This window comes from Schistocerca nitens, chromosome 3 (genome assembly GCF_023898315.1).
Source record: "Schistocerca nitens isolate TAMUIC-IGC-003100 chromosome 3, iqSchNite1.1, whole genome shotgun sequence".
NCBI classification, from domain to species: Eukaryota; Metazoa; Arthropoda; class Insecta; order Orthoptera; family Acrididae; genus Schistocerca; species Schistocerca nitens.
Genome location: NC_064616.1, coordinates 253875240 through 254019418, shown reverse-complemented (window position 1 = coordinate 254019418; position 144179 = coordinate 253875240). Strand labels below are relative to the sequence as shown.

The 144179-nt window shown below is 41.6% G+C and overlaps 1 protein-coding gene across 1 annotated transcript; it reads left to right on the top strand.

The window, feature by feature from the left end:
- The first annotated feature begins 34479 nt into the window (after positions 1–34479).
- LOC126248218 (probable low affinity copper uptake protein 2) lies at positions 34480–121564 on the top strand. Its single transcript, XM_049949041.1, has 5 exons — positions 34480–34691; positions 42660–42735; positions 59866–60007; positions 73498–73709; positions 121254–121564. Exons 2-5 carry the CDS (start codon positions 42660–42662, stop codon positions 121388–121390), a joined length of 567 nt encoding a protein of 188 aa, XP_049804998.1. The 5' UTR covers positions 34480–34691; the 3' UTR covers positions 121391–121564.
- Positions 121565–144179: the final 22615 nt, after the last annotated feature.

Sequence of the window (144179 nt, the reverse complement as noted above, 5' to 3'; positions counted from 1 at the left end):
CAGAATTACTAAAGTTATTAAAAATAAAGCAACATGCCCATTATGTCAGACATTAGTGAGTCCAACATTATACTTAAGGCTGTATGGAATGTAGTGGAACGAGACATAAGACAAGCAGCCACAGAACAGTATAATATCACTACTGAACTGAATGGAGGGACTGTAAATGATGAGTTACAGGCAGCCAATATATGTAATAATCATTTCTTAAACTTAGTAAGAAGCATGGGAACGAACAGTTCAAGAGAAAAATCGCAGCAGTATGTTGCAAAAGCAATTCTCACAAAATTCAGTCATATGAACGTATCACCAACTTCCCTTCTGAAATAAAGGAAGTTTTATATTCTCTTAAAAGCAAAAACCCATCAGGTTTTGACGATGTTTCCAATTGAGTACTTAAGATTTGATCCCATGTAATACACCCTGTCTTATCGAAAATACATATGCGTCGTTAACTCAAGGCATTTTTTCAGAGAGACTGAAATACACCATTGTCAAACACCGCCATAAGAAATGTGATAGGAGAGATGTTAATAAGTGCTGACCTGTTTCACTGCTGACATTATTTTCTAAAATTTTTGAGAAGATGTGTATTCTAAAGTAATATCTCGCCTGAGCAACAATAATATCCTCAGCAAATCACAGTTTGGAGTTCAGAAGAGATGTTCTACTAAGAATGCCATTTACACGTTCACTCACCAAATTTTACAACCACTGAATAATAAAATAGCACCAGTTGTTATTTTCTGCGACCTATTGAAGGTATTTGACAACAATCACAACATTCTCCTAGATAAATTGAAGTTTTATGAGATTAATGGTACAGCCTGGCAACAGATAATGTTATATCTTACTAAAATAGTGCAGATAACTGTACTCTGCAATTCAACCAATGTAGTCCAGGGACATTATTTTGATAGTGGAGAAATCACGTATGGGGCGACCAAAGGCTCAATCTTGGATCCACTATTGTTCGTCATATATGTAAACGATTTTCCATCTAAAATGCAACAAGCAGAATTAGTTCTCTTTGCAGATGACAGTAATCAATGTAACTATACATACAGAAAACCAAGAAATGGTAAACAATGTTCTTAAAAGTATTATTGACTCATTACCCTAGAAAGGTCTCACTTTCAATTTTAAAAACACACAATGTATTCCATTCTTTGCCTATAGTGGTAGTACACCAACAACAGGTGTATCACATGGTGAGGAAATAATAAGTAGGGTGAAAACTCCAATATGCATAGGTCTCCATAGTGATGAGAATTTAATCTGAAAAAAGTACCTTTTTTAGCTCCTAAAGCAACTTAGTTCAGCCACATAAATCAATAAGTTGACATATTTTGAATATTTTCGTGCAATAATGTCTTATGGAATAATGTTCTGGGATAAATCACCTTTAGAAAAGAAAGCCTTCATTGCTCCAAAATGTACTGTAAGAGAAATATGTGATGCACACCCACAATCATTTTGTAGACACCTGTTTAAGGAGTTGGACACTGTGGTTGCTGCTTCACAGTATATTTACCACCTAATGAAACTTGTTGCAAATAATCCACTGTAGTTCAAAAGGAACATTGATGTACATAATTACAATACCAGAAAAAAATAACATTTATTACCCCTCATTATGGTTGTTGTTACCACCAAATGGGTGCACAAGGTTGCATCTAAAATATTTGATACCTTACCCAGCAACATAAACCGCCTGACAGATAGCGAATTAAAAAAAATGGTTCAGATGGCTCTGAGCACTATGGGACTCAACTGCTGAGGTCATTAGTCCCCTAGAACTTAGAACTAGTTAAACCTAACTAACCTAAGGACATCACACACATCCATGCCTGAGGCAGGATTCGAACCTGCGACCGTAGCGCTCTCGCGGTTCCAGACTGCAGCGCCAGAACCAGGCGGCCACTTCGGCCGGCCGATAGCGAATTAAAATTTGAAAACAAGCTGAAAACGTTTCTCTTTGACAACTTCTTCCATTCTGCATAATAATTTCTGTTACTGTAATGTGTAAAAGGTGCTGGATAGGAATTACTAATTCACACCCAGTAGCTGTCCAAATCGGTTATTATTGGTTTCACCATCTTAAACTTACAGCAATTTTATAACCTCACTTTCACTGTTTGTGGCTGGGCTAAGAGAATTGAAACGTTTTTGAAGTATTTTCAATTAAATGCAGTAACCTTAAAATGGCGAAACCATTAATGATTTATCAGTATAAGACAGGTGAGTGTTCCAGTTGTGCTCCTGATTAGTGCTCTGAGTGCAGCAGCAAGAGGGGCTGAGAGGTGACGGGAAACGGAAAATGAAGGCTTCAGCTGGACATCACTATACCAAAGCAGTCGGCTTGTCAGATGACAAGCAACTTGCTCGCCACATTACTTGCATTAAATTAGATTTATACTCTGCATTGGGAATACTATGGCGTCCACCCATTTGTCAAAAAAAGGAAAATTAGACACTCCACATTGTTCAATACCAAATCGGCATTGCCATAATTTTCATACTGTTTATTGGTCATGCAAAGTGCTTAACATGGTATTGCTCTATTATTGGCTTGGAGAAATCTTATTGGAGCGTCATTACAGCTCCAACCACAAAGATGATATAGTGAACTTGTTTTCTGATGAACGACAGCCAAGACTGCCGAACTCAAGGCGGCCATTGCGGACAACAATGAGTTACGCATAAGTGGTGACAAAACCTGTTATGATATATGTCACTGATTATTTGGATTCATTTTAGCCCGATTTAAAATTACTTGATAGTTGACATCTGTCGCTTGCCACTACAGTGTTACCACGTCTGCCTCTGGCTACTGCTGAGTTACAAACGACGTACGAATACAGCTGACACTTCACAAATGCTGTTAATGTGTAACACAGAGCAGTGTTGGGAGTAGCTGCCACGGGGTGTGACGGAAATGGAAGATGCTTTGTCGACAGCCGATGTTAAGTGACCAGTGACTGACTGACCTGTGGCAAACAATGGCTTTTGTTGCGCTGGATTTAAACTCATGTAGTAACCTAACCAAAACCCCCTGATGTGCAGTGTATCTGAAAAAACAGCGATCAACAGTCTGAGGCGAAACTAAAATCACGATCGCTACGTTCATGACGTTAAAGGCTAACTTCAATGACGAAGCTCAAGACAGAAAAATTTCGTAATATATTTGTTTGCATAGCCATCTTCAGCAGCAAAATTTCACTCTTAGCGGTAAATGCAATCTGTAATTTCTCTCTGTCACTCGTTACCAGAAATAATCCTCAAATGCTGCATTATTAACCGATGAGCAATCCTGGTAGGCAGTTGGCTGCAGATTGTAGGCGACATAAGTAAATTCCAAACGAAAAAAGAATGAGAGGAAGAAAGGTAAGAGCAGAAAAAAGTCAGAACGACGATCAAAATGACATGGCAAAGTATCAGAAATAAAAAAAATTCCATTTCAACCAGTTAATTAAATAAGAATGATATAATGTCCACAACGACCTATCGATATCCTGCATCCTATCTTATACTAGCCTAAGCCTATCTTTCTTCCTTATCATTCTCAATCAAAATCGTAGCGTGCAAAGGGCAACGACTTGACGGGTGGAAGAAGATGGCGAGTCACTTCAAAAGAAGATCTGGCGAACCCCAACTGTCATCAAGACGGATGAACCTTCTCACAACTGAGTGTCGTCTGTATTCCAGTGAAGTGGCCACAAAAGGCGTCTGATTCCAGTGGGGCTGCCTGATTACATCCTCTGGGGCTAACCACCTTAGTAGTAACCACACTTCTGCAAATGCGGTAGGCAAAGTTGAAACGTCGGCTTGTGAAGCAGTCATGAAACGTGATAATGACAAATATGCCCAGGGGGCTAATCCCTCGTTGACCGAGGTCAAACAGGCTATCGGATTCTGGGGAGCCTGCATCATGTGCGAAACAAATCTGCGAACCTAGCAGAAGCTCAAAATCCAATCTAAATCATGGACATAATAGTAGACCGAAACAGACTTTTAAAATGGGAACCATAAAGACACAGACAATGATGAACGTGGGCAAGCTAAAGCAAGTTCTTGACAGTATGAGAGAACTTGGGATTGGCTTACTGGCACTACAGGAAACAAGATTCAGGGACGAAAGCACGATGGAATCAGAGGTATATGTAATTCTGAAAGTGAAACCCGCTGCTGGGGGGCCAAAGCAACCTTCTATGTTTGGCACAGCCTTTGTAGTGGATCGTAGATACCTGGATAGTATCACTGTGTGGAAGGTCATAAACGAGAGGCTGTCAAATCTGACAATGAAAATAGGAAACAAAACCTATACAATAGCAAATGCACCAACAAATGAGAAGAACAAAAAAGACGAAGCAGGAACTGAACATTTTTAGTCCACTTTGAATAAAGTAGTGACAGATGTGGACAAAAGAGGTGTCACTATTGTCGTAGGAGATTTTAACGCGCAAATAGGCACAGAAAGGACGTTTAGAGGTCCTGTGAGAGATTATCCAGCCCATAAGAGAACAAACAAGAATGGTGAGAGATTAGTGGACTAGTATAGGAGATACAAGACGAGAATAATGACCACTCATTAGAATGCTAAGGCAAGCAAGAAAACCACGTGGGTCAGCCCTGGAAACAGGATTGGGGAAAAACAGCTACACCATGTAGCAATCAGTGATCAGAATCATATTGAGATTATGAACACGAAAGTGAGGAAAAATAGCAGGATGGAATCAGATCACTACCTTCTCGAAACAAAATGCAGATGGCTACCCAACAGAGCAAGGAAACATAGGACCATAAACACTCACAGAATCGACCTAGATCTTCTGAAACAACACAGAACGGAGTTTACAAAGAGAATGGTAGTTCAGAATGATTGGAAGAGAGTGAGCGATTTGATGGAAGAAGAGACAGTGCGACTGGCTACTAACAACAAGAAAAGGAAGCAGGAGTGGTGGACGGATGAATGTGAGAACGAATTCGAGACCAGGAGGAAAGCATGAATGAAATTGTATTCCTGTAAAAAGCAAGAAGACTGGTCGATCGTCCAGAATGCGACAAAAATTGCTAGAAAAACTATCACAAATGCCAAGACAAGTAGACGGAATGAGAAACTTGAAGAAGCAAACACAGCCTTGCAGAAACACAAATCATGGATCTTTTTCAGGGAAATGAAGAGCAGAATTAAAGGCTTCACGGCAAAAGAACCCTTTGGAATAGGACAAGATGGCAAAATAAAAATAGGCGAGCAAGAAGTGTGGGAGAAAATGGCTAGGTACTTTAGAGATTTGCTGAATGCTGAAGTACTGACAGTAAAGTGGACACACTTACGCTCTAGAGACGAAGGATAGTCTAGACAATGTACCCTCCAGGGCAGAAGTAGCAGAGGCAATTAACAACCTCAAAAACAACTAGGCTTCAGGCACTGATGGTATCTGTGCTGAAGAAATCAAGTGGAGTGGGCCTTGTAATAGAAAGAAGTATGTACAATATAATAATGGATATCTGGAGAAATAAGAAAATGTCCATAGAGTGGAAATAAGCCATTATAATACCACTACACAAGAAAGGGGACAAGAAAGTACTGAATAACTACAGGGGAATCTCTCTCTCTTGAACATATGGTACAAGGTTTTGTCGAGAATCTTGCAGAACAGAGTTGAAGAACAACTGAGATCGACAATAGGAGAGTGTGGCTTTAAAAAAGGGAGGAACTGTACAGAACAGATATTTGGAATAAAAAGGATGATAGAACACAGACACAGGAAAGGAAAAAAGATAATACTGACATCTGTGGACTTCCAAAAGGCTTACGATTCAGTTGACATAAGTACTCTGCTTGATGTGTTAGAAGACAGAGGACTGGATGTTAAAACACGTGCAATAATAAAGGAAATGTTAAGCAATAGCCAGGATCAGGCAACGCAGTACGCTGTCAGACAGCTTCGAAATAAAAACAGGAGTCTGGCAAGGGGATGGGCTGTCACCAATTTGATTTAACCTGGTTTTGGACGAAGTAGTGAGACAGTGGAGACAATTAGATAATAACATGAAGATCAAAGGTGTGCAAATAGTGTACAAAGTCAAATATAATGCAACAGTGGACTGCCTGGCATTCGCAGATGACATGGCACTTTTAAATGAGACAGTAAAACAGGCAAAGACAGCACTAAAAAATTTATCCAAAACAGCAGAAAAAGTCGGACTGAAGATTGCATATAAGAAGACGAAGACATTGAACACTGAGTCTGATTGGAAGATAGATGGCCAAGTGGTTGAGAAAGTCAACAGCTTTCGTTATTTGGGGGAGAAGATAACTGGTGGCATACAGAGCAACAGTAGCGCAGTAGATAGGGCACAGCTTTTGCAGAAGCTTCAGTATGCAGTGCAAACAACATATGGCAAGAAAATCTGTCACGGAATGCCAAATTGCGACATTACACAGCAACTGTAAGAAATGCTGTTCTGTATGCATCTGAAACATCACACTCGGCAAGAAGGAGAAGTGGAAAATTTTGAGACATATGGGGCACCAAAAGACATGGGGATATCTGGATGCACAGAACACGACAGAAACTGTTTGAAAATATTGAAACCATTTCGAGCGAGATACGGAAGAGGAGGTTATGAGTTTTTTGGGCACATCATGAGGATGCATGATTAGAGGTTGACTAAGAAGATATGGAATACAATACGCAATATGGGAAACACCTGGGTGAAGGAAGTCAGAGATGACTGGAAGGCTGTGGGAACAAAAGAAATTAATCTGCAGGCAGTAATACAGGATAGGAAGAAGTATAAAGGGTTGGTGGATGGTCACAGGTGTCCAGACACCAAAATCAAATATTTTAGCAGAAGAAGAAAGAAACAGAGGAAGTAAGAGAATGAAGAGGTATTGGAAAGAAATAAGACGTGCAAAACAAACCACAAGTGATCATGAAGGGTCCTAACGAAGCAGAAGAAGAAGAAGAAGAATGATAATCAAAGTCTTTTGTCAAGATTTAGAACAAAAAATATTTCGCTGTATTTGACGAGATTCGAACCTTCGATCTTCTACATGTCAGGTGTTTATGCTAACCACTCCACTATGCCACTACACTGTGAAGGTTATTGAATTTATGACTCTGGAGTCCCAGTCACGGGGATTAATTAACAGCATTCAAAAATTTGGCTTCACACAATATTGTGTGAAGTTTATCTAATGTAAGCCATTCTGTGATTATAGTATCTGTATGAATAAGGCTGTGACACGTTTTGTGCAGAAGGATCTAGTAGTATTTGATTAATGCTATGTATGAAACATACATATTTCGTCAGCATCATTCTGTGTGTCTGTGTGTGTGTGAATTCCTAAGGAAACCATGCCCAAGCGAGGACACGAACCTCTGGCAAGAGCGGTTGCGCAATCCGTGACACGGCACTCATACCGCGTGGCCACTCCGCATGGCCTTTTGGTATGGTTAGCATTTGTGATGAAATACGCAATAAAAGTGATAGACCCAGGATTTGAGACACAAACACATCAAGAAAGAAAGCCAGACAAGGAACTGGAAGAGAACTAATTGTTGTGACAGTTTGGCAATGACGAACCGTTCAGGTGTGGCGTTGAGAACTTTGAATGGAGGAAAACAGCTAGAATGCGTGGAGTGTCAACTAACAAGTTATTTTAATCAGAATATGACTGTGTTAATCCAAGGGGAGAATCATTTTGTAACAGATGTAGTGGACAACATTGATACTATGAAACAAAAGGAAATCATATGGGAAAATCAACTTAAAGTTCTTGACGTGCAACATTTCTCATAACTCAAGCCAGTCATTTGTGGAACAGACATTTATTAAGGACTTCTGAAGACATTCCACCACTGAAGATGGATTTTGAGCTATTTGTCAGACCATTCCCGCTTTTGGCCGCTAATGTACCCATTACGCCCAAGTTGAGTTGCCAGGTCTACACTGTAATACCCAGCTCAACGACCGCCTTCTCTCTAATTACGAAATCTACATAACTTTTGTAAAATTTCACCCCAAGAGCAATTTCCTTGACTGCACAGAGAAATCGCTAAGGTGATTTCAATTTTTGTGAACAGTTTTTTTCTGTTATGAAATTGGTAAAGTCTCACCCACGTTAAGGTGTAACAAATTTTAATTTATGTGACTGTATGTGGTTTGACTGTACACGAACCATAGTCCTGGATGTATTACATACTCAGAAATCGACATATAAACAACACAGCTGTTCATAAAGCTTTATGTAGTTCTACTAGCCATATTAACACTATATAATGCACTTATTTAGTTGTGTAATAGAAGTTATTGCTTTGGCAGAAAAATAAAAAGTTTAAAATAAACACATGTGATAAACTCTTGCTTTAAAAGGATGCTGCAGTACACACATTCGTAGAAATAGTTGCACTGTGTTGCAAACACCTCTACCTACTTTTCTGGCGTGTGCAGCAACCAGCATAAAGCACTCTCTCTTACACACTTGCTCGGAATAGTGCAGTGATTGGAGAAGCCAGAGCACTCAGCAGACTCATCAGCACTCATGGAGAGCTAGCACGTTCTGGGAGCGCAGATCCTGGGCAGGTCTGGTATAAAACACTATAAATGTACTATAATAACAATATAAGTTAACAGAGGTTACTATTAACAGGGAACAGAAAACCTTTTCACGGTGCAAACAGAATTAAGGCCCATTTACAATAGACAGCAATAGAACAGAACATTAAGCGACATCTGCATCAAATGGTGGAGTGTTCACACTAGAAAGTACTTCATCAATACGTCAGTTCACTTAGCCCAGCCCCAAACAGTGAAAGTGAGCTGATGAAATTCCATCCATGATACAAAAAGTCAGAATATGGTAAACTGCTGAGAACTGAAATATTTCAAAATGTCAAGGTTTGTTTACTAGGGAAAATATATGCATAAAAACACATCAGACAATAATAAATCCATAGATAGAGCCTGTCTCCCCTAAACGTTGTGATTTTTTCCTATGTAGTAAATAACGTGAGGAACAACTGCACTTAGCATCTTCAGTAGTGCTGAAATTTCCACTTAGATTCCACTCAGTTCGATTATTGAAATACCTAAATCACTTTTCACTTTCAGATTCCTGGCCTGTTTTGGAGGAACTGTCAATGTAAAAAATATCCAAGTCATCATGGAACATTTGCAGTGTCACACAAAACGAAACGAAGTAATCAAAATGAAGACTAAGGAGATGCAAAAGCATGTAATTCACTGCTATAACAAGAGTGAGTGCGGTGAACATGGTTAACTTTCGATGTTGGCAGACAATGACACTGTTCCCCAGATCAGCATCAACGTCAAAACTTTCTTCCCGAGAAACCCTGACCTTAACTTCCGGTTCCTTTTCGGTGATGGTCTGTGTGCATGCCACCATTTGAAATTGTGCTATGTTTTGGCGTTTTGTTCTGTACAGTCAACTCTGAATAATCTCAAACAACGCTAATCGTCTTCAACAAGTTATTATGTTAGGGTAACTGATACCAAAATATCGCACAAAAACGTGATAAGTGTCGGTTTACATCCATTCCCAGAACAGCGCGGAAAACGCATTGTACCAGCGCGAAATAAAGCTGGATTTCCACAGAAACTGTAAACTTCCATATGCATCTCCACATCACAGGCTTCGAAGTCCACTAACTAAATCTAGCCGTTCAACCATAATATCCACTGGCATTGTTTGCAAGGTGACATCAACAGAAATAATTCGCAAGGTGACATCAACAGAAATAATTCGTTCAAGAGAAAACGTAGTTCTGCAGTATTAAAGCATACTGAAACGTCAATCAAAAGAAAACAGTTCCACAAATGTTTAGTACTGGAAAGGCTTTGTCGTTGACATCGTTTGGAGGAGTCGCACACTAATAAAAGAGTAGTTGACACTGGACGAAATGTAGTTCGTAAACTATTTTCGAATGAGTAAATCTAATTTTGAAATGCCTTTGAGCTGTTGTTTCCTCTACACAAAAGTCAGATACACATACGCAAAATGATATGCTAGTCCACATTAAGTTTCCAGTAACACCTACATATCTGGCAACTAGGTACACAGTTATTATCACTGTAATATTCTCACTGGATTACTGAAGTACCATTCACACTGTAGATCTAGGTATGAAACGTCAAAACATCCCACAACACCTTCCAGATTGTGACATTCACTCAGCCTGAAACGGAACATAGTGAAAAACGATGTCACTGTTAAGGATTCCCGCAAAGAATATTGATGTAGTTGGTGGAGGAGAGGCATTGGTATCGTCAGCTATCATCGAAAAGTAACGTAACCTTGACTCCCTACACTTTCGATGTCACTGTGAAGGATTCTCGCAAAGAATATTGATGTAGTTGGTGGAGGAGAGGAAGTGGTATCGTCAACTATCATCGAAAAGTAACGTAACGTTGCGTTCTATTCGTGGATTTTGTGCTATTGAGTATTCTTTGTCTTAATTTTATGGTGTGATGTGCTTTCGTGAGATGTTCCAAAATTTCCATGAGGGCTTGAATGTTTTTCCTGTGAGCGTTCTTCCTCAAAAGGGGATGATTGTATGAAAGTGAAAAAGTCAGATCTGTTGAAGGAGAAAAAGAGTTTTTATGTTATCAGCACAGAGAAAGAAAATAAAACACAACAGAAGAAGTAAAAAGGTGACATGTTTCTTTCTAAATATTATTTGATGTGTTTGTATGTATACATTTTGTCGAGCTAGTAAATCTTGATGTTTCAAAATGTTTGGATGCCACTTTTCCTATTTTTTCACTTAGGGGTTTGAGAAATTTACCATATAATAGCATGAAGAACATTTATTATTATTTTCATTGCTCATTTCTTTGGTAGTGGCAATATTGATATATTCACCCCATCAACTTTGTAGTTATGTATACTCCAATTTTTTTTTGTAAGAAGCAAGGTATTTCATATTCTGATTTCATCCATCCAATACTGAACTAAGTGATGTGGTACTCTTCTGGTGTTATGGTGCTGTTTAAAATATACTGAAAGGTGCATGGGAAAGTAAGACACTTCTTCAACAGTTCTGCTTTGTTCTTATTTGTGTAATTAATCATTATTCTGAGGTGTCAGTTAACATCCTGTCCATTAATGGAAAGGTCAGCTAGGGGTGTGTTCATAACAGAAAGAATACCAGTACAACATCACTACACCTAGTAAAGTATCGAATGGGCGAAGTGAGGTTATAATATTTCATATGTGATACAAAAAGTCAGAATGTAGCATCAGATTGGAGTAACTAACAAGAACAGTATTTATTGATGACCAAAGTTCATAACTGATTCATTGACAAATATTGTATGGTGAATTTTGCACTTACTGAGTGATATGGCAAAGCGCTTAGCACACTAGACTCGCATTTCGTAGGATGACAGTTCAAACCTTAATCTCGCCATCCAGATTTAGGTTTTCCATGATTTACTTAAATCACTCCAGGCTACTGTCAGGATGGTTCCTTTGAAAGGGCATGTCTGATTGATTTCATTCCCCATCCTTGCCCTAATCCGAGCATGTTCTCCAGCTCTAAAGACCTTGCTGTTTCAAAAATCGACATTTATTGACTTTAGAAAATATATACATACAAATATCAAACAATGTTTAGGGGGTAATATGTAGAGCCTTTTTATAATATCCTTTGTATTTTAGTTTCTGTGTAAGTATCATGACAGAGAACCAGCAGGGAGTTTCAACAGACCACTTGGCTCGCCCAGGTGTTGTTGGGGATATGCATATTGCAGTTTTCTCTGTGTCTAAATTCGGCTTAAATCATCAAGTGCGCTTATTTCCCAAGCACCAAAATCTTTCCGGGCAAAGGTACTTGGTGTTCCTGTGAGGCAAGGAGCTAAAATTGGCTGAAACGTAATTTTGACTAGTTATGTATTTTCCCATCCAAAGATACTCATTAGGAAAAATCATTTTTAAACATTTGAAGACCTGGCGTAGTGCTAGTGACAGTCAGTGTTGTTCAGAGAATATAAATTCGCAAAAAAATTTATCTGTTCTCTTAATTTCTTGGCTAACCATATCCTCAACATTATGACATAATCGAAAATCAGTAACAAATTATTTGTAACAAGCAAGGAATACACATGTTACCCCTGCCCATTTCACTGGCAGCCATTAATCGTATTCCTAGATTACTGCCTAAGCATTCCCTTTGAAACCGACCTGGTACAGATCCGAAACACTCGAGCATTACTCAAGAATAGCTCGCACCATCCTCCTATATGTGGTCTCCTTTACAGGTGAACCACTCTTTCCCAAAATTCTCTCAATAAACCGAAGTCGACCATTTGCCTTTCCTACCATAGTTTTTGTATGCTTGTTCCATCTGATATCGCTTTGCAACGTTACGCCCATATATTTCAACGACTTACTGTGTCAAGCAGAACACTAGTAATACTGTATACAAACATTCAGGTTTGATCTTCCTGCTCCTCAGCATTAACCTACATTTTTCCACATTTAGGTCTAGCTGCCATTCATCACACCAACTGGATATTTTGTCTAAGTCGTCTTGTATTTTCCTACAGTCACTCAACTTCAACCGCAGATTGCTACCCACCCTGTTCACCAAATCATTTATGTATATAGAGAACAACAGCAGTGCTGTCACATTCCTCTGGGGCACTCCTGACGATACCCTTCCTTATCTCTGATGATCACTGGCCTTCGACGGCAACATACTGGATTCTATTATTTAAGAGGTCTGGAGCCATTCAAATATATTTGAACTTATTACATATGCTTCTACCCTCGTTAACAGCCTGCAATGGGGCACCGTTTCCAATGCTTTCCAGAAATCTAGAAATATGGAATTTGCCTGTTGGCCTTCATACATAGTTCGCAGTGTATCATGTGAGAAAAGCGCTAGGTGAGTTTCACAAGAGTGATGCTTTCTAAAACTATGCTGATTCGTGGATGTAAGCTCCTCAGTCTCAAGAAAATTTATTATATTCAGACTGAGAATATGCTGAAGGATTCTGCAGCAAACAGAAGTTAGGGATATTGGACTGTAATTTTGTGGGTCCATTCTTTTACCCTTCTTACATACTGGAATCACCTGCTCCTTTTCCCAGTCGCTTGGGAGTTTGTACTCGGCAAGAGATTCGTGATAAATGCAAGCTAGGTAAGGGGAGCATCAAATGACACATCATTTTTAGGTCACTTGCTAGTAACGGCAGTGTGGCACTAGCTTCTTCCATTACAAAATCTGTTGCTACAGAAGGTCTTTGTCTGAGAAGCGACTCATTGGCTAATTGCATAGCGACTGTCATTGATGAGAAAGAATTTAATTTCAGGATATAAGAACTCCTTAACTCCTTGTCAGAGTACAAACTATGTATAAGCTATCTGTTGATTATTATTATGTAGAGAAAAAGTTTGATGAGTATGGCAGGCACAACTATAGAACAAGGAAGTTAAAAACTATTTATTTTAGTTTAGTTTGTGAGACAAGTTGCACAGGAGACCTGCAACCACTGTACAATTAACTGTGCATAGTATTAATACTGTGTCAGGTTACTAAACAGCAAGGACTCACTTGTAAACTGAAACTTAATTAATGTGTTACAGGCATTGGCTCATCATCAGGCTGTCTGTCCGACAGAACATTACAGTTGTTATAAAAGCACAAATGACAGATGTCACGTTAAGTATAAACAGACTCATATAGAGAGACCACCTCATTTATGCACTAGATCCATGCTTAACGTAAAGTATTTTGTAATGACAGTGGGACCACATGTCACAAAACCATATAACTACAGGAGAAAGTCTGAATTTATGCAGAATGAATAAAATATGTATTAAATTATGCCAGTCCTATATACATAAGAACATTATATTAAACCAGCCGTAAAACATTCCAAACAAGGGGAGAAAGGAAGGGTTCCTCCATTAGAATATAAAACTGCAGTGCAGGCTTAATGTACAAGGACCATCTTGCTGTACCTAGCGTCCAATAGCTGTCAGAGGGTAATCGTGGCTACCTTTGCATATAGTCTTATGTATAAGCGGTTGCCCACATTGCAACAACATGGATACCTAATCTGGAAAACATCTGAAACATACTGGAATCGCGGTGTAGTTGCTGGGCGCTTATCTGTCGGTTGTGGTGCACTGCTGCTAGTACAGCCATTTCATTGGCTTCTCCTGTAACACATTTAATTCGTTTCCGTTTGCCGGTCTGTACACTGTCATCACACATAGTGCTGACAACCTTGTAAAAGAACGAACGAGAGCGAGCTTTCTCTGGAAAACGCTCGGCATACAGCAGCCTCAACATTTCTCCTACAGTCTCCGTAAATCAGGATCATTTCAATGTTTTCTTCTATGGTTGCAACTTTTATCGTCCACTCGCACCCCTGTTCTCCAAATGATAGGTAGGTGTGCAGGCAATAAACACTGCACAAGTATTGTAATATCTAGAGCTACTATTTGTTATACAGCTTCACAATACATGGGCTCTGGTAATAGTTTACAGCCTGTTACGATACGTCTTAGTTCGCTACACGGCCACGGTGGCGCGTCGAGCAGTCCCCTGTTCGACAAGATGGAGGAATACAACGCTGTGAATGTGGTTTTCAATTAGAAGTTATGAAATACTGACCTCTCCTACCCTCGCATCCATGTGCCAATGGAAATTCAAGAGCCATTCAGTAACACGTCGTAAATTACGGTTGCGTATCAATTTATATTCTTACGATTACAGCACCATCTGTGGCGAAACAAAGAAAGTGCTTCAGTCAAAACATGTGTAATTACATGAATTCCTGGTGTCTGTTTTTTCGGACATGACCAAAAGAACAGACACCAAGCAGAATCTGCAGCTGCGATACATCATATGTAAATTGAAGGTGCAAGGGAGAGAAAGGAAAGGAAAGGGAAGGGATGAGTGATGTCAACTGCATTGGGACATGACATGAAATCAGCGGCAATGAGTGAAAATGAGTGGCAGACCGGGATTCGAACCTGGGATCTTCTACTTGCTACACAGTTGCATTAACCATTGTGTTTATTGGAACTGTGTAGACTGCCTCAGTATGCCACACGGTTGACCCACACTGCCACCAAGTGCCACCTATCCGCAGTCCCTGTCCATTTCCTCCATGCTTGCTACTCTGAGATTCCTGCCAGAGATCGGGCGTCCTTGTGCAACTGCAGTGAAGAAGGTGGATCCATTGCCCATCTAGGCGAATCAATTATATGAATTTGTGGGGTCTGTTCTTTCGGACAAGTCTAGAACTGGAGACAATGACGATTGTTTATGTTGCTAGCCAACTACGACGACCTTATGGTGATGGATATTGGAGGCTAACTAGCCCGCTGAAACTATTACCAACCTCAGTTGCAGGGATGCACCGTAGCTGCGGCGGGGTGGGATGCACTACAGTTGTGGCAGGGCGGCCCGCACCTTGGAGCTGCACAGGCGCGAGGAGCGAGAGGGCTGCTAGCCTCAGCTCTCTGTGTAACATAGTCTGGCAGACGGCAAGCTGCTGTCCCCAGGGGTGGGGCTGGGTCTTTAACTCGCGCGCCTCCCAGTTGCACAGCTGTTTGCGGTCTCAGCAAGTGCAAGCGTTAATAGAGCAGTTTGATGGCATGCAACGAGAAATTTCGAACTTAATCTTGAGTTAGATGTTCTTAAAGAGAGTCACGGTCAGTCGCAATCAGAGTCGTGGGGAAGTAAGTTTGGACTGAGAGTGCCTTCTGTTCCATACGACCCGGCAGTTGTGTCGCACTGATTAATGCCTTCTCGGGAATGGCACGGAGGACGTGACAGTTTTTGTTAAGGCTGTTAGGGATGCTGAGAAAGCACATGGATGGTCGGATGAAGTAATTCTCTATATTGCTAATATGCGTTTGATAGGAGATGCCAAAGCATATGTTGTTTACCACGAGATATTGAGTAAAGCACTTACGCTAAGGGATTGGGCCGTTAGATTCTGCCAGCGATACCAAAAGCAGAACAGTGCACGATGTTTTCGGGAGAAATTAAGTACTTTGTCTATGCAAAGCGTGGAAGCGTTCTCGGATAGCATCTGTGAGCTAAATGCAAAGACAATATATGGTATACCCACTGGAATGTTACGGAGAGTATGGCTGGAGAAGCAGAGGACTCAGAGTCAGCTCTTAGGATAGCAACACTTACAGAGGTGGCGGATATGACCACAAATTAGAGAGTGTCCCACAGCGTGTTCGCTTCTGAAGTCAAGTGTTATAGATGTGGTCAGGAGGGGCATGTAAGGAAGCCGTGAAAGCAACCATAGTACTATGCGTGTGTCGAAGTGGTCCACCAGACATTTGAGTGTACAGGAAGGCTGGAAAGCAAAGACCTATATAAACAACATAGACTGGCTATGGCACCGCCATCTTTGAAGCAACTTGAAAACTGAACCACCATGTCTTGTAACGTCAAGGTGCAGCCTACATGTCGTCTGCTAATACTGAATGTTGTTATTGTTTACTACGCATGGCGTAAAAAAAAGCCAATCTGCACTGACAATCTGATTTCTCTACTGTAAAACCTATAGTGATGAAGGCTAAAAGAAATGAAGCACACTTCTGACATCGATTACTTAAAAAGTTAATTACGAAATGTTGCACTTCATTTTGCTGCAGTTACATATAGAGTAGGTCAAAAACAATTTTAAATAGTTCAGTAGGTCCAAAAACGATCAACTGACAGCGCAGGACTTTTCATTGTCCCTTAAACAATATAAGTTTGTATATATTTGCCGAATATGTTTCCGTCTTTCTTCCATTGGCCTGGTTTTTGCACAAATGGTGTAACCTATAATTAAAATACTATTTTAACAGCATCCTGACTAGAAAAGAGTAATGTGACTCTTCTTCAAATTCAGCTGGCACCATTAGATGGTCAAAATCGAGTAAATAAATTCGGCCTGTCACCCAACATTCTGAACAATTCCACACACAACTACAGAAGGAAGTTCTTCTTCCATATTAAGGTTTGACAGTCGCTGAAAACCCTTCCTGCCACTGTAAATAATTTGAATACACCCTTTGGAGCAGTATAAAAACTATTTTTGATAAATTTTATTGCAATGAAACCTGTTTTCCATCAGTTTCCTCTAATTTACGGAGGTACTGCTGCAGTGAATTAAGTTTCACACTTGCTGCTAAACCATTAAGAAAACAATAGCCAACAGGAATTTTCCAACTCTTATTAATCCCAGTGACCATAAACACAAGTGCTTCTTTTGCTATTTGGCTATCGTCACTTTCCTCACATCCTTGCCCTAAGTCAACATAACCCCAGACCTTATTACCATCCCATACTAAGTCTTTTTTAAGAGCCACCTCATCGAACATAAGTGCAGCTAAAATAGGTCCTGAACTACGTCGAACCTCATCTGCTAAATTTTTTAAGCTTTCTTCTGTTAATCCAGGACTGCCATTTACTGTAGTTGCCCACCTGCGGAGTGTTCGAGGATGGGGTAATTTAACAAACTTCCTCAAATAATTATAAGCTTTGGAGGAGTAAAAATTGAGTGTAAGGGCAAAATGTCTTATTTCTTTAGGATATTCAGGAATTGAACATTTGTTTTGCATTGCAAAAAGTTGCTTCAGAATATCACTATTTTTGTCACATCCTATCACTTTAGAAGCACAGTCTTGAAGTCTCTTATTTGGGCCTACAACCACTGTTTTATATGTCACAATTTGTTTCTTCTTTCTTGAAACACTCTGCCTTGCATGTTTCGCTTGCTTCCTCAGCTTTATTTTTCTTTAAACATACATTGATTAATAGTAAAATTCACACATAACCCATATAGCAAATAAATAACAGGAAAACTATTTTACCTGGTTCATTTGATAAGGAACCTGATTCTTCACTGACAGGCCGTTTCCTTGGTTGTCTCTATACTATAGTTGTTTTCTGCAGATGGTCAGGAAACGTAAGTATTGTCGGTACTGCGTTTACCAGAAGTCGCCTTTTCTCGTTTGTACTATACATGTACCTATCTTCAAAGTGAAACGAGCATGTGTAGCTATATTGAGTTGGCTGCCAATTATCTCGCCTCATATTGGCTACCCAATGACTTAACAGCTCTTTCTTTTTCAGAGGAAAGCTAAAAATAAAGAGACGTGCATACAGTAGCTTATTTACATTTTATATGCAGCTTAAACACGAAAATGATGCACAAGACGCTAAGTACAACACGCATTTAGATACTCACCTGAAATACGATATTCCAGTTGTTTTATCACTTCTATTAGCGCAATTGTACACTGCACATACACTGGGCATTATTCGCGATCGGTAAATAAGACTTTTAAAACAAATTACAACCGGAAAACAGTGATTTTCTAACGCCAGTACTATACACCAAATGTAAATATACTGACACGTAGACGTTTCAAAAAATGGCGGCCGGTGTTGCTTTTTGCTGCCGCTGGGAGCGCTCTTTCCTCACAGATAGCCACTCTATGTAGTTTAATACCTCCTTGGCGGAAAGCACCGGCAAGGGAGGCAGCCGTTAAACGCAAACAGAATTGCTTTAACCGTCGGAAGGCAGTCCCGATAGACCACTAACACGTCACAAGTTAGTGCATAGAAGGGATACAATGGGCTTAATGCGTGGCAGGAAACACATAATTATGGTGACACAGGTGCAAAGGTGTCAGTTATCAGTCTGGTCCTCATAGGAAAGAGGAGACTGGGGCCACCACGGTATAGGTTATGGGCGGTTGGTGATAATAGGGTGGGATCATTGGGTACGACAGTACCAAACTAAATTTAGTGAAAGCATGGAGATGTTGCCATGCGAAGGTAAAGGTTATTCAGTGATTCTCGGGCTACACTTTCTCAAAAAACATCACGCTAACATTGATCTTTTGCAATGCACAGTTAACTCATTGGGACTTTGTTTCAGCTGGAGGAAACACTTGTAACTGAGACAATGGCGGAAGGTTCACTTTTCGTGTGGGTGAGACCAACTAAACTGCGTATGTTTTCAGAAAAGATCGATCAGCTGAATAAAATACAAGCAGGTATGGGAAAGATAGTGTGTGCTTCAGTGGATACCGATTTGCTAAGGGAAACATTAAATGTTTTATCCGCAGGAGTTTAGTGCATGTGAGTGTCATTAAAGGGGGACAGATGACTCCGATTAGCGTAGATAACTTTGGCGGAGGTGGGGTGGCTCTGTCAAACGGTGCAATAATAACCACTCTGGAAGTTTTGGAAGATGAGGACTTCGATAGGTCGAGCCTAGATGAAAGCCCCAAGCAAACCGTCAATACGGAAGTGTTACGAGGGAAAGTAGATCATTTGAAGGACGGTGACCGAATGACTATGGGTATCTTGTTGTTGAAATTCAGTGATTTATTTTGTGCAGACGGAGGGCTACCGGCGACCCCGCTGACACAACAACACATACTGACAGGCGATAGCGCACCAATTTATAGGAAGCTATACCGTATAGAAAAGTAGCTACAACCATTGGTAGAAGATTTTATTGAACAACAACTACGGGATGGTATCATAGAACCGAGTGATAGTCCTCGGAGCACATCTTTTTGCTGTGACTACAGATATGTAAACACAGAAACCATTTTCGATGCGGAAACTTTGGACAATCTAGGTCAGCAGCTGTTCTTCATACCTAAGGACCTCAGCAGAGGATGCCATCAATTGGAGGTGACGCCTGAAGATAGGTCGAAAACAGCGTTTACCGTCCCAGCAGGGCATTTCCACAACAGCGTTCCATTTGGACTATAGAACGCACTGGTAACTTTTCAGCGGTTGTTAGAGGGGCCATGACATAACTGTCTATTCAAAGAATTTAACGTTGCATGTGAGACTTTTGGAGGATATCTTTAATAGACTACGATCAGCAAGTTTGACGTTAAGTGTTGGCAAGTGCCATTTTGCAAAATCACGGGTAAACTAACTGGAGCACGTGGTTAGCGAGCGTGGTTTACAGACCGATCCACATTTTACAGATGCAGTTCAGAATTGTCCTGTACCACAAACAAGTAACCAGGTTGTTCATTGACCTCTGGCTTTGCGAAAATAGCCGGACTCTTGAACAAACTACTGAAGAAGAGGGCGAAATTACATTGGTTGCAGGAATGTGAGGTGGAATTTGAAACATTGAAGAAATATTAGTTTCAGATCTAGTACTGGTTTTTCAGGATTTCGAGAAAGAGTTTATCCTTCCGTGCGATGCTTCAAATGAGGCAGTAGGTTGTGTTTGGGACAGATGGTAGATGGTCAGGAACATCCGGCAGCTTACACTTCAAAGCAATTTAAACTAGACGGACCATAACTACTCAACAATGGAGAAAGAGATACTGGTGGTCATATACGGTATTTTCGGTGTTATCTGTATGGTAGGAAGTTTAAGGTCGTGACAGGCCATGCCTCATTGAAATGGTTGCTTGGTTTGAAATATCCATCTAGTAGATTAACTCGGTGGGCATTTAAGCTAAAGAATTCGAGTATCAGATAATCCGTAAGCCAGGGAGGTCACACGCAAATGCAGATTCTTTAAGCTGCAGGGTAGCGATGTTCAGTACGCTAGCGCTGAAGAGTGACAGCGGACACCGGCATGGGGCAAGGAGTGCCAGGCATTTAAGACACAGCCACATTTCGTTATGCATGAGGGTTTGCTGTGTAAAGTGACGAAGGGTGGACAAAATGTCATGATTCCAGCGCGTTTTCGGAAAAATGTTTTGCAGCAAGCTCACGACCATATGTAGTATATATGGTGGGTGACGTGTGACGGACAGATGTGTACCAGAGCAGTTTTGGTGGAGGAGCAGAAAAAGTGACTTGGAGCAGTATGTTAAGTATTGCGTGCCTTCCGTGCAGAAGGCCGACATTACGCATCACAAAGTTCCGTTGCGAAGGTCACTAGAAGCGTCCAGTCCGTTTTATATTTGATGGTGGACGTCCTCAGGCCATTTAATAAAACACCTTCAGGAAATACATTATGTTATCAAAAGTATCCGGACACCTGGCTGAAAATGACTTAAAAGTTCGTGGCGCCCTCCATTGGTAATGGTAGAATTCACTATGGTGTTGGCCTACTCTTAGCCCTGATGACAGCTTCCAGGCTCGCAGGCATACGTCCAACCAGGTGCTGGAAGATTTCTTGGGGAATGGCAGCCCATTCTCCGCGGAGTGCTGCACTGAAGAGAAGTATCGATGTCGGTCCGTGAGGTCTGGTACGAAGCTGGTAGGATTCAGGTCAGGACTCTGTGCAGGCCAGTCCGTTACAGGGACGTTATTGTCGTGTACCCACTCCGTCACAGGCCGCGCATTATGAACAGGTGCTCGATCGCGTTGAAAGATGCATTCGCCATCCCCGAAATGCTCTTCAACAGTGGGAAGCAAGAAGGTTCTCAAAACATCAATGTAGGCCTGTACTGTGATAGTGCCACGCAATACAACAAAGGGTGCAAGCCCACTCCATGAAAAACACAACCACACCATAACACCACCGTCTCAGAATTTTACTGTTGGCACTATACACGCTTTCAGATGACGTTCACCGGGCATTCGCTATACCCACACCCTGCCATCGGATCGCCACATTGTATATCGAGATTCGTCACTTCACACGACGTTTTTCCACTGTTCAATCGTCCATTGTTTACCCTCCTTACATCAAGTAATGCATCGTTTTGTATTTACCGGCGTGATGTGTGGCTTATGAACAGCCGCTCCACCATGAAATCCAAATAGTTTTCTCACCTCTCGCCTAACTGCCATAGTACTAGCAGTGGATCTTGATGCAGGTTGGAATTTCTGTGTGATGGTCTGGATAGATGTCTGCCTATTATACATTAAAACCCTCTTCAACTGTCGGCGGTCGCTGTCAGTCAACAGACGAGGTCGGCCTGTACGCTTTTGTGCTGTACGTGCCCCTTCAAGTTTCCACTTCACCATCACACCGGAAACAGTGGACCTAGGAATGTTTAGAAGTGTGGAAATCTCGCGTACAGACATATGACACAAGTGACTCCAAGTCACCTGACCACGTCTGAAGTCCGTGAGTTCCGTGGAGCGTTCCATTCTGCTCTCTCACGATGTCTAATTACTACCGAGGTCGCTGATATGGAGTTCCTGGCAGTAGGTGGCAGCACAATGCACCTAATATGAAAAACGTATGTTTTTGGGGCTGTCCGGATACTTTTGATCACATAGTGTAGTTGCGTTCTCACGATTACCGATCATTGTTCTCAATTACGGCAATGGTATCGATGCTGGTCCAGTTGTCTACTACTGTAGCACAGGTGCTATTAAACAATTGGATACTGACGTTTGGGGTGCCTGAGACTATAATTACGGACCAGGGTACGAATTTTGTCTCGAATTTAATTAAGCAACAATGCCGCATGTTGTATACAGGGTGTTACAAAAAGGTACGGCCAAACTTTCAGGAAACATTCCTCACACACAAATAAAGAAAAGATGTTATGTGGACATGTGTCCGGAAACGCTTAATTTTAGTTTCGTCAGTATGTACTGTACTTCCTCGATTCACCGCCATGATTTCATAAGTGATACTCTACCTGTGCTGTTAGAACATGTGCCTTTACAAGTATGACACAACATGTGGTTCATGCACGATGGAGCTCCTGCACAATTCAGTCGAAGTGTTCGTACGCTTCTCAACAACAGATTCGGTGACCGATGGATTGGTAGAGGCGGACCAATTCCATGGCCTCCACGCTCTCCTGACCTCAACCCTCTTTACTTTCATTTATGGGGGCATTTGAAAGCTCTTGTCTACGCAACCCCGGTACCAAATGTAGAGACTCTTCGTGCTCGTATTGTGGACGGCTGTGATACAATACGACATTCTCTTGGGCTGCATCAGCGCATCAGGGATTCCATGCGACGGATGGTGGATGCATGTATCCTCGCTAACGGAGGACATTTTGAACATTTCCTGTAACAAAGTGTTTGAAGCCACGCTGGTACGTTCTGTTGCTGTGTGTTTCCATTCCATGATAAATGTGATTTGAAGAGAAGTAATAAAATAAGCTCTAACATGGAAAGTAAGCGTTTCCGGACACATGTCCACATAACATTTTCTTTCTTTGTGTGTGAGGAATGTTTCCTGAAAGTTTGGGCGTACCTTTTTGTAACACCCTGTATACAACAGTTACGGACAAGTCCGTTTTGTCCGCAGACCAGTGGGAGAATGAAACTCGTGTACAAGAAAATTGCAAAGATGTTGAGATATTAAGTAGGTTCCAGGCACTACGACTGCGACACCTATTTACCTTATATACAGTGAGGTTATAGCTCGAAGGTTCATATAGCAACGGGCTTGTTGCATTTGAGGTTGCATTTGAGGTGGTGTATGGCAGGAAAATGCCATCTCCCTTTGAAGTTTTGATTCCAAAATTATGACCAAATGGTGAGTGGTTGAGGAATTTCGCCACAAGAATTAGGTAAGTTTGGAGGAATGCACAAATGGCAAACACGAAGGTACTAGAATGCCCGGAACAACCGAACAGATGCATGCAGTACCGCTTGTGGCAGTGGGTAATATTCACTAGTCCCTATACGTCAAAGGAGAAAACGAAGAAGTTTTTAACAAAATATCAGGGTCCATACTATGTCGTGGTAATGATCTAACCGGTCAATGGGAAGATACAGTTCCCTACAAAAGTGTAGCACAAAACCGTTTAAAGGAATGGTAGAGGGGATACCACAGTTATTGGCAATCAACCAAGTGTTGAATGTTACAGAAAGTAAAAAGGAGGAACCTGGAATTGATGAGCAACATAAGGTACATGCTGTGCCATATAGATTAAGGTCGCATAAGCAAGTTGTATAATTGTAATTTTGTGAGTTTTTTTGTTTAGTATATGATGGAGTATGCATTATTATTGCCATAGGGACATTTGTTGTTTTTTGCAGAGCTGTTAGTTTTCCATGTTTTTATTTCTGATATTGTTCTTTTGTGGATCGTGCATTCTCGGTAGTAGGGTGGGGGCGATGGAGTAATTTTGTTCTACAGGTGGCGAATACGTAAGGACATTCTGAGGAATGAGGATGGTCCTGCTGTTGCCGTACGTCTGCAAGGGCAAGGCAGGATCAGATAATGGTTGTTCAGCCTCTAGAATCAAGTGTAATGTACTCGAGACAACCGAGTTGTTGCTGGTAGACTCCTTATTATCTAATTCGGCTTGCAATTTTCAGAAGCTGCTGAAAGGGTGGCAGCAAAGTGAGTACAGGAAAGTATCGTAATCATGTGATGGAACATGTGGCGGTCTCACAGGCCATACCTCAGCAGTTAAAGGTTAGGAATTTACAAAACATTATGCAATCTATCTTTGATACAAATAAAGAGTTTCAATGTAGGAAAGGAAGCTGAAAAGAGTATGAAGCTGATATACCGGTATGTGGTTTTGTAAGTACCGTTCTTCCCACTACTGATCTATGAGGCAACAGTTATTGATCATAAACAATAATTTGTTTAGCCAAGAAACCATCAAAGGACAACAAATGTATTAACTTAATTAGAGCCCTCGTTATGAATGCGAATTGTCTTGTGTAAATTTAGGTTTGTATTTTATGTTAACCGGGGACGAAGAAACGACGGAAAGGCTCCGTCCCCGCCGCAGCCGCAGTGGTCCACAACCCCACGACGACTACAGCAGTCCACTTCACCCCTCCGCCGCCCCACACTGAACCCTGGGTTATTGTGTGGTTCGGCCCCCGTGGACCCCCCCAGGGAACGTCACCCCTATGTTTGCGTGGTAGAGTAATGGTGGTGTACGCATACGTGGAGAACTTGTTTGCACAGCAATCGCCGACATAGTGTAACTGAGGCGGAATAAGGGGAACAAGCCCGCATTCGCCGAGGCAGATGGAAAACCGCCTAAATACCATCCACAGACAGGCTGGTTCACCGGACGTCGACACAAATCCGCTGGGCGGATTCGTACCAGGGACCAGGCGCTCCTTCCCGCCGGGAAAGTCGTGCGTTAGACCGCACGGGCAACCGGGTGGGCACAAATTTAGGTTTAGTCACTTAAATCCAAAAAAATCCTGGAGTAGCATATTGGCAATGAGCTCCACAGTCTCCTGCAATGCTGCGTTTCTGGAAATGTTCTAATGGAAATTCATAAGAACGAATGAGACTTTTAGAAGTGGTTATCATTTGAATTACAGAGCTGTTACGGTGTGGCACACTGAATTTTATGGTCCATTCAGTAGATTACTTGCCGGAAATAAAGAAGGAAAAGAAGATTAGCGTTCAATGTTGAGCATGATCTTGTTCACGCAGTTATCTTGGTCAAAAAATAAAAATAACCTGAATCGTTTTACTAATAAAAAATGTGTTCCATAATTTGAATAATACTAGTTAGTAGTCACGATGGAAATGCTCAGCCGCATGTTTTCTTGCATGGTAAAGATTTAACTGCATTTAGTGTTTACAGTAAAGAAGATATATGGACAAATATAATGATAGCATTTGAATGTCCAGATCATGCAATACTAGCTGCAGGCGACTTTAACCTACCAAGTCTAGACTGGGATGCCAATGGATTCATTGTGACAGGTGACACAGTCAGACACACTTGGGAAGTACTTTTGACCACATTTTTCAAAACTGACATGGGCATCTAGTTCAGCAGTACACAAGCAGGGGAAATCTCTTAGATCCTGTAGCTACAACAGGCGAGACCTTATCGATGGCATCAGTATAGAGATGGTGATTAGTGACCATTATGTCATTGTAGTGACTATTGTTATGAAAGTTAATAAAGCAGACAAGAAGTCTAGGACAGTGTTTCTGCTAGAAAGAGCAGATCAGCAGTTGTCACGATCTTCTTAATCCAAACTGGACATCATTCAGTTCCAGTATGATGGATGAAGAGGAAATATGGGTATAGTTTAAGCAGATTGTAAATCTTGCTCTGGAGAAGTATATGCTTAATAAATGGAATAAGGACGCAAAAGACCCGCCGTGGTTTAACAATGAAATTCGGAAAATATGGAGGAAGCGAAGGATTTCACTCTCTCAGCTCAAAAGAGAATGTACCAATGAAAACTGGGAAAAGTTAGTTGAGATTAGTGTGTCTGTGAAAAGATCTAGCCACGAAGCATATAACAGCTACGACAATCACACCTTAGCAAAAGATCTGGCTGAGAACCTGAGAAAATTTTGGTCCTATGTAAAATCGCTAAGCGGGTTTAAGGATTCCATCCAGTCACTCGTTCATCAGTCTTATGTGGCAGCAGAATATAGCAAAACGAAAGTCAAAGTTTTAAATTTCGCGTTTAAGAACTCGTTCACGCAGAACAATCACACGAACATACCATCGTTTTACCATCGCACAGAGTCCATTGTGGAGGACATAGTAATAAGCATCCCTGGCATAGAGAAACAACCGAAATAGTTGAAAACTTGGCATCTTACTTAGCTGGCATTTATCGCGAATCTCTCACCCAGTAGAAAGTCACAAGAAACGACTGGGAAAAAGCGCTGATGACTTCTGTATATAAGAAGGGTAAAAGATTGGACCCACAAAATTACAGACCAATATTCTTAACATCAGTTGATGAAGAATTCTTGAACATATTCTGAGTATGAATATGATAAACTTCCTTCAGAGCGAAGGAAAATGAATCAGTTCGATTTGAGAAAGCATTGCTCGTGCGAAACTCAGCTTGTCCTTTTCTCTCATGATATACTGCAAACCATGGATGGAGGCCCTTCATTGAAGAGCATCTGACAGATTCCATTCTTGTAGATCTCCGCAAAGCATTTGACACGGTGCCCCACTGCAGACTGTTAACAAAGGTATGACCATATGGAATAGGTTCCCTATGTGAGTGGCTCAAAGTCTTTTTAAGTAACAGAACCCAGTACATTGTTCTCAACAGTGAGTGCTCATCACAGACATGGGTATCATCAGGAGAGCCCTGGGAAGTGTGATACGACCACTATTATTTTCTGTCTATGTAAATGATCTGGCAGACAGTGTGGACAGCAATCTTCAGTTGTTTACTGATATTTCTGTGTTTTACAGGAAGGTGTCGAAGTTGAGTGACTATAGGAGGTTACAAGATCACAGAGAGAAAAATTATAGTGTTGTGATAAATGGCAGCAATCTCTAAATATAGAAAAATGTAAGTTAATGCAAATGAGTAGGAAAAACAAAGCTGTTATGTTCGGATTCATCGTTAGTAGTGTCCTGATTGACACAGTCACGTTGTTTAAATATCTGGGTGTAACATTACCAAGTGATATGAAATGCAAAGAACATGTGAGGATTGTGATAGGGAAGGTGAAAGGTCGACTTCGTCTTATTGGGAAAATCTTGGCAAAGTGTAGTTCGTCTGTAAAGAAGACTGCATGCAGGGTGCTAGTGCAACCTATTCTTGAGTACAGCTCGAGAGTTTGGTATCTGCACGAGGTCAGATTAAAGGAAAATATCGAAGCAATTCAAAGACACGTTGCTAGATTTGTTACCAGTAAGTTAGAACAACATGTATGTATTATGGAGATGCTTTGATAATTCAAATGGGAATCCCAGGAGGGAAGGCCACGTTCATTTCGAGGAAAACCATCGAGAAAATTTAAGGAAAAGGCATTTGAAGCTGGCTGCAGAAAGATTTTACTGTCACCAACAATCATTCTGCGTGAGGGCCATGAAGATAAGATACAAGAAAATGGGGCACATATGGAGGCATACAGATAGTCTTTTTTCCTCGTTCTGTTTGCGAGTCGAACAGGCAAGGATATGACTAGAACTGGCACAGGGTACCCTCCACTACGTACTCTATGGTGACTTATGAGGTATAGATGTGGAAACAATGTTTCCAGATAATAACGTAGTCCACTCAAAAATAGTTTCGTGATGTAGGAATAGTAAACCAGATACTACAGTAATCTTCAGCAATCTCTTTCTGTCAAAATACTGTTTACATTATTTTAAAATCGTTATTAAGGGTTACAAAATACTGTGTGCTAATCTCATTCTGATCATTCTGTCACATAATTAAACCTGCCTGTTGTGATATAAGCATATGGTAGCGTTGCAGGTTCACTGGATCACCACCTGAAAATGCTGATGTAGGATCTATCCTGAAAATGAATAGGCGGGTGGTTCTATTTGAAGTTCCAGTTTGGAAGTTTATCAATCTTTAACCACATTTTTAGGATGGTACTGGTGATGACCAGGTCTCTTATTGTCTCTATTGTTTACAAACAGATAGTGTGGACATACATGGAGCTTAATAGCTCTCATCTTGTCAGAAAGTAAAAGTGCATCCAGTATGTATCAAGTTTTCAAAAGAATTTTCGCATGTGATTTAGTAAATATGCCACCCAATAATTGTTATAACCATCAACATTCCTCAGACAACCAGAAACCACACATTTGTATATAAAGTATACCCACCCAGTCTCCATTAAAAAATCTAAATATTAGCACTAATCTGTCCCAAGGCTAAACTGAACCAAAACAGGGACAAGGGCTGTACGTAGCCAGTAACAACCCAGTGTGAAAACTAAAGTAAGGCTGACTGAAATGACACTAGGTTTGGCCCTACAAATACTTGCACTAGGATATTGTTCAGCTAAAGGAGTTTATAGATGCAATAAGTGAGAATGTTTGCATTTCACTGGCTGACAAGATTTTTATTATATTTTGTTTAGATATTATTTGGTATGAGCAGCAGCTAATAAAATATGCAGTACTAATTTGTGCCTATGCAGTGGGAATACTGGGTTTCTGACCATGGGATCCATCTCATATGTTAAAATTTGGTTATTGAAAATTTAGTTATTTTTAATTAGGGATTCTTGCTTGTCAGTATGACTGTCACTGGATTCAGAAAAGTCTGACAATCAAAAGTATCTTAACAGATATCAGAAATTTGTGGTGGTTTGTCTATAATTGGCACTGAAAGTTTCGATCAGGCAAAACCTTTAATTACCAATATGCAGTTTGGGCTAATGTATGCACTTTACCGAAAAGAGGAAAATAGCCCTCTGAATTTACCTAATAGCTCATAAGATTTTCCCTATAGCTAGATGCATGAAATTTTATAATTGCAATAACTTTTGATTAACATCTTTTCTGATGAAACTAATTAGCTCTTTGTGGCCAGGACAAACTGAATGATTTGAATAATAAAGTTTTGTGGGTAAAATTTGTTTCTACCATTTTGATAATATGCACATTATGTGCTTAATGTAGGAACATTAATGTCGGAATTTTGAAAAGAAAGTTAGTGAAAATTTTATATAGACCTTAATACACGAAACAGGAGTGAGTACAAAGTGGGGTGTTGGTCGTCAACCTGCGTTGTCACAAGTCCATTTGAAAAACGTTCATAATTAGGAAACTGAGATACATTAAACATTAATAATATCGTTACTAGTCAAAAACGAAATGTGCCAAAAATGTATCTGCAATGAAAAAAATGTATTTATTACCATATTTATGTATTGTACAGCTACTATGTAGAAATTCAAAACTCTTCAATAGAAATATTATTAAACAGTTTTTGATGTTGCTGAACAACAATTATACAATAATTTTTAAATGAACACACCATCTTTTACTGTATTGTTGTTTATTTAATTAAAAAGCAGGTATCTGCCTTTTCGCCATTTTAAAGTGATTGAGCTTATGTCATTAACATATATTGCAGGACACCAAGCTCAAAACTGCCATAAATTAAGAAAAATATTCACTCCCCACGAAACGGCAGCTGTAAAATCACCATTTTGTAAAAAGATCAATAAATAATAGTGGGAGTACCTCTAGTTAATAAAATTAGATTGATGTCTTGCAGTATATGTGAATGACATGAACTCAATCACTTTAAAATGGCATAAAAGCCCAAAACCTGGGTTGTAAATAAATAAACAACTATACAGAGAAATGACACTGTGTTCATTTAAAAACCAAGCATTAATATTTTATTACAATTATTGTTAGTATTTTCAATAACCTTGCCACACCAGTTCCCATCAGATTACCAATGGTAAGTGCTGTTTTGCGTGGCAAGTTCTTGGATGGGTGATCGTCAGGTTCTGTTGAGTGCTGTTGGCAAGCAAGGGGCCATCAGCCCTTTGAGGCCAATTAGGGAGCTGCTTGTTTCAGAAGTAGCAGCTTTGGTCACGAAGGTTGACAATGGCAATGGATGTGGTTTGTTGAGGACATGCCCCTCCATGTCCACATCCAGTCATGCCTAAGGGCTGACAATGACCCAGAAATTGGTTGGTACAATTGGGACTTCCGAGGCTTGTTCAGATGGAATTTAGTTTATTGTCAATATTAAAGAGATATTATTTTGTACTAATTTTCACTCACTATAGTATATTATTATGTTTCTTAACAATCTAAAGCTTTTCTGCAGCAGTACATAGTTAAGACAAAATCAAACAGCACATATATTTTGCTCTTTGCTGCCTTATCTCTAGCAAACTGCCTACTAAATTATGTGATGATGCAACACCTAGGTAAATTATAATCTACATACCAGTGATGGCGCACAAAACAAAAGTTGTTTAATTTTTTGTAAGTTATAACACAAATTGGCTCCTATTTTGTATAACTGTAAAACTCCACTGTCTAGTTTATCAATATCTGTAACTACAGCATTCATTTGGTGATGGGAAAGAGGTTTTCTGTGATTTCACTAAATCGCTCCAGGCCAATGCTGGGATGATTCAATCGAAAGATCATGATCAATTTTCTTCTCCATCCTTGAAACAATCTGAGGTTGTACCCCATCTCTAATGAACTCATTGTCAATGGGAAGTTAAACCCTGATCTACCATTCATCCATTTTCCAAACTTCTTCTTTTATCTCCCTCACTGACAACTGTGAATAACAATTCATATTATGTCACAAAGTAGTATTGCAAATGATTGTCTTTGCTGATAAACTATGGACTCTCAGGACTCATCTAGTAAACGAGAGTCATCCATTCGCCCATTACCCTCTCTACAACTAATCTTATAGAACTGATAAAGTATCTAACGAAGAGTCTAAGTGACTGTATATATGAGGAGACAGTTCACATGCTTCTTAAGGTTACTCAGCGTGAAAGGAATTCTAATGTAGGTAAGTTTATACATATATAATTGGGAATGGGTTGTTATGATTATGTAAGAGTTTTAACTCTTGTATCAATTGCGATACTGAAGCAAGCATTATTTTTAAATAGAATTATATACTATTTTAATGGCACCTGAAAGTATCTGAAGAGACGCGAACAGTGATATAATGCTTATTATTGTTGAAGTTGAAACTATTCACAAAAGAATCCAAAAAAACTTAAGAAAATAGGATCACAATGTGGGCAGACAGCTCCTGCAGTGCAGACACCAAGAGGCACACTGCTCTTGTGAGGTTTTTTAGTTATATATAGCAAGCAAGGCCCATGCTACAAAGACAAAACCTCATTTCCTACATGACATAGACAGTGGGTCAACAATGATTTTCGTGTTTGGAAGTATAGCATATGCTTGCTTCTGGTGCATCAGATGTGCCTTAGGAAAACTATTTGAAATATGTGTACGTTTCCAGGTTCTGTAGAAACAATTACAGCAGAGTGTGCATTGACATGAAATGTCCTGGCAGCTTTAAGCTTTGTGCCATACCGAGAACCAAACACAGGACCTTCACTTTCGCAGGCAAGTGCTTTACTGGTTGAGCTTGGAAGGTAGGAGATGAACTATTGGCCAAAGTAAAGCTGTGAGGACGATAGTGAGTTGTGGTTTGATGGCTCAGTAGGTAGAGCACTTGCCCATGAATAGGCTAAGGTCACAAGTTTCCGCAGCTATGTATATATGTCTTGTTTTCCCCAGAGCAGAATTTCGATGTGGGATACACACTCTGCTGCTCCACACATCTCTCCACTTCTCTTAATCATTTAATAGCCCAAGCAACCAGTCTAACCATTTCCCCATACTTTGCTTTCCCACCTACTTTGTCCCAACATTCCCGTTTCTTGGGCAAGCCCTTCATAGCAATCAACAGTGTAACTGACATGTGTAATGTTTATCTTTTCTAAAAAACACATAAATAACACAGTCAATTTTTTATGAGGATAATTGGGAAACTCACCTATGTGATATTGATTTATAAAATAATAATCATTGCTATATTTATAAATTGTAAAGCATTTGTACAAATTTAAATGTATTAGTGCCTTGTATATGGTTAACATTTTGGTTCAAGGATGGGGACTTTCTTACCAAAACCAATTAAACAAATAAAGAAAAATTAAGCCACTTCTGTGCATACAATAAGCAAAGATATGTGGAAAATAACAAAATCTATTTCTTAGTATGATATGTTTCAGAGATTACAGAAAATTGGAAAGAGAACATTAACACACTGATTGCTGTGAGATTGCCGGTGACCACAGGAGAGCCTTACACCTCATGCCATCTACCTGCTGGCACCCACACCAGAGTCTCATGCCTGATGCCATGGTCTGACAGTGAATCATCCATCCCAATGTGTGCAGCAGTGAATGTGTTAACTAACCCACTCGACATCGAATGCTGTCATTTTTTTGTGTCGTTAGCCCCCAGTAGCTGAGTGGTCAGTGCGACAGAATGTCAATGCTCAGGGCCCAGGTCCGATTCCCTGCTGGGTCTGAGATTTTCTCCACTCAGAGACTGGCTATTGTATTGTCCTAATCATCATCATTTCATCCCCATAGACGCGCCGAAGTGGCGTCAAATCGAAAGTCTTGCACCCGGCGCACGGTCTACCCGACGGGAGGCACTAGTCGCACAACATTTACTTTATTTTTTGTGTCTGTAAAAGTATAATTCTAAGGAAAGTTGCAGTTTGTTTTTTGGTTCATTCATACAAATTTTTAACTCGAAAAAATACTTCCACTATATATTCTGGGATAACAAAGGAGGCAATGCTTGCAATTATAATCAAACATGCATTGCAGTCCTTCCAGTAGTTCCACTTTTTGACGAAAATAAATGCTTATGTTTAAGCATCCACCCCTTTTTGATAATCTCTATCAAGATTTGCTTGTGAGTTAGTTAGTTTCATTTGTATGATTAACCTTAATGATGTTGAATGAGTCATTTTACATTGACATTACGCATTCATATATAAATACTGCTGGATGCTTACCATTTACAATTGCTTTGTTTTAATATAGATGTGAGTGAATAATTACTCATTCCCACCACCTTTTACACATTACAAAAATAGTAATTGTTCTACAGAATGAAAGGATTTGTGTAGAAGAAACTTCTTCAGGCTGTTTTCGAATTTAACTTTGCTGACAGTCAGACATTTCATATTATTGGGTAAATGATCAAAAAGTTTGGCAGCAGTATTGTTCACCGCTTTTTGTGCTTACGACATCCTTAATGTGGAATAATGGAGATCTTTTCTTCTTCTGGTATTGAAAATCAATGTTACTTTTGAATTGCAGTGGATTATTTACCATGAACTTCACGAGGGAATAAATATGCTATGAAGCAGTAGTTAAAATGATTAAGTCCTTAAACAGACGTCTGTATGATGATTGTGGATGGGAACCACATATTATTGTTACATGTTTTTGAGCAATGAAAACTTTCTTTCTTAAGGATGCATCCAAAAAACCCCTGAACATAATTCCATATGATGTTGTTTAACGAAAATAATCAAAATATGTCAAGTTACTGATTTCTCTCTCCTCACCAACGGGAAGTGCAAATGTGACTGAACTACTCTGTTTTAGAAGTTCCAAAACGAGTTTTTTCCAGATTAAAGTCTCTTCAATGTGGACACTAAAATTTTCTGAGTTTTCGCCCTAGTCATTATTTCCTCATCATGTGCCACACTTATGCGTCTCTAGATGTGCAGAAGTGTCTTTTTAAACTGAGATGAGACCATTTGCAAAAAACCATTCCATGATATTTTTAAGAACATTATTTAACATTTTTGAACTGTTTACAATACTAGTGTCATCCACTTAAAGAACTATTCTGCTTTTTGTGTATTATTCGGAAGGTCGCTAACATATAAGAGAAACAATAGAGCACCTAATATTGAGTCTTATAGAACCCCATAAGTGATTTCTCCCAGCTAGAAGAATCTCCCCCATTTACAGTGGATGAATTATCAAGTAAATCTTTCTGTACTCTTTTGGTTAGATATGACATTATCCATTGCTTAGTTGTACCATAAATACCATAATAATTTGATTTGTGGTGACATCTCAGAATTTATAGTGCACATTTAGCACTGAAAGTTTTACGGAATATGACGGAAATAAATCTTTAACACCACGCACCTATATCTTTACAGTGTTTATTTTACGGTTATTTGTACGAAAATTTGGGACACAATATTATTTCTTGCTGTTATTATAAAATTTTCTGTGTAGTTAATAGATTCCAGCACTGCGCTTTTATATCACCAACAGAGAATCTACTGGTAGCTTTTATCTTTGAGATTGTTGTTGACCGATGAATGTTATCGTGCGTTTGGTGGGAGATTTGTTTGACAATGACAGGGGGCGACCTGTGATCAGCTGTTGTAGTATCGTTTCTTCGTGTGTATGTTAACGTAACACTGAATGTTTGCGTTCTGACGAGCAGCGTTGATATGGGGAGTAGGGGATAAGGTGTTGCTAAGGCAGCTGTTTGTAACACAGAGGTGAGTGTGAAACAGAAATTACAGAAAACTAAATTGCGACAGTGAAAAATATTTGTAACGCTTGTACATTAGATTAGATTAGATTAGTTTACGTTCCATAGATCCGTGCTGAGGAGATCCTCGTGGATGTGGAACATGTCATTTTTTTTTTTTTTTTAAAGCTGAAATAACAATACTAATAGTATGAATATATACAATACATCATTTGTTTCTATGAAAAAGAGAACTGGAGCTGGTTAAATTTACATTCGTTGCTAACCCATGTATTGTGGTATACAACTACTGTAAGGATTAATGCTCAGGGCATCAACCTATTATTGTTATGTGAATCTCTCTTGAAAAATACGCAAAATTCGTAATTTTTCCTGACGTTGAGGCTACTGATTGTTTTCACAGGCAAAAAATGATAGTTGAATGAAATAAACACAATGAAAGTTTGAAAGTTCATTGGTGTCATTGGACTGTTATTGTCCATTAATTGAGATTGTGCAGCAGCAATATTAGTATCGTTTCGTATTCGTGTGTTCATAATGAATTATGCAATTAACATGAAGTTATTTTTTTCATTTCTTGTTGCATATACTGTAGCATTTTCAGTCCACTGAAATAAATTTTCATTCAAAACTTGATTATTCCTCTTCTAAAACCACAAGGTACTTCGCTATTCAGCAAAGGAACTGCCTGCACATAAGTAAGTTGAGGATTTTCATCATGATTGCTAAGCGTGTTTTTGTTTGTCATTCCATTTGTTATCTAACGTATGAAATTAGTTTTAGTTTTTCAGATAAATTAATACAGTGAATATATTTTTCTTGCTTGCTCTATACTGCTGTGTGTCATTTTGAATAAGAATAAAGAGTTTTTATCAGCTGTTGATCATATTAATTGACATAGTCTTTTCCCACGTGTTATTCTTTGTCAGACAGTGACATCAGTTTACAAAAACACTTAATATACAAACATTCAGTAAGTACAATATATGTTAAAACCGTAAATAAATTTGATGAAATAGTATTTGTTTTAAATATAATAAATAAATTTTTATAAATTGATGTACAAGAAGAACTGCACTTAGGTCTATCATTTTGAAACTTAGTAGGCCTAACTATTGTACAATTAAAGGATGAGTACCACATTGAGTTAAGCCATTATCTTACAAACTAATACCAGCATTGTTGAGATCATAGACTTCTTGTGTATTATAAATCCATATCTTACCTTTCTGCTGTTTCATCAGTTTTAATCTGCAGTTCGTATCCAATAAATTATGGTAAAAGTCAGTATATGCCCATAGAGATACCTTACATTTTAAAATCTAGTTTCTAAATCTTTGTTACCTGTACATAATCCATCTGAACACTTCTTGTGTCTCCAGGTTTCGTGTGTGCTGTTTTCTTTAATCTTTGTTAAACCAAATATTTCCATTGATTAAATTTGGCTCTGTGCTAATTCTACCAACCATGTTGCCTTTTCATTCCTTTCCCCCACATCCCTGTTTCCTACAAATTTTTTCTGCTCTTCCTTATCCTGATATGAAATTCCCATCTCTCATTACATTTAAATTTCCATCGTCCTTAACTAACTGTATAATCTCTCTTACCTCATCATACAGTGTTTCAATCTCTGCGTCATACACTGAGCTAGTAGGGAATCATGTACTATTGTGGTGGGTGTTGCCTTCATGTCTATCTTGGCTACTATAATGCATTCGCTATACTGTTAGTACTGGATTATTTGCATTCCAATTTTTTGTCTTATTACTGGACTTGCTCCTGCATTGTCACTATTTAATTTTTTTACATTTTACTCACCTGACCATAAGTCTTGTTTTCCTACCACTGCACTTCAGTAATTCCCACACCTAACTTCAACCAATCCATTTCAGTTTCCAGATTCTCTAATCCATCTGCCTGATTAAGGGATCAAACATTCTGTCCTCTGACCTGTTGAATACCAGTTTTGTTTTCCCTGTTGATGACATCCTCCCCATTAGTCCCAGTCAGAGATCCAAATGGGAGACTATTTTACCTCCGGATTTACTTGTGATGAAGGTGGCAGGGATAAAATGCAGGGAGCAAACGGCTATTTACAATTTGTACGGAAACCAGAGGGCAGTTACAATGTCAGGGGGCACGAAAGGGAAGCAGTAGTTGAGAAGGGAGTGAGACAGGGTTGTAGCCTATCCCCGATGTTATTCAATCTGTATATTGAGCAGGCAGTAAAGGAAACAAAAGAAAAATTGGGATTAGATTAGGTTAGATTCAGTTTTTGTTCCATTGACCCAAAAAATTAGATGATTCTCTTGGGTGTGGAACATGTCAGAAAGTATGACATAAAAGCATAAAACATTTGAATGTAATACTTACTACCCTAATCATTTGTCAGGAGATAGTCGAAAATAAGCTAATACAATGCAGTAAACTGGGAGAGCTAACATTTACAGAATTAACACACTGGCAGCATGAAACACTGTTATCCACTATTAATAAATTTATCATACGCAAAATACCTAATCTTGAGCGTTGTGACGAAGTGTTGTCAAAATTGAAATCCAACAGATATTTTTATCTAAGCTGACTTAACAGTCTCTGTAAAGATATTCATCTATGGAGTAGAAGGAGTTGCCTGTCAAAAAGTCTTTCACACTCTGTTTAAATTGTGCTTTATCTGTAACCAAGTTTTTAATGGTTGCTGGCAATTTATTAAAAATGTGTGTTCGTGAATATTGGACCCCTTTTTGGACCAAGGTAAGTGAGGAAGAGGAGATTAGTGTTTAACGTCCCGTCGACAACGAGGTCATTAGAGACGGAGCGCAAGCTCGGGTGAGGGAAGGATGGGGAAGGAAATCGGCCGTGCCCTTTCAAAGGAACCATCCCGGCATTTGCCTGAAGCGATTTAGGGAAATCACGGAAAACCTAAATCAGGATGGCTGGAGACGGGATTGAACCGTCGTCCTCCCGAGTGCGAGTCCAGTGTGCTAACCACTGCGCCACCTCGCTCGGTCAAGGTAAGTGATTTTAGGTCTTTATGTAGATTCTTCTCATTCCTAGTATTGATACTGTGTACTGAGCTATTGGTTGGAAATAGAGATGTATTACTTGCAACAAGTTCCTTGAACAGGTTTCTACAAGATGTTCTTGAATTTACACCACAAATGATTCTTATCACATGCTTTTGCACCCTAAAAACTTTTGCTCAGTTTGATGAGTTGCCCCAGAATATGATCCCATATGACATAATGGAATGAAAGTAAGCAAAGTATGCAAGTTTGTTTATATCTCCTACATGTGACATCATTCTCACGGCAAATACAGACTTGTTTAGGCGCTTAAGCAATTCTGTGGTATGCCCTTCCCAATTGAATTTTTTATTGAGTTGTAATCCCAGAAATTTAACACTGTCAATCTCTTCGATCTGCATGTATTGATATGGTATACTCATGCTGGAAGGAAATCTGTTACAGGTTCTCAACTGCATATAGTGGGTCTTCCCAAAGTTTAATGACAAAGAATTAGCTTTAAACCACTTATTACAGTTAGTGAAAATTTCATTAACAGCTATTTCTAAATCTGTACTTGACTTGCTACTTATTGCAATGTTTTTATCACGTGCAAACAAAACAAACTTTGCATCTGGCAATGTAACAGACAAGAGGTCATTAATATCCACAAGAAAAAGTAGGAATTAAAGCTCAGGGAGAAGAAATAAAAACTTTGAGACTTGCTGATGACATTGCAGTTTTGGCAGAGACAGCAAAGGACTTGGAAGAGCAGTTGAATGGAATGGATAGAGTCTTCAAAGGAGGATATAAGATGAACATCAACAAAAGCAAAACAAGGATAATGGGATATAGTCGAATTAAGTCAAGTGATGCTGAGGGAATTAGAGTAGAAAACGAGACACTTAAAAGTAGTAGATGAGTGTTGATATTTGGGCAGTGAAGCAACTGATGATGACCAAAGCAGAGAGGATATAAAATTTAGACTAGAAATGGCAAGAAAGTCATTCCTGAAGAACAGAAATTTATTAACACCCAATATATACTTAAGTGTGATGAAGTCTTTTCTGAAGGTACTTGCCTGGAGTGTAGCCATGCATGGAAGTAAAACGTGAGGGATAATAAACAGTTTAGACAAGAAAAGAATAGAAGCTTTTGAAATGTGGTGCTACAGAATAATACTGAAGATAAGAAGGATTGGATGAGGAGATCATGTAACTAATGAATAGGATTGGGAAGAAGAGAAATTTGTGGTACAACCTGACCAAAAGAAGTGATCAGTTGGTAGGACACATTCTGAGACATCAAGGGATCACCAATTTAGTACTGGAGGGAAGCGTGTGGGGTAAAAATCGTAGAGGGAGACAAAGAGATGAATACAGTAAGCAGATTCAGAGGGCTATAGGTTCCAGTAGTTATTCGGAGATGAAAAGGCTTGCACAAGATAAAGTAGCATGAAGAGCTGCATCAAACAAGTCTTCAGACTGAAGACCACAACAACAACGATGCCATCATCATTAACTCATAAAGAATAATTGCATTCCCTTGAGAAAAATAATGGTTTTAGTTCCTCTTGCTATCAGCTATTCGCAATGCTGGCATAGAAACTCTATAGTGGGTAAGTGTTACAAGCCCAGATCAGCCATTCATCCGGACTGTTTCTCGTGCAACTATTCGAAAGGCTGTTGTTCAGTCTTCAGGAACTAAAAGTTTGTCTAGCTTCTGCACAGACACCTGTCTGTTGTTGCTGCATCTACAGTATGATTGTTTGTCCTATAGAAGCATGCAAGTCATCCTGTCTGGACATGGCCCATTGGGTGTCCCATATAGCCTTGATTTTGTTCTCAGCTAAGTGTCTTACGAGTATAGCTTATACTCTCTAATAATATTTCCTGGGTCTTGTAGAAATGAGATTCTGAAGAACATCTGTAAACTACAGCAACAAAAAATTATTGTTCATGAAATTTGGACATGATTGTGACGCATACTCCAGGGATCTATTTCTGTGCTTCGAATACCCAGTGGTGGTGCTTCTGCACCCGTACCCTGTGACTCGTTGCAACCTGGGTACTGGGTACTACTGGCTTCTGTTCTATACAGCGTATTGTTGGTTCCAGTCTATAAGACTGTTCACTAGCTGTAGTTGTTTAGTGTTCAGCATTGAACAGCCAAGTGATTTCCCCCACTGTAGTCTGAATATCTGTTTCTATGGACCATAACAGTTGGCCATGACGCCTGTTTTCAACACACTCCGAGCTGCCATTGTTGGTGCTTGTGGCACTGGTTTTCTGTATATTAACTCTTTCAGGTATGATTTTTTTCTGGCAGATGGAAATTTTTGATTTATGTGTTAGTGCTCTAGGTGATTTTAATAGTTTTAGATGCAATACTTATACAAAAATATGTACCTATTTTCAAAACACACTTTGTACATTTGGGTTCATTTTAGGGACTAAAATAAAAAATTACAGAGTATTCTCTATTGTAATACGGAATAAAGTGATCATTCAGTAATTACCATGCAAAATAACAATATTTAATTACACAGTAAAATACAGTGAACCAACCACATCCATGTATTCTTGTGGTCATAAGGCTGATGTGCACTGTCATAAGCTGCTGCACACTGCTACATTGACTTGCTGATATTTTCGTAGTGGTGCCCAACAGTTGGCAGCACTTGCACATAAGGAAAAGGTTGAACATTCACAAATGTGTACCTCAAGTTTCCATTGGCAAAAATACTTCTGCTGCAGCTAAGACACAGTGAAACTTAATGTAGAAAATTGTAGCCAAAGGGTCTGAAAGGGTTAAGGTAGTCACAGTACACCCTTGAAATTGTGGTATGGGAAATGCCCAATGCCTTCATTTCCTCAAGAGTTTGGTTACCCAGTGATATAATGTGTGTAACAGAAAGCAAAGTAAAATTTGAAAACAAACTGAAAAGGTTTCTCCTTGACTACTACTCCTATTTTGTAGAATAATTTCTATTGTTATGATGCGAAAAGCTGGTGGGCAGGAATTTCTAACTCGCATATGGTGGGGGGAGCGCTTGTGAATGATCAGCATGTTCACAATATAGTTTGTGATTTGAATATATAAAGTGACTCATTCTACATCACTTTGAGCTGTCATGCAGATGACCCATGGAACATGAAACCAACTTGTTGATGGTTCAGTGACCATTCTTGCATTCAGGAGGACCTGTGTTAAAACCACCATCCAACCAGTCAGTGTGCAGTTTCTTTTGGTTTATCTCACTCACTCAGTGTAAATGCTGGGATGATTCTGCTATTGTCATCTATAGTCATTAAACCTTAACCTTCCTTCCTTCTTACCATTTAGTCCTCTGCAGATTTAAAGTGCCAAGCAGTATTTTATCACTGGTCCTGCTAGAATATTATACGCAGTCCATAATTGTAGTAGATATAGGTAATTCCTTCATATGGAGTACTGGTTGTTATACCAACTAGTCTTGTCAAAAATGAGCTCATAGCTAGGTCCACTTGCTTCTTGTATGAAATGTAGGATAAGAGGGTGCAAATGGAGGAATTACAAACAAATGTAGGACACCAAAGTAAAAGATGTAGGATGGCATGATATGATAGAAGCTCAAACTTTGAAAGCTGACTGAGCGAGGCTGTCCAGTGATTAGCACAATGGACTTGCATTAAGGAGGATGATGGAGCAAATCTGTGTCCGACCATCCTGATTTAGGTTTTCTGTGATTTCGCTAAATCACTCCAGGGAAATACTGGGATGGTTCCTTTGCAAGGGCATGGCTGATTTTCCTTGTCATCCTGTATGAGACTGTATTTTGTTTCTAATGACCTCATTGTTGATGGGACATTAAACACCAATCTTCCTTTTTTGAAAGCAGAACTTTGACATAATACTATATTGATGAAATGATAATCAAACCAAGACCCTAAACTGTCGACAGACCCTGATATACATCAACAGGTACAGTTGAAAATGTGTGTCCCGACCGGGACTCAAACCCGAGATCTGCTTACATGACAGACGCTCTATCCATCTGAGCCACCGAGGGCACAGAGCATAGTGCGACGACAGGGATTTATCCCTTGCACGCTCCCTATGGTACCCACATTCCCAACTTAATGCCCACACACTACATTCTTAGTGCCCCTGCCCATTACACTCATTACTGGCTGCAGACAGTCTTACCGAGTACTGTGAGAGTTCGGGCAATGCGTGTGCATCCAGCACAGAAGAAGATGGTCAATGGCTAGCTAGCCTTAACTGTAGGAAGATGGTATCTGTTCTTTCGGACATGTCCGAAAGACCGGATACCATCTTCATATAATACTATATTATTCTTGACTTTGTTAGTTACAGGTTATATTATGTCTGGCTGTAGCATGCAAATGACTTTCTGTGATTCCAGTAATATTAATGACATTGGAAATAATAACAGTAATAATAAAATAAAAAAAGGCTAAAATGTGGCGCATGTCGATGATTTTCCAGACCTCTGGTAGATTTACTCCTGCATTATTGACAATGTAACTGGTAAGTTATTAAATTAAAAAAGAAAAGGCTGTTTGTTAATGTGGTTATGATAGGTGTCAGGTTATGTACTTTAAAATAAGCTTGTCAATGCAACACACTGTACATGTGAACTTGTTATAAAATGTTTTGACAATATTTTCTCCATTAGGTGTACTTTATTTAATTTCACTATTGCAGTTTTGGTCTTACAGTTATTTTAAGGTGTCAGATACTGACTGGCAAATGCAGTTACTATGTTATAAAATGTTAACTGCTGTCTGAGGCTACTCTATTTTAAAATGTTAATTTACATCAGAACTACGTGAACTTAATAACAAACATGTCTTTAAAATCATTATGAATGTATGTCCTTATTACCTTGTGAATTCATCTATTGGCATATATGTGTCTTATGTGTTTTGCATTTCACTTAATTAGGCTATTATAACTTTCTTCAGATGCAGAACAGTTTCTGGATTGGGACCAGAATCTCAGATTTCCTCTTCAAGGACTTTTCAATTCATACATTAGCTGGTAAGTTGAATTTTTTGGTTATCTACTCTGTCTAGAATCATTTCATAATATTGTCCACAGTGAAACACTGTAGTGATGATAATTTAAGTCAAATTCTAATTTTTTTATAGAAAAATAGTTAGGTATCCACTTAAAATGTATTACTATATAAATATTTATAAACTGCCATGTGAGTTGCAGTGGAGACCTATAAATTTGTTCTTGCGAAAGGAACTTACATACCTGTGATCATCAGACACTATTTAAGTTGGAAGAAATGTAATCAGAATTGTGAATGCGATTAGACTTTAGGTGCACAGTTTATAAATAACAAATGAAAATCTGTTCTCCACTAGCACTTAAACCCAGATTTTCCACTGTACGTAAGTGGTTGCCTTAACAACTTCAGCTGTCCAAGCTCCAGGACTGACCCATATCTCCATGTGCCACTGAGTGTACATGACCTGCAGTCACACAATTTCTGTGCCTGCATTGATGCTTGACAGAATGAAATTATAGTATACTGAAAAACACAGACACTGCATATAGCAGTTTTTGTCTATGATAGATCACTATTGACGAAGTAGAAGAGGTGCTGTGGAAAAGACAGTAGATTTCCAACATTTTAAACACTAATACAAGTGTGTGTGTGATATCATGTCCCAGGATTGTGGAAAGACATGGTAATGGGCCATAGAAGCAAGAGGATAACAATGCCTGATAATGATTGAATCCAGAGGACCTGTATGAATGATATATATGTTGCAAGAATGTTTCCAGCCTATGCATTCCAGAAATGTGAAGCATTTGAACCTATTGATACTGCACTTCAACTTTGAAGGGTGACATAATGATGTGTGGCATTTGACGCCGTAGTGTAGCCTGGGGGTCTAGGTTAGGTTGGTAGGTGATAACTTTGTTGTTAGTTGGCGGAGCCAATGAGTTTGTTGTCATGAGAATAATTATAATTCTTGTTTTGTCATGTGTTGCATGCATATAGGATTTCGCTGAGTGGCTGATGTGTGCCACTTTGATTACACCATGGGCATCAATAGATAGATGGGTTTAGTAGATTCAGTATTTCCAGAACATCTGGTGTTGAGGCTGGAGGAAGAAAGATCCAGATGACGTGGCTTGAGGAGCAGTTGTGGAAATCTAACATTATATTTTGTGGTGTCACTGCCAGACACCACACTTGCTAGGTGGTAGCCTTTAAATCGGCCGTGGACCGTTAGTATACGTGGGACCCGCGTGTCGCCACTATCAGCGATTGCAGACCAAGCGCCGCCACACATCAGGTCTAATCTAGAGAGACTCCCTAGCACTCGCCCCAGTTGTACAGCCGACTTTGCTAGCGATGGTTCACTGTCTACATATGCTCTCATTTGCCGAGACTACAGTTTAGCATAGCCTTCAGCTGTGTCATTTGCTACGACCTAGCAAGGCGCCATATTCAGTTACTATTCTGAACAGATAATATTGTGAATCATGTACCATCAAGAGCGACATTCATCATTAATGGATTAAAGTTAAGTGTCAAACTAATTACGTCCACTTTCTGAATTCTAATTCCTTGTCATGTTCCAGACCTCACGTCAGTATAGTTCTTCTCTCCTCACGCCAGCCTGCGTGAACTAAAACGCGTGCATTTCGGCCTCCTCTAGTAACACGGTGTTGGCTCTTCTGCCAACCCAACATATTTAGTAGCAAGTGCTACAACTGGATGGCTTGGTTGGCATTCAGCCATAGTTTATCGTACCCATACTCCCAATATTTAACGGGTGTAACTACTTCCATTGAGTGTTTTGCACTTGTGTAATTGTGCAGTAGTGGATTTTTCTGCTCATTTAACTGCAGTATATTACACTTATTTATGTTAAGGGTCATCTGTCAATCCCTGCAGCAAGCTTCCTCCATTTCGCTACAATTTTCTCCCATTCTAGATAATCTTTATGTAACAGTATCATCCATGAAAGGCCTCATGAAATTTATGGTACTATCCACTGTTATTTATATATTTTGTACACCAGAAGTTACTTTTATGTGAGAAGATTCCTCTCTGTTAAGAATGATGTGCTTTGTTGTTTGCTAGGAACATTTCAGTCCAATTAGAATACTAGTCTGATATTCTGTGTCTAGTATTTTATTCATTAGGACACAGTGTGGAGCTGTACTGAGCGCCTCATGGAAGCCGAGGAACACTGCATCTACCTGGGCAATGGTGTCTGCTGCCATCTGGATCTTACAGACTAACAAAGCAAACTATGTTTAAGGAATCACCCCTCCTGCATGGTTCTCAAGCTCCTTAACCTCCACCAGCTGAAACTTCACATTGTAACGGTTAATTATACCCCCACTGGTAGTATCTCCACTGTTAATAATTACAGAATATTTTGTCTGCCAGCTTCTCTACTACATCAAAGACACAAATCACTGTTCCACTAGCTTTCCACAGTTCCTGACCCTTTACTACCTGGCACTTTTCGCTGAAGATTCTTCTTATCTTTACAACACTGAAAACTTCCATCGTATTCTGCCATTGAATGTAACATCTTCCAACAGCCAGCTGACTTAAAAATTATAATCTGCTTCCTGGTAACCATGACCACTATATTCTTACCAGTATCTACTTCCCTTTTAAGATGTCACCTGGAAACAAATTTGTGGCACTGTCATGGGCACTAAAAAAGGATAGTTCTTCACCAACTTGTTCATGGGCCTGGTTCAGATACACATAGATGATACCGTTAAGATCTTGACACACGTTAAGGACATCCTGTCCTCATACTTTCAGAATCTCGGCACTTTTTGCCCCATTTTATTCACCTGATTCTCTTCAGGCAAGTGAGTCATCTTCCCGAGCGTCTACATCCGTTTCATTGAAGGCTCCATAAGAACATCTGTTCACATGACAGCCAACAAATACTAATTTTAACAACTGCAACCCATTCCAAACCATAAAAACCCTTTGATTGAAGTGCGGTCACACTTTGGTACCACTTCTGCAGTAACAATCAGTCCCTTTCTCAACACTTAGTCCCCCTTTCTTAATATTGCCATCACAGCATGGCCGTGCCTGACCCACTTTGTACAGAAGTATATCTCTACTGCATACATAAAACATTTCTCTCACACTTTCTGGCAACATTTCAAAACCTCTCTGTTGTTACTCAGTACCACCCAGGACAAGAACCACTTAACTGTGTCCCTCAGTGTCTGTGCTAAGGTGCTACATTCTGCACCTAAGGGATGACCTACACTATGTGATCAAAAGTATCCGGACACCCCCAAAAACATACATATTTCATATTGCTGCCACCTACTGCAAGGTACTTTGTATCGGCGATCTCAGTAGTCATTAGACATTGTGAGAGAGCAGAATTGGGCACTCTGCGGAACTCACAGACTTCAATCGTGGTCAGGTGATTGGGTGTCACTTGTGTCATATGTCTGTACTTGAGATTTCCACACTCCTAAACATCCCTAGGTCCACTGTTTCCAATGTGATAGTGAAGTGGAAACATGAAGGGACACATACAGCACAAAAGTGTGCAGTCTGTTGACTGATGTAATGTGTAATAGGCAGACATCTATCCAGACCATCACACAGGAATTCCAAACTGCATCAGGATCCACTGCAAGTACTATGACAGTTAGGCGGGAGGTGAGAAAACTTGGATTTCATGGTGGAGGAGCTGCTTGTAAGCTATACATCACACTGGTAAATGCGTTGGACGATTGAACAGTGGCAAAACATTATGTGAAGTGACAAGACACAGTACACAATGTGGCAATCTGATGGCAGGGTGTGGACATGGCGAATGCCCGGTGAACATCTGCCAGTGTGTGTAGTGCCAACTGTAAAATTTGGAGGTGGCGGTGTTATGGTGTGGTCATGTTTTTCATGTAGGGGGCCTTGCATGCCTTGTTGCTTTGTGTGGCACTATCACAGCACAGGCCTACATTGATGTTTTAAGCACCGTCTTGCTTCCCACTGTTGAAAAGCAATTCGGGGATGGCGATTGCATCTTTCAACATGATCGAGCACTTGTTCATAATGCACGGCCTGTGACAGAGATGTTCCATGGTAATAACATCCGTGTAATGGACTGACCTGCACAGAGTCCTGACATGTAGCCTATAGAACACCTTTGGGATGCTTTGGAACCGTGAATTTATGCCAGGCCTCACCGACAGACATCGATACCTCTCCTCAGTGGAGCACTATGTGAAAAATGGGGTGCCATTCCCCAAGAAACCTTCCAGTACCTGATTGAACGTATGCCTGCGAGAGTGGAAGCTGTCGTCAAGGCTAAGGATGGGCCAATACCATATTGAATTCCATCACTGCCAATGGAGGTCGCCATGAACTTGTAAGTCATTTTCAGCCAAGTTTCCGGATACTTTTGATCACATAGTGTACGTTTCTGTATAATCTTCCAGTGAGATTCTATGAAGAGGGATTCCATTTCATTCCATGTAAACAGCTGTCTCACAAAAATTTCTCCATAACCCTCGCAAACAGTGCTCTGCATTGTATCTGTAGCACCAGGAAGGCCCTGTAGTACTCTGGATTCACTGTTCTGCCATATAGAATGAAGTGGCACACTATGATGCCCCTGACGTCATATGCGACGATCACCATCAGTTTCACAGAGGAAGGATTCTGACGTTCTGTCCTATTGGCGATTGGCATGTTACTACTCTGTGGACTGATGTTTGAATTATGGTTCATATTCCATGGTCCAAAATTCATTGATGGTGATTATTCATGACAGTTGTGATCATTGTTCTGTTGCCAGTTTGCTAGGTATTCAAAGCATATTGCATATCACATCCACTTGTGAAGGTTCATGTGGTACCTGCCACAATATGACTTCGTGCAGTTGCAGCTCTGTCTAGAGTATCCTGTGGATGGTGTGTTTCTCAATGCCACTAGTCTGCTGTAATGGCAGCAGCAGCAGCAGCAATCATTTGTCTTCCTCCAGGAGCTGCTTGATGATGGGACATGCCATTTTGGTCCGAAAACTGACAAGTCATCCTTTGTATTGCTGATTATTGGTTGCCCCATGTCCGTGCTGAAGATTTTGCTATCCTCTTTGCTGCTGTACCATATGGGAGGGCATTATTCCCAAGAGCTTCCACCATTTCGCTGTGGCAAATCTCATGTTTCTGAATGGTTGCTGTCAGTGAATCCAAGTGCATCTCAGGCAGTTTCTGAGAAAACATTGCAGTTGACATTCAAATTCTGGCAACTTGCAGAACAGCTTTGCCCATGATGGCTTATAAAGTTGGATGTCTTTATTGGACAAAACAACGTGAAAACTGGACAGTAGGTGATTAGTGTGTGTAGTGTAGTCTGGCAAGTCATGATGTAGCCTCTGTTCAAACATACATCATTTGAACTCTTGATATTCATACAAGTGGTTCTCTTTTCTCCAAAGGTATCTTTACTTTTCCTGTAGGCAGTATCTATCTTACCCCTAGTGATGTATGCCTCTTCATCCTCACATTTGTGCTCTAGCCATCCCTACTTAGCCATTTGGCACTTCCTGTCAATCTCATTTTTGAGACGTCTGTATTCCTTTTTGCCTGCTTCATTTTACTGCATTTTTATATTTTCTCTTTTCATCAATTAAATTCAGTATCTCTTCTGTTACCCAAGGATTTCTACTAACCCACGGCTTTTTACCTACTTGATCCTCTGCTACGTTCACTATTTTGTCTCTCAAAGCTACCCATTCGTCTTCTACCATATTTCTTTCCCCTGTTCCTGTCAATCATTCCCTAATGCTCTCTCCGAAACACTCAACAACCTCTGGTTCTTTCAGTTTATCCAGGACCCATCTTGTTAAATTCCCACCTTTTTGCAGTCTTTTCAGTTTTACTCTACAGTTCATAACCAATAGATTGTGGTCAGAGTCCACATCTGCCCCAGGAAATGTCTTATAATTTAAAACCTGGTTCCTAAATCTCTGTATTACCATTATACAATCTATCTGAAACCTTCCAGTGTTTCTAGGCCTCTTCCATGTATACAACCTTCTTTCATGATTCTTAAACCAAGCGTCAGCTAAGTTAGATCAAGTTATGCTCTGTGCAGAGTTCTACCAGGCAGCTTCCTCTTTCATTTCTTATCCCCATTCCATATTCACCTACTACTTTTCGTTCTCTTCGTTTTCCTACTATCGCATTCCAGTCCACAATAACTATTAAATTTTCATCTCTCTTCACTATTTGAATAATTTCTTTTATCTCATCATACATTTCTTCAGTCTCTTCATCATCTGCGGAGCTAGTTGGCATATAAACTTGTACTGTTGTGTTAGGTGTGGGCTTCATGTCTATCTTGGCTAAAATAATGTGTTCACTTTGCTATTTGTAATAGCTGACCCGTGCTCCTATTTTTTTTTATTCATTCTTAAACCTACTCCTGCATTACCCCTATTTGATTTTTGTATTTATAACCCTGTATTCCCCTGACCAAAAGTCTTGTTCCTCCTGCCACCGAACTTCACTAATTCCCACTATATCTAACTTTAACCTCTCCATTTCCCTTTTTAAATTTTCTAACCTGCCTGCCCGATTAGGGGATCTGACATTCCACACTCCGATCCATAGAATGCCGGTTTTCTTTCTCCTGGTAATGACATCCTCCTGAGCAGTCCCTGTGTGGATATCCGAATGGGGGACTATTTTACCTCCGGAATATTTTACCCAAGAGGACGCCATCATCATTTAACCATACAGTAAAGCTGTATGCCCTCAGGAAAAATTATGATTGTAGTTTCCCCTTGCTTTCAGCCATTCGCAGTACCAGCACAGCAAGGCAGTTTTGAATAGATGTTACAAGGCTAGGTCAGTCAATCATCCAGACCGTTGCCCCTGCAACTACTGAAAAGACTGCTGCCCCCCTTCAGGACCCACGCATTTGTCTGGCCTCTCAACAGATACCCCTCCGTTGTGTGGTTGCACCTATGGCACGGCTATTTGTATCACTGAGGCACACTTGCTTCCCCACCAATGGCAAGGTCCATGGTTCATGGGGGGAGGGGGGGGGACTTCTCACATGAGTAAAGAAAAAAAGGTCACACAAAAAGTCATTCAAAAGTGAAGAAGGTGTCTTCAGATAAACCCTCAGATAGGTGAGCACTCTCCCTTTCCAGTGGTGATTTTAATTTTAAGGATATTTATATCCACATAGGGAGACAGGAGAGCCAGGTACTGTCCTCTTGACCTCGCGGGTAAATCAGCACCATTGAGAGAGAAGGACAAGGACAACCATTACTAATAACTGGTTTCCACAGGGACTTTGGTGTTACAATGGAACTTAAAAGGATACTGCTCACATTTGGATGAATTACAGTTCCTGGACCTATAGAGACTGGTCTACACCTGCTTACAAGAAACTCATTTCAAAGTCACCAACTCGTCTACATTAAGAGGCAACCACCTGTAAAGGAAGGACGATGTTACTGGAGATAGGGCTAAGGTTGGAGTGACTGTTCTCATCGATAACAGGTGCCACACCATTCCTGTGACTTTTATCATGGTCATACAAGCAGTTGCAGTGGAAGTTCCCACGCCAGTGTGTTCTTTAAATCTTGTGTCTCATGATCTGTTGGATGCAGTTGCATTGACAGAACTCGTCCACATACTTCGGTGCCCATTCCTCCTCACGGGGGACTTCAGTGCACACAGTGTGCTGCGGGGCTTGGCTACCTCTTGCTCCAAGGTTGAATTATCAAATGCCTTGTTCATTCAGAAAATTGTAACTCTGGTCAGATAACACACTTTTCAAAGCTGCAAGTCATCTACATCCATTGATCTTTGTTTTTACTCACCAGCTATTGCAGATTCAGTTCAGTGGGAAATGGTCACAGATTTGCATTCCAGTGTGGATTCGCCTGCTTGTAGGGAAGCAGCATACTCACGCCTTATAAAATTCACTTCAGTCTTTCCATTGTGTGCCAGCCTAGTCTGCTGTAACTAGCTCTGACGTCATAAATATTGCGCAATACTTTAAAATGAAGTAAATAACCTGAAACGTTTCTAGCATGTCAGGAGTAATACAAAATCAATATGTGTTGGATATCAGTTCAATAACTTTAACCATTTTCGAAATTTGGATGTTTTTCTGTAAAAAATCATTGGCGCAACAGAAAAGAGCTAGAAACTTAAAAATTTATATTTGGATTCCTTTTGCATAGTAATTTAGTAGAAACAGTATTCTGGATCTCACAAATTAAAATTTTAGTTGAAATTCATGATTTTCTGGTTTTTGTCTTAGAAATTAAGGAAGCAAGATAGATTAAGTAGGCGAATAAATAAAGCTAGGATGTTTAAATTTAAGTAGAAGGGAGATCCGCTATAATCCTAAAAATGTGAGAAGTTTCAACAGAATAACTATAAAACTACAGCTATAGCGTATCTCCAAAGAGCAAGTTCAGAGCTCGTCTACTGCATGTAGTGTAATTAAATTAATTCTCTCGCCCAAAATATTTGACTTAGCCACGTCAGACTTTTATTATGATTACTTACATGTGTGCTGATTGCACAATTAAATTGAAAGCTTCATCGGTCATCAGCAAAGGAAGCAATGATTTATTCGATAACTTAAAGTGGTGCATTACTAGCCCAGCAGCTAGTTGGGAGAGCAGATTTGATCAGGCGTTCCCTTAGCCGTCCGCACCGCGGCTTTATATGTAAGAATGCTGCGCGAGAAAGGAAGGCTCCAGTTCTCTGCAGACGCTGATTAGCGCACCACCTGTGCCGGGAGTCGCGTCGCGTCGGTATCGTTGATGTAAACAGCCTCGGATGCAGTAATAAGTTACTCGGGATACGCGTAACCATGAAATCGTTTTTGAGTGAAGTGTTAATTTTGGGATGACGTTAATGATCTATCTTTAGTTTGCGTATGTCGTATTTTCACGTGCTGCCGCAGGACAGACATTCTACCATTATTAGCGTGGCGTTTGATGAACATCATCATCAAATTATGCCAAGCATTCACTTAAACATTTAATTTGAACAGTTATAGTTGCATCAGTGCATTAGACTCTGAACTGCTCTGGTAGTTGGATTGTGTGGATTCTTTTTGGTCTGTGAGTTTCAGAATATAGTGAACATTTTAGAGAGAATGGTTTTTGATTATGAACCCCAGACAATCTCCTAATTCCTCAGAGCTATAAGCTGTAGCTATAAATGTATTTCTCAGATGAAGTGGGCACTAGGAATTCTAATTACAGGCTTCACGTTTTGCTTATCACTTTCTGGTTGCCAATATTGTAGTTAGAGAGCCAGTGTTGAGAACGGCAAACAACAGCATTAAATAAATAATAGGAACATTAACGATTATTCCACCCGCCGCCCCACATGCTGACTCGGTTGCAGTACAGTCAGCAGGTCACCTTCAAACAACACGATTGTGTTCAGGAGATGGTGCACATTATCACCTGTGAGATCCGACGAGCTGCCACAGATTCCATTCCCCTGTCTAGCAACCATATCAGACAATGGCCTGTTCCTTGGTGGAATGACAAATGTCACTCGGCAGAGCTAGGCATGCAGCTTTGCAGAAATTTAGACATTACAGGAAACCTTGATGCTTTCAGACCTGCGAAAGCATATGCGAGGTCAGTGATAAAAAAGAACAGAAGAGGAACTCTTGGAAGGAATTCGCAGCTTCCTTTAATTGGGCAACTTCCAGTCCACAAGTTTGGGAGTCAATACAGTGGATTTCAGGCAAGGCCAGTACACCTCCCTTATGGCCTTACTGAGAAATGGAGTCATGATGAGAAATGGAGTCTTGATGAGAAATGGAGTCTTGATGAGAAATGGAGTCTTGATGAGAAATGGAGTCTTGATGAGAAATGGAGTCTTGATGAGAAATGGAGTCTTGATGAGAAATGGAGTCTTGATGAGAAATGGAGTCTTGATGAGAAATGGAGTCTTGATGAGAAATGGAGTCTTGATGAGAAATGGAGTCTTGATGAGAAATGGAGTCTTGATGAGAAATGGAGTCTTGATGAGAAATGGAGTCTTGATGAGAAATGGAGTCTTGATGAGAAATGGAGTCTTGATGAGAAATGGAGTCTTGATGAGAAATGGAGTCTTGATGAGAAATGGAGTCTTGATGAGAAATGGAGTCTTGATGAGAAATGGAGTCTTGATGAGAAATGGAGTCTTGATGAGAAATGGAGTCTTGATGAGAAATGGAGTCTTGATGAGAAATGGAGTCTTGATGAGAAATGGAGTCTTGATGAGAAATGGAGTCTTGATGAGAAATGGAGTCTTGATGAGAAATGGAGTCTTGATGAGAAATGGAGTCTTGATGAGAAATGGAGTCTTGATGAGAAATGGAGTCTTGATGAGAAATGGAGTCTTGATGAGAAATGGAGTCTTGATGAGAAATGGAGTCTTGATGAGAAATGGAGTCTTGATGAGAAATGGAGTCTTGATGAGAAATGGAGTCTTGATGAGAAATGGAGTCTTGATGAGAAATGGAGTCTTGATGAGAAATGGAGTCTTGATGAGAAATGGAGTCTTGATGAGAAATGGAGTCTTGATGAGAAATGGAGTCTTGATGAGAAATGGAGTCTTGATGAGAAATGGAGTCTTGATGAGAAATGGAGTCTTGATGAGAAATGGAGTCTTGATGAGAAATGGAGTCTTGATGAGAAATGGAGTCTTGATGAGAAATGGAGTCTTGATGAGAAATGGAGTCTTGATGAGAAATGGAGTCTTGATGAGAAATGGAGTCTTGATGAGAAATGGAGTCTTGATGAGAAATGGAGTCTTGATGAGAAATGGAGTCTTGATGAGAAATGGAGTCTTGATGAGAAATGGAGTCTTGATGAGAAATGGAGTCTTGATGAGAAATGGAGTCTTGATGAGAAATGGAGTCTTGATGAGAAATGGAGTCTTGATGAGAAATGGAGTCTTGATGAGAAATGGAGTCTTGATGAGAAATGGAGTCTTGATGAGAAATGGAGTCTTGATGAGAAATGGAGTCTTGATGAGAAATGGAGTCTTGATGAGAAATGGAGTCTTGATGAGAAATGGAGTCTTGATGAGAAATGGAGTCTTGATGAGAAATGGAGTCTTGATGAGAAATGGAGTCTTGATGAGAAATGGAGTCTTGATGAGAAATGGAGTCTTGATGAGAAATGGAGTCTTGATGAGAAATGGAGTCTTGATGAGAAATGGAGTCTTGATGAGAAATGGAGTCTTGATGAGAAATGGAGTCTTGATGAGAAATGGAGTCTTGATGAGAAATGGAGTCTTGATGAGAAATGGAGTCTTGATGAGAAATGGAGTCTTGATGAGAAATGGAGTCTTGATGAGAAATGGAGTCTTGATGAGAAATGGAGTCTTGATGAGAAATGGAGTCTTGATGAGAAATGGAGTCTTGATGAGAAATGGAGTCTTGATGAGAAATGGAGTCTTGATGAGAAATGGAGTCTTGATGAGAAATGGAGTCTTGATGAGAAATGGAGTCTTGATGAGAAATGGAGTCTTGATGAGAAATGGAGTCTTGATGAGAAATGGAGTCTTGATGAGAAATGGAGTCTTGATGAGAAATGGAGTCTTGATGAGAAATGGAGTCTTGATGAGAAATGGAGTCTTGATGAGAAATGGAGTCTTGATGAGAAATGGAGTCTTGATGAGAAATGGAGTCTTGATGAGAAATGGAGTCTTGATGAGAAATGGAGTCTTGATGGACATGCCTCAGGTTTTCGCTGAGAATGATTTCAGTCAGCCAGACAAAACTCCTGCATTCTAGGTGATTATAGGATTGTGGAGATGAGGTGGCTCCCTTTCTTCTTACGTTATCAGGAGGTGTAGAATCTTCCATTCTTCATGTGAGAACAGGAGTCAGCTATGTACACGGCCAGAGACATTACTCCAGTACCGCATCAGATTCATTATCCCATGCTCTGTCATCTGTGCTCTGAAGCCAAAGGCAAGCTCCTATCTTGTTTCAGTCAGATCTGGTTTTATAGACAGTACCCCATGAGTTGAAAGGAGGCAATATCTATTCCATTTGGATACCAGGTAGGATCATACAAACCCTAACAGTTATTGGAGTGTAGTGAGTGCATAGTCTACCACCACTTCTGGCTCCTCAAATTTCAAGGTCATCTACGGTGCTCCCAGTGAATTTTCAGGTGTTACCATTTGGCCCTTGACAACTTAATTCTGCTGGAGATTCCTCCTTAAGCTGAAATCATTTGGTTGGTTTGTTTTCTGACCCCGAAAAAGCATACACCACTACTTCGAGGTACAACATACTTTGCCAGCTTCATGATTGGCGACTGTGGACGTCTGTTGCTTCTTATCCTATCCTTCCTCAAGGACCGGTGCTTTCGATATTGTGTTGGTAAGCCCTGTCTGACTGCTACATTCAGGAGAATGGTGTCCCCCAAGGCAGTGTACTCAAGAGTCACATTGCTTGCAGTTGCTATCAGTAGCATCTCCTCCACAGTCCAGAGCAGTGTTAAATGCTCTTTGCTTGTGGATGATTTCACAATCTTCTACTCTTCCTCCAATCTTAAGAGGTAAGTACAGCTAACAATCAGAAGTCTGTAAGGTTGGGATAAAACTGGTTTTAGGTTCTCAACAGAGAAGATCACATGCATCAATTTTAACTGTGCCCATCAGAGTTTTAACCAGCCAGAGCCCACAGTGGGGGGTAGTGTTTTACACATTAAGGCCACTATGTGCTTTTTGAGCCTGCTATTTGACTCAAAACTAACCTGGCTCGTGAAACATCTGAAAATGAAAGGATTCAGGTCACTAAATATTCTTAAATACCTGAGCAGAAAGGTGTATGGAGCTAAAAAGTCCCACCTCCTGCAGTTTTATAGGGCATTTGTCAGATCCAGATAGATTACAGCAGAGGGTTTATGGATCAGCCTGTGTTTCCTAGCTCAAGATGTCAGACACTGTCCACTGTGAGAACATTCGGATATTGTGTGGAGCCTATCGGACAAGCCTAATTCCGAGTTTGTGTACAGAGGCTGGTGAATCATCACCTTGGATTTGGCATCACCTCTTTCTGGCTCAACAGGCCATGGATATCTCAGCGTTTCCTCAGTCATTGGTATTTAGTGCAGGCGTCTGTCCAAACTTTGAAACAGAGTCCAGGAATTGGCACAATGCGACCAAGCCATTTGGTATATGTGCTACTGATTGTCTCAAGGATCTAGATACATCAGACTTCTGGATACACGGCCAAGGATGGAAAAACTGGTGCCTTGGTGTGTTCAGATGCCCAAAGTGATTTTAAGCCTGACACAGTACAAGAAAACTTGTATTCCGGATTACATTTTTATAACTCTGTTTTCTTTAATTTTAAATACGTACCACCATTTTGTCATTGTTAATACAGATGGATCCCATCAACACCCTCAGTTGTTCAGTGTTTTCCCTGATACTGTTTTCTAAGTGCACCTTCCAAAACAACTTGTAAATTATGGTGCAGATATATATGGCATTATGGCACCACTGGAGTCACTTGGGCATCATAGTACGAGGTTTCGTCTCTGTTCTGACTCACTCAGTGCGCCACAAGTGGCTCACCAAATGTGTCTGGTGGACCAGTTGATTCAGTTCATCCAGTTGATTCAGGTCACCCCTTACCTTGGGTACAACTCTGTGGCAAGGTGATGGTCTTTTCCTGGGTACCTGGACCATCAGGGTAGAGGGAAAAGGCATAGCTGACAAGCCAACAAAGCAGCCAAAGGAGCATATCAGGATGGTGTTGTATGTTGATGTGCCATCCCCTTGCACACCATCATATCATTATCTGACAGATGAATTGTCCGTCAGTGGGAAACTGAAAGGTTGGAGGTGACAGGAAACAAACTGCAGTCACTCAAATATACTATGCAGGTGCAATGGACATCATGCCATCCCCACTAATTGAAAGAAGTTCTGATCGCCAAACTGCACATAGGACATAGCCCTTTAACACAGGGTTTCCTCCTCTAGCAGGAGGATCCACCACTATGTGGAGTTTATGGTGTGCCACTTTCAGTTCAGTACATTTTGGCTGTGTGCGTCTTATATTCTGATACAAGGGCAACCCTTGGTTTGGCTGGAGATCTGCCCGCTATCCCACCAACACTGACACCAGTATTAAATGGGTTCTGAAATTTGTGAACTGTTGGGGCTCATCAGTAAAGTGATGGGGAGGGGAGGTTGACTTTGCATTATAAACTACTACTCATGTGGGGGGAGCCTCCCCCCCCCCCACCCTCACCTCCCACCCCCCACCCCCCCTTCACCCTCACCTCACAATGAGAATAGCATGCTGACTTTTCCTCAGAGCACTGATGACCGTGATATTGAGTGCCACACATTCAAAATAATAATAATAATAATAATAATAATAATAATAATAATAATAATAATAGGATACAGACAAAAAAATAGGAATAGATAATACAAATATTAAAGAAGAACTAAAAGAAAAATATAGACCAAAAATACTGAAAACAGAATTGACAGCAAGAAACAAGACAAAAGCTATAAATACTTATGCTATACCAATATTGACCTACTCATTTGGAGTAGTGAAATGGAGTAACACAGACCTAGAAGCACTCAATACACTTACACGATCACAATGCCACAAATATAGAATACATCACATACATTCAGCAACAGAAAGATTCACATTAAGCAGAAAGGAAGGAGGAAGGGGATTTATCGACATAAAAAACCTACATTATGGACAGGTAGACAATTAAAGAAAATTCTTTCTAGAATGAGCAGAAACTAGCAAAATACACAAAGCAATCACCCACATAAATACGTCGGCTACACCATTGCAATTTCATAACCACTTCTACAACCCTTTAGATCACATAACGTCAACAGATATGAAGAAAGTAAATTGGAAAAAGAAAACACTACATGGCATGCACCCGTATCATCTAACACAGCCACACATCGATCAAGACACATCCAACACATGGCTAACAAAGGCAATATATACAGTGAGATGGAAGGATTAATGATTGCAATACAGGATCAAACAATAAACACCAGATATTACAGCAAGCATATTATTAAAGATCCCAATACCACAACAGATAAATGCAGACTTTGCAAACAACAAATAGAAACAGTAGATCACATCACATCACAAGTGGATGTACAATCCTAGCAAATACAGAATACCCCAGAAGACATGACAATGTAGCAAAAATAATACATCAACAACTTGCCATACAACATAAACTAATAAAACAACACATTCCCACATACAAGTATGCACCACAAAATGTACTGGAGAATGATGGAATACAAAATATACTGGAACAGAACCATTACAACAGATAAAACACCACCACATGACAAACCTGACAACGTACTCACCAATAAAAATAAGAAATTAACACAACTAATCGAAATATCCATACCCAATACAACAAATATACAGGAGAAAAAATTGAAAAATACATCCAACTGGCTGAGGAAGTCAAGGACATGTGGCATCAGGATAAAGTTGACATTATACCAATTATACTGTCAACTACAGGAGTCATACCACACAATATCCATCAGTACATCAACGCAGTACAGCTACATCCAAACTTATATATACAACAACAGAAATCTGTAATTATTGATACATGTTCAATTACCCGAAAGTTCCTAAATGCAATGTAACATATACCGTACAGTTAAAAGGAAGTCACGCTTGATCAAGGTCCGCGTCACTTTCCATTTTTAACCAGACATAACGTCTGAGACAGGAAAGAGAAATAATAATAATAATACTCTGGTAGGAAGCAGGTATCACTCCTCCCACCTATGAGTTATTGAGTTCCCGCAATTCTAGTAAAATCTGCAATTATGAAATTTCACTATATTTATTTTTAGTGTGTTTACAAGTATACACTTACTCATTCTGGGCTCTCCTATATATCTTTCACCTATGAACCTTCTGTTTCTGCATGAATAGCTCCATTTAGTTGTTTTTATTTCTTAAATATAGTGCAGTATAGGCCTACTTATTCATTTTTGCCAGTAATACCTCAGGTCACAAGGAATGGGTACAATTTGCAGAACATACTTAATTTAGTATAAAAAGGTGCCGATTAATAAAGTGCACACATTTTCAATGGTTTTCCAGCAGATACAAAAGTTTAGCTCTTAATAAAATACAGTGAAGAGGATTCATTGGTGTTCTATTCCTTTTGCTCCACCAGTGAATGTATTTGCTGAACTAATAGATACCGGGCCTTCTTTGAAAATGTTAGACTTCTTCGCCTCTTACTCTAAGCTTCGCCTCTCAAAGTAAACAAAGTGGTGCAGTGGCAAGGCATTGAAGTTGCATTCATGATGACAGCAGTTTAAAGCCCCATTTAGCTGCCCCTGTTCATATTTTCTGTGGTTTCCCCGAATGACTTAAGGCAAATGCTGGTACTGTTCCTCTGAAATGGAGAGGGCCAGTTTCCTTCTACAACCTGAGCATGTGCACTATCTCTAATGACGTCATTAGTGGGGTGTTAAACCCCAGTCTTTCTTTCTTATTCTTTCTTCCTCCTGTCAAATGCAATAATATGATCAATATATGTTAACATTGTAATTTCTTATTGTTTGACATTTATTTTGTGTACCTACCTTAGTCGTATTCTTTATGTGATTATGAAAATATTGTATTAATTTGTTAATGGTAATGGGCTATGATTTTATTAACTTGTTCAGTATCTTTGTGACCAAATCACTTAGGAATTATAGAATAAATAATGAATTTGTACATATCAATTCTTCTATAAAACACGTATTTTTTTTTTTATCACATATTACACATTTATGAGGACCTTCTAATTGTGGGTCTATAGAACGAACATGTCTACTGAGTATAACCTCCTCCAAAGAAATTCGGTGTTATTGTTTAACTGGATTGAATTCCACGAGGCTGGTAGGTGTAAACTTAGTGATATCAAGAATGAATTGACACATATTCATAATGTGAAACAGTTGTGGGCAATTTTGAAAATAATTTTGGTAGGAGAAATATAAATAACCTGAAATTACTTTCCAGAATATTTTAATCATGCTGCCAAAAATTATGTTAGTAGTTGGAAATATTAGTTAAAAAATTTAGTGTGTCTTTTTTCATTTCTTTTCCAGGTTTCATAGCAATATGTTTTGGACTTAGTGCATTAGCAGTTTTGTATGAACTGTTGCTGGTATACCAGATATCGTTGAAGCAAACATCTGGTGTATGGAGGCATGGGAGAAGTAGGATGGTGCACACCTTGCCACACAGAAGGTAAAATAATTAGTAGGATGAAACTGAGGAAAGAAAAAAGATGGGTTTCACAGGATTTCATAGTAACTACGGATCTGAACCTGTATCTCAAAGTCAGAGAATGAGGCTCAAATCCCTATCCAACATTCTGAAATTAAGTTACCTGTTTCTGTTCTTCAATAATTTCATTCAGTATGTATTTGTTTTGTGTTCTATTTGAAGATGAAATGTCAAAGATGGTGGCTCTTGAAATGTGACTGATATCTAGGTGTGGGAAGAATTTATCTTTGTACCACTGTTGTTTAGTTTTTGTGGTACATATGTTCAACTTCTGCAGCTCTCTCTCCATGTTAATAGATTTTGAGTCACAGATAGACACAACAAAAAGACTCTCACAGTTATAGTTTTCGGCTGCTAAGGCCTTTGCACTCACTAATGCAAATGCAACTCATACACACGACTGCAGTCTCGGGCAACTGAAACCACACTGCGAGCAGCAGCACCAGTGCATGATGGGAGTGGCGACTGGGTGGGGTTAAGGAGGAGGCTGGTGTGGGGAGGGGGAGAGATAGTATGGTGGAGGTGGTGGACAGTGAAGTGCTGCAGGTTAAACGGTGGGCATGGGAGAGGTGGGGAGGGGGGGAGGGAGTAGTAGAAAAGGAGAGAAATAAAAAGACTGGGTGTGGTGGTGGAGTGACGGCTGTGTACTGCTGGAATGGGAACAGGGAGGGGGCTGGATGGGTGAGGACATTGACTAACGAAGGTTGAGGCCAGGAGGGTTACGGGAACGTAGGATGTATTGCAGGGAAAGTTCTCACCTGCACAGTTCAGAAAAGCTGGTGTTGGTGGGAAGGATTCCTATGGCACAGGTTGTGAAGCAGTCATTGAAATGAAGGATATCATGTTTGGCAGCATGTTCAGCAACAGGGTGGTCTATTTGTTTCTTGGCCACAGTTTGTCAGTGGCCAGTCATGTGGACAGACAGCTTGTTGGTTGTGATGCCTACATAGAATGCAGCACAGTGGTTGCAGCTTAGCTTGTAGACCACATGTCTGGTTTCACAGGTGGCTTTGCCTTTCATGGAATAGGTGATGTTAGTGACCAGGCTGGAGTAGGTGGTGGTGGGTGTATGTATGAGATAGTTCTTGCATCTAGGTCTGTTACAGGGGTATGAACCATGAGGTAAGAGATTGGGAGCTGTGTAAGGATGGATGAGTATATCGTGTAGGTTTGGTGGATGGTGGAATACCACTATGGGAGGGGCGGGAAGGATAGTGGGTGGGACATATCTCATTTCAGGGCACAACAAGAGGTAATCGAAATCCTGGCGGAGAATGTAATTCAGTTGCTATAACACCGGGTGGTACTGAGTTACGAGGGGAATGATCCTAGAGGGACTGCTCATAACTGGAGATGCAATGACTATGGGTGGCTGGGCTGTACAGAAGGGACTCCTTGGTATGGAACAGGTAGCAGCTGTCGAAGTGGAGGTATTGCTGGTGGTTAGTTATTGGTGATTGTTAAATTCCATCCTGGATTTTCCATTGTCTGATTTTTGTCCCTATATTTGCTATTCAGTTGTCCATTACCTTTTTCAAGATGGTTACATTTTTAATTGTGATTTTGGGAACAAAGCATCATGATGTGGGATTAGATGGACAAGGTCTGTTCAAAAAATTAAAGAACATTCGTAATTCAGCACCAATGGTGTGTTGGAGCGAAATGCAGTTGGCATCCATGCACACACCTGTGATTAATGTGCAACTGCTGGATGTTTCATTGGTGTGTGTCTGTTAGTTATTGTTCAGTGCTGTATTGAGTAGAACATTGTGTCACACAGTTTGTGAATTTCGAGATTGCAGAGTTAGAGGAGCAATGTGTCTGCATTAAATTTTGCGTGAAACTCAAGGAAACCTTTAAAGAGACACAGTAAATGATGCAGGAAGCCTATGGCAATGGGTGATTAAGCTGTACTTGGTGTTACAAATTGTTCACATGGTTTAAAAATGGCCAGACAGAAGTTAAAGATGACCCACATTCAGTATACCATTCAAAGTCTACCGACGATGCTCATGTCAGGAATGTCAACAAAATTGTGCATGCCAATCAAAGACTGACTGACTGAGAGATTGCTGAAGAATGTAACATTTCAGTTGGATTATGTCATGAAATTCTGACACAGCATCTTGGAATGTATCATGTTGCCACCAAGTTCATTCCACGGCTCATTAGTAAAGACCAGAAAGACCTTCACCTCACAATCTTTGAAGCTTTCAGATTGTGCAAATGAGAATGAGATGTACCTTAAGAGAATCATAACTGGTGATGAGATGTGGGTCTATGGTTATGATGTTGAGACCAAGGTTCAGTCTTCACAGTGGGTTGGGAAAGGTTGTCCAAGACCAAAAAAAGCTCGTTGGGTCAGGTCAAATATCAAAACCATGCTGATAGTTTTCTTTGGCTTTGAAGGATTAGTTCATCACAAATTCATGCCACAGGGACAAACTGTTAATCGATGGCATTATCAGGATGTGTTGCTATGCTTCTCGATGGTTACCATGTTTGTGTAGAGGCTCATCGAACACTGAATTCTTCACATGGTGTCACATACACTTGGCTATTTGAGGGTATGACTCTGTAATCAGGGTGTAACTTCAGTCCATCAGGTTATGGAGAGGGTCGATGCAGAATTGGTGCCTACCCGCAGTCGTTTCTTAACGTTTGTTCGAGTGGAGCTCCTATCTAAGATAAAGGCATGCTATTAAGTCACCTACATCAGCCCCTACATACTGAACCCAGTACATTGCTACCAATGTCAGCATTGGTCATACTTGCGTGTCCTGTAGAAACACAGCCAAATGTGTAACTTGTAGCAAGCGTGTTAGTGAGGGAGAGTGCCCACCTCCTCCTCTCCACTGCATCAGCTGCACTGTCAACTATGCCACTTCATCCTGTGAATGCTCTGTGTACCTCAATGAGTGAGCCGTTCAGAATATCCAGTTGAAGGCAAAGGTACCTCTCATTGTTGCTCGCAAAATATTAGTAAGCCAAAAGCCTTGCTTACTGGTATCCGGCAGGTACAGTACCATTGTTGCTACGTCATGACCCATGAAACGTATGACCACACGACCTGTTACCTCCAGTTCAGTGCTACAGTTGTGAAGTCACCTAGTGCTAAGCTGACGTCTTCAACTTTGCCTGCTACAGTTGCTCAACACAGCAAAAAACCTGCACCTACCCCAGTGAAGTCGCTTGTGACACAACCAGAAGAATGGAAATTTAAAAAGGAATTCTCCCGAGAGTACTTTCCACACATCTCAAGTCAGCAAACGTCTGGGTCCATTCTTGACAAACAGAAGTTGAATAAAGACTAATGTTCTTCCCCTTCTCCAACTCGGAGATCCTCTACAGCAGTGACACTGTGTGGCACCTCTGTCTGGTTGACCTTTGGTGTGAATCATCAACTGATTCTCCACCGTGTAGTCAGCTGATCGATCCAGGGAGGTTACTGGTGCCTCTGAAGAAATAATGTAAGAGAATCCTCTAGCCTCAGAACCCTGTAGTAGTTTGCAGCTGAAACACGGCGTTTGGCATCCTCTGAAGTAATTTCCCCTTATAAGAGAAATATCTCCTATTGTCTAATATGGCTGTTCTCCATTGGAACATCATGTCATGAGATCACACAGGGCAGACTTGCAGCTGTTATTGCAATTGCGAAGCCTAGTTGTTTTACGCCTCCAAGAAATGAAATTATGCCCTCAAGACAGCTTTGACTTCTTCGTACACTTCACTTCAATACGTTTTGACTTTCCTTCTGAGGAAGGAACTCCAGCTCACAGCAGAGTCATGATGCTCATTCTGGACATCATCCCTAGCCAAACCATTTCACTGAAAACCCAGCTACAAGTTGCTGCTGTCCATGTTTCGGTCCCCAGTTATACCTTTTCTCTTTGTAATGTCTACATACCTTCTTCATCTGATCTCACCAGGGCAGACATACTGCAGCTTACCAGTCAGCTCTCTCATCCCTTTTTGCTACTCAGCTACTTCAACCCCCATCATCCCACTTGGGCTCCCTGAGAACCTGCCTGAGAGGCTGTTTCCTGGCAGATACTATCGACTAGTTTACTCATTTTTCTCAAACTGGTGAATCCACATTTCTTTCAGATTCCACACATGCTTTCTTGCACCTGGATCCCTCATTCTGTAATGCACAGCTTGCCTGCCATCTAGAGTGGTCAGGCCTCTCAGACATGTACTTGAGTGACCATTTCCCACACGTATTTCGTCTGCTAACTCATGTCCCATGAGTGTACAAGACCAACTGGCAGCTTTCTAAAGCTGACCGGAGGCTCTACTCTGCACTGGCAATTGTCAACAAACATTTCCACAGCAGTGACAATTACATGGAGTGTCTTACGAATGTTATCCTTACCACTGCAGAATGTTCCATCCCCTGAACCTCTTCCCTACCGTGACATATCCCAGTCCCCAGGTGGACGGAGGAATGTTGTGATGTGGTTTGTGTGCGGAGATGTGCTCTCCGTATCTTTGAATATCATCCCACAAAGGAGAACTGTATTTATTATAAACAATTGCACGTAAAATGTAGTCACATTATCAGAAATAGCGAAAAACCTATTTGGATCTCTTTTACTACTTCTTTTAACCATTTTACTCCCTCTCCTATTGTTTTGGGGTAACCTATGTCAGATTTCTGGAAACAAGGTACATCTCCTGATTTCTGGCCTGACTGTAGTGAACAATGTCATTGTGGACCCTGTCGATATTTCCAACACTTGGGTTGATACTTTGCCGAGATCTCGAGCTCTGTGCATTACCATCCTGCCTTCCTACCTCGGAAACAAATTGAGGGGGGTGGGGGTGGCTGGGGGGGGGGGCACTCAGGAGATGCCTTTCCCCTCTCACAATCATGAATGCTACGATACTATTTTTACTATGAGGGAGCTTGAATGTGCTCCCACCTTGTCACGATCTCCTGCTCTAGTATCGGATGATAATCATATTTAGATGTTGCAGCATCTGTCTCTTGGTGGCAAGCACTTTAGCCGTCATACATATACTCACATCTGGACAGATGGCACATTTTGCAGACGTTGGCATGAAGCTACTGTAATCCCCATTCTAAAGCATGGTAAGGACTTACGTCTTCCATCCAGCTACCACCCAATTTCCCTCACCAGCAATGTAACAAATGTTCGATGGTCAGCTGGTGTGGTGGCTTGATTCTTGGAATTTATTAACAAATACACAATGTGTGTTTCATAAGCATCGCTCTACAGTTGATCATCTCATCACCCTGTCAGCCCATATTATGAACAATTTTCTGTGGATATTCCAGACTGTAGCTGTGTTTAATTTGGAGAATAATTACAATACCTGCTTGAGGATGGGCATCTCCATACAGTGCACATGTGTGGTTTCCGGACCGCCTGCCCAATTTTATTTGGGGTTTTAAAGAGACAAGGTTTTTGAGGTACATGTGGGTTTGGCTTCATTGAACACCTTGTTTCAGGAGAATGGGGTGCCTCAGGGGTCTGTGCAGAGCATAGCCCTATTTACCATAGAAATTAACCCTATCATGGACTGTCTCCCGCCAGGCATCTCAGGCTCTCTGTTCGTTGATGACTTTGCAATCTACTGTAGCTCTCAATAGACCTGTTTACCTGAGCAACAATATCAGTGATGTGTTGACCGTCTTTACTCAAGGAGCTTCACAATGGCTCCAATTTTTACACTGAATTTGTAGAGGCATAAGGAGTTTTTTCTGCTGACCTTACATTTCAGTCCTGTTGCTCTTTCGTTTGTCAAAACTATGAAATTCTCGAGGCTCACACTCAATAGGAAACTCTTCTGGTCATCCCATATATCTTATAACGCTGCACGCTGTACCTGATCTCTAAATATCATATGTTTTTCAAATGGTACTCTATGGGGAGTGGATTGTAAAATCCTCCTCCTCCTCTTATATTAATCCTTTGTCTGATCAAAAATGGTCTATGGGTGTCTCATTTACTCATCTGTGTGACCGTTTATTTTATGCTGTCTCAACACAATCCACCATCAAGGCACACGTTTGCCCACTGGAGCTTTCTACACTACTCTAGTTATGAATCTCTGTGCTGATGCTGCGGAACTACCACTGTCGTACCGGTATGATGTTCTCCTCAGTAGATGTGTGTTTCATCTGTCCTTTATGCCCAACCATCCATCCTATGTGTCCTTTTTTGATGAATCAGGGTAAGCACAACTTCTTTGTTGCCTGCAGCAGTTAGCTTTTGTATACTGATTTGGAAGCTTAAGGTTACATTACCTACCATTTTACTGACGCGTGAGAACCCTTCACTGTCTTGGCTTTTCATCTTGGACTTATTTTTCTTGCCAAGGCCACTACTCTAGATTTGACCTATCGCTGTAAGGTTTTCAAACTTTGCACACAACTTGGAGACAGCACCTTCGTGTACAGTGATGCTGTAAGACTGACCATGGCATCGGACGCTCCTTTGTCATTGGCAACAAACATTTTAGGTATCAGCTTCTAGAACAGCACTTGATTTTTACTGCAGAGCTTTCTGTCCTCTATCAGTCCACTTGGTACATCTGATGTCACAGGCTTCTCAACTGTGTATTATCTTCATATTCAATTTGTACCCTCCAGAACCTCTGTGTGTCGTACACATACCACTCCTTAGTATAATGAATCAAAGAATACCTCCACTCACTTGCTGATGATGGAGCCAACGTGATGTTCAAGTGGGTCCATGATCATGTCGGAGAGTTGGGGAATGAAGCTGCCAATGCTGCAGTCCAACTACGTAGGCCTTTTAGCTATTCTGTCCCTTCAGATGATCTCTGTGTTGCCAAATGTAGGAACATTGTGTCACTCTGAAAGAAACACTGGTATTCTCTATATGGAAATAAACTCTGGGAAATTAAACACCTCCCAAGGGCTTGGACGACTTCCTCTCACCCCTCTCATCGTCAGGAGATACTTTTAGCTAGGTTGCATATTGCGAACTGTCGTTTCAGTCACTGTCATTTGTTAAGTGGAGACCCTGTGCCACTCTGCGTTTACTGCAACCAATCATTGACAGTATGCCATTTTCTGGCCCAGTGCCTATTTTATAACCGTTTATGTTTTAATGAATGTTTGCCATCTCAGTTGTCAGATATTTTACCACATATAATACGAGCTTTAAATTAATTTTATTTTTCATTTGTTGCAGTAATATGGTGAAGAAAATTTAATTTTCAACCATTTGAGCAACCTCATCAAAGGGGAAGTGATGGTTTTTAGCTATCCCTCTACTCCATTCAGTTATGATCTGAGTGTTATTGACTTCAAATTCATTCATTAATTGACCTATGACCTCAGTTTTGCATTCTTAAGTGACAACAAACTACAATGTCAAGTGTAACACAGTTCCAGTATGTAACAATGTTAAACCTTGTGTGTAAAATATTTTATATAAATCACGATAACATCAGAATAAACTTCCTGTGTACACCACTTCTCTGCAATGCACACTGAGATGCTATTTAGTGAAATAATTGTGTAGAAAGTGTAAGATGTTAAACATATGGCCTCCTATCTCCAACCTTACCATCCAGCTGCTCTCCTCAAATGTTAACAATCAGCTCCCAAACTCAACTGATCAGCTTGAAACTGTTAGCTTGGTGGGCATTATTGGTGTGAGCCAAAGGCACACAAAATACTACCTCTACATTCCTTAATAATAAAGTAGTTGTAGAATATTGGTAAAGAAATGAATCTGAGTAGGGGGTAAAACAGCTTACTATCAAGAGGATTGCTACTATGGTTGTCAATAAAATCAGAATTATTTATTAAAGAAATATAAATAAATGAAAATATGCCTTCACTTCACTCCACCTATTACATTGTACATCAGCTAACATTTTCTCAACTCAGTTATTAAGTGAGGCTTGGGAGTGAATATTATGGCTCCCAGAGCCAGAAATGCTGCAATGTACCACATAGTAAAAAAGTTACTTGTATTTATTAATAACAATCATTTAAAAAGTGCACATTGTGAAAGAAATTATCCCTTGAGCAGGGGCAACTATGTATAAAGTGCGCCAACCACTAATAACATTGTTTTGCACTGTTCCATTGTTGTTTTACAGTTGCAAGCCCATACCTATTTGGCCATTACTGCTTCAGCTGACACACTGGTAAGTTGTGTTGTCATATGTCCAAGTGAACAGCAGAAATGCAAAATAAACAGTTAAGTAGGTGAGAAAAAGTTTACGATCTGTGCTCGAAAATGCCTCAGATTCTGAGCTGGCAGCACATCCCACAATGAGGTGGTTGTCTACAAGATAATAAGTAATTGAATAAGTGTTTGTTGGCTGGGATTTGATGCAACTGCGCTGTTTAATGCTCTGAGTGGGTCACATTAAAAAAAAATTAAACAGTGATTTAACTCACATAATGTAAGTTTATTTTATTGTTGTTTAATTAAACTAAGATTAAACTGTGATTTTGCTCATACTACTTTACCTTTCAAATATAAAGGCAGCTGTTGTCTACATGTTTACAAAGTACACCACACCCCGCTTTGTGTTACGAAAATCAGTAGGCCCACTCGAGGGTTAATAACACAGGCAGAAGAGCTAAAGCTATATGAGACTTAGCTAAACCACAGACAGCCAAAGGAAAATAAATCATTGCAATTTATGCTAGTTGACAGATGCAGATGATTTTAAGAACCGTTATATAAATGTAGTAGATACAATTGAATTAGCAGGAAAAACAAAAATCAAGGCAGTCCTTTGAAAAATGCATCTCCGTAGCAATGTCCGACTTCAGACCTAACTGTATTGCACATACACGTACATATATCTGCATGACTACATTGTCCTGGCCAACTAGTTTGTATGGGCACTGGCCTAGAAACATGTGACTATTGACAAATAAATGCCTGATCTGTATAGAGTGTTCTTACCTTGAATCCTTCCATTACTTATATTGCACCAAGGACTTTCCAAGGACATAACATTTATTCGTGAAAAACTCTCACCCACTTCCCCTTTTGAAATTAAGAATTTGTTAATCCTTGTCAAAATAAAAAAAATAGACAGAAGAGATGTCAGTAATTACTGATCTATTTCATTGCTAAATCCAAATCCAAATGTGTAAAGAAAGTAATTTACACTAGGACAGCATCCTGATTTGCTTGTAATGATATGCTTAGTGATCCATAAGTTTGATTTCACAAGGATTTCTTAACTGAGAATGCAATTTACACATTCTTTCAGCCAAAAATTAAATAACAAAAAAATTGACATTTAATTTTTGTGTCCTCTTGAAGGAATTTCAATATGTAAATCACAGCACTTTGTTTAAAATAAAAGTTTACTGGAATTAATTATGTAACTGACAAATGGTACACATCATATTTAATTAAAACAATGCAGAAGATTGTGGTGTGTGGTTCAGTGACTACAGACAGGGAAGATTTTTCTTGTATACTGGGGATTAATTAATGGAGTTCCACAGGGTACAAACTTAAATCCTCCCCCTTTTTTTTTTTTTTTTTTTTTTTTTCTTTTTTTTTTTTTTTTTTACTCCTATATATAATTGACTATACATTGAGTATGAAAGAAGTGGACGTTCCTCTTATTGCAGATTTACTGTTAGACATACAACAAGGGAAGTTTAAATACTACTTTTTAAAGTGTTATTGCCTGTTTTTCTGCCAATGGTCATTGCTTTAATTACAAATTGCATTGTCCGCTCTGCCTGTTAATGTGTATTATTTTATTTTTTGTAATTTGCTTTGTACAATATGTATAAAATCTTGTTTCAGTTAAGTTAGGTCATCAGTCACCACTTAATGTTATTTTAGTTAATTCTGACAAATAGTGAAGGTGCTGACTGGAGATGTTACTGTAACTCTCTCCAGGATTTATAGTTTTCAGCAGGAACAGGCGCCATGACAGAGTAGAATGTGTAGTAAGGCATTCAAAGAAGGGGGTGGTGAGAAGGGCCTGATAACTGGAAGATTGTACAAAAGTAGGTAGAATCAAAAAGAACAGAGACGGCTTCATGTTAGAGACAGAAATGGGTTTCATAACTTCTGAAATGGAGAGGAGTCTCAAGTATCTGTAAGGGTAAGGAGACTGTAGCAAATTTTGAATATAGTGAGAAAAACATAAGGTAGAGAGGAGGGTTGGGAAGAAGAAACTTCTGCTGCTCGGTAGTAGACAGTGAAGATTGTCAGGTAGGATATGAGAACTAGAACACTAGTATATCTGTACCTATTCCAGAACTCAGTCACATAATGCAGGATACAGAGCAACTGTGCAAAGACATTTTAGAGAGGGATGTGTGTGTGTGTGTGGGGGGGGGGGGGGGTGGCAAGTAATAGCCTGATTAGGGAAAGTGTGTGTATCAGCCATGACCTTGCAAAGAAGGCTTCTGGACCTATCACCGTTGTGCACTTTGTTTAATTGTTTGCATGTCATGATCAGCAGTGCTGTGAAGCTAGTTACTGTAAACTTAGGAATAGCTGTGATGGAAGCTGGCATATCCCAAATTGATGTGATACTGGTCATGGCTATCAGTAGACAGTATGGGGTTTTTCAAAGCAAGGGCTACACCTGAAATAGGTTATTGAGTTTACTGGCAGAGAATGTAGTGGGTGAAATCAGATTCGCATGGCCCAGTTCCTGTTGTAATGGGGAAGACTGGTAGATCTTTTTAGTGTGAATTTGACTAACAGGAATCCCTACTTGTGTGTGGTCTTGGTAATTATATAAGGTAATCTGATGGTTACAAAAGAAACAGACTATTGGGTACTACTGATATTTCATCAAAATGTTAGGGAACTCCAGTCACTGCTGCAGAAATAAATCTTGACTGTGATATATAGTGTTGACCCATTTCTTCTTCAAGTATTCTTTATGGGCATTAGTAGCTGCCATCTGTGCCAAAGATAACATTCTGTTCAGATTGACTGACGTGTCAAAATTTTGTTCTGAACAAATGTTTCTGCAATTTATCAAGTGTTTATTTATCAGTAAACTACACAGGGAACCAGTATATGAAGCAGTAATTGGTTGAAGTGTGTGTTTCTCTCAAAGAAGTAATGTATAATATCTTTTAGTGCCTTCTTTTGTAGAATATAATTGGTTTGGAGAGTAAAGGGACTAAACTGCAGGGTCATCAGTCCCTGTGGTGATTTGGAAAGTAAAACGTTCATATAAAAATGTCTAGTAAACAGACTGATATCTCAATGATAACTAATTGAAAAATGCACACATGTGCATGCAAATGGAGAGAGGGGCCAAGGAGTGCCAAATAACACTGAGCACACTTAGTTGATGAAAATTTATGGGCTGTAGGGAGTCAAATGTAGTGAGGCAAGTTATATAATACAGTGAATCAATGCATAAACATAAAAGTTTGTAACAAGCTATGAAAAACTGGAAAAGAGATGCCAGAATTTTGGTGAAAATGTAAAGAATACAAGTTGTGAAAAAGAAATTGTGTTTACATGTGACAACAGAGAAAATTGAACAACTGTGACCTATAGTTGTGCAAAATATGTGACTGTTTATAGCTTAATATTGGAAAAATTTGAAATTAACAAAGACTGTGTTAACACCATAAGTGAAAAACTTGTTCCTGACTTGTGACATACAGTTTGTTGTATAGTTGTAATGTGCAGCTCCCTACACAACCTTTCAATAGATATTCAAAGCTGTATAGTGGTCTGGCTCCAGACTCCTACAGTCGTCAGGAATGAGCCAGGTGGGATGTGATGGTGAGAGTCTAGTTACACTTGAGAGTGCCAAGAAAACATAATTGACAATAACACATTTATTCGGCAGTAATACAGGATTGTTTTCCAAAGCACTGCACCACAGCTGGGCCGGCAGAGTAGCATCTCATCAGCGGTGGAAGGCTGGCATTCATGCGTTCGTCTTGCAGTATCACCAGCACAGCAAAGCATTGGGCGACAGCTGCTACGTCATGGGTGGCCGTCGCCCATGGAATCTGGTGGCCTCCAACTCTGCGTATCGATCTCCATGGTGCTCTTGTGGAGTTAAGCCCCAAGTCCTTATGAAGTACTCAATGGCTCATAGGGGTTGGCTCTCAGCGCCTGTGTAGGGAAGATGAGCCAGCAGCCTCAGTGTCTGCCACAGGAATGGGATGAGCAGCAGCGGTACCCACCTACTCGAAGGCGGATGACAGACAATGTCCAGGTCATGCAGATGAAGCCTTCAGCAGGCCTGCAGGGTAATGGCGGCCTCTGCATCCCATCGAATTGTCTTGGAAGTTGGCAGTGCAGCTGGCAGCAGCCACGTCCACCTGGCTGGACTCGTGGTTCCATAGACAGTTGGATACAGTGTGCCGAGGGTTAATTTCCCTAGCCTCCCCTCTCACTGGATAGCTGCAGCTGACACAAGGGCTGAAACTATGCAATGGGCAGCCAGCAATCAGTGCTCATCAGTCAGCCATGAGTTAAGAAGGGTGGGATATTTATGTTGTCACTTCCCATGTGCTTTGCGGCAGCAAAGATTGCTATGATATCGTGTGTCCTGGCTTTTCCTTGCTGTCATCTGTCCTTGTGACTTCAGACTTTGTCAACTTCATCTTTCAGAGGCTCTTTGCTCTGCTGTCTTTGTACCTAAATATTTATTGTTGTGTTATTCCTAGCCTTCCTTACGAAACTCTGCATTGTCACTACTACGATGGTACCTCTCAGCTCCCATGATGTCATTATGCTTTGCTTGCAGACTTAGGAACTTGGTTGTTCCCTCGTGTTGTGATAGCTTTTGTGTTTGCTACAACTCGCTCAGCATTTCTCCCTAGCTGGCAGTCTGCTGATCATTGACACAGGTGGTTCGGCTTCTGGGAGCCAGGGCTACTAATCTGGGGCATAACAGCTGAATGATATCAATGCTTTGGCCAATTTCAAAAGAAGCATTCACTGGTGGTTTCTAGTGGCAGCTTTATTTACACTGACAAAAAAGCATTCTTGCCATTGGAAATTACATTGGAGATGAATAAAGGTAAATTGTTTAAACTTTGTTCTTGTCTTGATTTAAGGAACTTTCAGATACACCTTGTGTGATATAGACACTACTATTGAGATAGGATAAAATAAATGTATCGTACGTTACCTATCTGGCCAGTTCTTCATAAGAAGCCGTAAAATTTACCAAAATTTATTGAGAAGTTTGAGGTTTTTAATGTATAGAAATAAAAAAGTTAAGTTAAATTTACAAATAATGAAAATGTTTAATAGGAGTATATGGGTATGTGCATCAGCTGCCATTGGGAAAACAGAATGCACACAAAATATAATGACAATAATTTATATTTAAAGAAAGAGGGAAATCATTTTGAAAATGAAGGTATCAGATTTTGGTACAACATTAGAAATGAATTACTTTCTTAATATGAGTAGTAAGTTAATGATGCATAAATTTCTGCATGACATAATTTGTGATTGTTACAGGTTGTACTCTAGACTTTTCCAAACATTGCTGTATACTGCTCAAGTTCTTCTTTCCTACATACTAATGCTATCTGTAATGACATACAATACTTACTTCACTGCATCAGTTGTACTTGGTGGTGGCATTGGTTATTTTCTACTAGCAAATTCAGTTTTGGAACTGAGGGACTTTGGTGGCTGTGACAACTTTGCTGATGATGGCAGTAATAACAGTGAGTACTTTTAATGTCTCCGATGTAAGGATGCCATTGAGATATATGAGAAATAGTATGAAAAAATTCTTTCCTTTACATGTTCTTAAATGCTGTGTGCTTAATAGCAGAATAAAATGGAGGTTTCCTTACAGTAATAATTGTAATAATTCATGGAAATAACAAGTACCCATAAAGCTGAAGGTAACTGGACAAATGACACACATAACTTCCTTATTTGGTCACACACACACACACACACACACACACACACACACACACACACACAAGAAGAGAGAGAGAGAGAGAGAGAGAATGAACAAGCGGGGTGGGGGGAGTGGGGGGAGTGGGGGGGGTGGACGTGGACCACAGCTCATAGATATAGACATATGTGTATTGATGTGCTGTGAAGAATAACAAAAGTTCACAAACTGAAGTACCAAGGTTCAGATATATTTTCTGGGCTTCTGTACTACACAGTGCCTCCAATGGAAGGCGAGGGAGTAAGTCTCATATTAATTTTTTTTCTATAGGCATGTATGATACAATTGTTTTGGCCAGCGTTAAAGAGGTATGTACCTATGTAGCATGTGGTAGCAATGATCTCTGGGTGTCTGGCATGAATAGATGGTGGTACGTGTTGGTGCTACTGCTCACAAGGTGGGACCTTTGTGGCTATGCATGTCACTGGGCGACTACTGCAGAACTGAAGGGAGTAGTTTGATGAGAAATAGCTGCCATTTGGCCAACAATAATTCTCAGAGCCATGGGCAACTCCCAAGTGAAGCTCACAGTACAGTATCAGTGATAGTTGATTGGTGAATGGTGATGCCTTTTGAATTTGTTTGAAGGAATTGTAACATATGACCACCTTACATGAAATAGTGTGTTTTGGTTTCCTTGGTTTGTTGACTTTCTATTGCCTTTCAAGATATGGAGGCCTTTTGTGCTTCAGCCTGTATTTCACTGGTGAAACATGCCCTAGCTGTTGGCATGCCCATCATTTCATAGGAAAGGTTAGCCCTTCAAAGAACATAATTTTAGAGTGTCATATGTCACCTTGTGATAAATATGATCATATCACGATGTGTGGTTGAAGTGATCACATGTTTACATCCCATCAACAATGGACCTGGTGCACAGTATTTTGGAAAATTCTTTATATGATGTTTGGAACTTTAGTAGTGGCAACTATTTATCTGCAGCTCGTACAAAATACACTCCTGGAAATGGAAAAAAGAACACATTGACACCGGTGTGTCAGACCCACCATACTTGCTCCGGACACTGCGAGAGGGCTGTACAAGCAATGATCACACGCACGGCACAGCGGACACACCAGGACCCGCGGTGTTGGCCGTCGAATGGCGCTAGCTGCGCAGCATTTGTGCACCGCCGCCGTCAGTGTCAGCCAGTTTGCCGTGGCATACGGAGCTCCATTGCAGTCTTTAACACTGGTAGCATGCCGCGACAGCGTGGACGTGAACCGTATGTGCAGTTGACGGACTTTGAGCGAGGGCGTATAGTGGGCATGCGGGAGGCCGGGTGGACGTACCGCCGAATTGCTCAACACGTTGGGCGTGAGGTCTCCACAGTACATCGATGTTGTCGCCAGTGGTCGGCGGAAGGTGCACGTGCCCGTCGACCTGGGACCGGACCGCAGCGACGCACGGATGCACGCCAAGACCGTAGGATCCTACGCAGTGCCGTAGGGGACCGCGCCGCCACTTCCCAGCAAATTAGGGACACTGTTGCTCCTGGGGTATCGGCGAGGACCATTCGCAACCGTCTCCATGAAGCTGGACTACGGTCCCGCACACCGTTAGGCCGTCTTCCGCTCACGCCCCAACATCGTGCAGCCCGCCTCCAGTGGTGTCGCGACAGGCGTGAATGGAGGGACGAATGGAGACGTGTCGTCTTCAGCGATGAGAGTCGCTTCTGCCTTGGTGCCAATGATGGTCGTATGCGTGTTTGGCGCCGTGCAGGTGAGCGCCACAATCAGGACTGCATACGACCGAGGCACACAGGGCCAACACCCGGCATCATGGTGTGGGGAGCGATCTCCTACACTGGCCATACACCACTGGTGATCGTCGAGGGGACACTGAATAGTGCACGGTACATCCAAACCGTCATCGAACCCATCGTTCTACCATTCCAAGACCGGCAAGGGAACTTGCTGTTCCAACAGGACAATGCACGTCCGCATGTATCCCGTGCCACCCAACGTGCTCTAGAAGGTGTAAGTCAACTACCCTGGCCAGCAAGATCTCCGGATCTGTCCTCCATTGAGCATGTTTGGGACTGGATGAAGCGTCGTCTCACGCGGTCTGCACGTCCAGCACGAACGCTGGTCCAACTGAGGCGCCAGGTGGAAATGGCATGTCAAGCCGTTCCACAGGACTACATCCAGCATCTCTACGATCGTCTCCATGGGAGAATAGCAGCCTGCATTGCTGCGAAAGGTGGATATACACTGTACTAGTGCCGACATTGTGCATGCTCTGTTGCCTGTGTCTATGTGCCTGTGGTTCTGTCAGTGTGATCATGTGATGTATCTGACCCCAGGAATGTGTCAATAAAGTTTCCCCTTCCTGGGACAATGAATTCACGGTGTTCTTATTTCAATTTCCAGGAGTGTAGATAAGTGTTTTGAAGTTTTACTGACCTTTAAAGTAGTCACCAGCACTGTGTATAACTTGGTGCCAGGGATGTGGAAGTCTTGGATACTCTTAGCAGTGCCAGTTGTGTCGACAGTTCGAACGTCACTGTCTATTGCCCGATGAATTTGTAACAGTTCAATTTTGGAACACAACCTACGACCAGCATAGAGACAGAAGTGATGACACTTTCTGCACGACCTGACCATCATTTTGGAGGACAATGCTCAAGCACGTACAGTGCAAGCTGTTACTGATTTGTTTGACTGATGGGGCTGCTAAGTGCTATACCACCTACTGCACTGCCCTGACTTAAGCCCTCGTGAGTTCAACTAGATTTGTAAACTGACAGAAAGACTTCACGGTATTCGCTTCAGAACTGCTACAAATTTGTCAGGCAATAGACTGTGCCGCTCAAACTGTCAACACAACTGGCACTGCTAAGAGTATCCTACGACTTCCACATTGCTGGCAATGGGCTATACACAATGCTGGTGACTACTTTGAAGGTCAGTAAAATTTTGAAACAGGTATCTATTTTGTATGAGCTGCAAATAAATAGTAGCCACTATTAAAGTTCCAGCCCTCGTAGTATTCACACTGTTACTGGATGAAATAATTCATTTACTTTCTTTCTGGGCATTAGTGGCCATTGTGGGTTTGGATAAAACCTTTCTTTCAGATACTGCATGGAAAAAATAGGCACTGTCAGATCATGTGAATATAGTAACTGAACTACCACTGAAATGATGCTATTGCTGCATAATGACACATTGGTACATATTTTAAGAATATATTATGATATACCATACCAGGTGTAAAAGGGAACATTTTAGCTTATTACATCATATGATGTTACTATATGGATCTGTTTTAATTTTTTTTTATTATTATGAATATGTTTAAGCGTTCTCTCCAGTCTTTTGCCCCTTTTTGCTGCCTGGCAGAATATTTGATAATTTACTGTTGACTGAAGAGCTTAATTCAAATTTGTAGTACATTGTAAAAATATTTAATATCTACGGGCTGTGGTGCACATTAATAAGTAAGTAATAAATTGCTATAGTAGTTATAACATGTAACACACATAAGTAGCAGAGTAGTCAGGCAAATAAAAGTGATTACACAGCTATTTCTAACTTACTGTTTAATTTTTGTGTATTCTGAAGTTATATTTTTATAAGAACTATTAATTATTTTCAGATGTTCCTCATGTAGTAGTAGTGAGAAACTTGTATCCTCCTCACTACTTTATCTGTGTGGTATTGTTGGGTTTTACATATGTAACTGATTACTTTTATCCTTCATTTTCAGTCTTATGTTATGATGTAATTTGAAACGAGCCACTGCTTTATCTTTCATAGTATTTGTATCCTTTTTGATCTGGTCTCAGCTTTCTTAGACATGGCATGTTATGCAAGTAATCACTTATCTTCCAGCTAATTCCCCCTCTGCTTCAACTTGCTTACTATGTTTCAGTGGAGTTGTTTTGGCTTAATGTTATTTGGCTACAATAAAATGTATGGATGGGGAGCAGTTTTTGGTCCTTGTCTGTGCTTCATGTAACTTTAGCGTTATATGTTTTCTCATATTTTGTGTCAGTTTTACAAATAGCTTTGTCAGAAATGAGGAATTCTCCAAGTATTTTTTCTGAAAACACAAGGAGAACATTCTAGTAACTAAATACAAGGCAATGCCACTCCATAACTCCTTAACAGATTGAGAATGTTTCCTGTACTATAGTATCCAATTACTTAAACATTATGTCCCCCTGGGGATTCCTAGTGTACACCAACTTTTGAAACTTGGGAAATTTAAAAATCTAACACAGCAAGTGAACTGTTCTGTGATACCAGAATCAGAATTTTATTGTCTCATTTCATTCATGTTAAATCATTGATTTAGTGTACAGGAGACTTTTTAAGTTTATAACTATAATAGGTTTCTCATGGAATACAACATTTACTAGAACTATAAAAATCTGAATATATATACTATTAATTTTTATCCTGCTCAGATGGTCAGATCATTAAAAATTTTAGTAGAGTAAAAGCGTTTTTGTACCAGAGGGCTGTATAATTTTCTTCTTACTGAATTACTTTCAATCGTTTGAAAATTTTTCTTTTTAACTTATTGTATATTTTCATCACCATATATTGCGGGGTCTGTGCAAAAAGACTGCGTCTGTCTAGGAATCATGAAACTTTCTCTGTTTCTAGTTTCATGTCCATGCTGGAAGTTATTTGGAGAATACAATTCTGGATTAGTATTTGTGAAAAGAATTATTTCTTAGAATTAAAGTGAGTGAGTATATGTTTAGGTCTCTTAATAGAGGCCAACACGATTCTCTTGGCTTTGCACTACACATGTTCCTTATACTTTCTTTTTAAAAAGTTAATATCTTGTCCAATTGCTAGCATTTCCTCAAAAGACAATGCTGTATCTCACTACCTTCTTCATGTCTATGGCAGTGAAACTGGCTAAGATTGACAAAGCAATTGGCAGGCTGTTCGGTTTATTGTTTAAATAGTCTATATGTGAGGACCAAAGCAGATATCTGTCCAACTGTATTTCTAAGGATTTAACACTTTCTGCTTCATTTAGTTCAAGACTTCAGTGCAAAATTTTGATATAATTTATTTTAGACTGTTTTGTCTTCAACTGCATAAGCTGTGTTTTTGAAATATTTTGTTTTAGGCCATTTACATGGCACCACACATCTAGATTTTCTAGAGTTTTTATGACATTTTCGGGGATTTCTTCTGAATTTTTATTTTCTATCGTTATTGAGATGTCTCATCAGTGAATCAAGCTGAGTTATACTTCATATTTATGGGTAAGTCGTTTATGTAAAAAAGAAAAAGTATTGGGCCTAGAATTGATCGTTGTGGTACCCCCTGTGAGATAGTTCTCCATTTTGAGGAGTATTTTCCTTTGTCTGATATTATGATTACCCTTTGGTGTCTCTTTGTCAAATATGACAACTGTAAGGCTCTGCCTATAATTCTGTATTTTTGGAATTTATTTAATTGCAATGAGTGGTTCACACAGTCGAAGGCTGTGGATAAGACACAGAAGATTCCTGCAGTGTTTTGTAATTTATCTAAGGTGGAATTAACTTTGTTTATGAATTCATTAATTGCATAAATTGTACTTTTGCCTTTTTGGAAGCAAAACTGATTCTTTGAAACACTCTTAAATTTGTGACAGTAATTTTGAATTCGGATTGCAATGATCATTTCAAATATTTTACGAAATTCAGGAAGAAGGGAAATTGGATGGTAATTTCCCATATCTTCTTTAGAGCCTTTTTTAAATACTGGTTTCACTTTCGCATATTTTAGAATGTCTTTAAAGTAGCCTTCTTCAAGTGATTAATTATTTCAGACAGTGGGTGTGCTATTATATTTGAAGCTGCTTTGATGACTTGGGCAGGTATTTCATCCCATTCCACAGAATTTTTATTTTTTAGGTTTAATATGGTTATTTCTACATCTTTTAATGTTTTATTGTCAAATTCTTGCTATGACTTGACCCAAATAAATGTACATTATCTTGATAGGAGTCTACATCTACATTAGATTTTGCTACTGTTATAAAAAAAAATGTTGAAATTTCCTGATATTTGAGCAGGATTTACAATTTTTTTTTGTCTTGTATCTTTGGTGTGCCTTTCCTTTCCTTTTTTTTATTTACTGGAAGGGGATACGTGATATAAATGCCTCAACTCATAAGCTGGTATAGACACGAAGATGAAGTTGAGAAAATATCACACTGACAGAGATGCTAGACATCAATGTTAAGTAAATGTCAATTAAATCTATAGAACAGTCTTCTTTACATATGTTTTCAAATTATTTACACTGTGAAATTGAGAAACACAAATACTGTGCAATGAAAAAAAATATTTTTTGATGCAACTTACTGGCAATGGGGAAGTTGGACAAACTTGGTGGAGATTTATAACTTAGTCAGCTTCTTTGTTTTTGACAGAAATGGGTAGCTGAATTAGTGTCTGCACTTGTTTGCTTGAAGAGGATCCATATGAAGGACTTTGAAAAACTGCAATCTCATATGAAACCAATGTAGATAAGAAAATTTACAGAGTAGTCATCCACCATTTTTAGCTCTTGCACTTGGAATTTTGTCCAGTTCACAAATTATTTTTAACTTTCAATTTTTCTCATGCTGCATTTTTGCTGTTGTCATCAGATCATAACCAAGAAACACAAAAATATAAGGACATTGTACGTCATGAAAGTGGACCATACAATGCATAAATAAATGCCAACTGGATAATGAGGTGATGCATTCATATTTCTTCATTGTGATCAGATGATGGTGATTGTGAGAACATGCCACGAGGAAAATAAGATGATAAAAACAAATTTTTTTTTGTAGTCAAAACCCCGTGTGCAAGAGGTGAAAACATTGAAAAAAGTGCACAATATGTCGTAGATCAATTGACAATTGAAGTTTTATGAAGTAGCTAGCCATAGGCATATCTGAAGAAGGTAAAATTTGCATGAGTAATTAACTATGAGAGAACTTTGTGCACAATAGCATCACATATTTTTGCATGCTGCCGAACATCAATGAAATGAAATTCTTTAGCAATTACTGGAACATTAAAAAAATTGACATTGTAAGCCAATTTCCCACTTAAGCCCATCTCACACGGAGTATGGAAGCAAGAGAGGGGAAGAAAACCAATGTGCACTTCGTGTGCATACCGGGGGTAGTCATTCCAGATGTGGAAAGGGTCCTTCCGGATGCCATGAAGGGTACAGGGTGCACCCATCTGCAGGTGGTCGCTCATGTCGGTACCAATGATGTGTGTCGCTATGGATCGGAGGAAATCCTCTCTGGCTTCCGGCGGCTATCTGATTCGGTGAAAACTGCCAGTCTCGCTAGCGGGATGAAAGCAGAGCTCACCATCTGCAGCATCATCGACAGGACTGACTGCGGACCTTTGGTACAGAGCCGAGTGGAGGGTCTGAATCAGAGGCTGAGACGGTTCTGCGACCGTGTGGGCTGCAGATTCCTCGACTTGCGCCATAGGGTGGTCGGGTTTCGGGTTCCGCTGGATAGGTCAGGAGTCCACTACACGCAGCAAGCGGCTACATGGGTAGCAGGGGTTGTGTGGCGTGGACTGGGCGGTTTTTTAGGTTAGATGGCCTCGGGCAAGTACAGAAAGGGCAACAGCCTCAAAGGGTGCGGGGCAAAATCGGGACATGCGGGGACCAAGCAGCAATCGGTATTGTAATTGTAAACTGTCGAAGCTGCATTGGTAAAGTACCGGAACTTCAAGCACTGATAGAAAGCACCGAAGCTGAAATCGTTATAGGTACAGAAAGCTGGCTGAAGCCAGAGATAAATTCAGCCAATATTTTTACAAAGGCACAGACGGTGTTTAGAAAGGATAGATTGCATGCAACCGGTGGTGGTGTGTTTGTCGCTGTTAGTAGTAGTTTATCCTGTAGTGTAGTAGAAGTGGATAGTTCCTGTGAAATATTATGGGTGGAGGTTACATTCAACAACCGAGCTAGGTTAATAATTGGCTCCTTTTACCGACCTCCCGACTCAGCAGCATTAGTTGCAGAACAACTGAGAGAAAATTTGGAATACATTGCACATAAATTTTCTCAGCATATTATAGTCTTAGGTGGCGATTTCAATTTACCAGATATAGACTGGGACACTCAGATGTATAGTACGGGTGGTAGGGACAGAGCATCGAGTGACATTATACTGAGTGCACTATCCGAAAATTACCTTGAGCAATTAAACAGAGAACTGACACGTGGAGATAACATCTTGGACCTACTGATAACAAACAGACCTGAACTTTTCGACTCTGTAAGTGCAGAACAGGGAATCAGTGATCATAAGGCCGTGGCAGCATCCCTGAATATGGAAGTTAATAGGAATATAAAAAAAAGGGAGGAAGGTTTATCTATTTAGCAAGAGTAATAGAAGGCAGATTTCAGACCACCTAACAGATCAAAACAAAAATTTCTGTTCCAACACTGACAATGTTGAGTGTTTATGGAAAAAGTTCAAGACAATTGTAAAATGCGTTTCAGACAGGTACGTGCCGTGTAAAACTGTGAGGGACGGGAAAAACCCACCGTGGTTCAACAACAAAGTTAGGAAGCTACTGCGAAAGCAAAGAGAGCTTCACTCCAAGTTTAAATGCAGCCAAAACCTCTCAGACAAACAGAACCTAAACGATGTCAAAGTTAGTGTAAGGAGGGCTATGCGTGAAGCGTTCAGTGAATTCGAAAGTAAAATTCTATGTACCGACTTAACAGAAAATCCTAGGAAGTTCTGGTCTTACGTTAAATCAGTAAGTGGCTCGAAACAGCATATCCAGACACTCCGGGATGATGATGGCATTGAAACAGAGGATGACATGCGTAAAGCTGAAATACTAAACACCTTTTTCCAAAGCTGTTTCACAGAGGAAGACCGCACTGCAGTTCCTTCTCTAAATCCTCGCACAAACGAAAAAATGGCTGACATTGAAATAAGTGTCCAAGGAATAGAAAAGCAACTGGAATCACTCAACAGAGGAAAGTCCACTGGACCTGACGGGATACCAATTCGTTTCTACACAGAGTACGCGAAAGAACTTGTCCCCCCTTCTGACAGCCGTGTACCGCAAGTCTCTAGAGGAACGGAAGGTTACAAATGATTGGAAAAGACCACAGGTAGTCCCAGTCTTCAAGAAGGGTCGTCGAGCAGATGCGCAAAACTATAGACCTATATCTCTGACGTCGATCTGTTGTAGAATTTTAGAACATGTTTTTTGCTCGAGTACCATGTCGTTTTTGGAAACCCAGAATCTACTCTGTAGGAATCAACATGGATTCCAGAAACAGCGATCGTGTGAGACCCAACTCGCTTTATTTGTTCATGAGACCCAGAAAATATTAGATACAGGCTCCCAGGTAGATGCTGTTTTCCTTGACTTCCGGAAGGCATTTGATACAGTTCTGCACTGTCGCCTGATAAACAAAGTAAGAGCCTACGGAATATCAGACCAGCTGTGTGGCTGGATTGAAGAGTTTTTAGCAAACAGAACACAGCATGTTGTTATCAATGGAGAGACATCTACAGACGTTAAAGTAACCTCTGGCGTGCCACAGAGGAGTGTTATGGCACCATTGCTTTTCACAATATACACTATAAATGACCTAGTAGATAGTGTCGGAAGTTCCATGCGGCTTTTCGCGGATGATGCTGTAGTACACAGAGAAGTTGCAGCATTAGAAAATTGTAGCGAAATGCAGGAAGATCTACAGCGGATAGGCACTTGGTGCAGGGAGTGGCAACTGACCCTTAACATAGACAAATGTAATGTATTGCGAATACATAGAAAGAAGGATCCTTTATTGTATGATTATATGATAGCAGAACAAACACTGGTAGCAGTTACTTCTGTAAAATATCTGGGAGTATGCGTGCGGAACGATTTGAAGTGGAATGATCATATAAAATTAATTGTTGGTAAGGCGGGTACCAGGTTGAGATTCATTGGGAGAGTGCTTAGAAAATGTAGTCTATCAACAAAGGAGGTGGCTTACAAAACACTCGTTCGACCTATACTTGAGTATTGCTCAACAGTGTGGGATCCGTACCAGATCGGGTTGACGGAGGAGATAGAGAAGATCCAAAGAAGAGCGGCGCGTTTTGTCACAGGGTTATTTGGTAACCGTGATAGCGTTACGGAGATGTTTAATAAACTCGAGTGGCAGACTCTGCAAGAGAGGCACTCTGCATCGCGGTGTAGCTTGCTCGCCAGGTTTCGAGAGGGTGCGTTTCTGGATGAGGTATCGAATACATTGCTTCCCCCTACTTATACCTCCCGAGGAGATCACGAATGTAAAATTAGAGAGATTCGAGCATGCAAGGAGGCTTTCAGACAGTCGTTATTCCCGCGAACCATACGCGACTGGAGCAGAAAAGGGAGGTAATGATAGTGGCTCGTAAAGTGCCCTCCGCCACACACCGTTGGGTGGCTTGCGGAGTATAAATGTAGATGTAGATGTAGAAAGATTCACTGCAATCTTAATTGCCACCTCATGAGACCGCTCCCTTGAGGGCTCTGTATCTGCTAGCCGTCTGCCCTGCAGGGAGCTGTACATGTTTCTCATGATACGTACAATGCCATTTCTGTTATGAAGCTGTACTGGCTGTTCTGGCTAATCGGGAGTGCTGTACGGTGACTGATGTCACATCCTGCAGGACAGGAACTCTGAGACAATGCCAGTTAACTCTCGAGAGCAAACAGAATGTCACGCACCCGCCGGCTAAGCTGCAAACTTTCTCAAACGATTGTAAAGAAACTGTTCAGTAAAAAATTTGGTTCTCACACATCTTTTAGCTTTATTCATCAGTTTCTTGTTGAACTGCCTATCATTTTGTTAATTGTCATATTTACTGTGATATTTTAGGGTTTAGTAAACTACTCCATGAATTTCGGAAAGTTTGTAGTGAAAAATAGAGGTTTGCTATGAATTTGTTTTTGGTGCAAGTTGTCATATGTTGCTGCATATAAAATGTAACTAACATTTTTAATTTTTCTGTAAAATTAAAAAGATATTGCTATCTACCACCAGTCGTGAGAAAATGGATTGTATGTAAAGCACTGAGTCACAAGTTCGCGTGCTAGCCGAAAAGCCATTATGAAATATTTACAAAATTCCTTGTATCTTGTAAATAATTTCAGATATCGAAGCAAGATTTTGAAAAAGTAGTACGCAGAGAGGAGAGTATTTCACGATATGATTAATATGTGAAACTCCCATATACCACAATATTCAAGTGACTACCGATTTTTTCTGTGAAATGATGTAATATTTAAGTGCCATCAATAACTGGTGAAACGAGAACTACTGTGGGTTTGGAACGATATATGTGAAGAAATTAGTTTATTTTTATGCTGAGAATGGGCTTTTTCATAAACTATTGTCATGACTTTACATCAGTTGCTGTTTTATCATTCTGTCACAATGTCTGCTGCATTATTATGTCAGTGAGGTGAATATTTATAAAGTCAACTGTATTTTGGAAAAAGACACTGATTAATGTGGCAACAAGGAGTCTTAGGTATTACTCAAAACTCATCACTGATAACCTGTCTCTGAGGAAAAGTAAAGGTGATGATAAGTCAAGGGAAAATAAATCGCAACTTCAATTGAAATTTCGGCGAAATCCTATACCTCAGTGTATGTTTCATAATGAATGCTAAGGACTGAAACTGGGCAACAGATTTTATTTCAGTGTCTCAATAATATAAGAAGTATTAGAACAGTTAACAGTACACAGCATGCCATCTTTTCTTTCCTATTCCTATACAAAATGAGGGATTGTACTTTTTCACCACAAACATCTTTTAGTTTGTCAAAGATGTTGGTAATCTGTTTACACCTTGATAGGTAGTTGACTGGATTTTGCAAATTTAAATGTTTTCATATTTCTCAGATCATTGAGATGCAGAAATGAAATTCTTTGGTCAGTGTCAGTCCACATTATTCATTATTAAAAACATACTGGGGTATAGGATTCCATTAAAATGTCAACAAAAGTATCAATTTATATTCTTCAGACTTCTTATTCCCATTCATTTTCTTCAGAGAGACATTATCAGTGGTGCGTTTTGAGTAATACATTAAGTTCTCTTGTTGCCACGATCAAATCTGCTTCTTTTGTCAAAAACAGCAGAGTTTGTAAATATTCATGTCACTGACATTCTAATGCAGCTAAAAAATGCAACATAAAACAGCAACTGATGGAAAGACAGGTCAATAGTTTATGAAATTGCCCATGCCTGGTATAAAAATAAAGCGAAATTTCCTCACATATGATGTTCCAAACCCACAGTAATTCTCATTTCAACAGTTATTCCGTGCTTAAGTAGGGCATTTGATGGATCACATTTACTTTATGATAGCGTGGTCTATGGATGAGCCCGTATTTATTACCTCAAGATGTCAGACGCTGTTCATCATGAGGGCATTCGGATATTGACTAGAGCCTTTTGGACCAGCCCAGTTCAGTCTGTGGCAGAGGCTGGTGAACCACCACTGTGGATTTGGCAACATATCATTTTGGCTCAACGGGCGCTGAAAATCTGTGTCATCTGTCATTGGCGTTTAGTGCTGTGATCCAACCCAACTTTGAACAGCTGTTCAGGAATCGGCCCCATGCGACCAAGCCATTCGGGATACGTGCTACTGACTGTGTCAAGGATCTGGATCTATCAGACCTCCAAATATACAGCCAGGGATGGAATGTGTTGTCACCTTGGTGTCTTCAGAGGCCCAAATTGATTTTAAGTGTAACGCAGTTCAAGAAAACTTGTACTCCAAATTACATTTTTACAACTTTTTATTCCATTTTAAGTACATATCACAGTTTAATCGTTGTTTATACAGGTGGAGCCCAGCAAGAGAATGTCCTCAATTGTTTCACTGTTTTCCTGATACGGTTTTCAAAGTGCATCTCCTCAAACAATTTACAAATTATGATGTGGAGTTATATGGCATTATGATGGCACTGGAGAGGATTCACAGACATCATCATACAAGGTTTCTTGTCTATTCCAACTTGCTTAGTGCACTACAAGCACTTCATCTAATGTATCCAGTAGACCAACTGATTTAGCTCCTCCATGATTCCTTACAGCGGCTCCAACACCGTGGCAAGGAGGTGATCTTTTGCTAGGTGCTTGGTTACATCAGGATACAGGGAAATGATGTGGCTGAAAAGCAGCCAAGGAAGCATGTCTGGATGGTGTTGTCCGTGAGTGTCCCATCCGGGTGCACGCTATCATCTCATTTTCTTCTGACAGACGCACATGCTTCAGTGGGAGGCTGAATGGTTGCAGGTGACAGGAAACAAACAGCGATCACTCAAATCAACCACACAGGCATTCCGGACTTCATGTCAGTGTCATCATTGGTGCTTAAATATTGTATTATTTCATTGAAAAAAGTTGCTTGAATACCATGGTATATATGGAACTTCCCCATATTAATCATACGGTGAAATACTCTCCTCTTTGCTCACTATCGTTAGCCAAAATCTTGTATCAATGCCTGAAACCATTCACAAGATACAAGAAATTTTGTAAGTATTTCAGTCTGGCTTTTTCACTGGCGCGTGAGTTTGGGATGAAGCACTTTATATAAGACCAATTTTCTCGAGGTTGGTAATAGATAGCAATATCCTTCAAATTTTAAAGAAAAATTCCATATGTTAGCTACAGTTCACATGCAGCAACATATGATTGAACATGCACCAAATGCAGTTTCATAGCGACCTCTATTTTTCATCGCATAACTTCCTGAAATTCTGGCAGTGGTTTAATTAAGCTTAAAATATCACAATAAATCTGACAATTAACAAAATGATAAGCAGTTCATCATGAATCTGACAAATGAAGCTATAAGATGCGAGAGAATCAATTTTTTTTAACAAATACTTTCTTTACAGTTGTTTGAGAAAGATTGCCATTGAGCCGGGTGACACGCTGTGCCGTTTATTGAGTCAAGCCAGCCAGCTAGCTTCTGTGCTGAATTATTTAGTGTGTGAGAGGTTCAGCATGCGAAGTAGCCATCATCTCCACCTACTAGCCAACAGTCATGCACAGAGTAAAATAACAGTCAGCGATTACTATGCAAGTCTTGACCAACTACTTGGAAAATTCTTTTAGTCAAGTAGTGCCAGCTGTGCCACGCCAGCAACAGGGAAGTAACTGATTTTGTGACATTTTACAGGTTCCTAATCAGGAGCGAATTATTTAGTCTCTACTGTGCGCTTTGGGTGTTTAATTTTTGAATCTCTGCATGTTAATCTAAATTACTAGACACAGTTCTTGCGTTCTCGTCAGTGCCTACAGTAGAGCTCTGCAGCGCATGTCAATAGTCGTTTGTGTGGTGTAGTTCTCCACCATCTTTAGTATGGATAGGGACTGTGATTGCTGTGTGTGAATGTGAGCAAAGTTGATGACATTTCACTCTCAGCTCATGGCTGTGTCGGCTTTGGTTACGCAGCTTGAGGCTGCATTGGATAGGCATCACTGTAGTGGACCAGCCATGGGGATCCAACGGACATCCAGCATGACCAACAAATTTGCTGTTCGGTCTGCACTGGTAGCCAGCCTGGGTACTGCTCGCATTGAGATTGCCTCCTTACCCATGGTCAAGTGGGAGCTCACCTCGGGACATGGCAAGCTGCAGAAGCTAAATGTAAGGCCTCCCCCGTTAGTCTGACAAACGGGTTCCAGGTGCTATCTGTGGCTGACAGTGATCAGCCAGATAGAGCCTCTTGTCCTGTTTCAGAGGAAACGTCTCAGCCTGCAAGATACAGACAGTCACAGAGCGTGGAATTATTGGTAGTTTAGAGCTCCAGTGTTAGGTGTGTCATGGGGCTCCTTAGGGGACATGACTGCCAGTGAGGAGGAGAAATCAGTGTTCGCTCCTTGTGCACACCAGGTAGAGTCCTTCCATATGTGGAATAGATCCTGCCGAATGGTGTGCCAAGCACAGGGTGCAGCCAACTGCTGGTGGTGGCTCATATCAGTGGTACCAATGATGTGTGTCACTTTGGGTTGGAAGAGATTCTCTCTGGTTTCGAGTGGCTATGTGAAGTGGTAAAGGCTGTCAGTCTTGCTTGCAAGATGAAATCAGAGCTCAAAATTTGCAGCATAGTTGACAGGACTGATTGCAGACTACAGAGCTGAGTCGAGGGTCTGAATCAGAGGCTCAGACAGTTCTGTGACCATGTACGCTGCAGATTTCTTGACTTGCACCATAGGGGGATGGTGTTTCAGGTTCTGCTAAATAGGTCAGGAGTCCATTATGTGCAGGAGATGGCTGCATGGGTAGCAGGTCTTGTGTGGCATGGACTTTTTTTTTTTTGTAAGAGGGTAGAGGGACATGGGAAGATGCAAGAAGTGCTTTAGTCTCAAAGGTTGCAGGTCGAGCACAGGAAGAACGTGATCTATGAATCATTGGTATAACAGTTGTAAATTGCCGTAGCTGTGTTGGGAAAATACCAGAGGTTCGAGCGGTAGTAGAAAGTACTGATGCTCAAATCGTTATAGGCACTGAAAATTCAGCTGAAATTTTCACAAAGGATTTAATATTGTTCAGAAAGTATAGACCAAATACAGTTTACGATGGCATGTCTGTTGCTTTTAGAAGTAGCTTATCTTGTAACGAAATTGAAGTAGGTAGTTCGTGTGAGTTAGTATGGGTTGAGGTCATTCTTGGCAACCAGAATAAAATAATTATTGGATCCTTTTACTGAACTCCTAACTCAGATTATAACAACTGCTGAAATGTTCAAAGAAAACTTGAGTCTTATTCCAATCACATACTCGACTCGTACAATTATACACTGAAGTGCTAGAGATACTGGCGTAGGCATGTGTATTCAAATACAGAGATATGTAAACAGCAGAACACGGTGCGGTTGCCGATGCCTATATAAGACAAGAGTTTGGCGAAGTTGTTAGATTGGTCACTGCTGCTGCTGTGGCAGGTTATCAAGATTTAAGTGAGTTTGAACGTGATGTTATAGTCGGCGCACGAGCAATGGGACACAGCATCTCCGAGGTAGCGATGAAATGGGAATTTTCCTGTACGACCATTTCACGAGTATACCGTGAATATCAGGAATGTGGTAAAACATCAAATCTTCGATATAGCTGTGGCCTGAAAAACATCCTGCAAGAACAGGACCAATGACAACTGAATAGAATCGTTCAATGTGACAGAAGTGCAACCCTTCCACAAATTGCTGGAGATTTTAATGCTGGGTCATCAACAAGTGTCACAGTGTGAACCATTCAACGAAACGTCATCGATATGGCCTTTTGGGGCCAAATGTCCACTCATGTACTCTTGATGACTGCACGACACAAAGCTTTACGCCTTGCCTGGACCCGTGAATACCGACATTGGACTGTTAATGACTGGAAACCTATTGTCTGGTCGGACGAGTCTCATTTCAAATTGTATCGAGCAGGTGGGTGTGTACGGGTATGGAGAAAACTTCATGAATCCATGGACCCTGTATGTCAGCAAGGGACTGTTCAAGCTGATGGAAGCTCTGTAATGGTGTGGGGCGTATGCAGTTGGAGTGATATGTGCCCCCGATATGTCTAGATAAGACTCTTGACAGGAGACACGTATGTAAGCATCATATGTGATCACCTGCATCCATTCATGTCCATTGTGCATTCCGATGGACTTGGGCAATTCCACCAGGACAATGAGACATCTCACATGTCTGGAATTGCTCCAGAGTGGGTCCAGGAACACTCTTCTGAGTTTAAACACTTCCACTGGACACCAGACTCCCCAGACACGAACATTATTGAGCATATCTGGGATGCCTTGCAACATGCTCTTGAGAAGATATCTCCACCCCCTTAAACTCTTATGGATTTATGGACAGCCCTGTGGGATTCATAGTGTCAATTCCCTCCAGCACTACTTCAGACATTAGTTGAGTGCATGCCACATTGTGTTGCGACAGTATGTGTGCTCGCGGTGGTCCTATACGATAATAGGCGACTGGACCAGTTTCTTTGGCTTTTCAGTGTAGTTGGTGGTGACTTCAATTTACCATTAATATGTTGGTGGAAATACATGGTTAAATCCAGAGGTATACATAAAACATTATTCAAAACCATGGTAAATGCATTCTCTGAAAATTATTTCGAGCAATTAGTTCATGAACACATTTGAACGGTAAACGGTTGTGAAAACACACTTATCCTCATAAGAACAAATTATCCTGAACTAATAATGGGCATCAAAATGGGTACGGGGATTTGTGGCCACAGGGTTGTCGTAGCAAGTTTGAATACAGTAACTCCCAAATCCACCAAAAATAAACAAAAAATTTATGTATTCAAAAAAAGCAGATAAAAATCTGTTTGATGCCTTCCTGAGAGACAATTCCCACTGTTTCCAAATTAACACTGTAAATATAGACCAGATGTGGCTTGAATTCAAAGAAATCGTACTGACAGCAATGAGAGATTTATACCAAATAAATTAACAAATGATGGAGCTGATGCCCCATGGTCATATTTAAAAAAATGCAAAATCCCCAAGATTGCCCACCTTTTACAGAAGCTCGAAATTTAGTGTGGATTACAATGCGAGATGCTTATAACAGTTTCCACAATGAAACTTTGCCTCAATACCATAGCAGCAAGACACAGACAGTGCCTTCTGTGCCCGATAGCAATGGAAATACTATTGACGGTGCTGCTATAGTAGGGTTACTAAACACAGCTTTCCAAAATGCCTTCAGCAAAGAAGACAAAGTAAATATTCCAGAATTTCAATCAAGAACAGCTGCCATTTGAGTAACTTAGAAGTAGATATCCTCAGAGTAGCAAAGCAACTTAAATCACTTAATAAAAGACAAGGCTTCCAGTCCAGATTGTATGCCATGTACGTTCCTTTCAGATTACACTCATGCAATACTTCCACACTTAACATTCATATACAACCGCTCATTCGATGAAAGATCTGTACCCAAAGACTGGAAAGTTGCACAGGTCACACCAATATTTAAGAAAGGCAATAGGAGTGACCCACTTAATTACAGGCCCATATCATTAACACTGATACACAGCAGGATTTTGGAATATGTAGTGTGTTCGAACATTATGCATTACCTTGTAGAGAATGGTCTATTGACACATAGTCAGCACGGATTTAGAAAACATCATTCTTGTGAAACACAACTAGCTCTTTACTCACATGAAGTTTTGAGTGCTATTGTCAAAGGATTTCAAATTGACTTCATATTTCTAGACTTCCAGAAGCCTTTTTGTTATAACGTCAAGTTGAACAAATATATTTCAAGGACGACACAATACTTGTAAGCCACAGATCAAGTAAACAAAGTAAGACGGGTGTACACTTTAACAGTCAAATCAGAACTGAGTCCGAGTCTAGCGGCTGCTGGCTGGCTGGCCGCTTAGGTGGAGCTGCTGCTGCATGGCTGGCAGACAGCGCCGCATGTAGAGGACGTGCATAACTGCACGGCAGCACTTTGAAAGATCGGTGAGTCACAACGCTTTTGATGCAGTACCTAACAAGTGGCCTATAAGCAAACTGCACGCTTGTGGAATATCATCTCAGTTATGCAACTGGGTTTGTGATTTCCTGTCGGAGAGGTTACAGTTCGTAGTGATTGACAAAAGTCATCGACTGAAACAGAAGTGATTTCTGGTGTTCCCCAAGGTTGTGCTATAGGCCCTTTAATGTTCCTTATCTATATAAAAACAATTTAGTGATATGAATAAGAGAGAAACATTCCACGTGGGAAAAATATATCTAAAACAAAGATGCGGATGGATGTGTGTGTGTGTGTGTGTGTGTGTGTGTGTGTGTGTGTGCGCGCGCGCGCGAGTTTATACCTGTCCTTTTTTCCCCCTAAGGTAAGTGTTTCCGCTCCCGGGATTGGAATGACTCCTTACCCTCTCCCTTAAAACCCACATCCTTTCGTCTTTCCCTCTCTTTCCCTCTTTCCTGATGAAGCAACCGTTTGTTGTGAAAGCTTGATTTTCGTGTGTATGTTTGTGTTTGTTTGTGTGTCTATCGACCTGCCAGCACTTTCGTTCGGTAAGTCACATCATTTTAGATATAAAAATAATTTAGGAGACAAATGGTTCAAATGGCTCTGAGCACTGTGGGACTTAACATCAGAGGTCATCAGTCCCTTATAACTTAGAACTACTTAAACCCTACTAACCTAAGGACATCACACACATCCATGCCCGAGGCAGGATTCGAACCTGCGACCATAGCGGTCGCGCGATTCCAGACTGAAGCGCCTAGAACTGCTCGGCCACACCGGCCGGCCAATTTAGGAGACAATCTTAGCAGCCGTCTTAGGTTGTTTTCATATGATGCATTCGTTTATCATGTAGTAAAGTCATCAGAAGGTCAAAACAAATTGCAAAATGATTTAGATAATGTATCTGTATGGTGCAAAAATTGGCAATCGACCGTGAATAATGAAAAGTGTGATGTCATCCAGATGAGTGGTAAAAGTAATTCGTTAAACTTCAGTTACACGATAAACCATTCAAATCTAAAGGCTGTAAGGCCAACGAAATACCTAGGAATTGCAATCACAGACAAATTCAGTTGAAAAGAACACACAGAAATTGTTGTGGGGAAGGCAAACCAAAGCCTGCATTTTATTGTTAGGACACTTAGAACATGCAACAGATCTACTAAAAAGACTGTCTAAAATATGCTTGTCATTATCTCCTTTGTAATACTGCTGTGCGATGTGGAATCCTTGTCAGATAGGATTAATGGAGTACAGCGAGAAAGTTCAAAGAAGGGCAGAATGTTTTGTATTATCGAAAAATAGGGGAGACAGGATCAGGGGCATGATACAGGATTCGGAGTGGAAATCGTTAAAACAGAGGTGTTTTTCATTTTGGTGGGATCTTAGCATAAAATTTCAATCGCCAAATGTCTCCTCCGAATGCAAAAGTATTGTTGACGATGACCTACATGGGGAGAAACTATCATAATAATAAAATAAGCGAAATTAGAGCTTGCATGGAAAGATGTAGGTGTTCTTTTTCCACATGCTGTTCAAGAGTGGAATAATAGAGAATTAGTGTGAAGGTGGTTTGATGAACCCTCTCCCAGGCACTTAAGTGTGATTTACAGAGTGGCTATATAGATGTAGATGTGGATCTTCTTCAGTCTATCTTCTAAGATAAGCTGTAGGGACAGTATTGCCTCACATGTTCATACATTTCTTCAGATCCAAGCTGATCTTTCCTGAGGTAGGTTATTTTTCTATAAATAATTCATGTCAGTCCTTTGCAGCTATGACTCTTTAAACTGATGGTTTGATAGTATTCACACCTGTCGGCACCTGCTTTCTTTGGAACAGGAATTGTTACACTCCATGTGTCTCATATATCCTGCACATCAAGTGGAATATTTTTTTTGTGGCTTGCTCTCCCAAGGATCTTAATAATTATGAGACAATTTTGTCTGCTCAGAGAACCTTGTTTCTATTTAGGTCTTTCAGTGCACTGTCAAGTTCTTCATGCAGTATCATATCTCCCATCTCATCCTCACCTACACCCACATCTCTTTATATAATATCCATTAGTATACGTCGGACCCGTGTGTCGCCACTGTCAGTGATTGCAGACCGAGCGCCACCACACGGCAGGTCTAGAGAGACGTCCTGGCACTCGCCCCAGTTGTACAGCCGACGTTGCTAGCCATGGTTCACTGACAAATTACGCTCTCATTTGCCGAGACGATAGTTAGCATAGCCTTCAGCTACGTCATTTGCTATGACCTAGCAAGGCACCGTATTCAATTGATATTTATTATGTGAAGCATGTACCGTCAAGAGCGATGTACACCAATTATGGATTAAAGTTAAGTATTACAAGATTTTCGTACTTTATTGCAATTCTCAAGACATTGTCCTGTTCCAGACCTCACGCCAGTCTGCGTGTATTTAAACGCGTGCATTTCGGCCTCCTCTAGCAACACGGTGTTGGCTCTTCTGCCAACACAGCAATATCTATCTTTCCTGTAATTATACAGGCATCTGTAGTTTTGCATTTGTCCTGTAGTCAGTCCTGCTTAGCCATTTTGCACTTAGGCAGTCTCATTTTTTAAACATCTGTGTTCACTTTTGTTTGCTTCATTTGTTGCATATTTGTTTTCTTCTTTTGTCAGTTAAATTCAATATCTCTCTTGTTACTTACATATTTCTCCCCCTGCGGGTTCGGGGGTTAGAATAGGCCCGCGGTATTCCTGCGTGTCGTATGAGGCGACTAAAAGGAGTCTCAAATGTTTCGGCCTTATGTGATGGTCCCCTCTCAGGTTTGACCTCCATCTTTTCTAAATTATTCCGAAGAGCGAGCCAATTGGGGAAGGGCGCCTTACATGGTGCACTGTATCCGTCGTGCGTTGAGACCTTTAGCCGGCTTTTTCGTCGTTGCACTGGTGTCCCGCTCGTTTTCCATCTCTTGGGCGAGGATACGTCCCTGGGTGCGATTCCCACGCTGCACTCTGCAGTGTTTCTTTTAACTGCGACGACGACCTTGGACAGTTTTGCACCTAAGATCCAGCCCGTTGTGGTGGGGCCGCCATGTACCCTTTTGGTTGTAGCCCCCTGACAACATAGGGATCGCTCTACTGATGCCTGCGCCGTTAACTCCCCACGTATGCCAAGGAGTAGATGCCCATCTCCCTGGGGCATCGGGACTCCCGGCAATGGCCATCCTGCCAGGTGGCCTTTGCTGTGGCTGGGTAGCGCCCGTGGGGAGGGCCCTTGGTCGGAGTAGGTGGCATCAGGGTGGATGACACGCAATGAAGCGTGGCACATCTTCTCTTTCTGGTGGCCAGCCACCAGCAGTCTCTAAGCGTTCGAGGGCCAATTTTAAAGGTAACGTTTATGACCCCAAATCGTTCCCCTCCCTCGCCACACCATGGGAGGAACGAAAGGCTATGAATGAGAGCGACAGGTATTCGCCCCGATATCTCATCTGTACCAGAGCTGACGGGGAATCGTTTGTGTCTGTGAAGCCTCAGTTCTTTGTCGAACATTTAGAGGACAAGTTCGGGGTGGAGGGCTTGTCCAAGATGTGGTCAGGGACAGTCTTAATAAAAACGGCATCCTCTGCCCAGTCACGAGCCTTGCTCGCTTGTACGAAGTTGGGGGATGTTTCTGTTACTATCACCCCCCATAAAAGCTTAAATATGGTCCAGGGAATTATTTTTCACCGCGATCTCCTTTTACAGTCCGATGACGAACTGCGCGCCAACTTAGAGCGACGAGGTGTACATTTCGTCCGGCGTGTTCATCGGGGTCCGAGGGAGAATCAGGTAGCTACCGGTGCCTTCATCTTGGCCTTCGAAGGTGATATCTTACCAGAGAAGGTCAAGGTGATGGTCTACCGGTGTGACGTCAAACCCTATATCCCTCCCCCGATGCGGTGCTTTAAGTGCTGGAAGTTCGGTCACATGTCCTCTCGCTGTACTTCTAGCCTCACATGTCGAGATTGTGGACACCCATCTCATCCCGATACTCCATGTGCTCCGCCTCCCGTCTGTGTCAACTGTGGAGAGCCTCATTCCCCTTGCTCGCCGGACTGCAGTGTCTTACAGAAAGAACGCAAAATCATGGAATATAAGACCCTGGACCGACTGACTTACACTGAGGCTAAGCGGAAATTTGAACGGCTACATCCCGTGCGCATGATGTCATCTTATGCCTCCACTGTCACTCCTGCTCCAGCTCCTTCAGCTGCAAGTTATACAGTCAGCTCTCAGCATCAGAGGACCTCATCTGTCCCCTTGACAATGGGGGCCCCTTCTCTCGCTGTTGCTCCCACACCATCTACCTCGGGAGCAGCACCCACTAAACCATCGGGGACACCAGTCCCCACTTCCAAGCCGGAGAAGCGTAAGTCTTCTTCGGCTTCTCTTGCTCCGAAGGGATCCCTTGGGTCACTCCATTCCCAGGTTCCTACCAGCGGCACAGCAGACACCAGCCAGTGGCTGAAGAAGCCACAGGTCGCTGGTCGACGGGCTTCGCGATCCTCTTCGGTCCCAGAGACTGACTCCAACAAGCCCTCTCACCAACGGCGACCAAAGGAACAGCGAGAGAAAACGACTTTGAAGACCCGTAAGTCCAAGACACCTGCGGTGGCACCTACTCCACCGCTACCTAAAAGTTCTGCATCTGAGGATGAGGTGGAGATCCTTGCGTCCGCTGAGGACCTCGATCTCGCCGGTCCCTCAGATGCCATGGATAGCACTAGCACAGGTGCTCAATCGGAGGCAGCAGGTGACCCAGTGGCGTAATCTGCCTTCCCAGTCCCGTCGCGCCTTTCTCAGCCATGGACAATACCATCCTCCAGTGGAACTGCAGCGGTTTCTTCCACCATCTAGCTGAGCTCCGCCAACTTATCAGCCTTCACCCTTTCTTCTGCATTGCTCTCCAGGAAACTTGGTTTCCAGCAATGCGAACCCCCGCCCTCCGTGGCTATCGGGGTTATTATAAGAACCGAGCAGCTTATGAAATGGTGTCTGGTGGCGTCTGCATATATGTCCTTCACACTCTGCACAGCGAGTCTGTCCCTCTCCAGACACCTTTAGAGGCTGTCGCTGTACGGGTGTGGACGCCACAGGCTGTTACCGTCTACAGTCTTTACCTTCCACCGGATGGTGATGTCTCGCAGCATGTCCTGGCTGCACTGGTCGCCCAATTGCCGCCACCGTTCTTGCTATTGGGCGACTTCAACGCCCATAACCCTCTGTGGGGTGGGTCAGTGGCAACAGGTCGAGGCGCCATCGTTGAGCATTTATTGTCGCAGCTTGATCTCTCGCTGTTAAATGATGGTGCCTTCACACACTTAAGAGTGGCGCATGGCACCTACTCCGCCATTGACCTTTCAATCTGTAGCCCTAACCTCTTACCGTCTGTCCAATGGAGTGTGCATGACGACCTGTGTGGTAGTGACCACTTTCCGATCTTTCTGTCACTACCACAGCGTCACTCTTCTGGGCGCCCTAGCAGATGGGCTATGAATAAGGCTGACTGGAACTTGTTCTCCTCCACTGCCGCTCTTGAGCCTCTCCCTAATGATGACATTGATGCGGTGGTTCAATTGGTCACCACCGGCATCGTTACTGCCGCCGAATCTGCCATTCCCTGCTCCTCTGGGTCCCCTCGGCGGCGGACTGTGCCTTGGTGGTCGCCTGAGATCGCTGCAGCGATTACAGATCGCTGGCGGGCGCTACAGCGTCACAAGCGACATCCCTGCATTGAACACCTGCTCACCTTCAAACGGCTGCGTGCGCGGGCCCGCCGCCTTATCCGCCAAAGCAAGCAGGAGTGCTGGGAGCGGTATGTGTCCACCATTGGCCTCCATGTCACTCCATCGCAGGTCTGGGCCAAGATTCGACGCGTCTACGGCTATCGGACACCTGTCAGCGTCCCTGCGCTCTCACTGAATGGAGCAGTTTGTACTGACTCCGACGTCATTGCAAACCACTTAGCAGAGCATTTTGCTATGAGTTCCGCTTCTGCGAATTACCCCCAGGCCTTCCGCTCCATTAAAGAGCGGATGGAACGTCGGAGCCTTTCTTTTCACACCCACACTTCTGAATCCTACAACGCTCCATTCAGTGAGTGGGAATTTCACAGTGCCCTTGCCGCTTGCCCTGATACCGCTCCCGGGCCAGATAGCATCCACTGTCAGATGCTGAAACACCTTTCAGTGGACTGCAAGCGACGCCTCCTCGACCTGTACAACCGTCTCTGGGTCGAGGGTGAGTTTCCGTCGCAATGGCGGGAGAGCATTGTCATCCCCGTTTTGAAACTGGGCAAGAGCCCTTTGGAGGTGGACAGCTACCGCCCCATTAGCCTCACCAACGTTATTTGCAAGCTTCTCGAACGGATGGTGAGTCGGCGCTTGCATTGGGTACTGGAGTCTCGGGGCCTTCTGGCTCCGTCTCAGGGTGGGTTCCGTAAAGGCCGCTCCGCCGCCGACAATCTGGTGAGCCTGGAGTCGGCCATCCGTACTGCCTTTGCCCGCCGTCAGCACCTGGTCGCTGTCTTTTTCGACATGCGGAAGGCATACGATACGACATGGCGTCATCACATCCTTTCTACGCTTCATGGATGGGGTCTACGGGGTCCTCTGCCGATCTTTATCCGCAATTTCCTGTCTTATCGTACCTTCCGCGTGCAAGTCGCAGCCTCATATAGTTCCTCCCACGTCCAGGAGAACGGCGTGCCACAGGGTTCTGTTTTAAGTGTCTGCCTGTTTCTAATAGCCATTAACGGCCTCGCTGCGGCCGTGGGAAATTCTGTCTCCGCTTCCCTGTATGCTGACGACTTCTGCCTTTACTACAGCTCTATTGGCATTGCAGCTGCTGAACGTCAGCTACAGGGCGCAATCCGCAAAGCGCAGTCTTGGGCTGCAGCACATGGTTTTCAGTTTTCGGCTGCCAAGACCCGCGTTATGCATTCCTGCCGGCGCCGAACGGTCCATCCTGAGCCGCGGCTTTCTCTTGACAACGAACTTCTTGCTGTGGTGGAGACCCACAGGTTTTTGGGGGTGGTTTTCGATGCCCGGTTGACTTGGCTGCCTCATATCCGGCAGCTTAAACAGACGTGTTGGCGGCATCTAAACGCTCTGAGATGCTTGAGCCACACCCGCTGGGGCGCCGACCGATCTACCCTGTTGCGGCTCTACCAGGCGTTAATCCAGTCCCGTCTGGATTATGGGAGCCTGGCTTATGGCTCAGCATCCCCATCTGCGTTGCGGGTGCTGGACCCAATTCTCCACAGCGGGATACGCCTTGCCACTGGTGCTTTCCGCACCAGCCCTGTGGACAGCGTACTAGTGGAGGCAGGTGTCCCTCCACTGCGGTTACGACGCCAACGTTTGCTGGCCGCTTATGCTGCCCATGTTCTAAGCTTGCCCGGGCATCCAAACTATCGTCTCCTGTTCCCGCGATCGGTCGTCCATCTGCCAGAACGTCGGCCCCCGTCTGGTTGTACAATCGCGGTCCGCGTCAAAGAGCTTCTCTCTGGGCTTCAGGTTTTCACTGTTCCACCTCCTTTCCGGGCCACTTTGCATACACCCACATGGTGTGTTCCTCGCCCTTGCCTTCGGCTCGACTTGGCACAGGACCCGAAGGACTCAGTCCCTCCAGAGGCCTTCCGCCGCCGCTTTTGTTCCATCCTGGCCACGTATCAGGGCTCTGGCATTGTTTACACTGACGGTTCGATGGTTGCTGGTCGTGTCGGGTATGCGTTCACTCTAGGGGACCATTTCGAACAATGTTCCTTGCAGGATGGCTGCAGCGTTTACACTGCTGAGCTGGTCGCCATCTTTCGTGCCCTAGAGTATATCCGCTCCTGCTCAGGTGAGTCCTTCGTTATCTGTAGCGATTCCCTGAGCGGTTTACGAGCTCTCGACCAGTGTTTTCCTCGTTCTCGTCTGGTGATGGCTATCCATGAGTCCCTGCATACTCTTGCGCGTTGCGGCCGCTCTGTGGTCTTTGTGTGGACCCCCGGTCATGTCAGTATCCCGGGCAATGAACATGTTGACCGCCTGGCGACAGAGGCCACGAGTAAACCATCTCTGGATGTTGGCCTCCCAGAGACTGATTTGCGTGCAGTCCTCCGCCGAAAAGTTTTTGCGCTTTGGGACGCTGAATGGCGCGATCGGATCACGCCCAATAAACTCCGTGCCATTAAGGAGACGACGACTGTGTGGCGGTCATCCTTGCGAGCCAACCGCAGAGATTCAGTTGTTCTTTGTCGGCTCCGCATTGGCCACTCCCGGCTGACACACAGTTTTTTACTGCGCCGGGAGGACCCTCCTCTATGTCGCTGCAGGGCGGCTTTGACAGTGGCCCACATTTTGTTGGCCTGCCCCCTATTAGCTGTGGTCAGGCAGACATTTGCGCTGCCTGATACGCTCCCTGCCCTTTTATCTGATGACCCTGTTATGGCTGGCTTAGTTTTACGTTTTATTCGGGCAGGGGGTTTTTATCGTTTACTCTGAGAGTTTGTTCTGTTCTTTTGTGTTGATTCTGGCCATTGGCCTACGATTTTATGCTGAGTTTTTAATGTGTTCTCGGTGGTTGGCTTTTCCTTTTTATCTCTATGGTCGGCCAACCGCCATCACACTCTGTGTGATTTTAATTTGTCTTGTCTGATCTCTGTGAGAGTATTTCTTGTCCTGTGTCATCTGATGTTTTTCCTGCTGTTCGTTTTTCTTCTCTTTGGGTGGTTTTAATTTTTTGGAAACAGGGACCGATGACCGTCGCAGTCTGGTCCCTTTAATCCCCCAAACCAACCAACCAACTTACATATTTCTACTAAGTCATACCTTTTTATTCATGTGATCCTCTGGTACCTTCCCTGTTTCAGCTTTCAAAATTACCCTTTCTTTTTCTATTGTATTTCTTCCCTGTTTCATCTCTCAGTTCTAGCAATTCTTCTTCTATTGCATTTATTTCCCCTGTTTTAGTCCAAGGTTGCCTAATGTTCCTTCTAAAAGTCACAACTACATCTAGTTCCTTCAGTTTAACCAGGGCCTATTTCCTTACTTTTTGCAATCTCTTCAGTTTTAATCCGCTGTTCATAACTAATAAATTATGGTCAGTCTACATCTGCCCCTTTAAATGACTTGCAGTTTAAAATTTGGTTTTGAGCTCTGTCTTACCATTTTGTAATCAATTTAATACCTTCCTGCATTCCTTCCACATGTAAAACCTTCTGTCATTATTCTTAAACCATTTGCTAGTGAAGATTCAATTATGGCCTGTGCAGAATTCTGCCTGGTGGCTTCTTCTGTCATTCCTTCTCCCAGCCCATGTTCTCCTGTTACCTTTCCTTCTCTTCCCTTTCCTTCGTGTTGAATTCCAGTCCCCAATTCACATTTAAATTTTTGTCTCTCTTAACTATTTGAATAATTTCCTTTATCTCTTCATACAATCTTTCAATCTCTTCATCTGCAGAGCTAGTTGGCATATAAACTTGCACTGCTGTGGTGGGTGTTGGGTTCTTTTCTATCTTGCCTATGATAACACATTGTGTGCGTTGTTCACTGTAGCTTATCCACATTCCATTTTTCTGATTCATTATTAGGTCTCGTCTTACATTATGCCTGTTTGATCTTGCATTGTAAGCATGTCCTGACATGAACCGAAGTCCTGTTCTTCCTTCCACCACACTTCATTTGTTCTCACTATATCTGACTTAACCTATCTATTTCCCTTTTTAAATTCTCCAACATGCCTACACAATTAAGGGTTATAACATTCCATTCTCCAACCCACAGAATACCAGTTTGGTTTTTTATGACGACGTCCTCCTGAGTAGTCCTCCTCCAGAGATCCTAATGAGGGTTGTTCCACCTCTGGAATATTTTACCCAATAGGATGCCATCAATATGAAGCCATAGAGTAAAGTTGCATGCCCTTAGGAAAAGAAATGATGAATGTAGTTTCCCCTTAGTTTCAGATGTTTGCAGTACCAGCGTAGCAAGACCACATTAGATAATATTGCAAGGCCAGATCAATCTTCCAGCCTGTTGCCTTTGTAACTACTGGAAAGGCTGCTGCTCCACTTCAGGAACCTCTGGTTACTCAGGCATCTGTACATATATCCCTCCATTGCGGTTCCATCTACAGAGTGGCTATCTGTATCCTTGAGGCACCCAAGCCAACCTGCCTTGGCAAGGTCTGTGGTTCATGGGGTGTCTTCTAAATAAGTGAGACTAATTTCGTAGCAAGACCTTTCGCCACTTTTCAAAAGCTTTTTGTTGTATGAACTGTTCATTGTCCAAATTTCTTTACTGTTGCAGGAAAATATCTCTAAAAATGACATCATAACACTTAAATTAATTTTTAGTGTTAACAGATTTCCCTTTTTCAGAAACACTATATCTGATATTGCCTATCTGCATTTATATCCTACATACACTCCTGGAAATGGAAAAAAGAACACATTGACACCGGTGTGTCAGACCCACCATACTTGCTCCGGACACTGCGAGAGGGCTGTACAAGCAATGATCACACGCACGGCACAGCGGACACACCAGGACCCGTGGTGTTGGCCGTCGAATGGCGCTAGCTGCGCAGCATTTGTGCACCGCCGCCGTGAGTGTCAGCCAGTTTGCCGTGGCATACGGAGCTCCATCGCAGTCTTTAACATTGGTAGCATGCCGCGACAGCGTGGACGTGAACCGTATGTGCAGTTGACGGACTTTGAGCGAGGGCGTATAGTGGGCATGCGGGAGGCCGGGTGGACATACCGCCGAATTGCTCAACACGTGGGGCGTGAGGTCTCCACAGTACATCGATGTTGTCGCCAGTGGTCGGCGGAAGGTGCACATGCCCGTCGACCTGGGACCGGACCGCAGCGACGCACGGATGCACGCCAAGACCATAGGATCCTACGCAGTGCCGTAGGGGACCGCACCGCCACTTCCCAGCAAATTAGGGACACTGTTGCCCCTGGGGTATCGGCGAGGACCATTCGCAACCGTCTCCATGAAGGTGGGCTACGGTCCCGCACACTGTTAGGCCGTCTTCCGCTCACGCCCCAACATCATGCAGCCCGCCTCCAGTGGTGTCGCGACAGGCGTGAATGGAGGGACGAATGGAGACGTGTCGTCTTCAACGATGAGAGTCGCTTCTGCCTTGGTGCCAGTGATGGTCGTATGCGTGTTTGGCGCCGTGCAGGTGAGCGCCACAATCAGGACTGCATACGACCGAGGCACACAGGGCCAACACCCGGCATCATGGTGTGGGGAGCGATCTCCTACACTGGCCGTACACCACTGGTGATCGTCGAGGGGACACTGAATAGTGCACGGTACATCCACACCGTCATCGAACCCATCGTTCTACCATTCCTAGACCGGCAAGGGAACGTGCTGTTCCAACAGGACAATGCACGTCCGCATGTATCCCGTGCCACCCAACTTGCTCTAGAAGGTGTAAGTCAACTACCCTGGCCAGCAAGATCTCCGGATCTGTCCCCCATGGAGCATGTTTGGGACTGGATGAAGCCTCGTCTCACGCGGTCTGCACGTCCAGCACGAACGCTGGTCCAACTGAGGCGCCAGGTGGAAATGGCATGTCAAGCCGTTCCACAGGACTACATCCAGCATCTCTACGATCGTCTCCATGGGAGAATAGCAGCCTGCATTGCTGCGAAAGGTGGATATACACTGTACTAGTGCCGACATTGTGCATGCTCTGTTGCCTGTGTCTATGTGCCTGTGGTTCTGTCAGTGTGATCATGTGATGTATCTGACCCCAGGAATGTGTCAATAAAGTTTCCCCTTCCTGGGACAATGAATTCACGGTGTTCTTATTTCAATTTCCAGGAGTGTATTTTGGCCATTGTCATTTATTTTTTGCTCAAACAGCAAAAAATCACTAACTGATTTTAGTGTCTGATTTCCTAATCTTAATTCCTTGATCATCACTGTAATAAACAGTATTGCTCTTCTTGTACTTTTGTTGCTACCCCCAGCCTCAAAACTCGTTTTTTTGAGTACATATGTGGTGAGCATGGAGCCCCAAACCATCACATTTCTTCTTCTTCTTTTCCTCTGCAGCAATTTTGCTCTCTGACTATATCCTTATACTCTAGGATAGATCCCTCACTGACTTCTTAACTACTGTGTGGGATGTTGGGATGATTTTCCCACCTTGTTCCCTTCTTTAACACCACATATTTTGGTTAATTTATGGTCATTCCTTACACTTGGGTTTGAACTCAACATTTTTCAAAATTTTTTACAGGTTGTGCAGCTACTGCATGGTTGGTCAACCAGTACCCAGCATTGTGGCCTGCCCATGTGTGTGTGTGGGGGGGGGGGGGGGAGGGGAGATCATCAGCTAGCTGTACAGTGATAACTCCTGACAACACAGGGATCACACTATTGGTGCCTGAACTGTCACCTCCACGTGCATGCTGAGGAATAGCTATCTGTCCGTTTGGCGGCACCGAGACTTTAGGCTGTGGCCATCACGCCTGGAGGCCTTTGCTGGGTGGCACTTGTAGGGAGAGCCTTTGTTTGGAGTAGGTGGTATCATGGTTGATATTGTGTATCATGAAATGACCAAAGTTATCAGCTTGTGGTCCTGAAGCTCTGGCAGTCTCTTCAAACAGACTGCAATTTAGCACTGATCATTAAGACCCTAGGACCTATTCCCCTCCTTGGCTATGCCACAGCATGAAAACAAAACCAAGTGATTTGCAGACAGTTACTCCACTCAGTTTTTTTTTTTTTTTTTTTGTTTGCAACAGTAGAGCTGGGTAGCAGCCTGTGAAGTGGTTCCATCTTGATTAAGGTGGCAAATTCTACCCAGTTCAAGGTTTTACTTTCTTTTAATCAACTTGTTGATTTATCTGTGACCATTACACCCCATAAGAACATCAATGTGTTGCAGGGATTAATTTTTTATTTGGACCCAATGCTGCAGACAGACAAAGAACTATGCAAGTACTTGGTACATTGAGCCCCACCAGACTACAAGGTAGATCCTGGGGCATTCATCCTCACTTTTGAGGGGATACGCATCCAGGCAAGGTCAATTTCATGTTTAAAACTGTGATGAGAAGCAGTATTTCCCATACTCAACATAATGTTTTAAATCATTTTACCCATTTTGATGTTTTAAATACCAGTGCTTCAGGCATATGTCTTCCTGTACACGTGACCCAATTTGCAGACTGTGGCTGACTACTTTACAGGAAATCATTGGTGTGCTACCACACATCTGTGTAAGTTTCAAGAACCACCACCCTCCCCATTTTGTGAAGTGTGCCATCCTACTCTAGAAATACAAAATTCATAAATCAAAGGTCAGAGGTTATCTGTCATATTTTGAAGCTCAGAAAAAATGTAATCATTTGTATCCAGTCTCAGTAATGTTGACTTTTGCAACAACTGTGGCTAGATCATTAGCAGTACATGGTGAGTTTATTTCCTCAGTGGTGACATATGCTAGTTGCATGAGTAACTTGAACGTGGAGCTGACACTCTCTCCCCTTTGTGGTTCCTGTGGCACCATCTTCAGGAACCAATCCTTGCATCCAGCCGGAGACACAGCTTCTTCCTCCAGCATATACTGGTGGCAGTGCTCCCTCCTGGGTACCCTCTCCCCATAAATTTACAGATAACAGTGGATAAGCCATCACAAGAATCTCAACTGCTGAAAGTTGAGGAAGAGGAGGAGAAGAAACTCTGGTGACTCCTGGGGCAACAGCACCTCCCCCCCCCCCCCCCAATCCCATGCCCCCCCACTCTGTCCAACTCCAAACCGATGTTCGTTGTTCATTAATGTTGTTCCACTCTCCTGGGACATGGTTTCTTTACATGTAACTGTGACACCCTCAGTGTGATGATACAATGGAACTGCAGTGAATATTACTGTCACCTGCTGGAACTACAATTAATTTCCTCTTGTTCTGCAATGTGTGTTGCTCTCCAAAAAACACAATTCACTGATGATCCTTTCCCAACTCTTCGAGTTTATGGCACAATCTGTCAGAAACATGCTGGCTCTGAGAGAGCATTTGAATGGGTCTGTACTGTATGCACAGACTAAGTTGACACTCGGCGAGGTGGCTGTTGGGAGCCATTGTAAAGGCATTTCCCATGAACTGACACTCCCAACAGCCACCACACTGAGTATCAACATAGTTTGTGTGAATATTACATTGGTTTGCATAGATGTTGTCAGTGGAATCCCCCCATTTCTGATTGGAAACAATAGCAGTGTGAATGCAAACAACCTGTGCAACCAACATTTGTGAAGTTTATTTACCTCCATGCAGTGCAGTTACTTCGAGATAACTTCCTTAACCCAGCAACTCTCTTCCCCTTTTCTGTTGCTTGGGAACTTCAGTGCGAAACACCCCCATTGAGTAGAGGGGTCCCTGTGGTAAGGAAATTTTGATTAACCAACTTCTTTCCAATCTTGTTCTGTGCCTCCTCAATGACAGTACTCCTACCAACTTTATTGCTGCCCATGACACCTATTCAGCTATCAGCCTTACTATCTCTTCTGCCAGTATTGTGACTTCACTGCAGCAGTAGCTATGTGATGACCTTTGTGACACTGACCCCTTTCTGGTGATCCTGTCACTTCCTTGTCACCACCTGACAGGCTATACCACATAGAGCTCTTCAAAGAGCCAACTGTCACCTTCGCCTATTTGTGTCAGATTGCATTGGTGAGGTCGTGGTGGATATCTGTCCTGTGATGCTACTGGAACTTCTATTCCCCTTTCTGCAAGCCCCCTCTACTGCCAGCAGAGGCCTTGGTGGACCAAAGGCATTGCAACAGCTATTTAGGATTGTTGAAAGATCCTGCAAAATCTCGAGCTGCATACTTCACTGACGACCCTCTTCACTTTTAAGAAGCTTCACACTAAGGCTTGCTGTCTAATTAAACACAGTAAGAAGTAATACTGGGATCACTCTGTCTCATTCTTTGGGACATATTTCTTCTCATTCTAGGTGTAGACCAAGCTCCATAGTCTTCTTGGCCACTGAAGATCAACAACTGTTCTGGTTCTCTTCCTTCAGGAGGGTGTTTGTGGCAATGTGCCAGGACTTGTTGAAAACAGTGAGCCCCACTTTGTAACAGTCTCAGTGGTCTTTCAAATGCATAAGTGACAAGTAGAAGACCTCTCACTATCCTTCACTATCCCCCCCCCTCCCCCAATTCTGCCACCTGCCACACTGAATTATATAACGAATATTTCACTGATTTGGAACTGGGTAATGCTCTTGCTTGTCACAATGCAGAGCCCTAGTTGCGGATTCAGTTCATAATCAGATGATCCAACATGTGAATGTTACTCAAAGGCTCCATCTCCCCATGGCCTTAAGCCTTGTTTGGCTTGAAGGTGTCTTTCCTTCACTATGGCGAGACAGTGTTATGGTCTCAATCCTTTGGCCAGGCAAAGACCCAGTGTCCATCGACAGGTACCAGCAAGTTAACCTGACCAATGTGCTCTGCAAACTTCTTGAAAGGATGATAGCCCACTGATTGTGCTAGGTTCTTGAATTGCAGAGCCTTTTGACCCCATCAGTGTGGTTTCCAGGAGGGACAATCCTAAATCTACCATCTGGTTATGTTGGAAACAGTGATCCAAAATGCTTTTCCTGAATGCCAACACATCATAGCAGTCTGTTACGACCTACCTGAGGCATATGACCCGGCTTGGCACCTTCACATTTTACTCACCCTTCATGACTGGGGCTGTTGAGGCTCCCTACTGACTTCTATTCAGTGTTCTTTTTTTTCCACACCATTTGCTTCAAGATAGACTTGGTACATCACTCGGCTTCCAGTGGGTACAAGGGAATGGCATTCTGCAGGACTGTGCTAAATTTTACACTCTTGATCATTGCCATGAGGGGGCTATAGACCTCCATTAGGCATCCGAAGGGTCTCCTCTTGGACACTTCCCCATGACTGTCAATTCTTTCTTGCAAAGCAAATGTCTGTAGTCGTACCACAGGTCCTCCCTGACCCAGAACTCTACTTGAGTAGCAAGCATGTGGACATTGTTGCACAGTCCTGATATTTGGGGCTTCTGTTTGATAAAAAGCTGACTTGGCTGCCCCATATTCGTCAACTAAAGACCAGCTGCATGTGGAACCTTAATGCTCTCCACTTCCTTGCCCACACCTCTTGGTGTGCGGATTGCAATACTCTATTCCGTTTTTACCATATGCTGGTCTCATAGGCACCTTCATCTTTGAAATTGTTGGACTCAGGCCATCAACATGGAGTAAGACTGGCAACTGGCACCTTAAAGACTAGTCCCTTAGACTGTCTCCTTGCTGAAGCATTAGTCTTTCCCCTTCATTTCCCACTGTACCAATTCTTGCTCTCTTATTCAGTCAACTTCAGACAATTTTCCAATTATTCAATTATCCAACTTATCACATCCTTTTTGTATATGGGGGGCATCAACTTCATGACACCCACACTCAGGTGAGATTACAGTTTGAATGTGCATTGAGGCCTTCTGCTGGGGCGTCTTCCTAACCTCGTCCAGAATGAGCTCTCCATTCTTATCTGCACAACCCAGACCATGGGTGGGATCCATCTGTTTCAAGGTCCTAAAGTCTGTCTTACCCATGACCTTTCAGCATTTGTTCCTTTCAGTTCCTCTAGAGTATAATGGTGCCACTGTCATTTTCATTGATGGCACTAAAACTGTAATTAGAATGGGATAAGCTTTTATATTGCCCACTGGTCAGGAAAAACATTCATTGCTGGGAATGTTTTGTGTTCTTACACTGAAGCTGATAGCCATTAACAGAGCCCTACATTTTATTAAACAGACTTCCTTTAAATTTGTAGTGACTCAATGAGCAGGCTACAGGCCATCGATCCATGTTACACCTTCTCTCAGACCTTGGTTATACTGCCTGCTTGGTTGTCTTTCTGTGTATTCCAAATCATGTAGGTATCTCCAGCAATGAAGTGGCCAACCATTTGGATAGAGAAGCGATTACTCGCCCAACATGCACTTTGACAATTCCAGGTGTGGATTTGCAAGTGCAAATAAGATCTTTGCTCATTCATAAATGGAACAGCATCTGGTGGACTACTGTCCCCTTTAATAAATTCCACACTATTAAGGAGAATTGTGCTGCTTGGCACTCTTCCTTCTGTTCCTACTCACTTTTGGGAGGATGACAGTTCAAATCCCCATTCAACCATTCAGAGTTAGGTTTTGCATGACTTCCCTGAATCAATTCCTCTGAAAGGGCATGGTCAATTTCCTTCCCCATCCTCTCTAATCCAAGCTTGTGCTCCATTTCTAATGACTGTGATGTTGATGGGACATTCAACACTAATGTTCTTCCTTTCCATTCCTTCTGGAAGGAATCCACTGTCCTATGTCACCTCCACATCGGTGATACTAGACTAACCCGTAGTTTTACGTAACAAGCTACACCCTTGTTGTGGTTATGGAGCCTTACAGTCAGTAGCTCACATCCTGGTGGAATGCCCCTTTCTTCTGGCTCTCCATGCTAAGCATGGTCTTCTGGATTCCTTGCCTCTGATATCAAAGAATGACTTGCAGACTGTAGAACTGTTTCTCCATTTTCTCTGTGAAAGTGGTTTTTACTCTCAGACATAAAAATTTTAATAATACCTTCGGGACGGAGACAGCAGTGGTTGGGGTTGCAACATTCCTGCCATATATCGGGTGTGGGCGCCTCTTGACCCTACCTCCCTTGCCAGCTGTCACCTTCATCCCACTTTTAGCCTTGGTTTAATTGCTTTAGATGTGGTTTGCCCCTTTTTCTGCTGCACCATATTTTCTGTTTTAGGGATAGCACACCATTGAATAGTTGGTGCTGTTCCCCCTCAAATGCATTGACTGTAATGGGTAGGGGGTGGGAGGGTTGTGGGTGAGATGGCTACCATCACATGCAGAACCCCAGCGACACTCGCTTGGGCCCACCCACCTGCTGCCTTGATTATTGTTACATTGTTGATGGGCTAACTGAGTCCATTACATTTCTAGCCTTCTCACTTTTACTTTTGTGGTACTTCTGACTTGAAGGCATTCTTTACTCTGCAACTGTCTTTGCTCTCAAAAGTGTTGGTGGGGGGAGTCGGATGCTGGTGTAGTTTCTCTCACCACAGGTGAGTTCTGGGAGACCAGGTGTCTGCTCTGACCTATGTACCAGTTGGATCCATGTATTTTTACTTCTCCTTAAATTATTTCTCAGCTCTGGCATCAGTTTTGCTTTCAGTGCCTTGATTTTACCACTTCTTCATGCTTTCATCATTGGCCTACATTTGTCTCTTAACTCACAACCAACCAACCAACCAACCACCCACGCACCCACCTACACACCCACCCACCGACAACGACAACAACAACAACAACAATTATGATGACAGGAACTACTGCTAATTCTTCCTCTTCCTCTTCTTCAATAGCGACAATGACGATGGCAACCTAATGCAGTGGGGCTGGGGGCCGGGTGGTTTTGACCATCTGTGAGTCATTGTCAGTACTCTCTGTACCATCTGGAACCGGTTTTTTATGGAAAAATTATGTCCAGATTTCCTTGAAGGAATGTCGTTGTTTGAGGTTTGGTTCCTCACTGTATCGTTTACAAGTACAGTGCAGTTACAGGGTAAGCTTATAGGTAGTTCTGTAAGGTGTCATCTATTTGCAAGCACAGTGTTTTCCAAGAGCCAGATGTGAGATCTGGTCCCATAGGTGGTCTGGATAGGGCATTGTGTTGGCATGTTGTACTGTTGGCTGATAGTGAATTGAATGATTGTCATTTTTGAGGAAGAGGGCCCAGCATTGTAGGCATGCCGTTTTTTACGGAAGGCAGTTCTTAGGACTCAGGAAGGAAATTAATCGTTTATGGTCTGTTATGAGGTGAAATTTTGTGCTGTAAAGAAATATGTGGAATTTTTGGATGCCAAATATGATAGAGATTTTTAAATTTTTTTATTTTTGTTGTTGATTTATTTGAGAGTGATCTGGGCTGAAGTCAGTGTTTTGGAGGCATAAGGGATTAGCTGTTCACACCCATCATCGCTTTAAATAAGACAGAATTGCTCTGATGCCGTGCTTGCAAGGATAAGGTGTTTTGATGGATCGTAGATTACCAGACGAGGAGTGAATAATAAACGTTTTAACTTGTGAAGAGTCTCCTGAGACTGCTGTGAGCATTCCTATTTTAGATCTTTCTTACATAGATTATTAAGGGCTCTGGCAGTCTAGGTGGTATTTGGTATACATTTTGCATGATAATTTATACAAAGAGATGACTGAAGGGCTTTTAAGTTCATAGGCACCTGGATTTTTCTATGACTTCCACATGCTGCCGAGTTAGTTGAAGTCCTTTACAACTCAATATGTGGCAGAAGTACTCCACTTGGTCTTGAAAGAATTCACTCTTTTGTTGGTTACGCTTCAGTTCATTTTGTTGGAGTCTCTGGAACAGTAGACATAAGTTCGCAAGATGTTGTTCCCCTGTAGTGCTACTTGCTAATGTATAGTGCAGTAATATATTTTGTTCTAAATGTTTTGAAATAGTTGCTTCAAAAAAATCGTTTGAAAATTGTTAGCACCCTAGCAATTTCGCAAGGCAATCTGTTGTATCTGTACAACTCCAATGTAGTGTTGATGGCTATGAATTGGGTGGACTGTTCATCTAGTAGCAGACGCAAATTAGTGTCAGAAAGGTCGGGTTTTGAAAGTACTGCCCATCTGATAGTCTTGACATAAGTTCTCTTGTCTATGGAATGGCATAGACATTACTTTCTGATTGTGTTTACATAGTTTATTTAAAGTCACCAATGGAGCCATTTAGTTTTCATATCACTACCAGCGGTTTAGCCCATTAACTGGATGTGATGGCTGTGAGGTTGTCTTGTTGCACCAGACAAACTAATTTCAACTTGAGATAATCTTGCAATGCTACTGACACTGGTCTAGCTCTAAAGTAGAGACATCCTGCAGAAGACTTTAGCTGAATGTGAGCTACATAATTATATGTACACCTTAAGCGTGGTGCAAATAGTTCTGAAATTTCAGTGCACAGTGAATGGAGATTGAGTGGTATGACTGCTGTTACAATGTTGCTGTCACCTACTATTTTACAACGAAAATATGAAAACCCATCCATCTCAGAAATGTCTTGTACTTGATGACTTGATGGCACAGCTAAGAAAGTAATGAGACAACTGACTTTTTGTACTGTTACTGTGCATTTAGTGCTCAGAAGTAATCGGTGCTTGCTGTAGGACTATAACCTTGTTATGTCAGCTGAAGAGTCAGAGAACCAAATGGAGCATAGGTTTCCTCATTTGTAATAGGAATTGGTGAATTGGTTTAAACAAGAAATTTTATTAATTGGTTGTTAAGTGTTAATGATAGAGAGAACTTTCGCAGTTGCTCTGTGAAAGGTTTCAGCTGAGGCTAAAACATGTTCATGCTGGTGCAGTGTCATCTGTGCAATGCAATTTCGCTTTTGTAAAGTTCTGTCACGTTTACTTGTTTACAGTGCTGTGCACAGTGCATTTCCCTAGATGGCCACTGAGTGAACATAACTGGGCACCCTGGGTACTGCTTCCTGCTGTCATTATAGCAAGGTTGGATGGTAGAATGGTTACATGAAGGCTGCGAGTCAAATACGAGCCACCGCTGTTTCATTTTTTCAGTTTTGTCCATAAATGGATGTTGGGGTTTGAAGCCTGAGTTCAATGACAAAGACGAAGCTCTTAGGGGCTTATCATTCATTTCCTGGGTACGAGCTTGGTGACCCTGGGGTTCCTGAGCTGGGGACTGGTAAGTACCGCCAGTCCTTGTCAATGTTAGCTCTGGGCATGCTTCAACGACCACTATATAGAGTGGCAGTGAAACATTGTGTATCACAGGGAACGGGCATCTTGGCTCAAACGCCAGGATTCCGAGGATGGTAAAAACCTCTGTACAAAAACCCTCAATCTCGTGTGCTGTGCACTGATGAGACACATTGTTGTTGAAGTGGGACAGCCGTTAACAGGCGACCTGTGGGTAACATGCTGCACCTTAGTTGTATAGAGTTTACCTAGGCATGTGAGGCTTTGTCTAGGTGGACTTTTGCTTCTCTAGCTGCTCATGGGTCTGGGATGGATCCTTCAAAATTTTCTCTTCCTCCTCTCAGTGGAAAGGGTGGACAATCAAACAAGAGGGCTCTTGTTGCCAGTCCTCCAGACTTGGTGTTTACGGAGTGTCTTTCAATCTCTATTAACAGAACACATGCTGGTGGCCAGAAAGTGTTTCTTATAGTTAAATGGAAAGAGGGTAGCTTTGAGAAAGTCTCACTTTTCTACATACAAAAAGGTTTATAGGACATTGTTAGTACTTTCAGATCTTTGAAGTGCCTTGAAATGGGATCCTGTTGGTAGAAACAAGTAATTCCCAACAAGTGAAGTACATCCAGGAATCTCAGTGCCTCGAGGGGTATAGGCAATTGAAAGCAAACTGCACAACACCTTCAACTACAGCAAAGGTGTTGTCGCTCGCAGAGATCTGGTTGACATTCCCCAATAAGAACTGAAAGCTGAGAGGTCCCAGGAAGGAATTGTTGAAGTGCAAAACATAACAAAAAGGGTGGATGGCGATCTTGTGAAATCAGACTCATTTGTACTGACTTTCAGCAGCACGAAATTTCCACAGCAAGTTGAGGCAGGTTTCCTTCACCTCAGTGTGTGACCTTATTTCCCAACTCCATGTGCTGTTTTACTTGCCAGCACTTTGGGTACACCACCATAGGATGTAAGGGGAAAAACCACCTGTGGCAAATGTGGTGGCTGAGGGGTTGGTTGGTCATCTCCTCTAAAGTTTGTAAACTGCACTGGGGATCACCCTGTCTGGAGTAGGGACTTTAATGTCTTGAAGAAAGGAAGATACATGAGATCAAAACTACTTATTGTATCTCATATAGTGAGGCCAAAGATATCTATGAGGCCATGCAGCCCCTTGTGTTCATTATCTCCTTTGTGTCTGTCCTTAAACAGCCAGTTCAGAAGACCGATGCTGCTACACAAATGGAGGTTGCTAGTGTTAGCACTAGTGCCTGCATTTGTCATTGCACTTGTGCTGCTGCAGCCACTCCAAAGCCTTTACCTCCTCCCAGAACATCAGACAAGGCCATAGTTGCCAAAGTTGTGGAACTCCCTGCCCCTCCTCAGGTTCAGACTGATCCACCGTTCAGCGCTGCCACTACAAACTCTACAGCTGTGGCTGCAAAATCTCCCCAGACAAAAACACCAAAGGCTAAAGAAAGAATCAGCCCCAATTGAGATGGGAAGCAAACCTCCACATTATGTGATAGACTCTTATAGAACATTTCCCCTGACCATTGCTCTTACTGGGAGACTTCAATACCCATAATGTATTATGGGGCTTGAGCTATACTTGCACATGGGGTTGAGTCTTAGAGAACCTCATGATGTCTCAGGAGTGGTGCATCCTAAATACAGGCAGTTCCACTCACATCACAGTTGCTACTGGCTTGTCCTCAGCCATCAACCTCTTCTTCTGCTCTCCTGCCCTTTCAGACTCAGCCCAGTGGAGAGAAACTGATGACCTTCATTCCAGTGACCACTTCGCCCTGTGGATCCACCTAATGGATGGAGGATTGCTTGAACAGACGCCACTGAAATGGATGGTCAGCAGGGCTAATGAGATGCTGTTCAGCCAGCTGGCTGTGTTTGAACACCGTGACAAGGTCTAGGAATGGGTGGGTCACATCACACAAGTGATCCATCATGCCGCTGACTTATTGATCCCGAAGTCTTCAGTTATATTAGAAAGCAGTCTGTACCTTGGTGCCCTGATGAGTGCTGTTCATCAATCTGGGATAGGTGTGCAGCTCTTTGACAGTTTAAATGCTGCCCAACAGCTCACAGCTCAGCCTTTAGAGTCAGGACAGCCAAGCCTCGATGTGTACTTAAGGAGAGCAAGAAAAGGCCATGGAAAGCGTTCCATCAACTGATCCACTTGTTCTGCGGGAGCATAGGAAGCCATCCTGAGGATTTCTGGTATACACAGTCGTTTACCAGTATTGTCAGTGTTGAAACAAGGGTATCTCCAAACAACACCTGGAGACATTGCTCAGATGATGGCAGAGCATTTTGCAAAGACTACTGTCAATGCCAACCAGGATCCTGGGTGTCACAGCTACGGTGCAACTGTAAAAATGTGCAAGGTGGATCTCAGATCCAACAGTTCTAAATCTTACAACTCCCCTTTCTCCCTGTGGGAGCTGTAACCGGCACTGTCTGAGACATGTGATACTGCATCCAGTCACAACAAGATCTGTTACTGAAAGTTTCAACATTTGTCTACAGTGTCAAAGGAAATCCCCCTTGAATGTTTTAATTTGATGTAGCAGACAAGTCACTTTCCCAGTCTTGGAGAGAGGCAGTTTTGATCCCTCTCCTCATACTAGGAAGGGATTGCATGTGTCCCAATAGTTACCAGAGTATTGCTTTAACAAGCTATCTCAGAAGACCCTTGAGCAAATGATTGTCATCGGGTCTGGTTGTTAGAGACCAGGCAACTTCTTAGCTGGACTCAATGTGCATTATGGAGATTTCAGTCCACTGTCGACAAACTGACCTGCTAGAGGCAGCTATTCAGCAAGCTTTCCTTTGTAGACATTGCTGTCTCAGTATTCTATTTGACATCAGTAAGACATATGACACTACTTGGAGACACAGTAGTCTATAGCAACTTAATCAGTGCGACTTTCATGACTGCCTCCCACACGATTTTGTGTGTGTGTGTGTGTGTGTGTGTGTGTGTGTGTCCATTTTTAATTTACCTACCTTGGATATGAGGGACACTGTTCTACATTTTAAAGACTCAGTGAGGTTTCTGGGTCTTATTTTTGACTCGAAATTGTGGCTGCCACACCTGAGAGACCAGAAAGTCAGAACCCTGAAGGCTCTGAATGTCATGAAGTGCCTGCTCCAATTTTATAGGGCTTTCATACTTTCGCAGCTAGACTACCGGTGCACAGTGTATAGATCGGCAAGGTCTTCTTATCTGAAGGTGATTGATGCTATCCATCATCACCATGAGGGGATATGCTCTGGCTGGTGCACCACAACTTACAGTCAGATGACAACTCCTCATGGTGTGTTAGGCATGCGAGTTCCTTGCAGCCTGAATACACCGGCATACCATACTGCTGCTTGTCCACCTCTGGGCCATCTTTTCTCCAGTCATCCATGAGCCCATCTGGAATGTGCATGCGGCGTATGCTGCAGTCCCTTAGTGTGGAGCAGGAACAACCCCAGATACAGGAATTTTAACCATCTGTCACCCTTGTTACTGCAAAGGCCCAGAGTAGTTACAGAGTTAGTGCAGTACAGGAGAGGTTGCACTCCTGCATATGTTTTTAATACATTATTTAAGGACATTATAACAGAGCTGCACACATTTACAACTGTCTTTATGGATGGATCGAAACAAGGTGGCTCTGTTGGTTGCTCTGTTTTTCTCTCTGATTGTGTCCTCAAGGTCTCACTGCCTCAAGACTTTACAGTCTTCGATGCAGAATTGTATGAGATCTCGTTGGCACTTGAGCTTACGAGACATGCATGATTAGAGTATTAAATTCCTTGCCTGTTCCAAATCTGTGAGTGCCCTTCACTCTATACAACGCTTGTACCCAACAGATAAGGTAGTCCAGAATATCCAGGATGCTCTCCTCCAGCTACAGTTACTGTGGAAGGAGGTGTCTCTCTGCTGGGTGCCAGGGCACTGAGTAATGTGGGGAATGAAAGAGCAGATTTAGTAGCGAAGAAGGTGCATCACAATGCTCAGTTAGCTTGGTGTGCCCTCCCCCTGCATGTTATTGCCTTGCTATTGAGATAGTCTTGCATTGATGGGAGGATGAGTGGCCGGCAGTGGCAGACAATAAGCTGTGTCTAGTAAAGCCCACAAAGCGGTCATGGCATAGCACCTTCCAGCCACGTCGATGGGATGAGTTGCTCCTTAGTTGTCTTCTCATAGACCAGTGCCCTATGTTGCATACCTTCTTGCTCTGGTGAGAGGACCCTCCAGTGTGTGGTGCTTGTGGCATACAGATCGCTGTGCACCACATTCTGTTAGACTGTGATTAATTTTCCGACCAGTGGGCAGTGGCAGTTTTGCTGACAGATCTGCCCTCTATTTCAGATATCATTCAAACGCAAAGGGGAGAGATGAGAGATTTAAGGTTTTGTGATGCATCCAACATGTTTCCAAAAATTTTAGGGAGATCTTCTTTAATGTGTTAACAGGCTGACTTGCTCACCTATGTTTTCTGTAAGTGGTCAGCCAGTCACATTTCTCAGTGTCTTTCTTTTAGTTAATTTTAATCCCATTTACAGCACCATTTCGTGTTCATAATAGAGGGAGTGTGTGATGAATGCAACTGAGGTGGGAGGGAGTGCATGAGTGTCATTTAATAGGTTTCCTCACTCTCTCACACACACACACACACACACACACACACACCCACACCCACACCCACACCCACACCCCTGCATGCACACACTCACGATCATGAACTGGATGAGTTCTGATCAAGCTTACTGTGATGTGAATGCCGTTTTGTGTGTATCTACTTCACTTTCAGCAAAATTTTGCTGTGCTGCATTTGATATTTTAAGCTCTTTTGTAGAGGCCATGTTGATTTCTCCAAATTGGGCTGTGCTCCAGCTGACATTTCAAATGTTATTGCTATTGTTAACATTTCTTCAATTTATTTCAAAGCCTGTACACAAACTTTGTTATCGGGTCCATGTGTAATTATTACATCATCCACTAATGATTCAGCATAGGATTGTTTACAATTTTGATTTTCACACAAAAATCGTCACTTACAAGTCACCCCTTTGAGATCGGCTGCCCACGCAGCATACGATTGATGTGACTTCTTGCAATAATGGAAGAATTTGAGCCAAGCTGCTAGAACAAGGGTTTTCTAATGCTTAGAGAGTAAACTATGGATATCAGACAAATCTAACTCAGGTTTATTTTGAGGATGTAATTTTTGTGGTAGACATATTATTTGCGGTATTGAGTCTGGCCTCAGTAGCCAGAGGCTCTGGCCGTGTGTGTGTGTGTGTTTATTTATTTATTTATTTATTTATTTATTTATAATGAAGGCCTTTTTGGCCAAAAGCTTTCTTGATGGCAGCATTTTTGTTGTGCCTATTTGTGGCTCAGCATCTCCACTATATGATGTTGAGTAGCAAGCATCCTTTTCATAATATTGTCATTATTTGGGGTATAGTAGATAACAGAAAAGCACTCTATTAAGCAATGTTGGTTATGTTACTCACCTGAAATTGGAGCTCCAGGCAACTGTAGTTTGAGTCACAGCCTTTGTCTTTTGGCTGAAATGGTGTGAATGGTTGTGGTGAATGCTTCCCTGGCTTTGTGAGCTGGAATACATCTACATCTATGTGATTGCTCTGCAGTTCACAATTAGGTGCCTGGCAGAGGGTTCATCAAACCACCTTTAAACTACTTCCCTGCTGTTCCACTCTTGAACAGCATGCGGGAGAAACAAACACTTAAATCTTTCCATGTGAGCTCTGATTTCTCCCATTTTATTTTGATTATCATAATCTAGGTCGTTCAGTGTCAAGCAAATCCATCACTAATCCATAGCACAGCAATCCAAAATATAGTCCAGTAAAAAAACAGTAGAGAGCCAGGTCATGGAAGTAAGGTATAAGCACGGTAGAGACTTCAGCATAGAATGATTCAAAGTGTGTTACAGTGACTTGCAAGCCAGTTTTTATCTCCTCCTTGATGCCAGTGGCCAGGCTCTTGCGATGGCCTGCTGGCTCCTCGTACCGGCTGCTGGAGAAGTCATTGATAACAGACATTGCAGCGTAGTGGCCTCGCTGTTGCATGACAGACACATAGTACCAGCCTTCCATTCCCTGCTTTGTACTGGCTTGCCAACTGATCTCTTGATATACAGCTGCTTCTCTTGGAAGATTTCTTTAATTTTCCAGTAGGCATCATCTATCTTTCTCATTGTTAAGCATGTTTCAACAGATTTGCGTTTCTTCTGTAGCCATGCCTACTTTGCCATTGTGCACTTTCTGTCAGTTTCATGTTTTAGATGTCTCTGAGGTGTTCACTTGTTTAGATACTGCCTTGCGATGGTTTGAAGCCCAAGATGAAAGTTACCAGTTTCAGATATCTGTAATGAAAAAAATACATGACTTAGCTGCTCGTAAGCGTGTAGGCTTGCTTAGACAGACCAAAATAAAGGATTTTTTTTAAACATTAATTTTGTATACTGTGTGTATTGTTCATGCAAGATGCGTGTGTAATATTTATATATTTTTGTTTAATAAACTGTGCCACATACTATATATTCCTACTGAAGTTGCCTGTGTAAGTTACTTTGTAATACTAAAAGAGATGCCTGTTTTGATGAATAAATTTACTATACAGTACTTCTTTTTGGCAAATGTACAGTTCAATTATCTGAACAAACCAGTTTTCCGAACACCCATGTCCCCCAATTACTTCGGATAATCAACGCTCTACTGTATATAATCTTATAAGGTTTCTAATTTAAGCAGCAACCAGCCACAAGTACGGCTTAAGAAAGTTTATTTAACTCAAACCATTACACGTTTTGGATTCTTACAAAGCTATCTTCAGACAGCTTCTTACAGCTTTCCTTTCTTTCCTGCTGGGACCACATTTTATATTTGTTGCTGATGTTGTGCACTAAGTAATAAACACACAACAAGGTTTCATTAGGAGAGAAAGGAAAGCTGTAAGAAGTCATCTGAGGCTGGATCTGTAGGAATCCGAAACTGGTAATGGTTTCAGCTAAAGAAACTTCTTTAAACCATACTTGTGGAAGGTTGCTGCTAAATTATGAGGTGTATAATTTTACCATGCCATGTCTCTCAACACGTGAACTGCTGACAAGATTGCATTTTATAATCTATCTGAAACCATCTGTTGTGTCCAGCTCCCTTCCACACCTACCGCTTCCTTTCATGGTTAGTAAAACCAAGGGTTAGCAATGATTAAATTGTGCCTCATCCAAAATTTTACCTGGCAGCTTCATTTTTCATTCCTTTCCCCAATTTCATATTCTATCACTACTTCTCCTTCTCTTCCAGTCCCCTGTCACAATCAAATTGCTGTCTCAAAATAATGGGATTCTCAAGTCAGAGGTATATGAAAGAATATGTCAAAGTTGGAAATTTGATAATAACAACACAACAGAACCTCATAAATTTTTGTTGACTGTTAAGAAACCATTAAAAGCTCTTGAATGTGCATACTGCCGTGATGATTTAGCCCTGTATGAGTGTGACTCTGTGCTTTTGGTGGAAGGAGAGTGTTTTTAGCTATAGATGAAATGATGCTGCAAGTGATAGATATGTACAGGCGGCAGGAGATATTTAAAAAAAATGAAAAGGTTCAGAAGATGAAGACAATAATTTAAAAAAAAAGGATATTAATTAGGCTGTATTTTAGAACTCCCATACTTCTTCCATCAACAGACTCTAAATTGTACAAAATTTAAAGTAATTGAGTCAAAAGACAATTTTCTTCACAGTAACAAAATCAGAAGAGAGGAACAAGTGGTATGATTTAATATTGTTTTACTGATTTTTTTTTTGTGGGAGTAAATGTTCTTCTTTATGTTGACTGTGTAAGTAAATTTTAATGTAAATGTTTCTACAAAGAGCAATTTTTACATTTAAGTTCATTCATGATTTTGGTTTAGGTCCATCTGCTGGAAGGGGAAGTCGTGCTGCAGGAGTGTTGAAGACTGTTGCAGAAGACATATCAGATTCTGTACTTGCGGGTGGTAGCAATAACTTGAATAATAGAAGTACTACTCCTGAAATTGTGACCGCATGATGGATTTTTAAGAAAGGACGGACTGATAGATAGTAGCTTTTCTTTTATAGTGTCTTTATTGATTGTCTGGAATATGACGTGAGCTTTTATTTGAAATAACCTTTTTGTGTATAGGTGACTCACTAAGTCTTGATTCTGGTGTACTACAAGTTAAAAATAAAAGTTAAAAAATAACGTGACATTTTTATTTAAAAAAAAAAAATCCTCATCCAGACTTCTTTCACAAAGTTAAGTGAAAGTACTTGTCCAGTAACAGGAAAAGAAACTTCAGAAATATGATTTTATAGTCATGTGAAGGCATTTGTGATTGGTAATAGTGGTTGAATCAGTTTGTGTTTCCTGGCACAGTTATTTTTGTGCTATCACTATATAGGTAATAGACATCTGAACATGGATTTGAAACTGTTGAAACCACTAATGTAAAAAAGTGATTGTATCAGGAAATAAAAATTATTGAATAAACGTTAGTTTATCACAGTTGGCAGCTGTGTCCTAATAATGGTGATTTTTATTTCAATTTTATGATTAGCATCAACATTAGGGTTATGTTTGAACTCAGAGATAGGCATTTTTCATTTTGGTCATGTAGAATTAAGTTTCTGGCAATAGGACTATAGTGTGTGAGGCAGATACTAGTGGAGATGGAGGCCAGGGGAATTTTGAAATTGAAAGATGTGTTACACGTACAATTGCAGTTCACGGGAGCTGGTGACGGTTGACATGGCAGCTTTTACAGGAGGCCCTTCCTCTGCAGGGATACAGTATGTCTGAAACGTGGGTGTTTTGCATGTACAACAGGGGCTGATGACCCTGTAGTTTGGTCCCTTTATTCCCCAAACCAACCAACCAAGCATGTACACTGATCAGCCAGAACATTATGACCACTGACCTACTATTGATATAAACCCATCCAGGGAACAGCAGTCTGACCTGGTGAGGAATGACTGCTAATCAGACACATGCATGGTGCATGTAGTATCAGTAAGCGTGCTGTCTGTATGTAGAATGGGGAAGGTGCGCAATCTATTTGAGTTTGACTGAGGACAGATTTTGGTGGCCCGTAGGCTTGACATGAGCATTTTAAAAACTGCGTGCCTTGTGGGGTGTTGAAGTGATGAAACCAAGTCTGGATGTCACAGGGTTGGTTGGCCACCACTCATTACAGATGTTGGACATTGTAGGCTGCGCAAACTGGTAAAACAGGACAGGTGGTGACCAGACTGTAATGCTGGGCAGAGTAAAAGTTTATGTGAACACACAGTGCACTGAACACTCCTAACAATGGGCCCTCCCCGCAGCTGATGACCCATGCATGTGCTATGACATCGCCAACTACAACTGAAATGACCATGTGAACCTTTGGCACTGGCCATTGGGGCAGTGGCAGAGCGTTGCATCGTCTGATGGATCTCGGTACTTTATCATGCCAATGGGGGGGCATGAATCCATCGTCTTCCAGGGGAACAGCTCCTCGACATGTATACTGAGGGACAGAGACAATCTGGTGACAGGTCCATTATGCTCTGGGGAACATTCCTGTCGGCATCCCAAGGCACCGTAATGGCCAAGGAGTATCGTATATTGGTTGCAGACCACATACTTCCCGTCCTGACAATCATGTGTCCTGATGCAGTGATATTTTTCAGCAAGAGAATGATCCATGTCACAAGGCCAAGAGAGTGATGGAGTGGTTCAAGAAACACAGTGGTGCAGTGGTGAGTTCCAATTGATGTGCTGAACTCCCCCCCCCCCCCCCCCCCCCAACTCACCAAATCAGAACCCTATGAAACACATCCGGGATGTGACCTGAATGTGGTGTCAGAGCTCATAGGCCCCCCCCCCCCTCCCTCCTGGAATTTATGGGAATTAAGTAACTTGGGTGTGCAGATTTAGTGCGAACTCCTTCCAGCAACCTACCAAGGCCTCATTGCTTCTATGCCACAATGCATTGCCGCTCTTATCCGTGCCATAAATGGACATACCGGCTATTAGGTAGATGGTAATAATGTCCTGGCTGATCAGTGGGTATGACCAATGTGGCAAGAAGTTATGAGGTACTGTGGCATAAGGATGGACCAGGATATTTTGTAGATTGGATGGGTGGTGGAATGCCATTTTGGGAGAGATGGAAAGTATTTTGAGTGTGATATCCTAAATTTCACAGCATCATGAAACGTAGCCAAAGGCCTAGTTAAGGATGTGGTTTAGCTTTTACGGTCACTTCTACACCAAAATATCTTTCCCATGTCGTTAAGCTACTGACATGATATATCTGCAGTTTTAGAAAAATCCCTATCCCAGTATACTGAAGTTCACTTGACCATTACAGACAGGTTCTACCTCACTAAACCAATACAGCAAACAAATCTCCCACAGAATACACACATTCTCATAATACATCAGCCACCCCTATTAACCACCTGTAAAGGATCACACTCTGCACTACCCATTACCACTATGGACTGGAACTTTTAAACTATACCTTCTGTAGGGGATTCCATTTTGTTTAATTGTACCCTCAACTGAGGAATATCCTTCCTAAAATCATTCCCACATCTTCCAGAGTTGTGTTCCACTGCCCATACAATCAAAGAAATATCAATCCTTATGGCATGCCACATTTGTATCTGGAAAGACAAATCCTTTCCCATGCACCTACCTACATCATCATATTCCATTCTGTTACAGACATATCCTATTCTTTTTGAGACATGGCTACTTGTGGAAGTAACCATGCCATATTTCAACTATAACATAGCTTCTGTACAGCCTCCTATGTAGGCATGTCCACCAACCAACTGTACATTGAAACGGATGAACACCGCCAAACTGGGACTGAGAGCAGAGTTGATCATCCATTGGTAGAATGTGCCACTGAGTACAAAATACTTAATTTTAATGGTTGTTTCACAAACTATACAATTGTGTATCTATCCCATCCTTCCCCACCATCACAGCACCTGCTTCTCTGAAGTGCTTAAATTCGAATTGCCCTTACAAAACAAACTTCAGTTCTCAAATTCCCTTGACTCAGTCTCCACTAGTCTCAGTACTGTGCTCATTTCCACCACTTTTCTCATGTCTTCTCTTCCTCTTTGTTGAAATAGCTCCCACAACTTTGTTTTAGTTGGATTCATCCATTTACTGAAATACAGTCTCAGTCTCTTTGTGTTAAACCTGTACACTTGCTCTTGCTGATGCCATGTTGTTAACATTTTCACTTACAGTTCCTCCCTCCGTCCCTGTTGCTGTTTGGATGTCTGTCTGCTGGTCAATATCTGAAGCACTGATACAGTTGGTAAAATTGCTGGAACTGATGAAATATGAATTAAGAGCGATTGTTAGACAATCTTATTAGGCAAACCTTAATTGCAGTTATCTTTGAAAACATCTTTATGGTAGTGTCAACCTTAGTGTTGGTTGCCATATTATTGGGGTATCACTGCTATTTAACCAAATACATCAACTTTTCAAAAGGAGCAGCAAAATTAATATGGAAGTGCTGTTGTGTTTCATCTGGGGTCAGCTATTGTCAAAGAGCTGTGTGAGGTGCAGGTGGAGTTTTTGCTGAAGTAGTACCACAAAAGAACTCCACTGGATGACTGACACAACAGACTTTATTAATTCAGAAAACAACTTATTGTAGTGGGCACACCAACCATGGAGTGGCTCACAATAACACTTCAGAGGAAAACATGTAACTGAGCTAGAGGTGGCTGGGCTTGTCTATAAAAGATGTCAGACAGGCAGTAGAGTGTGCAGATGAGAGGCTGCACGTACATCCACAAGTGGCGGCTTCTGGTAGTTGTCAAACTTCTAGCTGTACCTGATGACTTCTGTGGCGCGCCTTATGACTGAGTGTCCTCATCTTAGGTGAGGATCTATATGGGTCACTACACCCCAACCCCCCTGGGGCTGAGCATTGCTGATCCCTGGGTGAGATGTGGATGGCTGACGTGAGCAGAGTACTGGCGCCCTCTCCCACTTTTGGAGCATGAGATGACACTACCAGCAATGGGCAGTCCAAGTTGGGATCCGTGGCGGTGTCCGACAGCAGTGTGGAAGGTGGAGGCGACAGTGCCGCAGGCTGAGACTGCTCTTGCGACATCAAACTAACAAAGGCTATGCAATCTGGCTGGAACGCCACTGAAGCTGCTGCTGGAGGCTGTGAAGATGTAGGTTCGTCGGGCAGAAGCACTGCCATAGGTGGAAGAAGAAACTGGAACCCTCGAGGCTAGGAGATGCCCATTGACCAGGGTGGTACTGTAGTTGGGACAGGGGGTTGGGTACTAACCCAGATGCAGAGTTGATTTTGAAGGCACCTGACATCCTGGTCCACTGTCCCTATGAAGCAGATGTGGTGTCTGTTCTGGTGCATGCTGACTCTTGGTATCCAGTGGGGGTGCTGATCAAAACCATACTCTCAGACTGCTGTCCCTGGCGTAAAACCTGGAACACGATGGTTGGCGAGATCCAGGATGGAGGAGATGGAGCAACATCCTTGGCTGGCACCCATGGAGAAGCTCCACTGGGTTTGCAGGAAGTAATAGGAGATGTCCAGTAGGACACCAGAAAAAATTTAATGCGTCTTCAGTGCGGAAGTCTTGCAGATATTTCTTCATTGTGTCTTAAAGGTGTGAACTGTTCACTCGGCCTCCCATTTAGATTGTGGGTGAAAGGATGGGAGCAAACATGGGGAATTCCTGACCGCACACAGAAGTCGTGAAACACCTGAGACCTGTTGTCAGAAATGAGGGTAACTGAGAGACCTTCCACAGAAAAAAAATTTGGAGAGAGCTTGAATAGTGACCTCAGTGGTGGCTGAGGGGCACTGGGCCACCTCTGGAAAATGTATGAGTGACAATCAGCCAGAACAAATTTAGAAACAGACCCACAAAATCAACAATGATGTGTTCCCAGGGCTGGGTTGCTGGAGGCAATGGAGAGAATGATGACGCAGGAGCCACTTGTTGACTTGCATTCTGGGGACACACAGCAACCAAGTGTTCCAGCTCCCAATCAATGCTGGGCCAGTAAAGATGTCTGTGAGCTGAGACTTTGGTCCAGGAAGCATCCCAGTGTCCTTTGTGTAACAGACGTGAAACATGCCACTGCAAAATCCTAGGAATGACCACCCAGGGAGCTGCATTGTCTGTGGAGATGAGGAGGTTCCCATCTAAGGCCAACAGATGATGGTGCTAGACAAAGTAGTGGCAAAGGAGATCAGATGAGTGGCCTGGCGGATAAGAACAGCCCTGCTCTATGAGATGGACTATGTGCCTTGGCAACTAAGGCACTAGTGATTGGGAAACTATCTACCACTTTGCGAGAGGAGACATCCAAATGAAACCATGAGCTCCACCTGATCGAGCTTGAGGACTGTGCCAATGGGCAGCTGGTACAAAGCATTGGTGAGGGAGTGGTGCTCGCCAGTGGCTGCTCCGGGTGGTCTGCATTCCAATGTGCAAGAACCACACTCATGCTGTGCTGTGAGGCATCCGTAGCCAAAACCAGTAGGTTGTTGGAACCAAACGTAGCTAGATGTGCCAATTGGAGATGTTCCTTCAGCATGGTGAAGACCCGGTCCCACGCTGGAGACCACAAATTGAGTACCTTTGCATAGAATCAGATGCAGTGGGTGCACAATGGTGGACACCCTGTGGTTTGAACTGGTGGTAATATGAAATTTTATCTTTAAAGAAAACCTGCAGTTCATGCAATGACAAGGGACGCAGGATATCCGTAATGGCCCTGACAAGACTCTCCGTGTATCGGACATCGTGCCCTGAGATGATGTGGCTCAGATAGTCAAGAGAGGGATGGAAAAATTTGGACCTCTGTAAGACTGTAATGCAGGCCCATGGCCCAGATTTTTGAAAGAGGGCCTGGAGGTTTTGCAGGTGTTTGCCCATAACAAAGATGTCATATAGGTAGTTGAAGCAGTATGGAATAGTGGATGTGATATGTTCCAAAACTGTGGGGACACTTGCCACCCCAGACATCAACTGTTGATATTGATAAAGGCTGAATGTCAGGTAACAGGTGATATGCTTCACAGAGATCAGTTCGTCAGGATGTGGCAATGGGTACATGATAACCACAGACTGCGAATTCATGGTGGCCTTAAAATCGCTGCAAAAGGACAATTTACTAGAGGGCTTCTTAGTGATGACAAAGGGTATGGCTCATTCAATAGTGGAAATGTGAACCACTACCTTGAGAGAGGTGAGATGGTCCACCTCCACCTTCGCTTGGGAACGGAGGGCTAGAGGAATCTGCCTAGCATGAACAAATGTTTAATGAGTCGACTGTTTCAACGTTATGTGGGCTTGAAAGTCTGTGGCATACCGTAGGCCTTCCGTAAAGATATCCTGAAATTCTGAGCACAGAGATTCCAAAGATTGATATGGGTCCTCAGCAACCTGAAAAGGTTGGCTGAACTAATATCATGGACAACAATAAAGGTAATAGATTGAGTCACTAATTTATAGGTTACAGGCCGCATGAATTGGCCAAGCAATGAGATTTGCTGTTTACCATATCACCAATAAAGAGACACCTCAGCGATGAGGCATCTCTTTAATGGTGATAGCTGTGGAGAGGTAAGGTCTGAATGTGTTTTGGCAGAAAGCAGGCAGACTGCTGTGCTGATGTCTATATGCAGGCACAACTGTCATAAGAGACTGAAACCTCAATTAAAAAAAAAAAAAAAAAAAAAAAAAAAAAAAAAAAAACCTTGTTGCAACCATGATCAGGAACTGGCTATGATGGAGACACTTCCTGAATATCCATATCCATGGTCTCGGGTACTGCATTCTATGGTGCTGAGTAGCAGATTACCATAACATTGCTTTTTTCCGACACTTATGACAGTCCAACACTGAGGACATAGTGATCTGTCACATTCGAAGTAATATGACAGCAACAGTGTGCGGTGACTAGAATACTGTATATACATTGTTCAAGAGCTGCTGCGTTAGATGGCTTGCACCATCGCAACTTCATCCTCACCAGATGCACCAGGGCCATTCTGTACCACCACAACATTACATCAGGATTCTACTTGCTGACCAGCAGTATGTGAGACGTCATACAACTGGGCAATTGGCAAAACCTCTTCGAGGGAGGGGTTCTGTAACTGGAGGGCCTGTTGCTGGACATCCGTAATCTGGGGTAGAGAGGATAACATCAAAAACCATGACGTCCACATATGACTGTTTTGACTTGTCCGTGACAAAATGGCACTTGCGACTAAGGCTGTGAAAGGTCACAGCCCAGGCATGATAATAGTGACCATTGGTAAAATTAAACCCTAGTGAGCATGACGTATGTGTGGTGGTGATAAGAAGAAGACAACAATGAACATAAGGTGTCAAATGCCAACGAGGAAGATTCCTGCAATGGGGACAACTGCTGCAACACCTGGCACAAGGCGGGAGAAATCCATGAGACAAACAGTGCATGACATACCTCTGCAGTATGTGTGTTGGTAGGTGTGATTTTTGTATGCTTCCTGCTCCAGTGATCTTTATGTTGGAGTTTTGAAACATTTTGGCAGAGTGTGAGAAGGACAGTGACACAATACTGATTTTTGAGTCTTGTGACCACTAGTACAAATGACAGTGCATGTTTATGAGCAAAAAAGGGCATAATTCAGACTGCATAATTTCTGACTCAGGCTACACAGTACCGAGCGAGGTGGCGCAGTGGCTAGCACACTGGACTCGCATTCGGGAGGATGATGGTTCAATCCCACGTCCGGCCATCCTGATTTAGGTTTTCCGTGATTTCCCTAAATCGCTCCAGGCAAATGCTGGGATGGTTCCTTTGAAAGGGCACGGCCGACTTCTTTCCCCATCCCTCCCTAATCCGCTGTCTGGTCTCCTCCCCCAAACAATCCAATCCAATCAGGCTACACATTTTTGACATAATGAAATAGATGCCTTAAGATAGAATCCTGTTTTTATAGTAATTTTGGCTGTGTTTGGAGAAATGCATACTACCATGTTGTTATGACCCCCTGACCTCAGGGGTCATAATGTGCCAGGATGAATGACATGATTTGGGGGAGAGGGGTGAATCGTGCTGGGGCCTGCAGAGATACGAAGGTAAGTTGGACATTGACTTGTATGATTGTCACCACAAATACCTGCACTGGATTCTGCTGTTCTGGCACCCGGCTGCTCCATCGCAAGACGGAGTGGCCGGGTGCCAGAGCAGCAGCTTGCAGACCGTCAGATGATGTCACCCAGAGAGCAGAGGCTGGCCGCCCACCTGTTCTCTGCTCCTCTGCAGTGCCAAGTTCGGATTTGCCTTGCCATGGCTGTGGTGCTTCTGTACAGTGGATCTTGGTGATTGATTCAGTGGGCTGGCTGGGTGCCCAGATTCACCACTAAATGTTGGCCTGCGACTTAAACTACCATCATTCACTGCAGTTCCAGATGCAGAGAGAATAGTGACACAACTGCTCCCTTGACCTCCTGGACTCTCTTATTTATACTCCTTTTCCTACGCCTCTCACGTGGTCCCTCTGGAGGGGATGAGTGCAGTGTTCCTTAATAATTATAGCATCAGATTTTTCTAGCCTGCTTCAGCCCCCACATACAAAGTGCTAGGCACTTCTGTAACTGCAGTATATGGTTTTTTTTCATAGTATGGCAATGCCCTGTGTTGCACCTGATTACTCCGCACCCATACCCATATGTGTTTATAGTGCCTGCCAGGCCATGCTCCCTCACCTGTGAGTGGTGTTGTAAACTAGCCTCGCAGTACTATTTGCTTAATAACAACATGGCCAGTGCCCACGACCTGATGTTTCCATTGGTCCCTTAATTTCTACCTTCTGGCCATAGGTGCACAAAAATTTCAAGAATTCCACAAATCCATGCCTAAACTTATTCATGGCGCAGCATACCGCCTCTCTTCCGAGGACATTCATCCCAAGTCTTTAATATTGGGCTCCCACTAAACAACCTTAACTCTAATAATTGATATGTTGAGGACAATCCCCCAAATCCAGAATTTTGTGTTCCCAAACAGAAATTCAACTCAAAATTGTATTGCCCCCGTAACTAAATATAATGTACCTTTATTATGCTCTTATTTAATAATTAAGTCCTCAAGACTAAGTGCTTCCCCGGCCAATGCTAGTCAACCATTCTACTGGTAACTGGAGTATTGGCACATCTACAGCAGCCTGTGTCTGCTTGCGTTTTATCCAGAAAAACAGTACACAAAACCTGCTAGAAACACGCCACAACTGGTAGCTGATAAACTTGCTACTAACACTTTCTGCTGCTGTTGTTCCCGAAAATGGTGTATATATCGTTACATTTGTTCCATCAAAATCCTTCCTTGCTGGGACTCTTTTAATTTGTCGAACGATGACATAAGTTCTGTACTGAGTGTGTTGTTTAAATAGGTTAAATTTTGAATGGGTAGTACCCTCAGAAATCCTTCCAGCTAATAAAACATATTCTGTGATGATGTCGCAACAGTTGAGCATCCCGATTACCTCATAAGTTGTCCCATTAAAAACACTATCCAACAAAATTTTACTTTTTTTCTGTAAGCGGCATGAAAACATCTTAACCCTTTATGTTTTCAGGTGCAGATGACGAAAATGTTGATGAAAATCCGAGATTTTCTACCGTTTTGGAGTTATGATAACTTTGCATTATTGCCTATATAAGCTTAGCGTGTATTCACCTTGGTGTTATCCGTTAGAGGAAGATCACTGAAGGCACAACCACTTTGCTTGGCATTTGTAGTTCCCTGCCAGTGATTCCCTGACCAATATCCAGCAGTAATCGCTATCAGCACTCTACTTTCCCTGGTCTCTCATTTCCATGTCTGAAATTTGCTGGTGGATGTGATCTCTGTGCTCGTCAGTTACAGCACAACAGTTGTCAGGAAAAAAGTTAAAAAAAAAATGGCTCTGAGCACTATGGGACTTAACATCTGAGGTCATCAGTCCCCTAGAACTTAAAACTACTTAAACCTAACTAACCTAAGGACATCACACACATCCATGCCCAAGGCAGGATTCGAACCTGTGACCGTAACAGTCGTGCGGTTCCGGGCTGAAGCGCCTAGAAGCGCTCGGCCACCAGGCCGACAGGAAAGAAGTGCAGGTGCAACTCTAGGAAAATGGAACTTTGAGGACATGTTGCAACCCAGTTTATTGTAGCAGCGTAGAATACTTTCCACAGGATGTTTATACTTTCCTGCCCTCTTATTTCCTAGAAAGTTTGTTAACCCTTTAACTGCTCTGGACGTGTTAACGCGTGCGCCTTTGTACCTGTCCCTATGTGCTCTGAACGTGTTTACACACGCCACAAGTCCTTCTGACTGGTACTCTGAATGTGTCTATGCGTAGACATGTTCAGAGTACCAGGTAGAAGGACTTGTGGTGTGTGTGAACACATTGAGAGCACGTAGGGACAGGTACAAAGGTGTGCGCTTTAACACGTCCAGAGCAGTTAAAAAGTTAACACTTGAACAAAGGCATCACAAACTAACTTTTTATCACCCATCAGGTGGTGTCAAAATAATCATCCTTGCACTGTTTGCATATCTGGGGACCCACGAAAATCCTCTTTCATGTTCGCCTCACTAAAATGTGGAAATTTCTTGTACAACTAGAGAAATGCTTCCCCAGTTTTGTCAGGAGCATTAATGAAGTATTTCATTAGGCTCAATTTTATGTGAAGAGCAGGGAGAATTATGTTCTTGGATTCAACAAGTGCTTTGTGCATAACATTATGAGATCCTGGTTCAAGTCATTAACACTTAGGCCAATCTTTCTTGTTATAAGGAAGTGCTTTGGCACAGCTATCCCAGAGGTGAAATACAAGGAGCAACTGAATTTGGTGTAGCCAAGTTGCAGCCCAAGTAGTATGCCTACGAGTTTCAGCCATTTAAACTTGTGATAGTTCAGTTGCAATAGCAATTGTTTAATGTTATCATACGTTTCTTTCATGTAACGTGCATACCAGAATGAAATCAATGGCAACATGGTGCTGTTATGCAGTAGCATCCTGTTGAGACTTACTTTGGAGGAGTCGAACAAACTTCATTGACTACTTTTATAGTCAATGCCCATAGCTGCCATTAGTCCCTGTATGTCACTATAAAATACTAAGTTCTTTTCACTTTCGAAGATGGAAGGAATGACATATGGCGGTTATGGAATGCAGTCATATTCACCATCTTATCAAGACAAGTCCACTGTTGTAGTCTTTACGCCAACAGTTCAGTTTTACCTTTCGGCAATTCCAGATCTCTCACAAGGTCGTTAAGTTCATACATTTTTTTTCCCCCTCTGTACACTCATCGTTACACACAAAATCAGGATCTTCGAAGAACTGGGTTTTTAAGGTGATGGTGCAGCACTAATTTCACTATCGGCCTTGTCACTATCACAAAGAGTTGGGAAAGGAAAAGGCAGTCCGTCTCCAAGAGGCACTGGCTGCATGGACGATGGAATGTTAGGATACATCAAGGAAGACTTTTTCTTCTTTGACCATGTGTTAATGGAATTGTCATATAAATGTAATAACCATTCACATGGTTTGATGGCTCCTGCCAGATCATGGATATAGTGAAGCCCATGGAAGCTCTTTTATGACTGGACTACAAATGAAGACTGAGGACAAAAGATATGCAACATACTTGAAGAGCCCAGGACTTGTCCTGGTCCCTTATTTCACAGCCAAAGTACAGTCTATATGCCTTCATGATATACACTGACATGATAAAAGCCACGAGATACTGCTTAATATCATGTCGAACCTTTTGTCCAGTGCAGTGCAGAAAATTGACGTGGCATCGACTTGACAAGTTGTCGTAAGTCTCCTGCAGTAATACTGAGCCATGCTGCCTTTATAGCCATCCATAATTGAGGAAGTGTTGCTGGTGAAGGATTTTGTGCACGAAATGACCTCTTGATTATGTCCCATAAATGTTCGATGGGAGTCACGTTGGGTGATCTGGGTGGCCAAATCATTCTCTTGAATTGTTAACAATGTTCTTCAAACCAATTGTAAACAGTTGTGGCCTTGTGATGTGTCACATTGTCATCCATGAAAATTCCATCATTTCTTGGGAACGTGAAGTCCATGAATGAATGGCTGCACATGACCTCCAAGTAGCTGAACATTTCCACCAGAGGATCCATTGCATTCCATGTAAACACAGCCCACGCCATTGTGCAGCCACCATCAGCTTGCACAGTGCCTTGTTGACCACTTGAGTCTATGACTTCGTGGGGTTTGCGCCACACCCAAACTCTACCATCAACTCTTATAATCTAAAACTGGATCTCATTTGGCCAAACCACAGTTTTCCAGTCATGTAGGGTCCAACTGATATGGTCACAAGCCCAGGAGAGGCACTGCAGGTGATGTCGTGATGGTAGCAGAGGCACTTGTGTTGATTGTCTACTGCAATAGCCCACTGACTCCAATTTCGCCACACCATCCTAATGGATACGTTCGTCATACACTCCACATTGATTTCTGCACTTATTTTATGCAGTGTTGCTTCTCTTTTAGCAGTGACAACTCTGCAGATGCAACTGCTGTGAAGGCCTTTGGCCACCAAGTTGTTCATGGTAAGAGGTAATGCCTGAAATTTGGTATTTTCAGTACACTCTTGATACTGTAGATCTCAGAATATTGAATTCCCTGACGATTTCCAAAATTGAATGTCCCATGTATCTAGCTCCAACTAGCATTCCACGTTCAAAGTCTGTTAATTGCCGTTGTGCGGCCATAACCAAGTCAGAAACCTTTTCACATGAATCACCTACATACAAATGACAGCATTGATGCACTGTCTTTTTACACCTTTGTGACACTGCAGTCACCTGTCTTTGTCACCCCAATGTTTGGCATTGTTAGCCTCCTTTACAATTTCAATGTAAACTGTCCACAAATGTAGCAAATTTGTCAGCATTGTTTACATGTCTGTGAGGCATATTGAATCACAGGAATTACAATGACCACAAGCACTAATTAGGAAATGACACACACACAAAATGGGGTCTTTGCATTAATGTTTGAAATTAAGTAGACCGGCCGCTGGAGCTCCAGAGAGAGGATACATGCGTATCATTGGCTGCAGCATAAGCATTTGAGGCAGTGCGCTCATTCTGCGGTGGCGGCTGTAGTAAACGCGGCTGCGTGGCTGGAGATGGGATGGCAGCCGATACTGCAGAAATATGCTCCACTCCTCCCTTCCTCTTCCCTTCCCCTTATTGCTTCGAGACTGGGCTAAAAGTACTGTCAAAATACTCACAGCTATTGTTGCCTGAAATTTTATCACACTGTCTACCATCAGCAGAATTTCGAAGCCTATATAGAAAGGGGTTAATAATGAATGCTAACGAAATATAATTTGATATACCTCCTCTAAACTGGAAATGAGAGCCAATTCTAATTTTTCATTGTCGCTTTCACTATCAGCATGGGTGATATAGTTAACAAACAGTTATATTTTCGCTGTTGGCTAGTGTAAACATTCCGCTGCTCCAAATCTCGAGTTTCCTGTACTCTACCAAACTTGCTCCTTTGTAGCAGTTCAAACATACAGTGTCTGGCATGAGTACTGAGTATAACCAATGTGTTCCTATTCTTTGGAAGTAAGTTTGAGCTGGCAGAAGCTCCTTCCCACAACTCGTCCCATTTACTTCCCCCAGAAACAAACTCGCTTCACATATCCGCATATCAGTCTATAACTGACCATGTGTAGAACAACATTACTCTATCACCCCCTCCCTCCTCCTGTGAACAAACAATACACAAAAAAATCAATGATAATAACATGAATAAAACTAACAACTGTGCAAAAAATACCCCTAAGGTAATAAAAATACACTCTTTCCAACATACTAATCCAAAAACCTCCAACAAATTACTGTCCTACAACTTACTTACATGACCTTAACCTATATGACACATCATGCACCTTAAGTTGCTCACCAGTTCCAGGTCCCTTCTTTTTGTTCCTTGTAGCTTTCTCCTCAAGGTTGGTTGCTGATAACTGCGGTATCCCTACTACCCTTCCTTTAAACGGTTTTATGCAACTGACGTGTATAACAGATGTTTTTGTAGGGAAATGTATCTTCACATTGACTGGTGAGGTAATTTCCACAGCCTGGTATGGTCCCTGGTACTTAGTTCAAAATTTGTTTTCCCCTTTTGGCAGATAGGGATTTGTGAGTATCACCCACTGTCTCTCGTGGTACTGAGGCAGCTTTCTTTGTATCTGTTTGGCTGTTCTTGCTGTACTATTGCCTTTGTGTTCACCTTCTGTTCATTCCTTATTCTTCTGGCAAACTTTGTTACCGACTCGCCATCCGGCCCTAATTTAAGAGTCAAGATGTCAAAGGGAGACAGCAGCTTCCTGCCATACACAAGCTCAAATGGCGACCAGCTTTTTGCAGTGTGGACCTTTGAATTACAGGTGCAATGGACATAGGGGAGATAGGTGTCCCAGTCATCATATCTGGAATTAACGTAATATCAATTTTGAAATTGGCTTGTGCTAACATTTGGTTCTGCCTTGGTCTGTGGGGGTGAAATGGAACTCATTCATATCTTCTGTGTACACAGCACGTGACATAATTGTTTCATTAAATCTGAAGTAAAGCTTGTTCCCTGATTCATAACTATGGTATCAGGTACCCCAAACTTAGATATCTAGTTGTTTGCTAATGCCTGCGCCATGGTATTAGCCTGTTGGTCTTGATTTCGTATCATTGCCAAAAATCAAGAAAAATGGTCGATCATGAGAACTTACCTATTCCCTGCAGGTGTTTTATTAAATGTCCCAAGGACATCCAGCCCCAACATAGCTAATGGATTGCACACCTCTGGTAATATTTGCAGCAGCACTTCCTGATGCACAATGTCGGCCCTTTGCACACATGGCACACACTCCCTAACATACTGTTCCGCATTGGGCTTCCTGTTCCTCCACTAAACCTGCTCTGCTGCAAGTCTGTCTGTTGCACATTGCCCTCCATGACCTGACAAAATATGGTCACGAGCTTTGTGGAAAACTTACTTCTGGAAAACAGCTGGAATCACCATATGTGGTCCACACCTTGTTTTTCTTGAGAACAAACACTCATGAATAATAAAATGTGCTGTGATTTCAATGCCTGGCACTCCTTATCCTTTGCCCATGACCCCTGCCACTCCTCCAGGTTCTCCTGTAACATACTCACCATCACTACTCTACAGATTAATGCATCAATGTTTGCATACAATCTTCCTGGTTTATGGATTACATCATACTCGAATTCACTATGCTTAAATGCCCACTGAGTTAAGTTGCCAAACAGATCTTTTAAGCTAAGCAACTGTTTCAATGAGGCATGGTCTGTCATTACATTAAACTTCGTACCGCACAGGTAGCATCGAAAATACATACCACCACATATGACTGCCAACATCTCTTTCTCAGTTGTTGTGTAGTTATGCTCCGTCTTGTTTAACTGCCTCAAAATGTAAGCTGCCAGATGTTCTTGAGCATCTACCATCTGTCCCAATACACAACTGCACAACTGACTGCCTCGTTTGAAGCATCACATGAAAGGATAAACTCTTTCTCAAAATTCAGGAAAACCAGTACTGGATCTGAAACTAATATATCTTATAATTTTTCGAATACCACTTGACATTGCTCCATCCAATGGAATTTTGCCCCCTTTCCCAGCAGGTTGTTCAAGGGTTTGGCTATTTTTGTAAAGTCTTTCATGAACCGCCAATAACAATTACAAAGGAAGGTGAATGACACTACCTGATTAGTCACTTTTGGTGTTAGAAAATTTTGAACTGCATCTGTACGATGAGGATTGTTCTATATGCTGAATTCATTAATCACATGACCAACTTAGTTTACCTGAGTTTGCAGAAAATGGCACTTGTCCATATTTAAGAACATATGTGTTGACAATAGTATATTAAAGACATCCTCAAAATGTCTCACATGCTCTGGCAGACCCTTCAAAAAGACAATTATGTCATCCACATACACATACAAGTTTTTGGTTTTAATTCCCTCAGTACCCAATCTAACAACAGCTGAAAAGTTGCCAGTGTGTTCTTTAGTCTGACAGCATGAACTTGTCATGAAAATGGCCACCTGGTGCTGTAAATGCTAATCGCAATCATCCATTCCCCATTACTGTCACTCACACACACCAAACTTCTGTGGACAAAACAATGCAAACTATCCAACTCTTCATTACTTAAGAGTGGTTCAACCATGTGTAAAATTGGTATCCATTGAAACCCACACTATCTTCCCCATACCTGCTGGTATTTTATCCTGCTGATCAATCATCACTGAAAACGTATGCAGTTCAGTTTGTCTCATCCCTATGATAGTTGAACCTTGCACCATTGCCTCAATTGTAACTATTTCCCTCAATTGGAACAAGCTGAGTTGTTCTGCACATTGCCAAAGATAACCTTAGCATGAATTTTGTTGTGAAAGTCTAGCCTGTGAATCTTTGAATAACCTTTGCCTATGCATGGCAATACCTCAGTGCATTCCCTGAATTTAGTTTTCCCAATCAAAAATACCAGTACTGCTGTACACAATGATTCCACACTATTATTGCCAACCATACGTAATTTATACTGTGAGGGCCCGAGTCTCCTCTTTCCCACAAGGTCCAGATGCCCCCCTATGTCTGCCAAAAATCTCTGTTTCCTGCTACTCACCACACCCACTAAGCAACATACAATCTGCACACTAACTTGTGCATTGTTACAGTCTGTCGTGACTGCCCTCCTATGTTTGAAGCACTGAATTTTACAGCTGCTTCCCTTGCCAGGGCTCCCCACCTTTTCTGTTTCTACAATCAGACAACCAGTGGCTCACTCTGCGACACTTTGGTTATCTTCATTGCTTCTTTATATGCCCCTCCTCACCCTATCTATAACACCTGATTTTGGAAGTGAACACTTGGTGGCGCACTCTGACTTAGTTGGAATATCCACTTCATCTATGTGTGTTGCGATCCTAAGAGCTGATGCTCAGTCCTCTGGATTTACCATTTGTATCGTCCGTGATGTCTCCACGGGTATATCACATATATTTCCTGCCTCCTGCAACAACACCCTATTAGCTTCTGCATTCTGGGTCTGTACATATGTCTTCTCATTCAGTTTGTGGATTCTATCCAAGAATGCCTCCACAGACTTGTTGCACTGCATTGACAAAGTACTTAGTTTCTCCTGAAGAAACTGCACACTATTTTGCTTTTGGTATTGCTGGCACAGTCAAACAGCCTTTTTCTGAAACGTTTGTACTTTAATCGAGGTGTCATTGTATGCAACATATTTTGTGGCATCCCCTGCCAACCACATAATAGCAAGAGGCAGGGTTATTCCGTCTGACCACCCATGCACTTCCGCAGTGTCCCTAACATCCATAATAAAAATTGTCACGTCCTCTGTTGCCTTTCCCGAGAACGGAAGGACTAAGGTGCCCACTGTCAGGTCATATGGAAGAGAAGACTCCAGTTGTGGCTGAACCTGACTCACTTTCTCAGCTTGTAACTCACGATTAACATCGAAATTTCTCTGTTAACACATGCACTTATAATCCTATTAATGGCATTCGCGTGCATGTGCTGCACTGTTTCCAAATACGGAACTTGCAAATTTATCACAAGGAAGCCAAGCATAACACTACCACTGCAATTGCCTAAATATGACTTAAATGCACAGTATGTGTTACCCTCTGGGAGGATTTTTAAAAGTTTGACAGTGTGTTACCTAACAGACAGAGGGAATTGAACATGAAGTTCTTAATAATAGCAGTTGGTAGATAACAGAAAGACTAAAATTTTATAAGAAATTACAGTAACAGAGCTCCTGTAAATGAAATATAAAACGATTGCCAGCCTAATTAAGCATAATAATGTGGAAACACTATTTTTAATGAATCTATTTTTACTCTTGCAAAAAGTAACTTGCATAAATCCTTTCATAATCAAGTGCAATAAACACCTACAATAACCAAACGAACTACACACTGGGTAGCAGTAGTTATCAACAGCATAGTTAAGCTATCACAGAAATGGAAAAGAGGCTTTATCCCTGTTAACCACAATCTTCACTTCTTCCTTTCACCAATTTGGCACATGAATTGTTCCCTAGACTAAGTGGCATCTGGTAAGAATTAAAGTTTGACTAGCACATATATACACATCATAAATGCAGTAAGATAACACTGTACACATACCTTTTATATATACTATTTTAAATAATCACTTCTAGTTTCTTTAGATAGAAAAAAAACTGTTCAGTTTGGTTTCTTCCTGATATAAAATAATGAAATGGGGTCCCACAAACCATCCCTTCTTTACATAAGCAAACTATACGCACTTTCCAGAAATATTTTGCATTATGAAAAAAGCTGAATTACTGCCCCACATAAGATCATTTATCTTGCAAAGTTTAACATTATTTGCACTAACAATACTCTGTACAACTTCAGAAATGACTTCAAGTAAAAGTTCAACTTCAAAAAGCATCAAAACCAAATGCTTTATAACGCCACTTGGGAAGCAAGTGATCTTCACTGTCAACTGTCATACCACTGAACATTAAAACACTGATGTTTGTAAAATGGAAGCAATTCAAAACACATTGGAGATTTTTTATAAATTAATCAGTGTGTGTCTACCTTGATTTCAAGGAAACCATTAATCTGACTATCCACATTTATGTATTTTTGCATTCAGAAATTAGGCATAAGCAAATAACACAGATTATTATCAGTTTTCACACACAGGATACTCATTATTTAGTAATTTTGAGGAGAGGACCCTGTTAGGTACAATGAAAGGAGTAAATTCATGGTTTGAACACAAAGTTCAGAAATATTTGAATTACTATTGCAAATTAAATCACATAAGCACTCTGGTTCATACTGTTATAGAGTTCTAACCTCTCGAATCTGATGAAGTGGTGGTGAGCACATGGCTTCAACCTGGTCTCTCCTTTGGCAGGTCAACATTAATATCATTTTTAGAGCCATTTCCAATGCAAGAGCACCATTTTACACCCTAGGCCATTCCATCTCAAATTAGATACTGGATGCCTCGCTTGGCACCTGCGCTATTGACTGGTTGGCTGCTGGCTCCAGACTCCTTACTGTGCTCTCTCACTTCCTGCCCAGATTGAGTGCCAATTCCACCTTTTAGCTGGGGCCACACCATTTCCGTAGCGGAGGGGAATCACTATGTCTTTTACATTATAAAATACAAAAATCCCTAAGTATGAACCCGTTTTTACATTGCTTATACATAAACAAACATATTTAATAAAATTCCATTATTTAAACACGCTATTATGTTAAACAATTTAAACATCATAAAGTACCACCTCTGTCCAATGATCCAAAAAACTTAACTAGTAACGAGTAAAAACTTCTTAAATAAAGTTGCACTGTACCGATTGCTCACAATTGGTTGTGGTGTTACACATGCTGCATGTTTCACTGAGTTTTTCCATCAGGGATAGATTGATGACACATCAATAACATCTATGCAGTGTTCGGCAGGCAAAAAAATTTACTCCATCCAACCACAGTTGGGCATAAAAAAAATTCACAACATACAATAAGCATACTAAGAAACCAATCAGTTTATGCACATTACCTTCAAATCAAGACAATACATCAACATTCATTCTCCTATTACTTTAAAAAACAATAAGTCGATCATTAAACAAAACATCATCAAACATACTCATTTCATGTAGAGGTACCATAATTCATCTTTATTCTATAAGACAATAAGCAAACAGTACACAATATGGCCTACATAACTTGAGAAAATGGTATACCATCCAAGAGAATAATAAGTATGCATATACAAGAACATGCATAACAAAAGCACAAAACATTTTACACTGTACGCTTCAAATCCCAAAAAGCAGTTTTAGATTTCTCAAAAAAGAGAGCTTTCAATACTGATCTCATTAATAGCAGTCCAATTTTTTGTTAATCACACAAACAAAAAATTACATCTATATTGAACCCAGTATCATTATTCACTGCCCTCATTTTAAAATACAGTCCATTTTACAAAATTCATTGCAAAACACATGCAACAATAGTTAGAAAAATACTTAAATATTTTGCTGCCTGCATTAGCATTTGGCAGTCCATTTTAGCAAACACTTAAACACAAATTCACTTAGAAAACACTCAAAATACTTTTACCTTTATACACTGCCCATCCATTATCTATGGCAGTCCAGGATAAATCTATGCATTCTTGCCCTATTTTGGCAAGTCTTTCTCACTGCCCGCAAAGTATGCCAGACAGTCCCCTTTCATATTTGTTATTCTTACTTAGCTGCCCAATTTTACATTTTCCTGGCAGTCCATTTTTCCATACTGTAATTATTCATTATTGCAGCCTTCATTTTGTCACATCCATGAACACATAGGTACAAAATATCTTTGGTTATGTTATAAAGAATCTGAAACTTAGAGACAGGTATTAGAAATTTGGTAATAATATTCTTTCCAACAGGATAACACTTGGTAACACGCACATCATTAATAAGAGCATACATATTAAAGTGCATAGACATTTTCTCCATTTTTTCATTATTATTCACTCCTGTGGACATATAGTTTTAGGTCGACAATATTGCATACCACTAAAGGTTTTCTAGACTTTGGGTACACGAGAAAGTAAGCGTTAGTATGTGGCATTCCTTGCACCTCAAATGGACCATTATAAATATATTTAAATTTAGAGATTTCCTGTTTTATCTCACTGGATTTTTTGTGAGTTTTCACTAAAACAAAGTCACCAATTTTGAATTTAGCTATTTTGAGGCCCTTATCATGCCTTTTAGACCTGCGTCTGCCTTTTCTTTCATTCTTTTCCTAACCAAATCCTTTTTTCACTTGGATCAAGCCCTACAATGGGTGTAAACTGCAAAGTTTCTTCAATCACACTCTTACTTTTATAATTTAACAGAATTTCTTCAGGTGTAAAACCTGTGGTTACATGGTAGAGGGTATTCATTATATTTTCAAGATCTGTAACAAACCTGCCCCAAGCCTTGTGATTGTGGTGATAGTAAGTTGTTATTTACTGAACGGTCACCTATATCTTGTGGCTTCTTCGGCCTCCTGCTTTCTACATTGTTTACAATCCTATCCAACTCTTTGCCATCGTATCGTATCATCAGGTGGGTCTTTCAGTTTTGGAATTTCAGATTCTTTTATGACTGTGATCAAGGCTTGCCCCAGTATTGTATCATCTGAAGGCTCTCTCAATTCATGCCCGAGCACTGTATTATCCAGCAGCTCTTTCTTTTTTAGTTCAGTTTCAATTTTCGGGTTTTGTTTTGAAAAAACTTCAATTTATTCTTTCATATCCATTTTTGGTAAAAGTGTATTCATTCTCGTCTACTACTTTATATTCTCCCTCATCTGAACTATCACTGAGTTTTTCTTCACTATCTGATTCAAGTAAGAATGCAACTTTCAGGCAACAAGTTAATTCATTAGTTGATGTTTCATTAACTTTGGTTTATTGACTATCTTCTACATAATGCACTTGGTCTATGGTTCCAGGCACTTTTTTGATATCCCTTTGAATAACATCAGCTTTTATTTCGTATTTACTGTAATCATCATTCACTTCAGTAATTTGCATGTCACATTTGGACTCATTCTCCTCCTCGCTATCACTAACAAATGATTGTGCAAGATTTTTGTTAATCATAACCTCATCTATATTACCGAGGATTTCATCCTTCATTCTGTTTTCACTTATACTGGCCATATTATTATTTTTCACCTTATTCTCCCCAACAATGGCAGCTCGCATACCTTCTGTGGTGCCTTCATTTCTTTCAGCCACTTCCTTTAATGTTGCTGCATGTATGCCTTACATAGCACTTCCTATTCTCACTTCATTTCTGCTCACTGATTCTGTCTCTACTCCTATGCCTCCCTTATTTATAATATCATTGGCCGTACAACTTTTTTCGACATTAATTACCTCCTCCCACTCTTTTTCGTTCCTTGATAACTCTTTCTTGCACAACATTTATTTCTTATTACTTTCATTAATTAACATGCTTGAATTTTGATCAGTTTCAGAGACATTTACTGCCAAAACCTGTCTACTGAAGTAATCGATTCCATTCTCCCTTTTCAGCACAACTATCTCAGCCGCACAGTGACCATCTGCTTGCCTCTCAATGTTCATCGTTCGCTGCGGCTTAGGTGGCCAGTGCTCACCTGTTACCTTGTTGCTTGAGTATGACTCATATGTGACACCACCTGTTACTCTGCGCACCCCGACAAGCGACATGTTCTTACAGCCAACTCATTGCTTGCATTCATTACTCCTATTATTTCTGTGTAATTTCTTTCATTTGGGCCTTAAGTCACTGTCTGCGCGGATCTGGCCTGTAAAACATGTGGCCTCTAGTTTTCCATATCATCCCTATTTTGCAAATTTCACGGCATAATTCCTCTACCACGAAACGACATGTTACCGTGACCTCTACCTCTGCCTCTCTGTATCATATTCATGTGATAGCATTCATTTTCATTAATTTGTTTTGGTCATAGTTTTCTCTTATCCTTTTGTTATTATTCAGACAGTAGTCACGGTTTCCCCTCCAATGGTCTTTGTCTTCAACTCTTTCTAAGAATGATGAGAAGCTCTTATGGTTGCTTCCCACATGGTTGCTTTGACTCCTCAGGGAGCCTCTTCCACAGTTCCCAC

What these genes read in the sequence shown, in the direction of transcription:
- LOC126248218 (XM_049949041.1), top strand. Translation starts at nt 42,660, where the DNA reads ATGCAGAACAGTTTCTGGATTGGGACCAGAATCTCAGATTTCCTCTTC. An exon ending in TTCAATTCATACATTAGCTG is followed by an intron (nt 42,736 to 59,865) that starts GTAAGTTGAATT and finishes TTTCTTTTCCAG; the next exon opens with GTTTCATAGCAATATGTTTT. An exon ending in TGATGATGGCAGTAATAACA is followed by an intron (nt 73,710 to 121,253) that starts GTGAGTACTTTT and finishes ATTTTGGTTTAG; the next exon opens with GTCCATCTGCTGGAAGGGGA.